Source organism: Perna viridis, chromosome 11 (assembly GCF_037379345.1).
Source record: "Perna viridis isolate PV_CMFRI_1.1 ecotype Kerala chromosome 11, ASM3737934v1, whole genome shotgun sequence".
Taxonomy (NCBI): Eukaryota; Metazoa; Mollusca; class Bivalvia; order Mytilida; family Mytilidae; genus Perna; species Perna viridis.
Window position 1 is genome coordinate 24,003,650 of NC_142455.1, and position 101,198 is coordinate 24,104,847.

Here is a 101,198-nt window from a genome sequence, read left to right on the forward strand (position 1 = left end):
TTGTTTCATCTTTTCACTTTATTTTGAATTTAGGATACTCGGACAAACCGATGGCTGCTTTTGAAAATGCTTTCATTTTTTTAAAAATAAAAAAAAACAGTTTTAACTAGAGTCAATGAAATGCGGACACAATCGGTATTTATATTCTCAACTATTGGTTATGGCATTGTTGTCTATCAACGTGTCATATTGTCAATATCATATGTTCAAAATGAGACAAGAGAAATGACTCTCAAATGGAAGCAATGGGTTTTCATCATCGTTGTACAATGTATGTAATAAAACGATAATAACTAAGATTAACTAATTCAGCTAATATATAAACATACACACAAGCATAAGATAGTGCACCTTATTAAATTAATGTCCATTTGTTTTCAAGAATCCTGTCTTGAGATAATCCTCTCCGACCGATGGTGTTTGTCCGGAGTTTACAGACTTTTGAATAAAAATAATGAAACATATGATGTGTTTTGTGATTTTGATGGTGCGATTGGTTATACGTACTTTTCGTCATTGATAACAGTACAATTCAACGTATCTAAACACTACTCTATCAGATCTCATGCAAAGATACGTTACTATGATCCTGGTCTAAAAACACAAGGAGAAGTGACAGTGTCGCAAATAAGTCGTTTTCAAAGTGAGGAATTGGGATTTTTTCATAATAACTTTACAAAATATAACTATCCTACACTGAAAGAAAAATATTCTTATTTGTACCTTGGGTTTGTCCCAAAGGCTTTGGTTCGAAGAGGTGAAATTCAAGGTTACAAGGCCGGAACTCAGGAATATAAATTTAAAAACTGTGATGGGAATCCTAATTGCTATTTTACATTCTACTTTGGTACAAATATAACTCTTCCAAATAAAGCAGGCAACACATTATCGAAAGGATGGATGACGTCTGCAACAGAACTTAAAAGGAATGATTACATGGATGCGCATTTTTACTTTCCTGTTGAAATTCATATGGGAGGGTGTGGTGCACTGACAACCACCCCTGGAATAAGAGGAATAAAAGGTTCATTAGGTCTTCCATTTGGTAAGTTTACTACTTTGTTAGGTTTAGTTTTTTAATTCAAAACCAATTTAAGAACTATTATTTTGATACAAGAAATATTTTTATTCGATTATAGATGGCATTGTGTTTGCATTGTCATACCTGATTCAATGATACATTGGATATAATAATTTGAATACTCAAAACTTGTTTTAAGGCATCATGATATGTTGGATTCCTGAATGAAATATATTATTTTCTTCGATTAACCGTGTTGTGTCAATTACCTTGAGGATCAGAGACCCCCACCCCTCATAAAAATAAATAACAAAAAAGCATAATAAAAAAAACCAAAATAAATAAGAAAAATGTTACTTTCAAAGATTTTTAATAAGCAGTGCTCACCCCTATTTTTATTTGTTCATACAAAATATTATGCAAAATAAAAATATAAAATGTTCAACATATGAAATGCTAATAATACTAACCTTTCGCCTTTTTCAATAAGGCTATAACTTTGGTTCCCTTGATTACTCTTTCATTTAAACAATGCAACTTGTTGATATAAGTTGATACAACTATGAAACAAGTTGATATTTTAACTATTGCTCCATGCACTAAGAAAAATGTGATGCCTGATACTGCTTATTAAAAATGAATGAAGAAAAAAAGCTATTATCCAACAAACAAAAATATTCACGCTATAAAAAAGTATTAAAGCCGTGAGAATCACTGCCCTTTAGTATAAATAAAAGGTAAAACCGAACACTTTTCTTAATTGTGACAAATATTGTTATAATTAAGTACTGAATTCCGATAATAAAATTTCTTAAGGAATATAAAAACACATCCGTGCACAATTTTAATAAATAATAACGGCTATAAAAACTATGTATTTTATTTAGAAATTCCACCAGCTTGTCTGACGAATCCTTGTTTAAATAGTGGTGTTTGCTTAGATAATGGGACAGTATATGAATGTTCGTGCCAGTCAGCATTTTATGGTCCAAATTGCCAATATGGTAAGTGAACAAATATTCACATAGTTCATGTACTGTACAAATGTCTGCTGCATTGGTAAGAATATTGTATAAAAATAAGACTAATACCCAACAATACAGAAGATATTCAGTCCATTTATTATTGTAATTTGTCATTTAAGTCGACCATACTTTTGTATTGTATTGCAATGTTGAGGAGTGATTGGCAAGATTAAAATTATAATTTGTCATATTTCAAATATTAAATTTATATATATATATGCAATTTCTGACTACCTAGGTCTGTACATCTGCAACGAAATTTCGGTGTTGTATTATTTTGTACACTTTTATGGAAGTCCCACGTTTTTCATCACGCCTCACAGATAATAAAAGACCATATTTGTGTGGTAACTCCTATTAACCATTTATTTTTAGGGCTTCTTTTAATTACTATCTAAATAAGCAACAACTGATATACATATTAAATTACAAAATTATGAATTCAAATGTATTGATTGATATTGCTTTAGGAAGAGTTCCAGTTACAAGTACAGAGGTAATAACACCATCAAGGAAAGACATTACTGAAATATCTGCAACAGCGGCAAATATGCAACAACGTCTAACGTGTTCGTGTGACTGTTCAGAGGATAGATTAAAATGGGCATATTTATCCAGCGGTAATTTTACAAGAGATGAAATTCGAGTATTACTTAAAGACGATCTAGAAAAATTGCGAAAGGAACTTAAAATTGATTCAAGGAAAACCAACTATTACTATCGCACTCATCATTCGGCCTCGGACAATAGAACGTCGGCAGTTTCAACAGGAGTGGTTGGTGTTATATTATTATGTGTACCGATTATCGTAATTGTAACAACTGATTTAATGAGCTTCAAGGATTATGCTTTGAATAAAAAATAGTTAAAACTATTCAAACTAATAAAAATTTATGTTGTTTGTGTATCATTTAATTTTAGTAGTGTAGCATCTTTTTTTGGGCTACAGTTGATATTTAAGTTCCATTACGAAGGATTCAGAGAGGTACAAGTAAACTCTTAGTTGATTACTTCTACATTCGTAGTGTCCTTACTTATACAAAAATGTGTCGTTTAATCTCGATATTTCGGCCAAATAGGTATGACTAGTAAGTTTTGTACATGTTTAATGTAAAAGTAGTCAACAGCGCTTACCGTCAAAGCGAATGCTCGTCCAGTGCAAGTAGGCGATTTCTTAAAGTCAACACTTTTGTTTATTTATTTGTTCGATGGGATCATTTTGAGTCGCTTCTTTGTGAATAAAGATTCGTAGTTCATTAAACAACACATTAAAAGAATTGAATAATACGTTTGAACATCTGGTAAAATTATTACCTAAATAAAGGTACTGTCGCCCAAGATAAAAACGGAATTTGTGTAAACATTTAGTAAACAATCAAAGCTTAATTGAAGCTTCTGTGCTCAATGGAATGTAATTGAAACCCCATAGCTAGTTTTGCAAATGCTGAGATTACTACAGACGTAATCGGCGACAGGATGGATATGCAAACATGAATATTGCATATCATTCCTACGATGCCTATAACTAAATCAAGTAGCCCCATATGCTATTAATGGTTAATAAACAACTGATTTACCATTACATTAAACAAATTATGTTTGTCTGAATATACATATTGTCGACATGTGTACGATATGCTACCTTTTTAAACTGATGTAACATTTATCGTCGGAGATGGTAAGTCATTTAATTACAGAAATTGTCCCAGGAAAGCCACAAAAATTGGTACATTACGAATTATAAATGAAACTTAATGAGTACTTTAGATAAAAAGAATTTAGTTATGACAACTGATAACTTCGTTACAACTTTGTGATAATCATGGCTTCTATTTAACAAGTGAAAGCACTGTAAAAAGATTATTTGTAGTGATAACTAGCTTTTTTTCAAGTTATATAAAAATATGCAATGCTTCGGAAAAGAGCTCTGTTAACACTCAATTGCATGCGTCCGTTAATTTGTTTCTATTCCTCGACACCCAAACAATGTCTTATGAGTGATACATGTTCTATTGAACGCATTCACTTATCAAATAGAAGCCATTTGAATCATTAAACATCAGATAAATAAGTAAAACAGAGTAACAACATCACTTGCCGTTAATATATAATTAAAATTGGTTAACATATTCAGTTTTATGAATGTCATCAATTATAAAATAGGGAAATTGTTCTGTATATCTAGAATTGATGTATTATTTCTATTAATAACGCAGTTAAAATAGATGTCGGACAATTCAATAATTTTTTAGAAAAGCTTGGGAAAGCATATTTTAAGCTCAATTCAAATTAATTAACCAGAGGAAACTCTATAAAAATATATTTTTATTCAATCTGTCCTTTATCTTGTCCTTGTTTAAGTATTCGAGAATATTGATAAAACTCATTAGGTAGAAGTCCGTATAAAACAAAGGACCGGCGGTTTATTCGTGTACATAAAAAAATCTATGAAAGCTTCCGTAAATGACATAATGTTCAAGGTGATCTTGAAAAGTTTTATCCTTGCAGCTTGAGTCACACGTTTTCCCACCTATAGATGATCAAAAAATACTTAAATAGAAAATCGTGAAAGGAAGCCAGGTTTGGAATCAAAACGGAGATTTTTGTGGCGGCGAGCAGGCGAGCTGCTCATATGGCAGGATATGGTAAGATGATAAATGGTGGTATTCTTTGTTTCCAGAGCGACCGGTTCGTGAACTGTTATCAATTTGGAATCTGATCTCCCTTGAAAACACCAGAGGGTTCGGGTAAATATTTGCTATCGCATCAGAGTACGTGTTCCATGGTCTCTCTTGTCGTGTGTTATCTTTGGACCAGAAGAATTGTAGCTTTTTAGTAGTACAAGTATTATTTAATAGCCGGTCTAACTTTTGTCATCTTGTCATATCACCTTTAAGTAGCAGTCCACCTATAAATTATGCTATTTTCAGTGCAAGTGATTTATTAATGTCAGATATTTTAACTACATTGACTTAAAATCATTTGGATATATTGGAAAAAGAATGAATAAAATAAAAATAAAATGAAAAATGTTTTCACCGTTACCATAGCAACAACCACTCCTTAGCAACCACCAATTTAGGGCCAAGTAATCACAAAAAATGTCACAATTTGAATGTAATTGTATATATCTGACGGTGGTAATTTGTCAAACTACATAATTAAATTAATGACATGCGTCTTAAGGAAATTAATATAGAATAAAAATATAAAGCAATCTGATTGGTTTAGATCTGGTTACCATAGCAACCAAAATTCTTAATATTTGACATTTTGAAATATACGAAAATAGGCTATGTTTAGACCCGTTTTGCCAAGACTAGGAAAAAAAAAGATATTATCCAAATGTATACATAGATGTGTAGCAGTCATCTCCTCTGAAACATAACAAAAATAAAAATATGTAACCTATCTTTGTTTTTGCACCTCTGGACCCGAAATCACCCCCATCAATAACTTTCTTATTCCAAACGCTTTTCATACAAACTTTTCCATACCAAAACTTTTTTTGTCTTTAGACCTAGACTTCTAACATCTGGTTTGTTGGTATATCCTCTCGGGACAGAGTGTTGCGTCCTTTGTCCTTGACCTTTAACCTCAAGGTCAAGTTTTGTACATATTTTGGCAAAATACTATACATAAATTTGTCTGTGCCATTACTTTTTGAACTTTTTACTTAGATATCGGATCTTTGGCATTTAAGTATATCATACAAAGGCAGAGAGTAATATTTTAGGTAGGTGACCTGTGACCATGACCACTGAACCCAAGGTCAAATAAAATTATCATTTTGGCAAAATACCATACAAAACTTTGTCTTGGCCATAACTGTCTTTTCACCTATATATCTGATAGCTGATATGTAAGTGAATCACATTAAGGTAGAGTGTAATGTTCTAGATAGGATGACTTTTTACTTTGACCTTTGACTTCAAGGTCAATTGACATACAAAATTTTGGCCAAATACCATACATTTTTTTGTCTTTTTACTTAAACATCTGATATTTGCATTGGTATGGGGTTATATTACCTCAAGGCGAGGCGTCACGTACTAGAGTGGTCATTAACATTTGAACTTGACCTTTGACCTCATAGTCAAACAACAATACCAAATTTGACGCTCTTCATACAAAATTTGTCCAGACCATAACTTTTTTATCTTTTGACCTAGACTTCTAATATTTGTTATGATGGTATATCCTCTAAGGGTGGAAACTGCGTACCATAGTAGATGACATTTGACCCTAACCTGTAACCGAAAGTTTTTTTATGGGCCGTAACATTTGTGTCTTTTTACTTAGATAACTGACATTTGGTATGTAAATATATCACGCCGATGTGGAGCATCTTGGACCAAGGTGTGTGACTTTTGAACTTGACCTTTGACTTTATGGCCAAATGACATACACAATTTTGGTTTAAATTTAAGACTCATTTCATGCAATACTTAACCTCACAATATGTCATAAATGTAAAAAATCACTTGTCCTTTATCACCTGATTGTGGTTAAGTCCAGTAACAGGGTTAACAATCATTTACACATCATGTTTTAAACCCGCCAGTCTTCAGTTTCCTGGACATTTGCAAACACTTGAAGATATTGACATGAAGTTTTGGTTAGTAAGTTCATCATGATAAGTTACAGGCTAAGTTTACGTTTCGTTCCACTCCGATGATTTTTACCGAAATTACGGTCACATTAGAATCAATTGCAATATGATTACAACTTTGAAAATATTCTTCTCAAAAACCATTTTACAGAATTCAATGAAAGAGTGCATAATTGTTCCGTATGGTATTCCACACAAAATGACCGGTAGAATTTTCGATCCATGAAAAAAAACATAAACCCTGTCACTTATAATAGAACATTGGGGTCAGAAGGCATTTTTCTTTAGTTTTGTTTACATTTGTTCCTTTCCTCTTTCGTCTACCCCGGACATGACTTGACTTGACTATGAGCAACTCAGCGGGTGTTCCTAGAAAAGCAAAGGACGCTTACCCTACCGGTGCACCTGGTCCATGCTCCCAGTTTTTAGTGGAGTCCGAGTTGCTCATTTGCTTTTGTTGCTTTGTATGTATGATTTTAGTTACTCTATGTTCTTTGTTGTGTATGTCTGTTTTCCATAACTGGTCTTTGTCCTTGGATTACATTCTTTTGATTACCACTGCTATAACTTGATTCCTTTGATTTCAATGAAAGTTGGCGTATTCGTTCCTTAGGGTATCCAACACACTGTTTGAAATGACTGTTTGGGACTATTAATAAAAAAAATGTTGCTACTAAAAGTAGAAAATAAGGGTCAGAAGGCAGTTTGTGCAAATAACTTAGAATTTGCTGCATATAGGAAAACTTTTGCGGGGGTTATATTGTTCATCATCATAAGACCGACCAATGCCGAAATTTTATAAACGATATTTCTAGTCATTCGGGAGTTATGACTGAAACAATATTTATTTTTTTCTCATAACATGTACAACTTTGAAAACCTTCTTCTCTAAAACCATTTAAGATCATTTAATGAAAATAAAGCATATTAGCTCTTTAGTGTATTGTGCTTAAAATGACGATTTTAAATCCATGAAAATATATGGTTGCCTTTACTAAAAACGAACACAGGGGTCAGAAGACAGTTTTATTTAAAATAATTAAAAACAAACTGATGCCTTCAACAAAATTCTGGTTTAAGTTGTAAAATGCTGTTAAAAGCATTTTCTGCATTAGACCATTCAATTAATTTTAACGTACTTTGTCTCATTGTAAAATTTTTCATATCAGCAAATGGTAAACCAGGTGAGCGATTCGGATTCTCTTGAGCCTCTAGTTATCCGTTTATAACATTTCTATGATATATTTATAAATGTTGTTTTTCCAATTGTTCTTATCTACATTTCTGGCACCAAATGCTATGTTTGGTAAGTCACAGCATTGTGACATTATGTTCAAACAACAAAATTATAAAATATTTTGAAATGTTCTATAAACAAAAAAAAAACTGCATGTTCATGTTAATAAGAGTAATAAAGGGAACCAAGATTCTAGCAAAAATCAAAAGAATGTAATAATCCTGGGATATTTTAATAAAAAGATGTGCATTTCAGTAAAACATGAGTTGAAAATGGAAATGGGATAAAATGTCCAGAGAAGATCAACATAAACACGAAGAATTATTCGCGGGTTTAATTAAATTTTCTCAATATACAAAAATTAATAAAAAAAATAATATTAGTCATATGACATCTGTCCTCATTGATACTAAGTCAAAATTTGGTATGTTATTTGACCATGAGGTCAAAGGTCAAATTCAAATGTCAACCACTAGTACATGACGCCTCGCCTTGAGGTAATATAATATCATACCAATTATCAGATATCTAAGTAAAAAGACAAAAAATAACAGCCCTGACAAAATTCTGTGTGTTATTTGGCCAAAATTTTGTATGTCATTTGACCTTTCAGCCAAAGGTGAAGGCCAAAAGTCATCCTATCTAGAACATTACACTTAACCTTGATGTGATAAACTTAAATGCCAAAGATCAGATATCTAAGTAAAAGTACCAAAATGTTATCGGACAAACAAAATTATGTATCGTATTTTGCCAAAATTCGTAAGTTATTTGACCTTGAGGTTAAAGGTCAAGGTCACATGTCACCTTCTCTGGTACACGACACTCTGACCTTAGAGGATACACCAACATACCAAATATTAGAAGTCTGGGTCTAAAGACAAAATAGTAATGGTCTGGACAAAGTTTGTATGAAAAGAGTTAAGAAAACGAAAAGTCCTGTTTGGGGTGATTCGGGTCCAGATGAGCAAAAAACAAAGATAGGTTACATATTTTTATTTTTTCTTTGCTTCAGTGGGGATGTCCTGCTACACATCCATGTATACATTTGGATAATATCTTCTTTCTAGTCTTGGCAAAACGGGTCTAAACATAGCCTATTTTCGTATGTTTCAACATGTCAAACAGAAAATTAAGACTTTTGGTTGCTATGGTAACCAGATCTAAACCAATCAAATTGTTTTGTACTTTATTGTAGATTGTTTTACATGAGACATATTTCATTAATATAATTTTGTTGATCGATAAATTTCCACCATTAAATATAAAAAAATACATTCAAATTGTGTTGGTTTTTTTTTTTTTGGTTTTTTTTTTAATTTTTAGACCAAAATTGGTAGTTGCTAAGAAGTGGTTATTGCTATGGTAACGGTGAAAATATTTGTCATTTTTTTAAATTTTATTTATTGTTTTTCCATTATATCCAACAGATTGCATGTTAATTTGGTTCAAATGTTTGGCATCGAAAAATCACCCACTGCATGATTTTTGGGCGGACAGCTACTTAAGCCATTATTTTTCACTGTTGCCGTATCTTCCACTTAAATATTGAGTTTTGATGCCAAATAAATCTGATGATAAAATAAAGTTACACAGTCTTTTTTTTAGCTTAAACCACTATAAATATGATAAAGTGAAGTTGACCAATCAAATTAAACATTATTTAAACAATTGGAATTATACGAGTTAATTATTTTTGAAAACTATCAAAACGTCTGCGACTGAAGATAAACACTAATGCGGGACACAATACAATTTATTTGAAGATGAACAAGTCGATTTGATTGGGATGTCAGTACAGTTCTGATGACATTAATTTTATCGTCACACTTGTATGATATTTTGTGTACTAGGATCATACACTTATAATTTTCTTTGAAATGATTTGCTGATTCTTGCCTCTTCTGACAAAGAGCTAAAAGTAAATCCAGAAATATGAAATAGGCTGAGCGGCTCTAACCTAATTGAAATGTTAAAAAAAAATAATTACAGGAACCAGTCCTCAAGCATCTTGGTTGGTAAAAACTACTTGTTGGCCCTATTCATTATACCACTTCTCATCCCCTCCATTTCCTGATATCAAATTAAATATTCCCCCCCCAAAGAAATTTTTTCGCCGTAGAAAAATCCTTTTTTCTGATGAATCACTGATTACAGTGCCATTTTGATATTATTACATTATATCTCCTAATATTTATGATATTAAACCCTTCAAATCGAATTTATTAAAATGAATTACCAATGTTTCCTTATAACATCGCAAAAATAGCAAAGCGTCAAAAATAGGACATTTCTGAACCACAAAATTTGGCATGAATGCCAAGTGAGGAAAAGAAAATCGATGCACATCCTAAAAGCGCTTTTCAAATTCACACAATACCCAATTACCCCATCCGCTATCCCCCATTCTAATTATCCATATAATAGGACATTAAATCCGTACAAGTACTGGATATTAGCTATCTTAATGAATATTGACATTGTATATTTATGAAACTTTCTCCACCGTGCATTTACAATATCTGGTCGATATTTATTATATATTTCCAGGTATGTTCATTACAAATGAATTCAAAAGGTTTTCATTTGCAACTCTTATCTTTTAACTGTCATTTCTAATAATTATAGGTATATATATTACTTTAGAACTTAGAACAAAAAAGTACAAATTTAAGTACGGTCTAGATATTTGGAAAAATGAACATTAAAGAGATTAGTTACACGAAAACAAAATTAACTTATGAAGTTTAATATTTTTTTACAATTTAAACAAAGAATGCATGAAAAAACGCTAAAAACAATGGTTCAAATATATCGTAAAACACATACGCCTTTACACAAATAAAACAAGCATTGATATAAGAATGCAAAAATTATAACAAAGAATGTGCGCAGGGATGTATAATTATTGGTTTAACTTTAGATTTTTATCAGCGTAAAACAAATATAGTGATATCAAAACAAAATTTAAATGGTGATCTATTTAATATGCGTGTCTGCTCTGTATGTCATGTTGCATGACTTATGGCCATTTTACTTTATCAAACGTACATGGAATATGAATTATATAATATTTAATATTACAATATGATGATTTGGTGTCAAAATGATAAATCTTGCGGAATGTGTGTCTCCAGAGGTGCAATTGCACCGATTTTTAAGACATCATAAAAAACGAATATAAACAAAGCAGAAGTTGTTTCTTTGTTTTATTCTTTCACCTGAAACCAGTCTATCAGAAACCTCGAATGCAAATGTGAAACTTCTATAGTCACCATTTAGACTGTAGAAGTGTAGGTTTTTGATAAATACTCTCAATGTTTGCAAATAGCCGATTTTTTTTAACGTCGGGTTTCAAAGTTTTATATCCTTGCAACGTCAGTTTGAAAAGTAAAGTTTGATACCATACTTTTGTTAAACAAAATAATTCGACATGTTTAAAGAAATATTTTTTTTTGAAGTATATTGTGCATTTCTTCCCATAAATATACACCAGCAACGCTCTAAAAAGGCGTGATCGCTTGTGATTATTTACTGGATTTCGTAACTTACATATAATGTATCGATTACAACAATAATCTGTTACTTTTAAATTTTTTCTTCGAATTTGTTGCATATTCCTACTTTATTATCTATATGGCTTAATAAAGGTATATGGAGATAAGGGGGGTTAATGTTGGTATTTTTATTACTTGCATCTTTAGACAAAATAAACGAGACATACGTTAGTTTATTTGAAGCGGTTTATAGGGATATATAGCTTTTTGGAGAATTTATTTTGCTTGCGATCTGGAGATTTGTTGCTTAAATAGAAGCAAATTTTGCACTGAAAACCAATTGCTTGTTATCGGCTTCCAGCTTCCGGTGTCAGTGTCCATACCTTTATAAAATATGAGATGATATGAGATAATGTCGTAAAAATGGATGGGGATATTTGCAATTTTTATTGAAGGGATACGATATATCCTGGCTACAATCGCATGGAAAAGCGGATACAAGAACCCTTTTACAGGCCTCATTATGACTACAGTGCCACTCAGGATACCACTTAGGTGTGTATCATTTTAACAATATAATATATGTAATCGTTGTCGAAAGTATTTCGACCTGTAGAAGGAATGAACATATACAACATTTGCATAATGAATTAGTTTGCAGAAGTATATTTGTGATAAAGAATGTATCGATAAAATACAAAGATGGCAGACATAAGAACTTTTCATTGATCAAAGAGACAAGAGTACCTAGTACTTTGTATGGAAACAAAAGCATACATCTAATGAAGAATAATACATAAATATCTAAACTAATACAAATAGGGTAATCGTCAAAGGGAATAGTAAAAGGGAAAGTGAAATGGCAATATCAGGGTAAAATTTGAATCCAAACCATCGCAAAGGTCCGGGCTTGGCAAGGACATTTCCGATAAAAATAATTGTTAACTCAGGTTTTATAGCGAGTTGGACCTCTATAACAATACGAAATAGCATACTATTAAGAAATCATCGTCTCCGGATGAAACAAATAAACAAATGTCAAATACATTTTGTCGTCCAACTTGTCTGTAATGTCTTTATATTTTTCCTGACATCTAAGCTTCGGCACACGATTATTTTATTCTTTGTAGAATTAATTGTCGTTGAACTACTTATGAAAAACAATTTGAAGTTAGTCGACATTTTTAAAATAAAACTGAGCGACTATAACTCACTAAAAACTATAAGTAAGACTTATAGCTTCCTTTCTTAATAAAAAGTCTGTACTGAAGTATTTAACGGTGTGAAATTATAGCTCTATGTTGGTATAACATTCAGATTCAAACCATTCACCATCCCACCTATCGTTTCTTTCAATTGCCTTATAGCGAATTCAACATTTCTTAACACATCCCCATATCATGTATAATCTAAAATAATTATATATATACATGTATTTGCCGTGTCATGTAGCAAATATACGTTTCTACATAATTTAAGAGGTGATTCAAAAGATTACAAATGCTATTTTGATGAAATGTTGAACATTTCTACAATTTCCTTATGGACTACTATTGAAGTATTCTAGATTTGCGGTCACATGTTAACATCATAGATAGTAATTTGTTAATAGTGAAGTTGAATTTATTATTCTTATATACGTAACTACATTTTAGTAGAATAAAATATATCTAATATGTACCTTTCTACGATTTTCGGTTTATCGATTAATATTCAAGTTTGTTTAAAAGCATGTGTGGTTAAAAAGAAAAAAAATCACCAAACAGACAACAAGTTTACATTCTATGTAAGTGTTTGTTTCGAATAGATATATCATGCACTTTTAAAACGGCTAGGTATACATCTTTCAGTATCTCGCATATCAACGAAAGACCGACGTAATTTGCAATTTTATATAGCCTAGCTGGCCGAGTGGTCAGTTCTAACATCGTTGAGAATTTTTCAGACCCTTTATATATATATATATTATATTACATCACATCTTGGATTCTGATTGGGTAATGAGTTATTTTAGTATTTTAGTCGAATTGCTGAACATCTTTACTTGCCTAGCCCCCACTGGACAGTGATTGGTGTATCGATATATCACCCCCGACGTCACGATATATCACCATCCTCTATGATATTTCACCCTCTGAAGGCACGATATATCACCCTCTTCCAGGATATTACATCCCGACGTCATGATATATCACACTCTCGTATTCAGTATAATATAACACATACTGCCTGTAGTAGAGGGTGATATGCATCGTATCACACTCTATAAATATATTACCCTCGACTTCGTCTCGTGTGATATATTTACCCAGTGTGATACTACAGCGTAACACCCTCTTCTACAGGCAGCATATGTACAATGTTAAATCATTCTACAACCCCAAAACAAGACGTAGTTTCTGTCTCTGAAAGTTCTTTTATTCTTGAGTATTTGAGTATCAATATTTTCAAACGAAAACAAAACATTGATTCTCTGTCTAAGTGGCTAAAGGCCGTGAGGTATTTAATTTTGAAACGAATGAAAGTTTTAAGTAGGGCAATGAGTGTCAAGGCTACATCGGTTTTCAAAGACCCCGATGTAGCAATAACATTGTCTACTATACATGACAAGTATGTTGTCGTACAAGCAGACAAAGCCCTAAACAACATTGTTTTTGTCTGCAAAACGTTTTACATCCAATGTTTATTATCAGAGGTATACGTAAAATAACAGCAGTGGTAAGATCTATACTACAACCACACTCTCCAAAGAAGCGATTGAGGAAAACCATAAATCTGTCCTATCCTCTTTTGATCTCTCTACTTAGGACGATGATTGTGATTTACCGATTATGTACTGGATTCCTAAACTCCACAAGAATCCATACAAACATCGTTTCATAGCTGGATCTGCAAAACGTACCACCAAACCTCTTTCAAAACTTTTATATGGAGCCCCATAACTGTCTTATGTGGTCATTTATTTTTTTTAAATGGCGTCTAAAATGGACGAAATCTTACAAAAATGAAATCTTCAAATCCACGCGCCAAATTTTACAGCAGAAAAGGTTACTCCTGATGTTGTTTGCAATTTGTCTGCAGAGGATTTACAAACACTTGGAATATTTAACACAGCAGATATGATGAAACTACGAACTGAGTGCGTTAGATATGGACGGGATAAGCAATTAATATAACAGGTGCATAGTGGTTCGCCAACATTTTACATTCCAAAACCAATTTTGGAAAACTTTTTTGAAAATGGATACACTATTGCATATATATTGCAAACATGCTTTCATTTTCGAAAAGTACCGTTTACCGTAGAATAGGACAATGGTTTTAGTAAAATGGATTTTTCGGACATCAGTGATGTTGATTTAGACATTAGTCTTGGAGAAATTATGAAGGGATTTCCACTCTGTGGTGAAAACATGCCATTGCAAATGTTAAAACTTACAGAGGTGCGCATTCAGAGATGGACATTGGAGAAAGTATACATCGAATCGATGCAATTGGTGTAGAGAAAGAAGAAATTGAAGACTGCGTAGACTCTTCTACAATATGCAAGGGCCAAATCACTTATGGCACAAACTTGTGTGTGCTGGCTGTTTGCTATTGTGAGTGGAATTAGTAGGCTCATTATGTTTTTGAAGTGCACTGTCAATAACACATCTGAAACTGTTTTGAGATGCTTCATGGCAGGTGTTAAAAGATGTGGAATTCCAAACAGATGTAGTAGGGATAAAGGACTGGAAAATGTTTCCGTTGCAGACTATATGATATCAAGCAAAGGTCAGAATAGTATGCTTACTGGCAAAAGTAAACATAATCAGAAAATCGAGAGGCTTTGGAGAGATGTGTTTGATGGTGTTCTAATTTACTTTTATAACTTGTTTATTATATGGAAGTCCAGAAAATTTTAGATCCACTAAATCAATCCATTTGGCAGTCTTACACTATGTGTTCAGTGAGGAGATCAATAGCAAGCTTTGTTTTTTGGAGTGATGCATGGGCTGGACATAGAATGAGAACTACAAAGTCTTCCCCGTTGGTTATGTGGACATCTGAACAGCTTCTAAACCCAGTTGTCCTAGATGAAGGTGTGGATACCACGACCTTGGAGTTGAAGGATTTGTGATTGAGGATGTTATGGAGGGAGATCGACCTATATTTCTTTATCTTTATCGCATTTGATAAGTGATCAATGTAGAGAGGTTCTATGGCAAGACTTTCGTTGGGACATGCAAAATGGAAGTGTTGATGATTTTCAATGATGTTTAAGTATCGTCGAGAGGTATAATGTGTAATGCCTAACTCAGTCGGACATATAATATATATGAAATAAAACTTACGAAATGGATGAAAATGTAGTGTACTATTTGAATTGAGTTTTTTTTTACTTGATTTGAATGTGGACTTCTTTACCAGAAGGGGTAACACCTGACAAGAATAAATGTGTATTTGATTAAAACATAAATGTATAATTCAAGTCTGCCGACAGATATAACTTATGTTACATTTTACTGTAATAATGTATCTCCTATAAATAAATGAATAATTATGGAGTTCGACTGTCTGCGATAATTCACGTCTGACATATAGGTTCAGTATTCATTTTCCCTATATAATGATGTATTACAGTTGTTTTGATGTTTGATTATCCTGGTAAATAAGAAGTATATTTTGGAATACCCTTGTAATCTAATTAAATGACACTATAACAAAAAAGTTGAAAAAGATAGCACTTTCCTTATATCCGTTACAAAACCTTCATTTCAAACATTGTAAAGCTAAGACACAGTTGCTTCTAGCTGATAGTTCGAGAGAATTTATGGGTTAAAACTACTATTAAATCCCCCACAATATTTCGTAACACAGTTTTAGCCAATCATTTGAACGATATATGAGTGACGCTGACCATCAGCTGACTGTTCCTATACTTAGTTTAGTTTTCGTGGATTTCGATACAGCAAGGATCTATATTTTACTCCTTGTGCTAACATATAATATAATCAGTACTTCGGTGGTTTACACTCATTTCAAACGTCGCCTTTGGGGCCAGACCTATGCTATCATTTTGGGTCTCTCATGAACGGTGTAGAGAATCAAAGCGTTTACAGTCCCCGTGCATAGTTTTATTATTGAAAGTGGATCATGGTGTATTGGGGGAAATTAGTTGTCATGTGATCACGTTCATTTGTTTAATTCCTTAAATGCATTATCACATAATTCAATGTCGATCCGTGACTTAGTGATCAAATTTGTGATTTACACCACAGGCCCTTGGGACCAGAATTTTTTTAAATGAAATACGTCATAATGACACCAAACACAGAACTCCATGAAAACCAAATATGCATACTAAAGGACGTTGAGGTCCAAGATTAAATAGAACCTCCCCTTTACATATCTTTTAAGAATTTATGTTCTATACACGTACACATATATCATGTATATGCACTTTTCGACATTTCATTGTAAAACACATTGCATGGAGGTAAATCTATTATGTTGGTTACAGTCAAATTAGTTGCCCATTACTGTAACACGGAGTCATGGGGGAAATAGCAGCCATTTTGAAAATGACCGCTCAGAAAAAAAAACCTAACATCATATATACTTTAAAAAAATACATGATGTTCTTGGTTTGAAAAGTTAATGTTCAATAGTTTCAGAGTAGTTGTGATGACAAGCTGATACATGATAATTTCAGGTAATTTTTTTTATGTTGAAAGGGACATTTCTCCAACACAAAATTGAGAATCAAAATTTCTTGACAGAGTAGTTGTGATGACTCTCTGAAACATGAAGACTTATTGACATTTTTAAGTTCTAAAGAGCATAACTCTACATAAGGTATGTGCAACTAAATATGATGTTCTTTTTTACATACCAAGTCTCATGAATTTCTGTTGGCTGAGCACCTTGATCCCTAGCCAAGGCTTCTGGGTTACCTTGTGAGGTCCATTACCTCTGGTATGATTAAACCTAGTGCCTATTCTACCCTTGCCAAACCGTCTGGGTCAGGGATGGTCAAGTCATTCCAACGGTTTGCAGGACCAAACCAAATGTACAGTAAAAATGACTTTGGTCCAATAATAAATTTTTAGAATGTACAATACAAAAGCAAAATCTCCCCTAAATTGATTTTGGTCCTGAAATCATCATAAGACCTTTGGAATCACATTCACTGCAGTGGGTAATGTGCAATTTTTTTCTATGTAGGCAACAAAACATACAAAAGTCAATTCTGATTTTTTTCAAATCTTTTAACTTTCGAATCGATATATTCACATAACAGACACTGAACTTTATATCATAACTTTCAAAATTTGAATTTAAAATCAATCTATTCACTAAACATACATTGTAACTGTCCTACGTAGCTTAGGATATAAGTAGCTACTGCAATCCGTAATAATTATTACAAAATGCAAAGTCAAAAAAGTTGAAAAGAAGATCGTCTGGTGGCAGTTCTATTCGTTTGATGGTATTGTAAGATTTAGGCGATAGATACAGGTGTTAGATGTTGACAAAAATGATTACACTTCAACAAAACAAATAGAGGGATGCATAGCAAATACCAAGCATGGCTCTTCATCAGCACAGGTTGTAAATCTCAGCACACTCCGCAGATCACTTGGTCTTCTACCACCTAACTATGGGCAACAGAAAAAAACTATGCATGTAATTTAGTCTATCAAACAAATTGAAGAAGATAACTGGTTAACTCAAACAAAGTTTACCTTTTAACTTTTTAGAGAGCCCCTTACAAATCTGCCTTGACGTTCAATTTGATGTAGACCTTCTCTATATCCATGCGCAAATTTATGTAGCTGTAATGCACTTCAAAGAAATCAAAAGGTCAGAAATCCCCCATTTTGTCTCCGAAAAACAAAATAGAGTAAAAACAAAATACCCCCCCCCCCAAACAAAAAAAAAGAAAAAAGAAAAAAATGTTTACTCTCCCATAAAAAATAAAACAAAAATTGACCCCCCTTAAAGGGGTGGATAACTAAGATTCTGTGTATTGATTAAATTATTCTTGTGATAATAGTACAGTAAGATCAAGAGTCCTGCTTTAGAAAGCTATAAAGAGTATTTATGATCAGGTGGGCGATTCAGGCTCTGCAGAGCCTGTAGTTTTTAATTTTAAGTCCATACTGTTCATTGCCAAAATGATTAAAACAGACTCTGTAATGACCAAACTTAATCCATTCAATATTGATAATGTTGGTCATGAAACTAGACATACTACAAAAAGATACCCCCATCCTGATAGACATCCCGAATTTGTCAAAATTCAAAGTATAATCATCTCCCTTAGTCCTTAGATAATATTTGAGACCACCTATGTTCATCCATCCACATCTTCATATGGTGTCCTTTATGGAAAGCTTTAAAAAAAATCCAAAAGTGGTTAAGTAGGAGTTGCGATAATGAGAAAGTCATTTTGAATGGAATGTATCAAAATTGTCAGTCCAATTAAATCTCTTCAATAATAAATGTAATGGACATTAAATATATTCCTTCATACACCAACATACTGATACTATACTAAATTGATGTGATTAATTATCACAGCAGTACATCAGTTACCTCTTCATAAAACTGTACTTCTAGTGTTGTTCTAAGATCAGAAAGCACAGAAATCTCAGGAAATCCTGTTTCAATCAGTTTGTTTCGCTCAACCTTGATACAATTTGTTTTACCTTCCATAGCAGCACTTTCGTCATCTATGTCAAGTTTTCTATCCTTTACAATAATGGATTGGATGTATCTGATGACAGTCGGGTCTGTCAAACAATTTTCCTTACAGAACTGGTCACAAACATTGGCTTGATTATCAATAGATACTGAGTCTTGTTCAGGAACTTGCTCATTTATATCATAATTAATGTCATTCAGGATGTCATTACTGGTTTTACTTGCGTGTGTCTCTTTCTCCTGAGACTGCTCTCCGCCGCTGTCTTGAATGATGACTGTATCATCCTGATCCATGGTTGCATTTGCTTGTCTAGAACTGAATGTCAATTCAGACAATTCATCATCATCAAGGCAACTCTCTACATGTTGTCTAAGTTCAATCATATTAATAAACTTAAAGCATTTGCTGCACTGCTCCTTTTCCTCACATCTGCCAACTGATGTATTAGTCTGATCAACAGGTAAGTTGTTCTGTATTGGACTGATGATTGACTTCCAAGAGTTGTCTTCAGACTTTGTACATCCCAACTACATGATATAATGACTAATTTTCTGCAATTGCTCTGACAAGTTAGTAACTCAAAATCACCCCGAAGTATCAGCTTTTCAAAGCCAACTTCATTATTTGTAAGTGTAGCCCTTACATCCTCACTGCTGTCATCTGTATAAATTGAATTCTCCTCAGGCCTGCTTGCGACAGAAAAAAGCTTTTCTGCAGATTATGGAACAACAGTAGAGTCTTTGTCTGCCAAACAGAAAAAAGTAGCTGTCCATGTTCGTTTTTTCCTTTTTTTGTTGTTATTAGCTCTGATATTAGATTGTAACCTGCTTGGTCGGAAGAGAGAAAAAAAGCTGTATTGGTTGATGTTGATGCTTGCTGATCTTGCAGAGCTACATTTCTTCTTTCAGAAGCCTTTCTTGCTGCAGACAATGGAAAAAATGAATTTTATTTTGTGCTTCATCGTTTATAAGCCTTATTGTATACTGCGCGTACGTATGGATGAACGTATTGACATCGGTATTACAGAGGTTTCATTATTTTGTTTTGCAATGCAGGTAACTTTGGTTTTGTAGGAGGTAATTTTCATCATTTTGTTTCATAAAAATGCATGAAATGTCAAAATTGTGGAGGTACCTTTCGGTAGTTTAGACGGGTGAAAGTACTTGGTACTGCCTCTTGATGAAATGCCTGCGGTAAAACTTAATGCACTGCACCTGTAAAAAAAGAAGTGTTTAGGGGAAATGGTGCACATCAAAGGTGCATGAAAACTTTAGGTTGTATAAAACCTATTATTTCATATTAACAACGGTATGTATTGTATCGTAAGGCAAGTGTATTTTTCATCCCTATATACAAAACTATTATATTTACCATCAAATATTAGTGTTGTGGCTTTGTTTTAAAGGGATATTTGGAGGAGAAAAAGGGAGTTCACTGGGTAACAGGGTAGGTATGGATGTGCAACCCATATTGGTCTACTTTTTTTGCTATTATATTCAGATAATAGTTGTAAACAGTCCCGTTCTAAGTAAAAGCTATCCCAGGGAAAGAGAGGAGTACTGGATACGCAGACTAAGTACTGCAATACCTTACGGATGCAATGGCAATATCAAGAGTATAAGAAGCCTTTCAAGCCAATATAACAATAGCATAAACGTGATGAATTTATTTGACAAAAATCTAAGACGGGAAAGGAGTCATGGCCATCGTCACTATACGTCACCTAAATTACATGATGTCTCCATAGATGGTCTCCTTCCTTTCGTACAGAAACCTCATGGACTTCATCACATTAGAACCAAACTTTATTCTATACCTCTCACTCTACTACACTCCATTTACAAAACAAATCTTGACACTCCTGCTCCTGACCCCACCTCATCATTATACAGACTAGTTGCCAACATTTTGGATATTGGTTTCCACAGACTTTTTAAACCAGTTTGTGTGAAAAGTCAAGATGAAGAAAAACGATCATTTCTCCACTACCATTTGTCAACAAAGGTATAGATGCAATTACTTTGGCTAACATCCTCCATCACAAAAACGTTACCAACAAATTTCCCACATATTTCAAAGACAAATCCATACCCAAAAGAACTTGAGATAAAGGATACTACAGACACTGTAAAATCAGCCACATATCTTGACCTACCCTTAGAAATCGATGGTAAAGGAAAACTATTGGCCAAACTTTACGACAAACGTGATGACTTTTCATTCAGAATTGTCAACTTTCCTTTTAATCTGTGGCAACATCCCTTCAGCTGTTGCGTATGGAGTGTTCATATCACAACTCATACGTTATGCAAGAGCTTGCCGAAACTACGCAGAGACTTTTTGTATCGCGCTAGAACTCTAACAAATAGGCTTCTGGAACAGGGTTATGTTGCTACAGGATTGAAGTCATCACTACAGACGTTTTATGGTCGTCATCATAAACTCGTGGATCGTTATGGTGTATCCATCAGCACCATGAAAACTGATTTATTCAACGGGTCAAAGTTTTCCTTTCGTCGTTTGTCTACCCCGGACTTTACTTCTTATGAGCAACTGGGTGGGTGTTTCTAGAACAGCAGAGGACGCTTACCCTACCGGTGCACCTGGTCCATGCTCCCAGTTTTTATTGGAATCCGGGTTGCTCATTTACTTTTGTTACTTTGTTTGTATGATTTTAGTTACTTTATGTTCTTTGTTGTGTATGTCTGTTTTCCATGTCTAGTCTTTGTCCCTAGATTACATTCTTTTGATTACCGCTATAACCTTGGTTCCTTTGATTACTCTTTCATATTCCTATACTTCACCCATTGCATCCAAAATTTTCAATTATAAAAGGCTATTGCAGAACCTCGAGACTGAGGACTTCAAGGCTAAACCACCTGACTGTTCTTGCAAAACCTCTCCATTCAAATATGGTCCTTCTGTTCACATCGTTACGGGAGATTTAACCATTATCGAAAACGACGAATCTCTGCGTGATATCCTTTCAAAGGGTCCCAAAACCACGCTCAATAAATTGGAATTATAACGTTAAAGTTCTTATGGATGCCGTCGAGGAAATGGATAAAATGAGAACAAGAAGACATTGGTTCTCTGTCAGAGTGGTTAAAGGGCGTGAGGTCTTTAATTTTGAAACGAATGAAAGTTTTAAGTAGGTCAATGAGTGTCAAGGCTACATCAGTTTTCAAAGACCCGATGTAGCAAAAACATTGTCTATTATACATGACAAATATGTTATCGTACCAGCAGACAAAGCCCAAAACAACATTGTTTTTGTCCGCAAAACTTTTTACATCAAATGTTTATTATCAGAGGTAGACGACGAAAATAATAGCAGTGATAAGACCTACCACTCTCTCCAAAGAAGAGATTGTGGAGAACCATAAATCTGTGCTATCCTCCATTGGTCTCTCTACCAAGGACGATGATTGTGATTTACCGTCTATGTACTGGATTTCTAAACTCCACAACAATCCATACAAACAACGTTTCATTGTTAAATGCACCAACAAACCTCTTTCAAAACTTTTAACTTCTATACTCACAGCTGTCAAAGAGGGACTGCATTCTTACTACAACACTTGTTACTCCCGTAAATGTATCAATTCAAAGCGGATCCTTAAAAATTCGAAAGATCTTTTGGAGACAATCAGTTCATGACTATTATTTGACACTGTATACTTCTATTCCCAATACTCAGTTAAAATCCCGACTTAAAACATTATACATCGTTGTTTTTTTTCCAAAAAAGATGGTACACCTAGATACAAATATATAGTTCTTTGTAGAGATTCCTCATACTTTGTAAGAAATAATTCCCAATCATCTTCCAAATATACAGAGAAAGATGTTTACAAAATGCTGGAATTTTTAATCGACAACCAGTGTGGTGGACGTGTTTTTCAACAAACGGTCGGCATTCCAATGGGAATAGATTGTGTTCCTTTACTTGCTGACCTATTCCTTCACTCTTATGAGGCTGACTTCATAGCTGATCAGATCCGAAAGAAAGGATATCGTTTGGCTAGATTTTTTAAACTCAGTTTCCGCTATATAGATGACGTATTATCTTTAAACAATCCTAATTTCGGGGATTTGATACATCGAATCTACCCCCAAAGAACTTGAGATAAAGGATACTGCAGATACTGTGAAGTCAGCCTCATATCTTGACCTACACTTAGAAATCGATGGTAAAGGAAACTATTGACCAAAATTTACAAAAAACGTGATGACCTTTCATTCAAAATTGTCAACTTTCCTTTCATCTGTGGCAACATCCCTTCAGCACCTGCGTATGGAGTGTTCATATCACAACTCATACGTTATACCAGAGCTTGCCGAACACGAATAAATCAAAATTACGAAGGAATACTTCTTTGCTTCAAAATTCTTTGTTTGATTTGTTTTTTGTTTTTTGTTTTGTTTTTTGTTTGTTTTTTTTATGTACGGAACTTCCTTGAATGCCCTTAAACCACTTTTAGATAATTAGACACAAAAAACGAGCTGTGAATAGTCTTATGTCCCGCTTTTTCTCCGGACCATTTTTTTAATCTCTGGATTCGCCCCTTCTGTTGCATTTGTCTGCTTATTGGCCGTACTGCACAGAATATGATTTGAACATAAGTTACAAATACTGTTAATATTGTTGATCTCCAATAAATATATGAACTGTGAAATAGATATGAATGGTTCCACGATTTTAATCTGCAGTAATTGTAAATAATGTCTCCCGGCATTCACGATCTGTCGCATAAGGTTCTGTTTGGCCAAGTTGCGTTAAGTTACGTTCGTTTTCGGTGAGTTCCGTTGGAATTTGTAACAAAACAAAACTTAATAGACTCGTGAATGGAAAACACAAATGTAGACCATTTAACGGTGTCTCCTAAACATTCTATTTAAAAATATTCTGTTTGTTCATGAATCATTTGTTTAACTCCCGATAATTTTAAAGATACGAAAATAATAGTAAACCCTCTATAATTTACATGTCCATATTCAAAATCTGCAAACCTGGCACCCAAGAAAACCAGGTGTCGGTTTCACAAAAAGTCGTAACTGTGAAATTGATCGTACATTATGACGTCATATTGATATTTTAGGTTGTGACGTCATTACTTATGATAATCTTTACACTTACGACTTTTTGTGAAATTGATGCCTGGGGAAGGATAATTACTATTGAGTTATATAGTATGGTAAAGACTTGTTGTAAAATGAAATATACTCGCAAAATACCGAAATGTTTGGAAGAGCCCTGGTTACAGCCTTATAAGCATGTAGGCGCAAAAAGGATAAGTAAGAAAGTTATCTAAATCATGAACACTCAAAACATCAAATACTAACCCGAGTAGTCCTTTTCAAAAATTACTTCATATATATATCCTGGATACCCTAAAACGATAGATCGATTTTTCTCAAACAAATTACATACATGTCTTCATGTTCCAACCATAAGCATGATGATCGTAAAAGACAAAGTTGTATACATTTCTTTTGATAGGTATCAAACGAAACTATCGGAACTATCGGAACTTCTGAATTTTTTAACAATGTGCTATGAAGTTTCATCACACAACCTGAAATAAGAAAAACAGACCCAACATGTTTATATACTTTTAAAAGCGAAGATAATTAATTGTTGATATTTTTTTATTATTCTGCTTCCTATTATTTTTACTTTTATAATTCCTTTCCATCCTTATTAGTACTACCTCTAAGAACAGCCATACTCAGTGGTCATACGAAATATCAAACATAAATACTTATCTCTTATAATATCGGACAAAATCGGAAAAAAAGAATTATGTTCGAATCAACAAACGAGTTTCCTGTATATTGAAGACGAAATGACAATTGGTTCGTCGTAGAAGAGTCAGATTATTCAGGACAGCCAATTCAAAATTATAATAGAATGATGAGGGAAAGTGAGTAATCTTCTTTCCATGGTGAATTTGCAATGCATTTCGTATAATTTATACCAAAACTTACTGGCGCATAACAAAGAAATGAATGCAACCTCTATGATTCAAATAATATATGAATAAGATTTCTAGGAGAGAATTGTAATTAGAAATTATTTCAATTTATTTATCTTATCATGTGATTTACATTCCTTTCGAAGAGGTCAACTGTATTTATGGTTCGTTTGCTCATTGCGGGATGCCAAAAGTATAATAGGTTTTAAGTCAGCACTAAAAATCATATCATGCTATCTAAAACGGTATACTTATCCGAAACGTTCACCACATCTAGCAGCAACATCATTTCTAACATTAGATGTTTCATCCTAGTTGTTATGTCGTTTTCGGATATGACTGTTACGAACAACAAGAGCTTAACAGTGAAACTGGCACCAATGTACGAATTATTGATTAATTACATCTAATTTTCGTAATTACTTTTTCGAAACAACGTAGCTTAACTCAACGCCTTATACTAATACTATGTTCATTGACTTCATCTACTTAATGTTGATCGCCTAAAATAGTAGTTACTTCAAACCAATACAAATACTTAGAATTTTATCTATTCTGCATAGATGCGATAATGACTTGAGCAACTCGGCGGGTGTTTCTAGAAAAGCACAGGACGCTTACCCTACCGGTGCACCTGGTCCATGCTCCCAGTTTATAGTGGAGTCCGAGTTCCTCATTTACTTTTGTTACTTTGTATGTATGATTTTAGTTACTTTATGTTCTTTGTTGTGTATGTCTGTTTTCCATGTCTGGTCTTTGTCCCTGGATTACATTCTTTTGATTACCGCTATAACCTTGGTTCCTTTGATTACTCTTGGATACTCCTGCAAGAATAGCAGTTACAATACTCAGAGTTAAGTATATTAGAGACATTGAATTCTGTAGAATGCTTGACAAAAAGATGGATGAAATGAAATATATACTCAAAACTATTATTTTAGATACAAACTAAATGTTAGTTTAAAGAATTATTTTGGTGTTCTGTAGAACACTTAGGCATTTACTCGGGGATTGAAGATTAGCGGAAAAAAATAATCTCATTTTATCCACCTATATTTCAAGTGGAGTGGCCCAGGTGTATTCCGGTTGAATTGAGTTCTCCGTATATACTCAAACGGACAATATGGTCAAAGCTACAGCCTGAAGTGTCAGTGCAAAAATGATTGTAATCCTATGCATTTAGTGATTTAAGGTCTGTGGCCAGGAAGATCTCCCAAACTGTGAACGATACAATCGTTACCATAACGATTTAGAAGAGACAAAAGCGAATCCTTGTGTTGTGAGGAATTAATGGTAGAAAAATTTTGCAATATCTATTTCGTGGTTATGAAATGAATGAGAGATTTTCTGCAGATATGTGTAAGTACATTTCTTTAGACGTCAGTGGTATCTTGTGACATTGCGGTAAACATCAGTGACGTCGTTGGTATATCTATAATCTACATCTATGCCGCATTTTAAGGAGCAAACTTGGTTGAAAGATTGCAGGTGGAATATGATGCATGGCTTCATAACAACTGGAAACACAGATTTGTATGGAAAGAATGAAAAATGATATGCTAAGTCGTAATATTTTTTTTTAAAAGAAAGGTTTATTATTACCCCTAACTTAAAGTCAGAGCTGTTACATTTCAACGCTAGTTTCGTACATACATGTACATGTATGTCCTACTTATGGTGTTTAGCTTACACAATAACTAAGTTTTTTTTATAGCTTTATATACGGTATACATCGTTTTTTTGGGGGGGATATGTGATATGGGTGGGTTTTGACAATACTTTTTTTAATATTTTTAATTTTATCTATTCTGCATAGATGCGATAATGAACTAAGTCTGGATAATGGTTTAAAGGTAAAGTATATTAACATTGACATATTGGTCAACAGAAGAAAAATAGCCACCTGTACATGATAGGTGGTTTAAGTGGACCATAGTCATTGAATCTCAGGTGTATATTCATTTTTGCTCTCTATGCGGATTTGGACAAAAATAAGCCTGCAAGTCAGGTCAGTTTTTGATATAAATTTACATACATTTGATGTACTTTGTTCATATCTAGGGGATGTTATATATTTCTAGATACACAGGTCTGTCTGTAGTCATAGGGAAATTAGCGGAGTAATTGAGGCCATATTTGTCAAAATTTAATGATGAACCTTAATGAAAGACTCACGCTTCAACGAAAATTCGGAAAACCCTTCATACAAACGGTGTACATTTAATAACAAAAAGTATTTTGAAACTGCTTGTTGTTTGCACGCTTAGCGGTATTAATCAAATGTGGACATGCATGAAGATAATTCAATTACTCTTTCAAGTCAATTTTTTGAAAATTTTTCAACAGTTTATTATGTTATTACTGTTATGATTACTAAATTTACCAAGTGTAAATTTTACATTTGTATTACAGTATACCGGAAACTTTTAACCGTTTTAATATTTCAATGAAGCGGAAAGTTTATTGCGCTTTTAGTTCTGGATTAATAAACCAATCCAACAAAACATCCCGTAACTAGCCAGGACTATGACGGTTATTTTAAACTACCCGGTATTTACATTTCGTATTGCTATTTTCATATGAACATTGCTTATTGACTATTCTTCTGATCAGAGGCTACAGTTTATCAATATTCGTATCAACGTTTATTCAATAGAAATAAACAGATAATAATTTCAAATAAAATCCTTCGTAAAAAGCTAAGTTTTAATTAATGATTGCACAAAATCAATTTTCCAATTACTTGTTATTGTTTTGAAGATTCCACGAAGAGAATACCAAACCATACAGCAAGGAAGAGAAGACCAAACTATAAAACAAGGTTGTACTTTTATTCTACGAAGAGAAGACCAAACCATAAAACAAGGTTGTACTTTTATTCTACGAAGAGAAGACCAAACCATAAAACAAGGTTGTACTTTTATTCTACGAAGAGAAGACCAAACCATACAGCAATGTTGTAGTTGTATTTCATGAAGAGAAGACCAAATCATACAGCAAGGTTGTAGTAGTATTCCATGAAAGGAAGACCAAACCATACAGCAAGGTTGTAGTTTTGTTACATGCCCATTTATAAATGACTAAAATATCTGCTGTTTTGAAGACCTACACTTACTTTCAACCTGTAAACAATTTTTTGGTTCATATGAAAATGTGAATGCAGTAGCACATTCTGCACTAACAATGATGAAAATAAAGATCGTAAATCTATACGACAACATTTGCAATATGATATGGAAACCAGGAAGTGAAATTGTAATCATTATCTTGTCAGTGGCTACTTAATCTTTAGTTAATGCGTCTCAGACATGGCATTTGGAAATCTCTTTGCATCCTTAGTGCATTGTGATACACCAAACTACAAAGGAACCGCGGGAATTTTCCGTTTCCATGATTTTATCTTTAACCTTTTAAAATGTCAATGGTAGTGACTTCCTATTATCGTGAATTATAACAAGCAGAGAGAAAAGTTTGATTGTGGTTAAGACGGATCTGATACCATTTCCGCATGACCATTAACAATATGATAAACATGGGTTATATACGGTACATCCTTTGTCATAAAGCAACTTATATTATTGTATCTTGAAAGTAGTTTTTCTTCACTGCAAGATGCAAGATTGACATTACTATTAAAAAAAACTTTACCCTTAAATCCTTATTACACAATATTGCAAGACATTACAGCACTTGTATCCTGTATTGATTTCAAAACATGAAAGATTAAAGGGTAAGATTATTTCCTGCTGTCCAAATTTGGTAGATATTACATTTTCTAGTTATTTTGTTTCGATTTTTATGACCATTTTATAGGTACTGTAAAGATATTTCTTTCCAAAGCTACATTTACATTTTATATCAATATTCATATTTGTTTTAAATATATATGTTTTTTGCTCATGGAGTTTTGAATTCGATAATAGAAGTATAGTTTTTTATTTAAACGGGCACTCTATTCTTCGTGGTTTCATTACACAATATAACTACGAAAATCACTACACCACGAACAAAAGTTCTGCCGAAGTTAAAAAAAGATTAAGGTCTGTTAAAGGGTGAGGTATAACTTGAAACAGTTGGAATGTTTATTAGTTGTTGAACTACTGTGTTTTGAACGATTAGGGAGTCTTAAAAAAAATGAATATGAACCGATTACTCTTCTGACAAATGATTCGATGTTTTTTATTTTTGCGATTTGTATCTATATCTTTGTGTTGCTGTATATTTAGAGACAAATTTAAAAGATAAATGAGAGAGCAATATATTGTGGTTTAAAGACATCAATATATTCTCTTCAATATTGTAATCTTAAACAAAAATAGATATTTCCAAATGTACAATAATAATACGTTCTATAATAAATGTCGAATTCGGCTTTAACTCCTGAGGTCGAATACGTTAACCAACTGGACAAAAGACAACAATCTAATCTGTACCTCCGGTTGTTAAAAGAATAGGCCTGCAGCAGCGCTAAGCCGGTCGTAAAAGGCGACTAAATAGTACTCAGAGCCCTAGCCAGGGGCTAGGGCGCTTTGCCCACAGAGCAACTGGGATGTGTGCCCCAGGTGGTGGAATGGGGTACCCCTGGCGTGTTACATGCTAGGGTTGTCAGGCTATAATACGGAAAACCTGATCGCAAACCATAGTGGTGCACCGTGTTGGGAAAGATGCCACGTTCCTCGCACGTTAAAGAACCCTACTGTGGTATTCTCCCGAAGTAGGAACCATAGGGCTCCGCCACAGGAGGCTAAATTGCCCGACCCTATCCACTTCTCCCTATTTCCAGTGGCAATCAGTGTCGATCCCATTTTCCTTGTGTCCCATCCCTTTTTCATTTCATCATCATTTCATGTTCATTTTATCATCAATTTCGTGTTCATCATCTGAATATAGCTGAAATATTGCTGCTCGGACGTTAAACCCCAACAAACAAACATACAAACCAACCTCGAAAAAGTATTTGATGTTTCTGTAAGCTAAATGTAAAAAGGCTTCAACCATTCTTTAAAGCAGGCTAAAATTCCATTATTTAATAATAATGATAATCTCCTTTATTTAAACAGGACAACATATTTAGTTACCTAACTATGTGGCAATATGGTCCTGCATTATATACATATATACATCATAAATTATAAAAGTTACAATATGGCAATACAATATAAACAAATGTTTGACTAGTATACAAATAAACTAATGACCATAATATTATTGTAAATACATTTTTTAAAAGATTCTATGGATGTACATTTTTTTTAAAGTTTCATTCAGATCATTCCATAGATAGATAATTACCAGAAATAATAAAAGGTCGTTTATAATACTCAGTTTTTAATTTTGGAACATATAATAAATTTTGAGTACTTGGTGATCTTGAACTAACTTGGTGAACATATTTAAATACATTTAAATAATCTGGAACCATTTGATTTATTGATTTAAAAACAAGAATTGCCTTTCTATCAACAAAATAGTCTGGCTATGGCATCCATTCTAACCTGTTCAAAAGTACAGCAGACGGTGTCATAAAATTTTGCCCGTTCAAAATAATCCGAGAAGCCCTTTTTTCTAGTTTGAAAATTAATTTTATCCATATTGGAAACATTTTTTGCACCCGACCAGATCATACAGCAATAATTAAAATTTCCAGTAAATTTCAAAACAAATGGGCAGCGTCAAATTGCAACCAGTCAAAATCGTTAAATTCAGTAGTCATAACAATACAAAAGATATGAACAAATAAAGGAGTAATAATAAAAGAACTTAATAGAATAAAAATAATATAAATCCTAGTCACGACATTAAAAAAGTTTGGATTTTTGTGTGGAAGGTGCACCAAGTTCAAGATGAAATAATAGTAAAAATAAAATACAAGTACCAACTACGAAAAATTGATTTGTACAGTCCCTGAACCGATCTCCGCAACGATTGGACGGATCGACGACCGTTGACTGATTGATCGCTGAAAGATCGATGACCGGTGACCAATCTGATCGCAATTTTGTTATGTAAAGTGACGTTAGATCTGTTTGAAATAAAAGAAATATAAAATAAAAGCATGAATTGATGTTTTAATCTATTACATTAGGAAAATATGTGTAAAATTGACAAAGAAAACAATAAAAACCGTAAAATACAGTGACCGCTCCGTGGTCACATGATGCGATCACCGGCTTAACGGATCGGTTTGACGGATCGATGACTGACCGGAAACCGATCGCAATTTTTTGTTGCACGGGTCGGTTCAGGCACTGTAGACATGATGAAAATCCATCATCTATAAGATGTCGAAAACAGAATATTATTTCAATAATATATGGATATTGGAAATGGCAGGAACAACTGATACAAACAATGACTGAATTAACCTGAGGAACAAAACAATGCTCATTCTAAGATCCTTTAACTTTCAATATTGTCAGCATTGATTTTCTTTTTACAAAGATTTAATGTGCAAGATCTAGAGTAATGGGTTAAAATATATTTGAAAGAAATCCCAGTGACAGAAAAGGATATGAAAATATTTACCTGAGGGATATTGTCCAACTCTCAACATGTTACAAACTTTTAGTTCAAATATTCTTAGTAACACCGAGTGCCTGTAACCATCAATGTTGACAGCGAGTCTGAATGCATTTAACACATTGCATTAAAGTATTGGTCATTCGATGTTCTGTTTCAGAAATATCGGACATCAAGAAGCATACATTTGATGTAATGTGAATCTTGTGTATTTTTTTAAGTTCCACTTACCCATATATTTAAATCATTTTATAAACAAAGAATGTCAGCTCTTAAAATTAAAAGTTTGTTCATTTATAAACTCGATAAACATTTAAAGGTCTATATTTATTTGAGACGCATTCTCTACTCAGGCGCTTTTTAATTGAGATTTTTTTTTTAATTTTGGATATGTTTAACGACTGTTAATTAGTGAATCGTATTCCTATTGTGTTTGCATAACTTTGAACTGCAGTACATGCTAATATTTATTAATGATCAATATACATCCGTTCCACTGGTAATCTTTTGTTTATTTTGCAACCAAGCTTCCACGGGATAATTGGAAACATTTTCACAGACAAGTGCATATTTCATACTAGTTACTTTTCTTCTGGATACGTGTAACCTGAACAGAAGATGATACGTGAACCATAAATGAACAACAAACTATCCAGAGTAGCTTAAGTACTGAGACTGTTAAAGGATAGACAGGGACTATAAAACAAATTTAGACTAAAGTTCTTTTTTTTTCAATGTGCTAGAATATTTCCCTTGGTATTTTTCTCAAATCATGCCGCGTAAAACAAGTATGTGACAAATCAATAAGGTTCTTTGCTGTACTCAAATATAATCGTGATATCAGCATGGAATCCTGTCGCCTTTTTGTGTCAGTTTTCTGTTTGTGTTGTCATCTTGTTTTATGCACAGGTAACTTTATATCAATATCTACAAAGAAAATACTTTTATCTGTTTTACAAATATGTTTTTTTTTTAAATAGTGCAGATCCACCAAAAAAGATCTCTTGATGAGATACTGACTTCTGCTAAATAAAACGCATGGGATGCCTAGTATTTCTTGATATTGTTTCAAACGTATATTTATCCATGTAATTAGAACAGTAAATATGAAGTAAATTGTTGATAAAATTCAGAGCCAATATTTGTTCTATTCCAATGCTGTTACTCAAACATGAAATAAGAAATTGAAAAAAGGTTAACTTCTATCCGACCAGTGACAGTACTTCTTTCTGTTTTAGAGAATTGTTTAGAGATTATTTTGGCCAGCCGTTGGAGTTCCTCTGACGAGTATATTCTTCAAGACAAAAATAATGAAACGTATAACGTGTTTTGTGTCTTTGATAGACCTTTTGGTTATACGTATATATCTTCACATACCACCCTAAATTTAGATATCACTAAACACTACACAAATAGGTCTTACGCAAAGTTCCGTTACCATAATCCTATTTCGAAAATACAAGGAGAGGTAAAGGTCACGCAGATAAATCGTTTCGAAGGTGAACAGTTAGGTTTTTTATTTCGTGAGTATTCTGGGTATAATCCACCGATATACGAAACTCAGAACACATATATGTATCTTGGATTTGTTAAACAAATATTACTGCTAGTAAATGAAACACAAGGTTACAAGGCCGGTAATGAGGAGTATACGTTTTTCAATTGTGACGGAAATCAAAACAGTTACTTTGCCTTTTACTTTGGTAATAATACAGTCCTTCCGAAACATGACAGAAATTTATTATCGAATGGGTGGATATCATCAGCTACAAATCTTAGCCCCAACGAGTATATGGACATAAAATTTTGTTTCCCGGTTGAAATTATCATGGGTGGATGTGGAGCATTGACAACAACTTCTGGGTTAAGAGGAATAAAAGGTTCATTAGGACTACCATTTGGTAAGTGTACTACTGTTAACAATTGAGTTTTATCGAATATTTAACATTCAAGAGATACCTCAAAGTATCAATATCCTTGAAATTGATATTTCATTTATTCAAAATGGAATGCATTTTTTTTTCATCTAAAATAACTTTCAAAGCTATCCCAACTGATTTATTTGACTTCCATAGCTTCTTTGTATTACATACCTACCGGTCTGTCACTTTATTCTCATTGACAAATTAGATATTCCTCCAGTCTCTGGTGTTAACATTTGTATTATTGACTTCCTAAAATCCAGAACAGCCTGCCACCCCTTTCATATACAAAGTTATCAGCTTTATGCTGGCTGTCTGAATTACAATCACTCCAATGCCTACTTAAGTGACTTACTAAAAAAACATTTGTCTTTCATCCCAAAAAAATTGATCGACTAACACTAAAAATCCAAAGGATCGGCGTCAATTGACCTACTACTGGAAATCCTACCAGACTATCTGTTCAATCCATTTGTGTTTAATTAATAAAATACCCATCATCCTGTGAGGTTAATCCATGCCTTTTTTTACTTACTATACGCCCAACAGTGCATCTTTGTTTATTTAGTTACGAGAAACTCCACCAGCTTTTGGCAGCCTAATACATGCTTTTTGACTTACTAGAAATCCAACTGGACTGCCACACTTATCACATTTATTGACCTATTAGAAATCCAGCCAGCCGACATGTTTTATACATGTTTCTTTAATTACCCGAAATCCCACCAGTCTATTAGCCCAAATCATGTTTGAACAATAGTTCATGTACAAAAGATGGTACAACTTATTGTATTCCTGTTTGCCTGATTATATATGTCCGAGTAGTCTTTGTGTATTTACTTAGAGAAAATCCAAATAAACAGTTAGCCTAACCCATTTTCATTGACTTTCTAGAAATCCCACCAGCCTGTCAGCCTAACCCATGTTTAAACAGTGGTGCATGTACAGAAAATGGTCTGAATTATGTATGTGCCTGTTTGACTGGTTTTTCTGGTCGAGAATGTCAACGTAGTCAGTATTTTTTTAAATAGTACTAGTAATTAATACAGTTATGAAACAGGTTCTTAGTTTTGAGTCTATATATCCAATATCATATAAGTATCTTAGATACTATAAATGCACTAAAAACTTCGTTTCGAGGAAAAAAAACAAACACACAATTATGTTACTTTTTGAGTCGGAGAATTATTTATTTTGATTTGAAAGGGCGACAACATGTCAAATAACACCGGTGACTATTTTTTGACACCTGGACAATAATACTATACTATTCAGAGACACTATCAAACAGTACATATATGGTCAAAGCATATCGGCTGCATGAGGATAAAGTGACTAGTTTAGTCAATAAACTTCACATTTGACAACGGTATGTTTACATATATATTCAATAATATTTATGAATTTGAAAATTTCATGAGCATTCCAAATTATTCATGCATCTATAAACGGCATATGGTATGTACAAAAACCATTCGACATCCCAAGTATTTTCGTGTACATGTAATTTCTTTTGGGCAAAATGCCGAAGTTTGATGTGTAAAATATTAATAAAATATACTTGCTTGCTTTTAATCAACAGGAATAGTGTCCACAACAGTACAACAACAAAGAAGTTGTTTATGTCCATGCTCAGAAACAGGACTAAAATGGTTTTATTTAGCCGACTTAAATTTAACAAAATTTTGATTAAGGATGAGATTGAATACCTGCAAAATAAACTAAGAGTTGATACAAAGAAAACTAATTCGTTCTATCGCTCTCATCATTCGGCCTCAGACAAGAGAACATCTGCCTTTTCAACAGGTTTGGTTGGGATTGTATTATTATGCATACCAATATTTCTTTTTGTAAGTATTGATTTCATGAATTTTTTTCGGAGGTAAAATTAAATGTTTCAACTTTATGCCATCTACAGATGTACAGTAATTTTCACGGTTCAAAACTGTTGTCTCATTATATGACTGTTGTAATAGCTTGATAAAATGTTATCTATCCCGGTTGAAGGATCACCAATATTTTATTTAAATTAGAAACAGTAAAGTTGAACTAACTTCCAACATTTCAGCATTATAATGAATTATGGTTACTGGAGGGAATTATATATTGTTTATGATAATTTGATAAGAAGAACAAAAGTGAAAAAAATCCACACACATCAATTAGATGTAAAATTCAATGACGAAAATACAACAGGAACAACAAACAACAAACCAAATAAAAACTAACAAATAAACAAAAATAAAGAAGAACAAACACAACTGATAACCCAAATTTGTCTGACAGATCATGTTCCATGTTAACTTTGTTGCAATATAGGTGTGTGCACATTAAAGGTATTGTAAAATAATAATACCTGAATATTAGAGAGAAATCAAATTTGTACAAATGTAGTTCCTTTATACTATTAATCTCAATTTCCTCTTCGAAATATATCGAGGTATTGATACAAATGGTTGTATTTAAACATATCAAAGAGCCTTTCTCATGGTACATGTTTGTATTTTAATTTATTATTTATTCATTTTATATTTTTATGATTAAGTTCGTATTAATGTCTCTTATTATTAAAATGTAACCTATCATTTTGCAACACTGTATACTTTTATTCCATATACTCAGTTAAAATCCCGACTTAAAACATTATACATCGTCGTTTTTCCAAAAACAGATGGTACACCTAGATACAGTTATATATATTTCTTGGTAGAGATACCTCATACTTTGTACATGTAAGAAATAATTCCAAATCATCTTCCAAATATACAGAAGATGTTTACAAAATGCTGGAAATTTTTAATCGACAACATATTCGTCCAGTGTGTTGGACGCGTTTCTCAACAAACGGCCGTCATTCCAATGGGAACAAATTTTACACCTCTACTTGATGACATATTCCCTTACTCTTATGAGGCTGACTTTATAGCTGATCTGATTCAAAATACAGAATATCGTTTAGCTAGATCCTTTAATCTCAGTTTCCGCTTTATACATTACGTATTATCTTTAAACAATCCTAATTTCGGGGATTTGATATATCGTATCGACCAAAAAGAACTTAAGATAAAGGATACTAAAGACACTGTGAAGTCAGCCTCACATCTTGAACTACACTTAGAAATCGATGGTAAAGAAAAGCTTTTGACCAAAACTCCTTTCAACACCTGCATATGGAGTGTTCATATCACATCTCATACGTTATGCCAGAGCTTGCCGAGACTAGGCAGACTTTGTATCACGTTAAAATTCTAACAAATAAGCTTCTGGTGCAGAGTTATGTTGCTACAAATTTGAAGTCATCACTACAAAAGTTTTATGGTCGACATTATATACTCGTGCGTCGTAACAGTATATCTTTCTGCGCCATGAAAACTGATTTGTTCTACGTGTCATAGTTTTCCTTTCCTCTCTCGTCTACCCCGGACTTGACTTTTTATGAGCAACTCGGCAGGTGTTTCTAGAGGACGCTTACCCTACCGGTACACCTGGTCCATGCTCCCAAGTTTAGTGGAGTCCGATATACACATTTGCATTTGTTACTTTGTACGTATGATTTAAGTTACTTTGTTGTTTGTCGTGTATGTCTGTTTGCCATGTCTGGTCTTTGTCCCAGGGATTACTTTCTTTTGATTACTGCTATAACCATGGTTACCTTGATTACTCTTATAATTTTATTCATATTTTAAAGATTTTTATATTAATTTGATATTGTGTTTGTCAATATGTTCTATGCATTTTGTGATATTTTTTTATTGTATTTGTTGCCTATGAAAGGGGAAGACGTTTGTATTTTTGTAGCCTTTCACATGGTATATTCATGTTTGTTCAATTTCCTTCTTGTCAGTTCTAAACGTAGTATAATCACGTTGAAATTAAGTTTCGATCGTAATCCAGTGTCTTGTTTTTTTATCTAACATTTTTCATGTCAATATTTTATTCTGACGTCTTATAACGGGAGTAATTACACTCTAACATCGTATGATCTGAACATTTTGAGAAAATGAATATTTTTAGTACGCAGTTTTTCCGTCAGGCTCAATCTGATCAGGAAAACGGAGTTCATTTGAATGACAAGATGTCTCAGATTCCCTATATCAAGTTTGATCTACATACTTAATCCTTTTATTTCAAATGTAGATATTTTATGATGTATTGTCCTTTAAAAACCGTTCTGTTTGGTGAACGGCCGTGTGTAATATATCCAACAGAGCTCGAAATAGACGTGACTACAGGAACAGCTTATTCAGCATCTTTTTGGACCTAGAACACTACACACATTTTTATGGTATTGCTTGTTAAGGAAATGATAATAAGCGTTTTCGTGTTAATAAAATTAATCAGTGTTGCTATAATGGTCATTCAGACAAAACAAAAATGGATGAATAAAGTTTATAAAACCCCTACCACTGTGTTCTATTGTATGCAAAAGACTGATGTATATACTTCTGTGTCGAAAAAAAAGAGTAAATACAAGTTTCATTAAATTTATTGACAGAATGAAGCACTATAGGTTTATATGTAAATAATGTAACCAAAAGAAGGAAACAGTACCTTCAAAACTTGGGAGTAATAAATATATAGATAAGGAGATGAAAAATGAAGCCTGCAATATATAAAATACTCATAAAAAATTAAAGCTGAAATATCCGGTATTCATGTCTATGGTAGTGACGACAGCAAACTATGCCATGCAATTTGGTAAAACCTAAAATTCCCTGATTGATATAACATCCTAGACCTGTTTTCAGTATGATATAAAATGATTTTGTTTGTAAAGTTTGTTATTTATCAAGCTTTTTTGTCGTGTAAAATAAATCATTTTGGGGATGGACAAAATATTCAACACATTTCCATAAATGCTTTAGTTATGTGCTGGTTATCTACTAAATGAAATTAAAAATTTACAAGGGATTTGTCCATCAAAATACTTTGGATATTTCCGTTAAACGATATGGCTGTTATGATGCCAATTACTGGAATTATTTCGGTGATTATCCTCATGATACAAACTATACTTAGGATCGTACATGTTTTTTTTTCTTTAAAGATTATGAATGTTTTTATATTTTTAGGTTATACGTGTCTTAAATTATCACTTATTGATTAATGTACTTTTCCATTACGTGTTGAATGTATTTCAGTGTTGTGATTAATATATTGTTTCTATAATTAGAATCACTAAAGTATATGTATTGCGTTTAAACCTTTTAGGTTTGAGAGAAAAAAGATTCTTCCACCTTTTAACTTTAAAATGGTATTTACCCTTATGTTTATTGTGTATTCTAAAAAAAACAAAAACAAAAAACAAAACATAAACAAAAACAAAAACAAAGACAAAATTCAAATCCTTTGTAATTGGGAGAAGTTGGAATCATCAAATGATAAATTTAGTATGTACAAGTGACGTTATCCTAACCGATGCTATCGTCAGCTTAAAATATAAACACAAATATCCGTACTATTTATCTCTATCACGACAACTTCAAAGAATTCCTTCAGACAAATGCGCATAATTGCACATAATCCGTGGTTATTGTCTTTTTACGGAAATGTCAATGAACATCCAGTTTTAGTTTAATTACCCTAGCTATAAATGGTAATGACAAATTAACGCATGCACGCATGAAAAAGAATTTTACAATTGCATCGAATATATATTTAACAAACAATAATTGCAATCCTTGTCATTTTCACCCATTTGGACTGAATTATAACCGGAAAAATAAGCCGTATCGGAAGCGGAATGTTTAGTGCGCAATACAACATGGTTTAACTCACCTTTCAATTTGAAATTCCTGTGCCACGTCGAAGAGTAATGACGGGAACCAAGGTTCTTGAGAAAATCAATAGAATATAATCCAGGAACAAGGACCAGACATGAAAATACAGTTGTTTGTTTCCTGGGGTTTAACGCCCGAGCAGCAATATTTCATCTATATTCAGGCGATGAACATAAAGTGGATGATAAAATGAACATGAAATGATGATGAAACGAAAAATGGGATGGGACACAAGGATAATGGGGTCAACAAAGTTTGATTGCCACTGAAAATAGGGCGAGCAGGGTAGGGTCGGGCAATTTAGCCTCTTTTGGCGTAGCCCTATGGTTCCTACTCCGGAAGAATACCACAGTAGGGTTCTTTAACGTGCGAGGAACATGGTGCACCACTATGGTTTGCGGTCAGGTTTTCCGTATTGTCGCCTGACAACTCCAGCATGTAACACACTAGGGGTACCCCATTTCACCACCTGGGGCACACAACCCAGTTGCTGTCTGGGCAGAGCGCCCTAGCCCCCGGCTAGGGTTCTGAGCACCATTTAGTCGCCTTTTACGACAAGCTTAGCGCTGCTGCATGCTTATTCTTTTGCCACCCGGACCTGCTCGGGGCCATGGAAAACAGACATACACAACAAATAACATATAGTAACTAAATAAACTGCATACAAAGCAACAAAAGCAAATAAGCAACGGTAGGGTAAGCGTGCAACTTTGCATTGGTATCAAACTTTCATGTTTTAACCCTGACACTGCCATTTGTCTTTACTTATGGCTATTCCTTTTGACTTCTGCCTAGTAATTATTGGTTCGGATTTTATATTATTATCCTTCAGTCATTCTTTAAGAAGAATATCACATTTACAACCATGATAAAGTTCTGCAACATTAAATTGATGAATATCCTGGCAAAGTGTAAGAGTAATCAAGGAAACCAAGCGGAAATCAATTGAATATTATCCAGGAACAAAGATCAAACAGGAAAACACGGTACCCACAACGAGAACATAAGATAAAAGAAATAATATATACATAGTAACAAAAGTGTATGATCACTCGAACTCCACAAACAACTGGAAGCATGGACTTGGTACACCGGTAGGGGTAAGTGTCCGCTGTCTTTCTAAAAACACCTGTCGAGTTGACTATAAAAAGTCGTCCAGGGTAGACGAAAGAGAAAGGAACGACTATGACACATTGAACAAATCAGTTCTCAATGTGCAGATTGGTGCACCGTAACGATCCCCGATTTCATGATGACAAATTAATAAATCTTCTGTAGTGAATCATTCTATCTTTAAGCAACATAACCCTGTTAGATGATTTAACGTGGATTGACTTCTTAAACTTATGTTATGTGCGAAAATCATTTTTAATCCCCCCATAAACATTTTTTAAAAACTTCATACATGGTATTCAATACAAATTTTTAAATGTCAACCGTTAACTATGTGCCAAATGAGTATTCACATTAAAACCTCTTCAACTTTTCTCACGTTATAACTTGACTGGAATGAACTGAATCTAATTTTTTAAAGTTTATGCGAATGTTGATAGTCGTCTCCGCTGCAAATGGAAAAGTAAATGCTGAAAGAAAATAAATATGAAACCATGTTGCTAACCAAGGTAACTTTAAGGAGTTTGTAATCTTCGGGTACTGTTTGTAAAGAAATGGTCAAATAAGTACTTGAAATAGAATTAACTACAGTGGCTATTAATGGTCCTAAACACAAAAAAAGAGCAGTCAAATGAGTAGAAAAATGTCCGGTTCTGAAAATGTTCTGAAACTTAATTACTATTAATTCAAATAATGACGAACATAAAAAGTGTTAATGCGTATTTTATATGATTACAATTCCAATCTAATTAGCAAATGCCTTAGTGTGCATTATGAATGGTTGTTCACCTTTAACCACTAGTCGATGACAGATTTTACAATTGTGTATTTAAAGGCCATATCACGATGTTGGTTGAATGCCCCCAATTACATAGCCAATTTCATTGAATCTTATGGTAGTTTGGGATTGGAAGTGTAAAAGGGGAGGGGGTAACATAATTAATGGATGTGTAAAAAAGACCATTCAGTCATATACCAAGCATAAAATTCTGAGACTGAAATACAGTGTTTTATCCTATAATAATGTAGCAATGCAATGTGCAATTGAAATATTTAAATGACTGACAGAAATGATATCTGATAGTACTTATGAGAAGTGAAACAAAGGATTAAGCAATATGGCCATTAGAAAGATCGATTTAAAATATAAAATATTCATGCAAACGTTTAAACGAATACATCATTCGTTTCTATTTGAATTGTTGTTAGGTATACAAAACACGTCTTTTGAAATATCGGCATTGTAAATTTCATATCATTTTTTTTTGCTGTTTCAATATTACATGTAACTTGCAAGCTGCAGTCATGCGTTTTTCCCCTACAATTTAAAAAAAAGTTTTGATCGTTCCCTCCGCGGGACTCGAATTCGTACCACTGTAAAATCTATGGCAACACCGCCTGCACCAAGTCCACCGCCCTAGACCACTCGACCAGCTAGGCTATATAAAAATATAGCTTTCGCTGGCCGGGTCATCCCCCCTCGTATGATTAATCTAGGACTGTAACTTAGTACACGACCAAACATTTGCATTGCAAATTTGACAGTTCTAACATCGTTGGGAATTTTACAGACCCAGCAGTACGAGTTCGAATGCCGCGGAGTGAACGACCAAAAATTTGCATCGCAAATTTGACAGTTCTAACATCGTTTTTCATATATGTATATTTTAAATTTAACAAATTTTGATTATTTCCATTCAAATGTTTTTACACCTATTTTATGTCCTATTTTGCTTATGTATTAATCTCCGGATCATTCGATTTTTATTTACAGGGAGATTATACTATTACAAAATAAGTACATACATTTCTTTATCAATTTATACCAACAACTGTTGCTAGACAGAGTATGTAACATGTGAAGTCAAATAACTATGACTTTTGGACATTATGATATCAACTATATCACTTGAGTATTAAATAGATCAGTCGACTCTTGGCGTCCTTTATTCTCATCAATCACTGACTATAATTTGTATAAAAGTCTGTCATTTAGTTGAAAGAGTAATCAAGAGAACCAAGGTTATAGCGGTAATCAAAAGAATGTAATCCAGGGACAAAGACCCAACATGGAAAACAGACACACACAACAAAGAACATAAAGTAACTAAAATCATACATACAAAGTAACAGAAGCAAATGAGCAACTCGGACTCCACTAAAAACTGGAAGCATGGACCAGGTGCACCGGTAGGGTAAGCGTCCTCTACTTTTCTACATGGTGACGACCATTAAACTTCTGTAGTGATGACTTTAATCCTGTAGCAACATAACCCTGTTCTAGAAGCCTATTTGTTAGAGTTCTAGTGCTATACAAAAAGTCTGCGTAGTTTCGGCAAGCTCTTGCATAATGTATGAGTTGTGATATGAACACTCTATACGCAGGTGCTGAGGGGATGTTGCCACAGATGAAAGGAAAGTTGACAATTCTGAATGAAAAGTCATCACTTTTGTCGTAAAGTTTGGTCAATAGTTTTCCTTTACTATCGATTTCTAAGTGTAGGTATATGAGGCTGACTTCACAGTTTCTGTTGTATCCTTTATCTCAAGTTCTTTTGGGTAGATGCGATGTATCAAATCCCCGAAAATAGGAGTGTTTAAAGATAATACGTCATCTATATAGCGGAAACTGAGATTGAAGGATCTTTCTGATCTTTCATTGAACTTTCATGTTTTAGGGGACAGAAAGACCGTGCAATACATTTCATCCGAAGACACGTACCTGTAGCGTACTGTCTGTAGACAAACGATTATCACCTTGAATTTGTTATTCGTTTCTGTTTGTTCGCTTTTTCAATTAACAATAAAATTATTAGTAAAAAATATAGATCAAAATATAATATATAATTGAATATTATATATTAATGAAAGTACATCAAACGCATAAAAACAACCTTTTCACTGTGAATAATACCATATTCTTTAAAATTAAAATCTTGTAATTTAGCTCAATTCGTAAAGTACTTTTGCGTCATATGTTTTTTAATTAATATTGCTCGCGAATTAAATAAATTGAACGATATATTAAGAGGGTATACACAACTGACTGACATGTTTAATACGCGTCACGTGTAATGTCATAATATCTCGTACCTGAGGCGATAACGCTTCCACTAGACCACTAAGCCCCGGAGGCAATTCGGTGCCTTTGAATTTCACATTTATATATTATCAATATTATCTGTAAATAGCTTCAATCAGCAAGGATATAATCTATTTTGTTACATAAATCAATTAAATACAAGAACAAAGCTTTAAAGGGAGGGAATTCCGAATAGTAAATAAACACCTTCAGCGCACACGACAATATCAGTTCGCGCTTATACTAAAATCAACCTAGTGACAACTACAGGTGATAACAAACGTTTAAAGGGAATGAATACATACATATGAGTATAAATTCTCGATTATACCAAAAGCGGTTCAATGTTTATGGTGAAACGCTCTTTCGTCTACTCCACAACGTGAATCGCAAAAAAAAAAAAAACTTTGAGAACTAAATTTGTCTCTATTTGACTATTTGATGATTGCATTTAAAAAAACATGATACCTGATTTCATTTTTTCAAATCTCATGAAAACTGGTACATTTATCTTGTAAAACGACGGTATGCTATACCATAATCATACATTTATTTCTCATTTAAGCAATGCACGGTTATACTTTTTGTACGCGCGCTTTGCAGTATGTTTTCATTTTGCTTCATTAAACTTTCCCTGCAACAACTTACATATAACAGAGACGGTTAATTATTTTTTCAAAGATGCTTGATAAAGGCGTGCCATACTTTGGTTTATTTTTATTCCAGGTTGAAAGGTATTTTATTCCGGGTTGTAGGTATGTTTTAGTTAACTTTATTTTGTGCTCAGTTTTTTAGTTTGTTATATTGCTAAAGTGAAATTGGATAGAAGTATTGAAGCATGAGAAAGAAATAGTTCAATGTTCTTTTTGTGTATTGTACATATGTATACTTCAGACTGACTGCATACAAGTAATAACAAATGCATAACATATGTTTATCTATTTAGATATCCTTTTTAGGTTTTTATATGATGAAATGTAAAACTGAATACTATTTGTTTAGTATGCTTCTTCAGTAAATACTATGCATCTTCAGTAAATAGTGAAACGGGTACCAGTAATTATGATAAAACGTATGTGTTGTGTAAACTGTCAATGATAGGTTTCGGACAAATCTATTGGCGATGAAAGGTACAAATAAGGATACATATTTACAGCGATAACTCTTTCGGTCAAAGACGTTATTGTTTTATTCTTCTCAGACATTGTTACGCAAAAATTAAAAACATTGTCTTTATACTGTTGTATTCACATATATTGTTTTTTTCTCTTGGTTCCATATCGTGTAAACGGGTAGTAGGGTTTTCATAAAATACAGGATCATTCTGTCCAATTCTTTTATTATTTGATACATGAATGGAAAACGCAGAAGCATTATTTTGTACATTTTAAGTTTTTATGATTTTTTGGGATTTTTTTTTTGTTTGATTTAGAATTAAACTAACATCGTTGAATTGCAACCTTCCTTGTATGGCGTGATACTGTAGTATCGTAAGGATATTATTCGTCACATAAAACAAGGTGAATGACTTTTTATGTTTTCAGTAATGTGAATGTATATTTGTACAACGTAATAGCTAACATAAATTATAGCTATTCTAATATCACAAAGAAAGACTACTTTTGCAGCTGAACCGCCCAGGGATAGATATATTGGAGAGTATATCGTTTCTCTAGCCAGCAGTTTTATATACATATTAAGTTAATGTGTGTGTGTGTGTGTGTCTGTGGTTTCTTGTAACTATACACAACAAAACAAACAAAACAAAACAGAATCAAAGATAAACAAACAGAGAAACAATCAAAACCCTTCAAAATGGTAACTAATCATTTCCAAAATATTCTAGTCAAGAAATTGTTTGCTTATGTTTGTACTTTGGTTGTTCTTAACGATAACGATCAAGATAACGAAAAACTTATACATTAAAAAACATTACTTTAATAAGCGCAATGCGTCGACAAAAAAAGTTTATGGACGTTGTCGTTACAGTGACCCTCCATTAAACTAGATAATAACCAAAAATTAAAGACAAAAATAAGACAATAAATAAAATGAGCAACTTCAAATGTTAATTTGACCATGTCATGGACAGATTTATTACTTCAATAACATATCAGAAATGACGTATTTTAACAGAACTTTATATACTCTGTAACTATCAAATATTACAGTGAGTAATATAGTTCCTTCAGGAAAAAAAAGTTGTTCGTCCCTTGATAAAATGGTAATTACACGGTGGAATGTTTTATGTAGTTCTTTAATTTGGAAAGTTAACAATGGGCTTTTCTATCGCTAACATTATACAGCTTTCAAATTCTTGTATGTTTGTCAATATCAAAGTGAACTACCTATGGATGAAAGTTTATGATGTAGTTATCATTAGAACAAGTGTCGACCAACTATCATTCCTAAAACTTACTATTTTATTTGCTATAACCCTTGCATCTACAAAGTACGATCTATCTGACTCAATAGATCAATTAAAACAACGCTATTAGTAATATTGAAAAGCCTTTGGTAAAAACATTGTCTTCATCTAAATATGTCTACAGAGATCCATTTGAGGCCGCGTCGCTCGAAGATTATTAAAACCGTTCATCGAACAGGGATAATTGCATTTCTTCTTATTATTATATTTTTCTTTTTTAACAAATTTTACAAACAAATGCAGCCTTGGTTGATGGCATTTAAAATATGAAAATGCTTTTATTAAAATATTACTTCGATTTATTCGTTTATATCATATGCTATGACGAAATACACAAGGGCCTTAAGGTAAATTGCTTTTATTTAGATACGAAAAATAACCTAACCGTCATCTCCCAAGTAAACGTCTGCACGTTTTTGAACTTATCCGGTTTCTGAATAGAAAATTCCGAGTATATATTTTAGATAACCGAAAATCAATACCAATATTTCTCCTTTCAGAAACAATGAAAGATTGTTTCTTTAAAAAAAATGATAATTATTTTAGAAACAGCATCTTTTCATGAACAAAAGATGTGCACATTAGCTTGCTCTCCATAGAACATTTTTGCATTGTTGTTAGACTTGTTTAATTTATAATAAATACTCATACAGTCTACCACGAGATAGACCATATAAATACTTAGACCATACCAGTATTATTTGAAAATGAAAATCATGTGCTTTGGTTCGTATAAATTGAAAATACATACATAATTCAATTGTTTACATCAATCATGTTTTCATGACGACTGCGTCGGTGATACTTGCTACTGCATGGGACATTTGACTTTCTACATCTATAAGTTTTGTTTATGCAGGTTTATTTACAATTGCACCTTCTATACATGTAAGTGAAACAAATCGCCAGTTTAGCTTTTTTTTTAAGTGTTACGTCAATAAACTCTGCAGTGTTATTTGAGCCCAAAAGAATTATACCATCGTTTGCTTTCTGCCCAAAAAAAACTTCAAAAAGGGTTATCTTTATGCTAGAGTGGCATTGTGTGTGCAGGGAATATTGTAATTTATGTAGAATGTATCCGATTCTTTGCAGCCAATAATACACGAGGAGGAGTATCACGGACTGGCTTAACTAAGCCATATGGTGTGTAGAATTAGATAACCCCCTCCCTTTTGCACCCCACCACTCATCAACCAAAATATAATTTTCAGTACCCTTATACCTCCCATTACTTATATTTTTGTCGCCAAAAACAAACTGAAGCACATTTTGTATATTTGGCTATATTTTATATCTCGTTGATGCTAATTTCTATTATTTACGTTGTGATTCTCCGAATTGTGACTTTCTGCAAAACGAAGAACATTTTATATTGACATATTTAGATATCAACATATAACGCAATGTCTCAGCTTTACATGAAGAAAGTTTCAAAACACTTAGGGTTTTGGAGTAAAATGAAATAAGTATACCCTTACCCTACAATAAAAAACGCTTAAATTGACATATTTTTCAATGCCAAATCCCGTACAGTATGTATGCTTTACTAAGAAATGGTTTATATGGTGATTTCTGTATAAATTGTAAAAATATTACCCTAGAACTGATCTCTGCATATAATAGAATTCTCAGTCAAAGTACACCAACACTGTGAAACTCATAATTAAGGTAAAGATGTACCAAACTTGTATGGCCAATTTGACGCTACGAGTTTTGTTTTGGGGTTATAATTACTAATAAATCGTAAAAAGGGGAAATTTTCAGAATTTCGAATTTTTTCTTTATCACAAGTTGTTGTCTTTTCTTTCCAAAGTACCGTCGTTCTATCAAGCTTTTTGGGTGATACAGTATATTAAAAAAGGTGTCTTAGCTTTCAAAGGAGCCCAATTAATACATGTTTAACTATTCCAAGTCATGTTAAATGATATTGTACCACCTCTACCCCTGAAATAAATACCATAACATTATATGAACCAAAATGCCATTTTTTCATCCAAAAACCGTAAGAGTTACCGCTACTTTCGTGGTACCATCGGACATTGGACATGATATATATATTTAGTTTCTGTGCACATTTTGTCCCAAGAAGACTTAGATGCTCGAATAATTGAGTCAAAAATATTAGCTTTTTGACCTAGCAGGGTACAAACATAGGCTAAACAAGAATCCGAGAATATTTTTGGCGACACTTTGATTCGATAATGGGAGGTTTGCTGGTACCTGAAAATAACCGTGAAGTTGATGATTGGGGTGCACGGGGGACCATCCCAGCCAATGAACTACTGTCTTTTTGGCTGTCTATCTGTAAGGATCTTTACATATTGTCGAAATCTAGCGGAATCAGCTATTTAGCAACACATTATTAATCCTCTCAATTAAATCAATGGAAAACAATTGAATTGAATGCTTTTCTTAAAAAAAAGTCTTATATATGTTTGAAATGACTATTATAAGGAAACCTTACCAAAATATAAGTGACAATTAATCAAGAGAAATGTTCATAAAATGTTCAAAACTAGCGTTTTTATATCATTGACAGGCCTTAGAACTTAATTATAAGAAAGTTATATTTACCCCTTGTCATTTGTGCGTGCAATAGAATAATGTTCCAGAATGTTGCTGATAGTTATTTCTTAGATTGTTTTGTTACCTACATTCACTATGTAACATAAAGAAAACCAATGCGATATAAGGGTAAGTTGTTGTAAAAATCAGGGAAAATGAAAAAATCAGAAAGATGCATGTCAAAAACCCGAGGATCTGATAATATAATATCCATCAAGGATGCTTTCTCTATTTGAAAAGACAATTATTTGATCTCTGCATCATAGGACTTTTTTAATAGAATGTTAGGAAAAAACAATATAGTTTTGACAGTGTTATTTCTGATAGAAATGATTATTTTCCGTGCATATTAACCAAATTACATCTCTATTTATAAGAATGAAATTAATTTCTTTTTTCTAATTGATTCTGATTGTTTGGAAGTATAATTAAATTGTACCTTTAAAATGGTGGATTTTCCAGATATTTTCCATATACTTTTCATATATCACCCACTGCCTGAAACAACTGAAAAAAAAACAAACAAAAAACAAAAACAAAAGACAAAAAACAAAACAAAAAATCAGGTTTACTAACATTTTTTTCTAAGAACGAGATGGACCAAAACCATATAAAAATACAAATAAAAAAACAAGAAAAACAAAACAAAACAAAAAAAACAAAAAACAAAAAAACAAAAATCAAAAAACAAAAAAACCCAAAAAAACTATGGATTAACTAAAACAAAAGCAGAACATAACAGCTACAAGCAATTTTACAGGTATTTAAACGCATTACAATGGTTGCTGCTTCAATAATCGATCTACTTTATTCCTTTCAGCATTTTTTGTATTAATTAGATGGGAGAAAATGAAATATCTGTGAATCGATCTGTCATCATCTAAGATGTATGATCTCAACCACAAATATCAGGGAAACCCACAACCAAACAGATTGGTTGAAGTGCACCAAAAGAGAATTATTCGTGTGTTTATGATAGCGACCTAACATAATTATTTTATGTGGAATGGGGTGTTGTAAGATCCTACTTACAATAACTGATGGGAAGAATTGAATTGATAGGTCTTGTATTGATTAGATTGACGTAATATTAAAAGTCCGAGAAATCGATTTGTCTTATTGTTTGATGTGACATTTGTTTTATTTTATTATTATTATTTTTTGTGGTATTGCTAGGATACTGTATATTTGTAATAATTGTAAGATTGTTTGACCTAATCTGTTTGACCTTTATTGCTAGATATAGATATGGCACATTTGTAAACATGTTTTTTTCAATAATGGAATTTTCTATAATTTGTAAACAAACAAATATTGCTTATCTGACTCATTCATAATTGATTGTTTTCTAAATTGTTCTAGAACTTTCTTAGTATTTCTATATTTTTTATGATATTTTATATAAAAATGGACATCTGAAAAGGAAATGAATCTAACTGACTAATGAATGACTGAATGCTGGTTTGTGAGTACATTCATTATTTAACATTGGACCTCTGAGGACACATTTGCAGATTGGATTAAGAGTTTGGAAATTATTCCGTGTCGGACTAATACTATATAAATTAACTTTTGGGTTCCTGCTATTAAACAGAATTCAAAAGTGGACATCAAAAGTTGGACGAATTAGCAAACTTCCCAGACTGTATATTGATAAGACATTTTTGTAATTATAATTACTGTACTTGTAACACATAACTTATTTAGTTTCATTAAAATTATCGAAAATGTAATTTGTTTCTTGTTGCCTGAATCTTTCTAAGAGGTTATTTCTGGCCTTGACATTTTTTGTTGTAACAGTATAAAGTCGTCAGGGAAAACAAAAATTGGAATCATTTGTCGTAGAAAAATAAATATTTATGTAATCCCTTTATGCAAAACATTGAAGACAAACGATCAACTTCTAACTGCCACTTGAATATCGCATAACAGAAGTAAAATTTGAAATTGAATATTTGGTACACATAGGTACAGGAAATATTTCTGTAGGGTAATATATATACGCTAAGACAATGCCATTTCAGAAAAAAAAACATAATCCATTATAGACAGTATTTTTTCTTGTCATCGAATTAATTTGATTGATATCATATAATAGAGTTTATTATTACATACCGTCATATTCTCTGTGGTAAATACCAATACATCTACATAGTAAGATTCAACAATCGAAAACTCAATTTGTCTTTCAACAGGTTTAATCCACAAACGATGCCTAAAAAGTCCTCAATACAATGACGTTTGTCATTTAGTAGGATTTAAAATCTTTCAAAACTTTACTATTTTGCGCGCAAAAACGTAAATTTGAAAAAAAAAGATATTAAATACGTTGTATGATAACGTTATGAGTTATAGGTAATGATTGTACTTAAATAAAAGGACATTAGCCAATATTGATATAAGGATACGCAACCCCGAACAATCGGCAAAATAACACATTCATTTAAATGCTTATACCATTTTTCACTTAGTTGATTTGTAAAGATAGTCACTAATCATGACAGGATGACACTTTGTATGATACTGAAGGTGTAGTTAAAACATGCAGACTTTGTATTTAGACTTAATGAATGATGTTCAACATAACCAATCAGATATTTGCATTCAGACGTGAATTCAAGCTTTCGATACATCACAAGAACTAATACATTTAAGCGACGTATTTAGTGTGAATCAGCAAATAAAAAAATACCCTGTAGGCATCGTACAGTTGAGACATTATAACTTTTTGTAAGGTTAACAATGAATGAAATTTAAGATTTAACGCCTACTCTTTTTAATGTAGATGCTTTCGTTCATGCTAGAAATCAGATCAGGTGGATTTTCAACTGATGTTATATCGTTTATATTAATCAAGTGGTACACCTGTTCGGACCATTCTAGTAGCACTACTTTTATTTATTCACCGTAATATTAAAAAACATGGAATACAATACTCTCTTGTTATCTGTAGTGTGTTTTCCTGTCAAAAATATTTTATGTGCAGGTGAGTTTCAAAATAATCATTTAAAGTAAACTGTGAAAACCAAGCACTTGTTTAAAAAAGAAAGAATTTCACAATTATTTTTATATATTTATTTCTGATAAATGTTATTTGCTCTGAGTTAACATTACAGGAAATCAACAGAATATTACGAAATTTCGTTTAGGTTCTCATGTTTTGAATTTCTATTTTTCCTTTGTTTTGTACTAATTTTCGCGGTATACATTTTTGTTATTAAAATTAGGGGTAATACACATTAAAACCCATGAATTTAATCTCATCAAATTGTAGTAAGGCTATGAAGCTTAAATACTAATGATTAAATGGTTATTTTGTATATAGTTTTCAATATAGCTTTGTTGTTTTTTTTTTTGTTTTTTGGTTTGTTTTATTTTTTTTCTGTTTAGTTTTTGTTTTTTCTTCTGTATTTTTTATCTAAAATATTTAACATAAATTAAATCAACATGGTTTATTTTTTTAGTATGTCTGTGAATGTTGAATCAAGGTATGCATTTCTGAATGTTAGTCTTTTTTTCTTATTATGCACTTATGATGAAAAGAACTGAAAAGACATTAAAATAGAAATGTCAGTGTAGCTAAATTTTGATTTCTTTGGAAATCTAAGATGGAGTCAAAGTATTTGCAAAATTATTTGTTCTTTGTCTATTTTCAGAGTCCTGCTTAGAGGTCATTTTAACAGATCGTTGGAGTGTTTCTGGTGAATACAACCTCGAAAGTCAAAATAGGGACGCTTACGGAGTGTATTGTGCGTTTGAGAAAACTATTGGTTATACATACTTTTCATCTCATACGACTGTGAGTTTAAACATGACAGAACATTATACCACAAAGTCTCACGCAAAATTACGTTATCATGACATAAATTCAAACAGACAAGGAGAGGTCAAAGTTGCCCAGATAAATCGTTTCCATGGTGAACAATTAGGGTTTCTGTTTAATGAATATTCTGGCTATAACATCCCAAAACAGGAGGGGAAATTTAAGTATTTGTACCTAGGGTTTGTTCCTAGAGATCTGATACAGAAAAACGAAGTTCAAGGCTATAAAGCGGAAAATGATGAATATACATTTAACAATTGTGACGGAAATAGAAACTGCTACTTTGTCTTTTACTTTGGTGCAAGTACAAGCCTTCCAAACAGTGGCAATAATGATTTATCAAAAGGATGGATAACATCAGCAAAACGTTTAAACGTAGAAGAGTATATGGATGAAAAATTTTATTTCCCTGTTGAAATTCATATGGGTGGATGTGGAGCACTGGCAACAACTACTGGGTTAGGAGGGGTAAAAGGATCATTGGGTTTACCATTCGGTAAGTAGGTTTTAATAGAATGGATTGTATTAACGATAATATTTCATATTTTCTTTACCATTGTTTTAAATTCATAACATTATGAATGGTCAGTCATTTAAAACAAACTTAGGTTTTCTGGAAAGTTGAAGACTATCAATTGAAAATTCAAGAGTATTTCTTGCAAATTAGAGATTTCGATTTGTAAGAATAATCAAGTGAATCGAAATTCTACGCGAAATGACAAGAATGCAATCAAGAGATAGTAGACTAGACAGTGAAACAGACTCACACAACAAGTACCACGAAATAACTAAAATAACACGTACAAAGAAACAAAAGTCAATGATCAACCCGGACTCAAGTGAAAACATTGCGGCATAGTCCAGGTACATCCTTAGAGTAAGCGTCCTTTGCTTTTCTAGAAACACCCATCGAGTTACTCACATAAAGTCAAGTGACACGGTGAACAAATCCATTCTCATGGTTCAGATGGATACACCATAACGATCCGTGAGTTCATGATGACGACCATAACACTTTTGAGGTGAAGACTTCAATCTTGAAGCTTCATAACCCTTTTTCAGAAGCCTACAGAATGTAACTGTAAGATTTCAAGCGCGATACAAAAATTGACATGCTTTGGAATATCGTATGAGTTATGATATTATAAAAGAGATGTTGGCAGAGAGCAAATAAGGGAACCAAGGTTATAGCGGTAATCAAAAGAATGTTATCCAGGGACAAAGACCAGACATGGAAAACAGACGTACACAACAAAGAACATAAAGTAACTAAAATCATACATACAAAGTAATAAAAGTCAATTAGAAACTCGGACTCCATTAAAACTGAGAGCATGGATCAGGCGCACTGGTGGGTAAGCGTCCTCTGCTTTTCTAAAAACACCCACCGAGTTGCTCATAAAAAGTCAAGTCCGGGGAAGACGAAAGTGAAAGGGAAAACTATGACACGTTGAACAAATCAGTTTTCATCCCGTTACGACCGACAAGTTAATGATGACGACCATAAAACTTCTTTTGGATGACTTCAATCTTGTAGCAACATAACCCTGTTCCAGAAGCCTATTTGTTAGAATTCTAGCGCGACACCAAAGTCTGCCTAGTTTCGGCAAGCTCTACCATAACGAATGATTTGTGATATGAAAACTGCGCATCTGCTGAAGGAATGTTGCCACAGATGAAAAGAAAGTTGACTATTATGAATGAAAGGTCATCACGTTTGTTGTAAAGTTTGGTCAGTAGTTTTCCTTTACCATCGATTTCTAAGTGTAGGTCAAGATATGAGATGAATTAAGAATAAAATGTAGCAATTCTTAAAAGTTTTAATGAAAGTGAAAAAGAGTATCTTGAAAATTTGTAAAGAAAAGTTAAAAGGATGAAAGCCAAGCATCAGTTTGCTATTGACTTTTTTCAAAGAAAATCCATGAATCAGTTGTTTTGTTTTTTTTTTTTTTGTTTTGTTTTGTTTTTTTTTTTTTGGGGGGGGACCAGTGGCCGTCAAACAACTACCAATTAAGTTACAAGACCATCCTTACTTTCTTTGAAATGAACAACTAGAACGTTGAAACTAAACGTATGTATAATTACTAGCGTTTTTAATTCATACTGGACGCTCGGAATGTAGGCCAAACAAACAACAGATGCGTTTCATTGTCAAGTATTTGATATAACAGATGCGCCGCGTATAAGTAGTTAGTACTGTCGTTTTGTACATTATTTTTGATATATGTTCTGTATCCTAGCCTATTATGAAATTAATGTTCAATTCAACGAATTTATTGAACACGTCATTTATTAGGTGTTTCGTTACATAGGCGTATTATGATATGAATAGGGTTTCAGGTCAAATAATGCGTATATATAGTGGAAGTCGGTGTCTTCCACCGATTCTACTTCGTTCAAAATCACTATTCCTCCAATTTTCAAATTGTTAAGAGTTTGAAAATGAAGATTTATGATTAATTGAATATCATGTTGATTACGTTATGTTTTGTATTGTTGAAATGATTTTCATTAATCGAAAGTAAGGAATAGATATAAGTAATTGATAGGCCGTACTGTATGCCAATGTTGCATTGATTCCAGTAAAAAAAGGAAATTTAAAAGCTAAATATGTATAGATAAACTGCAATTGTACGTATCTATTGCAGTTTTGCACGAAGTTGTAATATCACCATTCAAAAATATTATATTAGGAAAGATAAATTTCATTTATTGATTAAATCTTTATTTTTCAACGAATTCATTCTTATAATGGACAATAATCCAGTTAACTTAAATACGAATACTAGTATTGATTTCTTACTGATCATGTAACTGTAAGCAGATATAATGAACTAGCAGTAATCAAATATATAATAAAAAATATATATCAAAACACTTTTTATAAATTAAAAAAAAATATATTTTATGTGAAACCTGCCACAAAATATATAAAATCAATTACAAATAATGTGAAATCAATTAGATTTGATTTTATCCACTTAATCTATGTGTATTAACTTAATGGAAATCCTAATAAAAGGACTAATCCATTCTTTATTGACATTCTAGAAATCCCACCAGCCTGTCAGTCTAAACCATGTTTTAACAGTGGTGTATGTTCAGAAGATGGTACAGCATATGTCTGTTCTTGTTTGTCTACATTTTATGGTCGAGAGTGTCAGTTTGGTACGTACAATTCAATTATAGTAATGCTTTAAGGTACGACGGTGTGTCTAAGTATTTCTGGAAATACAGAGGACGCGTACCCTACCGGTACACCTGGTCCATGCTCCTAGTTTTTTAGTCCGAGTTGCTCGTTTACTAAGTAACTTTGTATGGTTATATTGTGTTCTTTGTTGTGTTTGTCTCTTTTCCTTGTCTGATCTCTGTGCCTGGATTGCATTCTTTTGATTTCCACTAGAATCTTGGTTCCTTGTTTACTCTTAGCGTCCCTTATGGTACTAAGAGTTAAAATTATACCATCTCACGCAAACGTGACTAAAGCTTTCAAAATCCTATACAAACCCTGGGTTTTTGTTAGCAAAATAAACAAATTCAATATATTAGAAGTAGGCATATCATGAATAAGTTTTAATACTTAGAAATACGCGTTAGAAATTAAGAAATTTATATAGCAAAGTTAACTTATATTAAAAACCACGATTTGTTTTCACTATTGTAGAAGTAAGCACAGAACTAGCAACAACAACAGAAGTAATTATATCAACATCAACAACAGATATAACTACAGCAGAAATTTCCACAACACTGAAAACACAACCGACACAACAAACTTGTGTTTGTCCCTGTTTAGACACAGGACTAAAGTGGGCATATTTAGCTAATTTAAATCTTACCAAAGCAGAACTTAGATTTATACTGAAAGATGAAATAAAACAGTTGATAAACGAACTAAGGGTTGATTCAAAGAAAACCAATTCTTATTATCGCTCTCATCATTCGGCCTCGGACAATAGAAAGTCAGCAGTTTCCACTGGTTTGGTTGGTGTAATATTATTGTTTGTACCTATAGTTCTTTTTGTAACATTTGATTTAATGAACTTCTTTCAGAAATGAACAATGAAACAAATGTACTTTGTAAGTGACGTACATATATATTAGTAAATTAATTTTGAATTCGTGTTAAAAACAATGCTAATACAACAAATGCATTTAACCATTTTGTTTACAAAAAAAACTTGATTTTTGACTATTAGGATTTGTTATATATGATACACATACATGTACATTGCGTATCAAAAACATAATTACCGACAATTATTGTGAACTTTAGAACTTTGGTATCGACATGTAACACCGTGTTGCTGCTTAAGCCTCTAGTAGATTGACCATGTTTTACTTTATTCTTATTCATCACTTATACTTAGAAGCTTGCAAGGTGTGTTTTCTGTGTTTTTATTTATCGCTTTTTATTAAATTATTTTGTTTTCTATCTTCCATGCTATAGCATTTCTTTTCTTTGCGTCTTTTCATGTGAGTAATAATAATATATTGTTTTGGTTTTTCAGTGTCTTTTCTAAACTACATGTACGAAGGACTTTTTTCTGACAACGTCAATAGACAAGAATTCTATAAATACATAAGACAGAAGTGAAAGTAATATTCAGCTGTAAATGTTCTCCGTGTCTTATTAAGTTTTACTTCCGGTTTTATTATTAACAAGTTTTGGGCACATTGTGAAACGTAGGTAAAATGTTTTATGAAAATCATTTACTTGTTTATCCTTGGTTTAATATTACATGTACTATGTGGTATTAAGAACTCACCACTTCTGTTACCAATATTGACCTCTCGATATGTAGTATAGACAAGTAATAAATAATTCAACCAAGTGTACGTAATAGAAATTTTTACTGTTGAATATTTTTCAATACCCAGGACTTGATATCTAATGAGCAACTAAGCGGGTAGGAAAGCAGAGGACGATTGCACCTGATTCATACTCCAAGGTTTTCATGCAGTCCGAGTAGCTCATTTACTCTTGTTACTTAGTATGTATTATTTTAGTTATTTTATGTTTTTGTTGTGTTTGTCTGTTTTCCATTTTGGGTCTTTGTCCCTGGATTACATTCTTTTGATTTCCACTAGAATCTTGGATCCCTTGATTACTCTATCAAAACCTTTCTGCTTGATTGTTCAGTCGTGATAAAATGTACCACTCATTACACCAATTTGTGTCCTATGCATACCATGGTATCGATCAGTGTTCCAAGTTTAACGTAACATAATTCTGTTGAGTGAAATAGGGCGTTAAACTAGATAAAATTCGAGGTTCAATGATTTTCTAATTCAATATAACATAACACAAGTAATCACAGTTTTATTTATCATGTCCAAAGGTTTCTGACAGCCATTAACATGACGGCGTATTTATCTTCGAAGCATGACCTTTTCAAAGATTTCACCACAACAAACAGATAAAGAATGAATAGGTTTTATTTTCTCCGTTAAATATTGGGAAATTAAAATCATTTAAAGCAATATTAAAACATTTCATTATCAGCATTTATGGTGCTAACGATACAATCATAGATGCAAAGGTTTACGCATGCTTTGCAATTGTGTAACGTGTTAAGTAATGTAAGTACATATGTCCATAAACTGGAGTTTGTCTATCTTAAAAACCCACAACATGTACTCAAACAACAATAAGTTCATTGCTAAATTTGGCGAGTGAGTGGTATTCAAACTATCCAATTATGATTTAAATGATGCATGTGAGACGACAATGTAATAATCAGCGCATTTAAAAGCTGCTTTTCATATATTTTTAAGACTTCTCATTGTTAGTGCATCGTCTTTAGGTAAAATCGAATAATCCTGACCTTAAATTCATCGTTTGTTAACATGGCATCAAGAATTATATCGAAGGTGCCAATATGTCGAGTATTGACGGTCATCATGTCTATAAAACAATAAAAATACAGCTTTACTTCATCATAGTTATCACTCGACTGGGCATTCAATTCACTCAGAAACGTTATGTGAGAAATCAACTCCAATCGGGACGAGCAGATGGCGCATGGATTAAGGTCTCAGAGGTCCATCCAACGTCCACTCATTGAACAACACCACCACAGGAAGATATCAATAACAAAAATACCACTCATATATATTGCAAATTTCGATATGCTATACACGTGTTTCAAGGAGTAATCTCTCATCACATGATGCCTGATGAAAGGACGTAGATAAGAATGCATTATTCTGATGATAGTTTGATCATACTGAAACATATTGATAGCTTGTTCTTATAGAAACATATGTACAATTGAGGGAAAACAATACAGCCCATACAATCTGAAACTAACTTTTTCCGTCCTGTGACTGTTTTTATGAAACAGCCGCATGCGGTGGTACATTTCGCATTATGACAATTTTGTACCCACAATTGTTTGATTTTTGTATGAATAAAAATATAAAAAAAATATTAGCCTCTAAGTACGTTACTTAATATAGGCAATTCAATTGAAATTGATAGTAGTGGAATTAGGGATAATGCATTTACGTGATCTTTATATAAAACGTTGATGTGCACACTCCGGACTAACAGCTATGTCTCTTTGTGAGTATAAACCAACCTATGCAAGATGAAACTGTTAAAATTATTCTGCTATAGCATTTTAAAACGAAACAATCAAAGCGTTTAATGTTCGTCGTACTTTAACACGCATGTTAAAAGATTACGATTATATGTAACCATCGAAATCTATTATAATTTATATTCTCATTTCATTACGCAATACTGTTATTATAAAACATCTTGCAAAGATATAATTTGTATTGCTTGTTTGTTTGTTTGTTTGGTTTGGTTTTGTTTTTGTTGTAAATTTCATGTCAGAAGAATGGCAATGTACTTTAGCGGGTTGCTATGACATCACTGATTGTTTGCTATAAAATGTGTGCCTTAAAATAATCACGACAGATATTCTCAGTTGACTCACACGCAATTATTGGTATATTTTGAAGTAAATGTATTGGCATGATGGGAATAATAAAAAAGGAACCATTAACAAGGATGTTTGCATTAATTCATTTTACATCAAGAAACGAATATTGTTTGATGTTCTTGTATTTCGATAAAACAGTTTAATATAATTTTAGTTATAAGCGGTAATAGGGATTAACACGTATTTTGACAATTTAGTCATAGAAAATAAAATAGAAAAAATGATGGAAAAGTTCTTATTTCCCAGCAGAATAAAGGTATGACATTAAAACTTAGCGAATGACTTTTATAAAGAGAAATAGAAATTTCAAAGGTTCAGACAGTTCCATTAACATTTATAAGAGGTCACATATCAATACAAATTATATAATATGGGTGAACACACATCATGTTGAACAGGTAAACAAATCATTATCGATTTCTCCTTATGTTTTTCCAATAGTTTGCAAAGCAAAATTAAACACAGATTTTGTCTACGAAACAAAAAAGGCAATATTATTATTAATGTGACTTATTTCATTTTATCCATTCAAAAAAAAAAAATAGCTGTGTTCTTAACATTTCAAAGGCAAACATATCTGACGTAAGTTACCTTTAAAGTATCGTATACTTTTATAGAGCTCTGTAAGCTTAAGATTTGAATAGAATGGTTTTGTTGTGTATTTCATATTATTTTGAAGAGATCCAAAGTATTCGAAACAATAATGAAACAAAAAGGCATACAAAAATATTGAATGTGCAAGGTAAAACCTAAATGTGCACTTCAGTAGCACAAAAGTTGTTGTATTCTTTTAAAAGAAGACATCGACAAAATTTCAGTTTTATGATAAAATATGTTAAATGATAATTTACAAAAATATCTGGGAAATGTTTAAATTAATTGAACCGGTAAAAGAATGTTATTATATTGTTGTCAAATCGTTAAAGATAGCACTTTTTGGTATTAACATTTATTCGCTCATAGGGTCTTTACATAGAAATTAAAACACTATATTTAAAGTCACGACTTGGGTTGTGTCTTTATTGAATGGACTTATGATGTACCGTGATTCTAAACCCCGCATGGGAGGAATTTGGATTAATTTTATATACGATGGGGCATACATTTTTGTAGGTTTAAACTGGTCGGAGCTGGGATGTCAGTTAACTGCTAGTAGTGCATGTAATTAGTTTTTACATTAGTGTAATTTATATTCAGTTTCTTTATTTCTGTTGAAATAAGGGACTCAGATTTTCTTGAACTGATTTTTTGGCGTGTTTAATTATTTAATATATTTCCACAGTGGCCAGATTTTAAAGAGGGTAGTGGGAACACGCCAAAGTACTTTAAAGGTTTATGTTATTGGTAAATCTAAATCGTCTTGTATTGTATTAAATACATTAAATTAGAATGGTTTTCTTACGAAAAAGGGATGTTAGACGGATGTGAATATAGCTATCTATGGTAAAGCTTAATAACATCAAATATTGGAGCAACAAAAAACGTAATGAAAACAAAGGCAACTTGACAAATTTTATTACAGACTAGATTCTGAAATGTAGATTTGAACTTACTTTTAACAGCAGAGTTCAAACTAGAACGGAACCAACCTGCATTAAATAATGCACAACATTCAAAATTTGAAAATTCAGATGTTCAACCTATAAATGTGAAATGAAGTTGGTCTCTGGCATTATTTTCTCTACAAGAATAGGCAATACCCTTTGTATAATTCTCAAGAAGTTGGAAATGACTATCAGCATCTATTTTTATATTTTGTAACAATAAGTTAATAGAACTGAGGAATGAGTAAACTCAAACTTATTATTCACTGAACCTATGTAATATCTGTCCATTCGTAATCAGATAATTGATTTTGGCAAATGCGTTGACTTTCATAGTATAAACTGTTGATACCCTTGCTTTCTGTAATTTATTTTTTTATTGATTAACATTGATTAACTGTCAGAGCGAGTAACGTATGTGAGGCCTCTTATTTTGAGAAAAAAAGTTTTTATGTAGGTCAATGAGTGTCAATGCTACATCAGTTTCCAAAGACTGCTATATCCAACACCATTGTCTACTTTACATTACAAATACAGATAAATCCCCAAACAACATTGTTTTGTCTGCAAAGCACATTGTACCCAAAACTTATTTTTGGAGGTATACAACGAAAAAAAAGTAGTAATAAGACCTATACTGCTACCACAGTCTACAAAAGAGAGATAGTGATGTACCTTAACTCAATGCTGTCCTCCTGTGGTCTCTCTAATAAAGGCAATGATTGAGAACTGGATTGTACAAAATAAAAAAGAAATCACGACTTTAAACAGCGACATACGATTTTAAACATACTTTAATTGATCTTTAAAATCAAAAGATATTTCTTTTTAATGTTAACTTGTCTGAACTTCTTTCAAATCTATTTTCAACGTACTCTAACGTAACTGCACCCATTTTTAAATTGTAATCCGTTTCAACGACTGCCATAAACATATTTTATTAACAGTAAAGTGTGTCTGTTTTTTTGTTTGTTTGTTTTGATTTTATTTGCTTGTTTGTTTGTTTGTTTTTTTTTTTTGTTTTTGTTGTTTTTTTTGTTGTTTTTTTTTTATTATTCTAAATTTATTTCAGACTTTGCTTAGTTTTCCTGTGTTCAAATTTAAATTAAAAATACATCATATCTCTCTACGTGGTGTTTCATGTGGAATGTTAATTTATTATTTAATAACACATATGTTTGTAATGTAGGAAGCCATAATCACTTGTTCTTTTTTTATTAAGTTTCAAATTTTGTATTTAGTAATTTAAACTAAGGTGACAACCTGTACTGACATTATCAGGATAAAAACGATGAACTGTTCCTAACACCAATTTACCCTTTTATCATACTGAACACCAGGGAAATCAATTCTAATATAGCTGAAGATTATACAATTGAAAAAGAGATAATAATATTGATAAATCAATGGATCGATGGAATAAACATAGATTTTTGAGTTGTTCTTTGGTTTCATGGCGTGGGACAGTGATATGTTTCGTCATCTATTTTCTAGGTCTTAAAAGAGACTTATTTGACATAAACACGTCCTGTCGAAAAGCTTTTTGATGCATTTCAGAAATTTGATTAAACTAGCTAGAAATTAATTATTCTCTAAGTACGTGGCCAAAATACTCATCCAAATTAATTTTAATCGAAAATGTCATTTTTGTTTATTTATTTGTGAAAAAGGTTTGTCCAGATAACATTAATTTGCTTTAAAAGCAGAATGTCAAATCAATAAAATACCTGACAGCCCATTGTCGATAGGAAACGAAAGACATATGTACAGCAATTAAAACATAGTTGTTTTCATTCATATTAACCTTAATTAACAAAACAAGTTACCTCAGTAAAAGGTTACATATATATTATAATGCCAATTGTGTTGAATTAAGCAACAGAAAAAATGACTTACTCAACTGCATGTTAATGATGTTCATAATTGTATTGTGCATATTGCACGTAAATAAATCAACACATGAATTACAATGGCAATGTTAGTATTTTTTATTATATTGGCTATAACGGGAACCCACGTAGCATGCAATAACAAAGCAAAAACGTTGTTTAACTACAAAACATCATTATATTTTTAATCAGACTTGATTCATAAGCTTGACTTTTGTGTGACAGGAAAGGAAATTTTAAATACACATATGAATAAAAACAAAACATTGTAAAACATTGTATGGATGCATGCGAGCATTACAGCAAATACCATCCCAAAAAGACTTGGTCCGGTAAACGTAGCTGAATGATATTTATACTCCAGCGTTGACAACATATCTGAAAGTAAACAAAAACAACCTTACATGCACGTACCAATACTAAAAACTATCCATCTACGAAGTCATGGTGGCATATATGCAACCAATTATCTGGTATGAAGAAACGACAAGTTGGCATTCCACCATTATTGATAAATGGTAGTCTAATTACCGATGAGACGGTCAAAGCGGACGAATTTAACGATTTTTTTGTTCTTCAAACCGAACTGAATGACTCTAATGCTCAATTTCCGAATCTTATCATATGTTATAACGAGCTTACCGAAATCGTTATTTTTGAATCCGAGGTAGAAGAGGTACCCAAAAACCTTAATACTGGTAAGGCATTTGACCCTGACCTTGTCAGTCCGAGACTTTTAAAGACCGCGTTTTCCGAATTGAAAGATCCATTATGTAGACTTTTTAACTTATCGTAACGCGTTTTCAAAAACGGGAACGTGCGAGGGGTTAAAAATTATCGGCCTATTTCTTTACTCATAACAAAATGTATGGAACGTTGCATATACAAGTATGTACATTTTTACCTGAGACAAAATCGGTTCATCACTCAGCACCAATCTGGGTTTACGCATGGCGATTCGGCTGTGAATCACTTAATTGACATTTCTAATTCGTTTGGGCAAGCCTTGGATCACGGTAAGAAAGTTTGTGTCGTCTATTGCTACTATGGTTTCGAAGTTACTTAGCGGTTTTTCTGATTGGAAACCAGTGAGAGCTGGGGTTCCGCAAGTATTTGGTCCTTTATTATTCCTCATTTTCATAAACGACATCGTTGACGAAATTGATGCTTATATTAAATTATTTGCCGATGACACTAGGCTTTACATTATAGTGGAGACTCCTGACGACGCGGCACTAGCATTGAATAGAGATATTGAAAAACAAATCCACAAGTGGGCTTCACGATGGCTTGTACGGTTTAAACCTCAAAAGACGGAAGCGACGATAGTATCACGTAAACATGTCAGACAATTGTAGCCTGCTATAGAGATGAATAATTTCGATCTTCAAGAGGTGTTCAATCACAAGCATATGGGGATTTACTTTTCGGTCGATGGTTCATGGCATGATCATATTGATTATATTGTTAAAAAGGCGTATCCGAGGATCAATGTACTTCGGCGTGTACGTTTGATTCTCGACCGTTTTACTTTGGAAAAGATGTACATGTCATTTATCAGACCTATTCTAGAATACGAAGATGTAGTTTGGGACAACGGGTTACAGATTTTAATTAACGAGATCGAAGGTGTTCCGATAGAAGCAATGCGTATCGTAACTGGTGGTACAAAATCAACATCGTTACAATGCCTATATCGAGAAACCGGATGGGAAAAGCTCGCGGATAGAAGGCGAAAGTACAAGCTTGTGATGTTTTATATGATGATAAATGGTGACACACCCGAATATTTGAGTACCCTTGTACCAGACGCGCGGGTTAACATCCATAACCATTTTACCTGTCAAACTAATAACATATCAGAGATACGAACAAGAACATCCTTGTATTCGAACTATTTCCTGTCGTCCGCTATTCGATTGTGGAATAACCTTCCGATCGAAACGCGCAATTCCAGATCATTACATGTCTTTAAAGCGCGTTTATATGTTTCCAACAACGCTGACGGCCATTTTATTATAATATTGGTAGCAGGCTAGGTCAGGTCGCGAATGAACAGTAGTTCACTCAACGAACACCTGTTCAGGCGTAACCTCATGGGTAGCCCAAACTAGGTTTGCGGACAAATTGAGTAAAACAGCCATTTTTACATGAACTTGAATGTAATATTTATACTGATTTACGACGTACCACTATTCACAGTTTTTCAGTTTGACATTGATATTGCCCTAAATGTGTCTGATGCTCTATTAACAGATCAAAATACTGAACTTCTTCTGAAGGTGCAATCCTATACTATAAAGGGTAAACGATTTGTAAACGCTTAAAAATATAATTTGTATACGTGCTATATATATAACATTATATGTTTTATGGTCGTCATCATGAACTCGTGAATCGTTATGGTGTATCCATCAGCACCATGAAAACTAATTTATTCAACGGGTCATAGTTTTCCTTTCCTCGTTTGTCTACTCCGGACTTAACTTTTTATGAGTAACTCGGCCTTTTTTTCTAGAAAAGCAAAGGACGCTTACCCTACCGGTGCACCTGGTCCATGCTCCACGAGTTCATGATGACGACCATAAAACTTCTGTAGTGATGACTTCAATCTTGTAGCAACATAACCCTGTTCCGGAAACCTATTTGTTAGAGTTCTAGTGCGATACAAAAAGTCTGCCTAGTTTCGGCAAGCTCTGGCATAACGTATAAGTTGTGATATGAACACTCCATACGCAGGAGCTGAAGGGATGTTGCCACAGATGAAAGGAAAGTTGACAATTCTGAATGAAATGTCATCACGTTTGTCGTAAAGTGTGGTCAATAGTTTTCCTTTACCATTGATTTCTAAGTGTAAGTCAAGATATGAGGCTCACCTTACAGTGTCTGTAGCATCCTTTATCACAAGTTCATTGGGGTAGATGCAAGTTTTAATATTGTGCTACGTTGAACGTAAAAAAAATATTTTTTTTTTGTATTTGGTATTGATTTGTTCAAGATCGTAAAATAATGGTTTTGATAAGAATGTGACTCGTTTGATAAGTAGTTATGTAATATAATTTAAGTCACTAATTGTCCAAGCGTAAATATAAACAAGCAATAATTATTGCTTACATTTATCTTGCAATTATTTGCCTTGCAAACAGGAAGATATTAGTGGGAGAATTTTAAACGAGACACTTCGAACAAAAACAAAACAAAAAACAAAACAAAACAAAACAAAAACAAAATACAAAACAAAACAAAACCAATTCGGGGAAGTAAGTTGGTGCGCATTCTGAAATATTTATCTTCATCACTACATTTAAATCCTGAGTATGCTTGAGCCTTGAGTGACCTTGAAATTCTTATTGGCTTGAATTTTGTAGACATAACTGAATTGGTAACAGAACTACATGCAGTTCTGTATTTTTCAATTATTTCGGAACGCTTAAAAGCATAAAATATTTTGGATATTTATTTTCCCATAAAATAATGGTTTTTAACATTTCACACAAATGCTGAAGCCATTCTTAGGTTTCCAACTAAAAATACAAAAAGTAAAAATACATAAAAATCGATAATGGATTTTGAACGATAGTATCATACTCATACTTGGATAAGTACATCCAATATGACAACTGCCAGTTTGGTATTCGATTTTCCCTTAGATCTCATGTTAACTATTTAAAGTTTCAACTTTAAATCTCCCAAAGAGCTATACGACATTGTATTTATGACTGTGAGTGTTTTCTTTTCAAATAAAGGAGAGATTGGTATACATTTACCTTGAATGGCAAATGTTACTATATCGAGGTTTGTGTTAACGTAACAATGATAGATGTTTCAGTAAAAATTTCACTAAATGCTTTAAAGGTTGTAAAATTATTAGTTCTGAGAATATTTTTAAAAAAATACCACATTAATACCTAGTTAAGGTAGTAAGAAACTCATTCGCTTAACATTAGTTTTGAGCAAAATTTTAAAAACAAATTACTATGTTTTAGTAATAAGATATTCAGGCATAAGCTATATATTATTACGAAAGAGCTATGTTTGAAACTTTTCTACCGTAAAAATGTATTTTAGGAATTACTTAAAAATTGGTGTAATGAAAACAGTAAAATCCAATGCCCGCGCAGTGTTCGACTTCAAATGAAAGTACAAGGATTTGAATTTCCAATTATTATTATGTTTAATTTGACAAATCAGGACAATTTAAATATAACCACAAAATACAAACTGTTATATGTGTTCCCATTATTCTAAACAGTTATGAAAATGTTATCAATCAGCTTTATATGTATTAATTTTGAAAAACAAAATCAGGATAGTTATGTTTTTATCATACCTTTGCCTGGAAGACGTTTAGGCATCTCACAATGATTTTCGGTTCTGTGTTGATATCAGAAACTGTCCTCTAGAGATAAAATAAGAAGTTATGCAGATAACATAACACAAACAAACAAATCATGTGTTATTTGTAAAATGTATTTGTATAAGCACTTTTCACAAGCCGTATGTAAACCCAACGTTACACTTGTAAGTATTTTTGATAATGGACAGACAAGGAAAGATAGTTTTTCTTGACACACTAGACGGAACAATATCCGTTTATGGTCTTGAGATCAAAAACCTAAACAAAATAATAATAAAACACTCTTCGGTTTCATTGTGTAGTCAGAGCGTTGTAGCAAATCAAAGAAACTTATAATACAATATTCCAATACTTGGTCGATGGTACTGATGTCTAAAAGTCTATAAGGTTTTTCTCTAGCCCAGTAGTAAGACTTGTCTGCCCCGACGATGACCTTAAATTGCAAAATCACAAAATTCGAAATCCGTGACACACTGAAGCTTCATTGCTGAAATTTCACATGATAGAACATGCTGCAACTCGATTCCTAATTCGATATTAATTGCTTTCATAACGTCTTGTAAACATTTTTTTTTTTGCCTTTTGATCTTCTATTCAGACGATTTAAAAGCTGCTGATGATAAATTACTCTATGAAGCAAATATACAACATACCGAATTAATGCCACTAATTCCTGACAGTTCATCAACGTTTTATTCCTCAGGATCATTCAATCCTCTCTTTGAAAGTTCGTATTCCTAAAAAAAAAAATACATCCACCGAACAGTCCTATCCTAAGTAAAAGCTATCGTAGGGACAAACAAGATTACTGATACACAGACTAGGTAGTGCAACACCTTACAGGTGCAATGACAACATCAAAAGAAAAGGAAACCTGTCAATGTTACAGTAACATAAATGTGATGAACGTATTTGACAAAAATCAAGACGGACAAGGATTCATGGCCATCTCTACTATATATCACCAAATATGCATGATGTCTCCATAGATGTTTTTTTCTTTCTTTCATACAAAAACCTCGTCGACTTCACATTCGAACTAAACTATAATCTATACATTTTTGTATCTCTCACTCAATTACAACCCTTTACAAAACAGGTCTGGACACTCCTGTTCCTAAACCTACCCTAATCATTATACATAAATGTCGCCTTCAATATAGATATCGATTTCTACAGACCCTTTATACCAGTTGCATCCAAAATTTTCAGTTACAAAAAGCAATTGCAGAACCTCGAGATTGAGAACAAAATTATTGACAACATTAAGTTTCCTGACTGTTCTTGCAAAAACACTCCTTCCGGACACGTCATTACGGGAGGTTTAAACATCATGCACCATTATTTACCAGCTTTTCTACATTTGGATTATAATGAAATGCAGAATAAAGATTCTGTAAGACAAACGATACGATTAAACTTGCTTTTTTTCTGTTTACCATATTGTTTTTATATTTGACCACCGTAGAATTCCCAGGTTAAACATGTTCAGGATTCAAGCATTTTCCGTCTCAAAAACCACAATTCTTTTTCACAGCCAATGTTCGTTTATGAAAAATGAAACCTACAATAAAAGGGAGATAATTCAACTTAAATTCACTTAACTCTTAATATGCACAAACCATGCTGAACTTAGGAAAAATGAGATTCACATTTTGAGGAAAAAATATAATCTGATATCACTTAGAAAAAAATTCCACACTACAACTCTATATCGGTATAACAAGATATCAAGATTTTCTAATGAGTTTTGATATTATTAATGTTTATAATCAAATATACTTAATCATCTTATTTGAAATGGGTAAAAGCAATTATTTCATATCGGTTAAAAATTCCATTTTTTTATTGGATAAAAGGAGGTCGTATATCATTCTTAACCCTGAAGTAAACTATCCACCATATTCTGATAATGACTAGAAAATCTGTCATTATCAGAACAGTTCACAATAATGACCAGCTGGGTAATTGCCGATTTCTTTTTCAATACGACTGTCCGTTGGGCAGTCTGTATAATACATAATTGATCAGTTTGTCAACAACTAAGTAGCACTCCAGGTAAAAATTATGCAAATGGTGATACATGGTCGAAAAGCCTGCATTTTGTTAATTTTTGACATTGTGTTAAATCAAAGCAAGGGAAAAGTAATCTGAAATGTAATAATTCAAGTGCCATTAAAAAACAAAGGATGAGGGTACATAAGGCTCTGTAACGCCTACTAGAAGAAATTATTTCCCTTTAGTAAACTTACCATGTTTCAATTTTTAATATAATAACAAATGTTTTCATCTTTGTTTTTAACAAAATCGAAAAATAAAATAAATTTTCGTTTAAAAGAAATAAACTAAGTTGTATGCTTGTTCTATCTGTTTATGTTAAAAACAAAAACAAAAAACAATTACACATTAGTGTAATGTTTGACGCTATTCGTTAGATATTCATAAGATCATGTGGCGAGGCCTCGTTATGGACGGATATAATATATTTTTTCTCTCTTCTCTGTTGTATTGTGTTTGTAATTGGTACCTTAGATACTTAGGTTATCGAAAGTACAATATTTAATAGGTGATAAGAGTTACATGACCATATCATAATGTCAATATTGCATGTTTTTTTTCACCTTGGATTCAGCCACAGAAATAAAATCTAGCGTAAATGACTGCGCATAATTAAGCATTGAAGCTTCAAATTGGGAAGGTTATAAGATTGAAAGTTTACTTTTAGCAGCCCGACGTAAATGTGAGAAAAAACTCGCTAAGCATTCACGCAACGGTAAAGTCACGTACTTGTTCCTGTAAAGTATGTTTGCTTTGTACCTTTAAATCTACGCCTGAAAAAAGCTTTAAGCAACAAATCATTTCGGTCTCCCGTCCCGAAATAATAGTTTTTTCAATAAGTATCAAAAGTATGTTCTCTGAAAACGGAATCCACAGAGATGAGACAATTATAAATCATGTTTTACCGTTGCTGGCTCAATATGGGAAAGTTTGAAATAAAATATATATAGGTGTTAACGTGTCTACTTTCGGCTTTTCTATCTGTCTCCCGATTGGAGCTTAACACTTACCGCTTTCGGAATTTTCATGAGGTACGATGATGGGGAGAAAAAGGGAAGCCATGAAACACAGAAAAGACACACGTCAATTTAGGATCAAAATTACAGTTTATTTTGGTCCAAAACTAATGTTGTAATGTATGAAAATAAACTGTCACATATTCCAGCAGTTATATGACTCTAATATATCATGAGCCCCGTGCAGGTCCGGGTGTCTAAAGAATAGGCCTGCAGAAGCGCTAAGCTTGTCGTAAAAGGCGACTAAATAGTGCTCAGAACCTTAGCCGGGGGATAGGGCGCTCTGCACACAGAGCAACTGGGTTGTGTGCCTCAGGTGGTGGAATGGGGTACACCTGGTGTGTTACATGCTGGAGTTGTCAGGCTATAATACGGAAAACCTGACCACAAACCATAGTGGTGCACCGTGATAGGAAAGATGTCACGTTCCTCGCACGTTAAAGAACCCTACAGTGGTATTCTCCCGGGGTAGGAACCACAGGGCTCCGCCACAGGAGGCTAAATTGCCCGACCCTACCCACCTCTCCCTATTTACGGTGGCAATCGAAGTTTGTCGACCCCGTTGTCCCTGTGCCCCGTCCCTTTTTCATTTCATCATTTCATGTTCATTGTATCATCAATTTCATGTTCATTGTCTGAATATAGCTGACATATTGCTGCTCGGACGTTAAATCCCAACAAACAAACTAATATGTCCTGAAAAAGACGCTTCATCAGTAGGTTATTGAGCACAACTATGACATATAACCGTTGAAGATTTACATGTACATCCATGCACTTCATGAACCGTGCGTACCGGTAAAGTAATTCATCTGGTGACTACGGGTCACTGATTACATTTTTTTCGGACGTAAGTTCAGAAATGTGAAACTGAATTCGAACGAGATGTTGGAAATTTTACAATATATTCAAGAAATTGGAGCAACAGGATTTTATGCGCACAAAAATGATTTAACATATATATATATTGCATATAAACTTTACAAAATCAAATAAAGGTAGAGACATTCATGATATGTGTGAATTGTACATATTTTTTTCCGGATAGAAAAGGCAGTTTTGAATAAACATTGTTAGATATATTGAACTGTTCTTTACATTTCATTTCATTCATAAGACATATACCAAGAACCTTGAATTAAAGGCGAATAAAGAAAATGACTTTGGACTTTCCAACATTCAAAATAGGTATCAAGAGAGAGTTAAAAGCTTTGTTTGCGCTTAATATTGTTGGATCGCGTTAGGGAATAAAAAGAGATAATTACAATTATTACAAGCAACTTTATCGTTATACAGCGGGTTACTATTTTATATACGCTGAGGGAGCAGTCGTTACATTTTTAGGGGGTTAGGATCAAATTTTCCATCATGATTTTTATTTTTTGCAATTTCTTATTTAATATAGAAAAAATAATATTAGGACTTCTTAAAAATTTCAATTCTGCCCGTTTATTTTAGATATACTTATAGCCACCCACACTCTTATCAAATCAAATGGAAAATCCCTAATGCATATACGAGATTATTTGAAGCCTCTCATTTTTGTACTACAGTCAACGCAAAAATAAATAACAAAGTAAAAATCTAAAGAGATTTCTACGGATACTAAAACCAACAATGGATTCAAGTAATAAGACAGTGGCGTGGTTCAAAGTCAGCGCATTCACGCAAAATGCACATATATGCATGCATGTTCACAGCAATGACTATATATTATATCGAAATCGAAATCTGATCGAAAAAAAAATTATTTCAGACTTTATTTTATAAAAAAAAAAAAAAAAAGAATTACGATTCTTTGGCATTAAAATTCTCAAATTAATACATCTCCTCTACTTACTGCGGTGTAATTAGACGGGTGACCAGGTGTTTAATCATGTGATAAGCAGCTAGGTCACATGATACAAGTATAGGTAAAGTGGGACTCATTCATTTTTGAAGCGATTTTAAACGTGATTTTTTAAACTTTTTTTTACGAAATGGATATAGAGATCCAGAAATAACCAATAAATGCTTTTACCTGTAGAAGGAATGAATAAGTACACACTTTCATTTTCAATGTTTTCTTGGTTAACGCTGGAACTTACTATGCGATAAGGGGCAAAAGAGTGAGAAAATCATATTTTCTTTCCTGAATGGCCTTCCAGAGGTTTCTTTTATGCTTAATGCATAATTGTTTTAATTTGGAATATAAATTACATTATTAATGAGTTTTTGTTCAAATTAATGATAGTTTGTCCTACGGTTATTTTAGTAGCCAGGATACGGCCTTATGGGCCATCATCCTTTGTGTCTGATAATTGCAAGTAATTTGTACGTTGATCTTTTAGAACTTTTTTAGAACAATCCGCGAACCACATATTGAAAAAGCAATTTCTACATATAAAACAAATTATGAATAATATCAACTTATTCAGAAAATCAAAAACTTATTCGTTTATGCAAGATATCAAGCAAAAATGATTTTACAGACATTTATGTCGGGATACACCGGGTAGCAACTACATATCTTCAAAGCATACAGAGATCTTTTCCAAATTGCAGTCAATTCTGAGACCATGTGAATAAAACGAAATTTGTTAAAAATAATATTGCCTATTTCAGTCTCTTCTACAATGAAATCATTAGGTTAGAGCATCAAGGAAAACTTCTATGGTTAACAAAATGTGAGCGAGGAAAGCCATGGATAACGAAAAAAAATATAAAATGTACAGAAAGACCCTTTTGAAAAAGTTTGCCAGGTTTTGTCTGAACTCATAGCTGCACGCTGGAAATTGTTGAACTAGGAACTTTACTACATGTGTTTGAAAAACTTCGATGAGGTAGAACTTACATCACAACGGTTAATTTGTATCCAGAAGTTTACACAAAGCAGAATTATTCTGTGACCGATATCATCGTAAAACTTAATACCAAAGATAATTAATGTGGAATTTAGAAAGACACTATCATGAGAAATACATGTACGGCATTCCCTCCTTAAAAATTCAAAATGAATATATTTTGATTCTATATATATATATATATATATATATATAAGAATTATTTGAAACTGATAGTCAGTTAGACAAAAAAAATCAAAGGACCAAATCGATTGTAGGGCTCTCATTAGTAAAATAGTTCTCTCGATTTCGGTTTCAAAATGCAGACAATATCATTTTCTAAAGGTTCTAAGAAACCAAGTATATTTTAAAGCATATTACTGATTCAAACAAAGCTCGTAGAAAACTACAAGTGTGTACACGTATTAGGTAAAAAAATACAATTTGTGTTTTTGCACTTTTGCCTGCAAGGCATTGTTTTATCCTGCTCTAGATACGAATACCTCAAAATTTTCTGCAATTGACAATGATGTCAAAGTCACTGATTCGTTTGTTTTGAATTAGGCGAACAACTCACCAACATGTAACAATCCGAATTTTTAGTATTAGCCAAATAATACTAAATAATATTTACTTTCAATACTGCGGATTTCTGCACATTAGCTGATCAACTTTTAACAATAGAATTTTAGAATCTATTACTGATACACATAACTGTAAAAATTGTATAGCTTGGAAATGGGGATACAACATATTCTGAATTGGTTATCACTTTTATGTTTAAACATTCATACAAATTCCAGTCTCGGAAATGAAATTTTAAAATGATAATAATCATTATAATCAAAGTGGCATCAACGTTGGAGTATATTTGCGCAAATAAACACACACACACACACACACATACACACACACACACACACACACTGGCATTTGTCATCGACAAAGATATTGCATACTTTCGGCAAAACCTTTAATACATATATGGAAGGAAAATGGGAATGGCGTTCATTGGAACAGCTTTGAAAATTATATCATTTATAGATCTGTATAGGTTTTTGAAACAGAAACTATTTCAAAGTCAATAAAGAAACAAAACAATGTTGCCTGTACAAATTTTGAAGGCAGTTACTTTTATATAATACAGATTTCGAAAAAAAGAATATACCAAACAAGAAAATGTACTTTCATTGGAACAACTATACTTTACATTAAAAGAATGAAAATAAAAGTTAATGGGTCAAACCAGTAATTATTTTTTAAATGCTTGTATAGAACTGTTATCATTTTGTTTTATAAGCGCTGAATACACATATCTGAAACGGACATAGTTTTTATTATACCTATGTAACCCTTGCGTCAGTAATTGAACTGTAGCCTAATCTCCTATAACCACATGTGTTGAAATTATGTTATTTAACCTATTAATTGTTTAATGAATAGAATTCATCAAAACTTTGGTAACTAAGTATGTGTCGCCTCTAATTGAAGCCAATAAACATAGTTAAACCGATGTCTGGTTTCATTTTTAATATGTGATTTTGGCAGATGTCTAATAAAACGATGAATGGCTGTGCATGCTTAAGACATGTCTCTTTTAACATTTTCTCAGCAAATAATGGTATTCATATTACCCTAACGTAGGGAGTATAAAATGCACAAACCAAATACAAAAATAGGAGATGCGGCATGATTGCCAATGAGACAATCATCCACCAAAAGTCTCGTAACGAACAATTAGACTTCTACAGTTCACAACGCGTTCTTATATGATGGACAAAACCCATAAAATATAGCAAAATATTAACGAAGTAATGTTACATTTGATTCGTTAATCTTGAACTATGTAAAAGAATTGTTTTAAACTCCACCGGCATTCTAGAAAACGTTGAATAAAGTTGAATAACCGGAAGGACATTATAGGCCAAAAAAGTGATGCACCATAATCAGTGACCTTCCGCGACGTCTTTTGTGTGTTTGTCTGTTGGGGTTAACGCACAAGCAGCAATATTTCAGCTATATTCTGGCAATGAACATGAAGTGGATGATAAAATAAACATGAAATGATGATAAAATGAAAAATGGGATGGGACACAAGGACAAATATTGTTTTAAACTCCACCGGCATTCTAGAAAACGTTGAATAACGTTGAATAACCGGAAGGACATTATAGGCCCAAAAAGTGATGCACCATAATCAGTGACCTTCCGCGACGTCTTTTGTTTGTTTGTTTGTTGGGGTTAACGCACAAGCAGCAATATTTCAGCTATATTCAGGCAATGAACATGAAGTGGATGATAAAATAAACATGAAATGATGATAAAATGAAAAATGGGATAGGACACAAGGACAAGAGCGTCGAGAAATTTTGATTCCCACTAGAAATAGGAATAGTTGGATAGGGTCGGGTCAGGCAATTTAGCCTCCTGTGGCGGAGCCCTTTGGTTCTAACTCAGGGAGAATACCACAGTAGGGTTTTTTAACGTGCGAGGAACGTGGCATCTTTCCCAACACGGTGCACCACTACGGTTTGCGGTCAGGTTTTCTGTATTATAGCCTGACAACCCCAGCATGTAACACGCCAGGGGTACCCCATTCCACCACCTGAGGCACACAACCTGAGCATTATATAGTTGCCTTTTACGACAAGTTTAGAGCTGCTGCAGGCCTATTCCTTTGACACCCGACCTGCACGGGTCCCTTCCGCTACGTCAGGACTATTTCATGTCCTATTACGTTCAGAAAAATAACGTAAGAAAAGAAATTGTCATTTATAAAAGGTTACTTTGTCAAGTACAAATGACCAAATTTTACTAAAATTACAACACACAATTAGAAGACACTGTTTTGTTTGAATTAATTTGTTTAGAAACAAAACTTCGGGAGTTTTTATTTTGGAATAGAAAAAGATATGATTTTGCCATAAGGATTCAGAGGGCCGTTCGCAATTTAGATACAACAAATGTTCCCTCACGAACTTCTTTGAAATTCGGTATACCTATACATACAAATGTTGGCTATCGTCCTATGTTGGTCGCTATTTGACTCACGAATCATCACAAAAACGTACCTTATTTTATATGAGTATGGTATTTTTTGTTAGTTTACCAACAACTTATTTAATCCTAATTTTACTTGAATTTTTGTAACATCACTTTTTTCTCGTTTTAGGTTTTAAAACTTACATACTGTAATGGAAACATCTAAAAATATTGAAAAATAGCAGCTTGTGGTTTTTCATCGACAAAATGCTCTTTCTATCAAAAGTTATTCTCTTTAATGCATAAGAATATCACAACGAATGAGTTGCATGATGTGTGTTATATTCTTTACCCGATTTAGGTACAACAAATGTTCTCACACGGATTTTATTGAAATATGTCAAAATTAATCTGAAGAATCTTGCCTGTCATTTCGTATTGGTTTCATGTTGAATCACGAATTAACGCAAAAACGTACCTTATTTTCATTGGGTATGGTGACTTTTGTTCAATTTTACCTCAATTTCCCTCAATTTCTTTATTTTGATTTCACTTACCTTAAAAAACAATTTTGTTTTCTGTCTTTAGCTTTGAAGTCTACAAACTGTATGGACAGCTTTTAAAATATTGAAAAGTACCAGCTGAGGTTGTTTCATTTCTGCAAATGGTCCAACTTGAACAAACCACGATTTCAACAACGGAACAATGTTTATGCTGTCGATGGAAGAAAGTGATGAGTTAATTCTCAATTTGTAACAGTGAAGTTCCATGCTTTTTCTTCTCTATCCATTCAACATACAACACTTGAACTTCCTAAACGTGATGTGTCGACTGTGCAACTTAGACTGTTCACGCCAGTCACAGAGTGATGTGTACATAGGTTGAAATATATATGTAGATTTAGATTGATTGATTGTTTGGGTTTAACGCCCGAGCAGCAATATTTCTGCTATATTCAGGCGATGAACATGAAAGGGATGATAAAATGAACATGAAAGATGATGAAATGAAACAAAGGATGGGACACAAGGACAATAGGGTCGACAAATTTTGATTGCCACTAGAAAAGGGGGGTATCACAATTGTAAAAGGAAATACAAATAAGAAAATAGTAGTATGTGTATTCTTTTATGTGATCTTTGAAGTAAAATTCACTTTTTGCCAACTGGGAATATAATTTTCTTATCGTGAGTAGTTTCGTTTTTTTTTTATTCAAGGTATAAGTTGTAACAAAAATGTAATCTGGTTTCATTTCTAATTTGTTATAAAATTCATCAATACTTGTTCAGGATTTGGATAGATTTCAGTAACTACATGTGCTAGCGGGCTTTTGTCAGTTAGAGAAATAGAGATTTGACACTGCATATGTGATTAAGATGAAATTGGTCCTTTAAAACAGCAAAATGTTTGTTAGAAGATCCAATTGTAACTTCAAATAAAAGGTAGAATTTGCTTCAATAAAGTTACACAAATTATTTTCAAATTAGACAATTTTTATATTTAGATAAGAGAACAGAATCATTTCTGCTTATTTAGAATTAACAAATGTTTTAACTTGTACATTATTTTTAGTTTTTGTTCTATAGCTTATAACCAGTAATATAAGAATACAACACTTGTGTATCAACTAGGAGAAAAGAAAAACAAAAATAGGCTTTATTCCTAAAAAAAAACTATAGGGTGAGAGGATCTCTTCGCAGCACAGAAAAGGCTACACACAGTGACTCACGCAGATGAAACAATACAACACCAAGAAATAAGCTTTACATCAAATATTCGGTGAGAGAAATTAATATAATATGGACCATAAATATATTACTTAATTATTTTTTTATTAAAATGTAAAGTTAATGTTGATATTGACCAGTACAATGGAAGCCCAAATATCCCATAAACATCGTATTATTAAAGAAAGATTGTTAAAAAAACGTTCACTAATATGCACAAAAATGCCAATTGTATCATTTAGAAAAAAACGCATTCAAATAATTTTAATTCTGATCGCGAAAACTTCTGAATAAAACAGAAAATAATGAAAATGTATTAAAGTTATATTCTTTGGTATGCTGTTTATTCAGTACACTACATTAGTGCTACATTGCAAATCAATCAATTGTTGGTAGAAAAGGTCTGACAGATGTATACCTCTCTCAAGCTATACAAGTATCATTCCACGACAGTTATAGAGTGTGCGAGTTTTACATAAAAAAAGGAATTGAGACAATTTGCATATTTCATATCTACTTTGTCGCTTCGATTATTATCAATATTAGAAAAAACTACGCATTTTTCATTTAAAATTTAGAAATTGGATAGTACCCGCGGAGGGAACGACCAAAAATTTGCATCGCAAATTTGACAATTCTAACATCGTTGGGAATTTTTCTGACCTTTATATATTGTATATATATTAGAAGTAGTGCATCAAGGTATATAAGTAATTTAATTTTAAAATATATAAGGAAAATTATCAGTAGTGATCCGTATGGAAACAAACACCTCTCAAATCAAGAATTGTATCTATAATATACATTATATGAGTAATTTTGATCATTTTCAAACATAATAAACTCATTTTTCATTATTCGTTTATAGCAGCGTAGTAAAATCCGGATATATTACTAGCACAAACAGTCTGTGTTTGGAAAATGATGCCGAGTTATCTGGAGTTGTTGTTTGCGTGGGTGCCGCTGCTGTGAAAATTATAATTTTAAGGACACGATGAAATTTAAACTTATTAAATTAATGCATTTCATATGAACAGATGATAATTTAAATAATGCGCAGATCATATCTTGCAACCGGTCATTTATTGATCATTTCATCTGTTCAATAACAGATATTTTCAAAAATAAATGAAAAAGAATATTTTGTTTGTAACGGCCATATATTTGACCATTAATTACTAACATCAATATATTTTCAATTCATTTGAATATGTGGAAAACGTCAATGTCTTTGTTATATTTCTTCTGCAGTTCGTCACATCATTCTCAAGAGTTACGTTCATGGTTAGATATAGTAAGTTATTTTTAATTTATGTAATTTAGTTTTATGGAGCTTTACATGACGATTGCAAAATTCTCTGTCATGGTAAATTTAACAGAAAACAATTTAAAAGATTTTTTGTAAATTCTCAAATAAAATCAGACAATCTAGAATAAAACAGGTTCCCTGCTTTACAATATCAATATATATAAAGACAATTACGAGTAGCTTGACTTCATCTACTTCCAACACTAGCAGTCCAATTCTGAGTGTCTGTACCTCCCTTTCCCATTGCATGTACCTCCCGTTCGAGTGCCCGTAACTTCCTTCCCAGTACCTGTACATTCCGTTCCAGTACCTGATCCTCTCGTCCCAGTGCCTGTACCTCCCGTCCCTGTACCACTTCGTCCAGTGTTATCTCCTCCACTTCCTCCTTCATTTTTCACAGTTTTTTTCACAGTTGGTGTTGGAATTATATTTTCAGTGGAACCTGTAGTATTAAATATTGAAAGTCTTCAATTCGTATTTAAACATCATCGTTTGATATGTTATGCAAATGATCTTTACAATTGTACGGATGTTGGCAAAAACCATTGGACAAATCAATCAGAAATATATTTATATAAATAAAATATTGGTCCGATAACGAAAAGTATTTTGTACAGGCCTTAACCATGCAATTATTACGAATAAACTCTATTAAGTCGTGAAATTTTGAGATTAATTCAGTTTTTATGAAATTGCCGAAATTTGTTTAACGTCTATATTGGAATGATTACTATGTATGTGGTGCAAACAAAGCACGATTGAGTAGACACTTAACTTTTATAGACATTTGCAATTATAGAATTGTTTCATATATATAACAGTATTATCAAAACTAATATTCCTAAGATGGACTAGATTTCCATTTTACCAGTCTTTAAACTATACTACACTGAAAAAAAAGCCTCAATTTCAATGGTTTGTCATGACTTTGTACGCACTTGTGTTTTTAGACTAAATGAATCGAAATAAAAAAAAAACAGTTATGATTCCAACCTTTCGTAGTTCATGTTGCTGACACTAAGCCGATAAATAACAGAAAAATATTGGTCCGATAACGAAAAGTATTTTGTACAGGCCTTAACCATGCAATTATTACGAATAAACTCTATTAAGTCGTGAAATTTTGAGATTAATTCAGTTTTTATGAAATTGCCGAAATTTGTTTAACGTCTATATTGGAATGATTACTATGTATGTGGTGCAAACAAAGCACGATTGAGTAGACACTTAACTTTTATAGACATTTGCAATTATAGAATTGTTTCATATATATAACAGTATTATCAAAACTAATATTCCTAAGATGGACTAGATTTCCATTTTACCAGTCTTTAAACTATACTACACTGAAAAAAAAGCCTCAATTTCAATGGTTTGTCATGACTTTGTACGCACTTGTGTTTTTAGACTAAATGAATCGAAATAAAAAAAAAACAGTTATGATTCCAACCTTTCGTAGTTCATGTTGCTGACACTAAGCCGATAAATAACAGAAAAAGAAAATGTTTTCTTAACAAGCATCAGTAGTGATTAAAAATTAACTATTTCTTATATTGAAAGTAATCAAATTTGAAAATGGTAAAATTTATTGTATGAAATTAAAGTAATGAGAGTCTAATGAGTAATATTATTTAATGAGAAGTATCTATGAAAGTATCAGTACTTCATAAGTATTTCAACAAGAGAGAGCAACAGAAACATTTAAATTTAAAAAAAAAAATAATATACTTTGAAAAATAACCTACGAAATCAGAGCTCAAATAAAAAAATCGAAATTCAGTTTTAATGAGTGTTCAAATATTTATCTACATGTTCTGTAATATCCGTGCATCTGGTAACAGTGGACATGTCTTGAATCACTCATGATATGACGGGTAATAACAAAATGACCAAGTTGATTAAAATAGGCAGGAGTGGAAAGGACTAGTCAAAAGGTAATTCCTTACAACAAATGGCAATATTAGGGTTCAAACCAGAAAAGTTGACTTGGTTTAGGCTTTACAAAATGAAAAGTTGGTTAAACACGGTCTCATAGCGCATAACCTTCCATTTCTATTACGATTAATTAATTACCGGTATTGTTTTACACAAACTGGCGAATAAAAGTGCCAGCAAAAAAAATCGGTAAAATCAGTAGTCAAAACAGTACAGAAGATACAAACAGAAAAATAAATGAAACTAATAAGAGCTAGATACAATGAAATTATGTAAATCCAAACCACAAATTTAAAAAAAAGTCTTGATCTTTGTGGGGAAGATGAAATGTCGCGGAGTGAATTAAAAATAGTTAAAGAAGTCTTTAAAAATGATTTTAAAAATTCTGGCTAAAAATGCTGTATTCGTTTAACTTCTAATAAAACTTTAATTTAAACTGATATTAGAAAATAATGCTTATAAAGTAAACTCAGGATGGGTATTTTGTTAAGTTGATTTATGAAAAGCTATGCGTTAAACTAAGACAACCTTCAAATTTAGCAGTAGGGTGAGTAAAAAATATGTTAATAAAAAAAAACAACATTATTCAAAGCATCGACAAATTCTAATAACTTCGTAAGCTTAGCGCATGCGTTTTAATACAATACCAAGATATTGTTTGAATTTGATTAAAGGTATGAATATGTCTTAACGGTCTTTTGTCTATACAGTATAATAATACATGGATTTGTATCTGACAATTTGCATGAACGTCCAATCAAGTTCCAATATACATTTAAAAATTCAAAGAACTGTTTTTTTTTTCTCATTTGGTAATCAGTTTTACATTGTCTGTAGACCTGTTTAAAAAGTGTGTCTGTTTGTCAGGCTACTCAAAAGATTACAATATATATTCGTCAATACTTAATCCATAGATATCTGCGACTAATTCAATCTATTGAGTCTTTTTTTAGATCAAGTCTACTAAACAAGTATAGAAGTTATACATAGGTTCGGCATATGCCACAGAATATGTATTAATTGGGTCATTTACTACACGTGATTGTAAATACAGTTTTAAAAAAGTATTCAGCACCAGTTTAAAAAAAAAGGTTTTTTGAATATTGTATAAAAGTATTTGACTTCACTTTTAGTCCTTTACATAACCTGTGGAGCATAGGACTGCCACAGCGTTTTCATTATTATTCCCTTTTCGGTGGTGGTTGTTTTTGTTGTTGTGTGTTTGTTTTTGTTTTTTTTACTCATACCAGGTACTTTTTATAGCCAATAATTTCCAGCGCTTTTATTCTTGTTCTTTTCTTTCTGTGCAATTGTAGCTTTTGTTTTTGTTTGTCAGTACTGATTCAAATACAATGCCTCTCTGTTGACAATATTTATAGATTTGCTCCAAATAGGACCAATTAATTGCTAGTTTTTATCTACAGTCATGCTGTTGTTTCCTGTCGCCTGCGCTCACATACATGCTCATCTTATTGACCACCCAACTAAATGTATTTTAGGCACATATTGGTAATACATGTGGTATATTTTTAGTCCTACTGTAAGTCTTCTGACTAAATTACTCTTATATAATATATATCAACTACTGTCTTATAAACACTAAGTATGTATGATATTTATCAATATAAAAGATCAAGATAAAGATGAAATTTTAATCAGTAGCTGAAACTTACATGAATAATGGAATAAAAATACCATCTTTCGTTAAAGTCTCAAGAAACACAATTATAATGACTAAAAGCATTACAAATTATCAAAAAAAAAAAAAAACGAATTAAAAAAATAAACTCTTACAAAGCTGCATTGATATTAAGAAATCTCCTCAATAAACTGCTTTGAATCTGTTGTTAACTACAGTTTCAATATCTTAACATATTGTGCACTTATCAATGAGCATATTTTTTTAAACAAAATCTGCTCTATAAATATTTATAGCTCATGCCACTGTAACTGCCAGTAAAATAAGAGAAAAGTATTTATACATCTATAAATTATTGAGATTTGTTTCAACTGTGTTCTATATTTTACTTTACAAAAACTATAGTGGAAGAATTGACTATTTTCAGTCTTATTTTAAGCATCAAACATCGGAAATACTAATTGGTAAAGTCCGATAATTGATATTTAGAATTTTTGACCAACAAGGTCGGTAATGGAAAAAAAGTACGTAATAATAAAACAACTTTTTATTTTTTTTTTTCAGTTAAAGGGTAAGTAAGGGAACCAAGGTTATAGCGGTAATCAAACGAATGTAATCCAGGGACAAAGACCAGACATAGAAAACAGACATATACAACAATTTCACTCCATTTTTACTAAAGATTAGCATTTGTGTTATATTTGATAGTAAAGAAGAATATATTGGCTTCTTTTGAGGACTTTTGTAGTAAGAAAAGGACCTTGTTTTACTTTTATTGAATCAAAATGTTTCAAGGACGAATATTCTGAAATTACTTTGTGCTTACATTTGGACCCTTGTTGCCTTGACAAAACTGCATTCATTTTTTGTCAAATGGGCGGATTTACGTTTCTGATTGACATATCTGTTTACTTATATAGGTCTGCAAAAGTCACTCCAGGGGTAGTTTCGATATCTGGTCCATGGGCTATTCCTATTTTGAAATAAACTTTAAAACACAATTATGGATCCACTGATATGTCAGTTTAGTATTGATAGTCTTGAAAGTTGATATTGAAAGTGTAAACGGGCATATGATTTTTATACTTTATTGATAAAGGTTTTGGGAATTTTCACTCCAAATAACTCCAAAATTGTTATTGGTCAGGATATTTCATAACATTTTTATAAATTTTTACAGATATGTAAAAACAACATGATGAATATTTGTATAAATGTGTAGATAAGTTCAAGAATAAAATGTATTGATCTGAACGAGATACTCAAATGTTTTAAGCTTGAAAGATACCGTGAAGACCTTTTGGACTGTATAATGTGGTCTTTTATGAGTTGGTTATTGATTAATTAAGGTCCAGAATACATGGAGAAATATCAAAAGATGTCTTTTTTATAGACGGGCTTAATTAGGGGTTTAACTAACCGTACTATAAACTGCAAATTATAAACATGGCAATAAATTAGATTTTTATTATTATTCTCACTTATATTGATATTATTGAAAGAGTAACCAAGGAAACCAAGATCCTAGTGGAAATCAAAAGAATGTAGTCTAGGGACGAATACCAGACATGGAAAAAAGACACACACACCAAAAGAACATATAAATAACTAAAATAACACACATAGAGTAACAAAAGTAAATGAGCAACTCAAAAACTGAAAAAAAGTTATGCTTTTCTAGAAACACCCGAAGAATTGCTCATAAAATTCAAGTCCAGGGTAACAAAACAGGAAAGGGAAGTTATGACACGTTGAACAAATCAGTTTTCATGGTGAAGGTGAAAATACCGTGACGATCCACGAGTTCGACCACAATATTTTGAAATGATAACTTCAAAGCTGGAATTTAATGCATTTTGTATTCAAGGTTTCTGTTGTATAACTTTATACGTGATTCGATTCATTGTCGAAATTGTTTTGAAGTTTTACCAAAAAGACCTTGTATGTCAATCTAAAAAGTACCAAACTCTTTTTTTTATTCTGACATTGCTTCCAAATAGTTATTAGATACTACTCCAAATACTTGTGTTTATTTATTGATAATGAGATATATTTGAAAGAAGATCACATCAACGGACGAAAAACACTACTTTTTATAAATATTTGTTTATCCATTAGCAAATAACGATTGATATGACTCATATGCAATGAGTTTTAAAAGTAATTCAAATTTTAAATGTAAAACAGTTGATAAAATGCTTGCTGTGGCGATTTTGTTTAACTTGAAAAAAATATATAAAGAGAACGACGGTTTTTCCGCAATCTTTTTAGAACAGCGGTCAGCGAGGGCACCATTAAACTTGTTACCTATTTCTTATTTTTTGATGCTGCTCATTACTGCAAATGTAAGGAGGAGACAACAGATGCAGTGGCGGAATAAAACTGCGTTACTAGACATCATTTATTTGTACAGTTGCACTATAAATAAAGATACACGGAGATGAAAACAAGTTATGATAAACATAACGACTCCTGTGAAGTACACTGGTTCATTTATCGCGTGTTTAAGTCTGTCGGGCTAAGATCCTTTTCTTTCGTCTTAAACAGAAGCTCATTACATCAAAAGTTACCATAATAGTTATAGATACGCACAACAATACAATACCAACCAATCCAGTAGAAACTGCAGACTTTCTATTGTCCGAGACCGAATTACGTGACCGATAATAAAAGTTTGTTTTCTTCTTTTCGATTATTAGTTCACGTTGCAATTGTTCGATCTCGTCTTGGAGAAATAATCTAAGCTCCGGTCTTGTAAGATTTAAATTAGCTACATGTGCCCACTTTTGCCCTATGGCTGTGCAGGGGCATAAACAAGTTTCTGTTGAAGTAATATTTTCTTTTTCTGTTCCGTTGTTTGGAAAAGGTGATAATATAACTTCTGGTTTTGGAGCTAGTACTGAAATGTAAATGGAAAATATAAGGAGAATGAACATGGTAAATATGTCAAAAAGACAACAACCCCTACGGGATGACAAATGTCACCTTAAGTCCACACATGGAGCCCAGTTACTCAACTGATGAATACTAACACTGTAGTCAAATTCTTTAAGAAAAGTCAAAACTCGATTTACGACTTATATATCTAAATAGCATGTTCAAAAGTCGTTTCATACATTTCATGGAAGCAAAAAACTAAAATATGTTTTTCTCACGCTAATGTGCTACTATGATGCAATATACGAACCATTTTGACACTGATCCCCAGTATAATCAGGCAAACAGGAACAAAAATAAGCTGCACGATCTTCGGTACATGTACCATTATTCAAACATGGATTATGCTGACAAGCTGGTGGGATTTCTATAAGGTAAATGTACATGGATTAGGCTAACTGGCTTGCGGGATTTTTAGAAAGTCGATATAAATGGAAACGCTTACCTGTTGCTGGGATTTCTAGAAGGTTGGTGTGATTTCGTGGTAGGCATGATGAATGGATTTGGCTTACTAATTCTTTGGATGTATAATAATCGATATTAATGGATAAAGCTAAATGGCTTATGGCTATATTAATTCGATATAGAATCGGCTACATGTAACCGATTTTAGGGTATCATTTTAGAAATTGGACATAAATGGATAATGCTATCTGGCTATTGGGATTTCCAGAAAGTCGATATAAAAGGATTAAGCAAACTGACTGGTGGCATTTCTAGTACGTCGATAGGGATAAGGCTAGCTGGTTGGTGGGATTTATAGAAGGTTAATATGAATTGATTACGCTAAGTGCCTGTTGGAGTATAATTATAGGAAGTCAACATAAAAGGATATGGCTATCTTGCTAGTGGGATTTCTTAAAAGTTGATATAGATTAAGCCAACTGGCTGTTGAGGTATATGAATTAGGCCAACTAGCTGGTGAAATATATAGATTAAGTTAACTAGCTGCTGAGGTATATTGATTAGTCAAACTGGATGGTAAGACATATGGATAAGGCCAACTGACTGGTAAGATATATAGATTAGCCCAACTGGCTGATGAGATATATGGATTAAGTTACCTGGCTGGTGAGATATATAGATTAAGCTTTCTAATTTTTGGGAAATATAGATTATGCTAACTGGCTGGTGAGATATATGGCTTTGTCTGACTGGCTGGTGAGATATAAGGATTGGGCTCTTTGGTTGGTGGGATGTAAGGATTAGGCTTGTGAAATATTAATACATGAATTAGCTCTCTGGCTGGTAAAACATATGGATAGGCTTCCTAACTGGTGAGAAATAAAGATTCGGCTAACTGGCTAGTGCGATTGGGCTATCTGCTGGTAACATAAATGAATTAGGCTCTCTGGCTGGTGTAATACATGGATTAGGCTTTCTTGCTAATGGGGTATATGGAATATAGATTGGTGGTGGGATATAATGATTAGGCTTGTGGTGAGATACAAGGTTTAGGCTTTCTTGCCGAAAAAAACAAGTTAGTGTTACGGACGGTTTAGAATTTTTTTTTTTAATTTTTAAGGCCAATTGGAAAAATGAAAAAAATTAAAAATTAAAAAAAAACAAAAACAAAAAAAAACAAATCAAAGTACAAATCGTTACAAATTTCTACTAGTTTTGCATGAAACAGACGAGGGGTCAAAGATTAAACTAACTGAATAAACTGTGATATTAAATTTATAGGGAAAAGGCAGTATGGAAAGATTATGTGTAAGGAGTTTTAAAGAGTGCATTAATGTCCTATCCGGCAAAAGTTGAATAATTTGACACTCAACAAAAATGCATCACAAAAGTATTAAACTTCAGTGCATTGTCAATAATTAATGATTATGTACACCCCTCTTCCCCACCACCCCTCCATATTACAATGTACATCCAATTTTTTTTCTACTGAATGAGAAAAAAAATAAGCACAACGTATTCGGTTCGATTCCAAGCTATTGCTATGAAAAATGCAATTGAAGGTGCAATTTTTGACATACACTATATGTAATTAAATAATAATTAAGTTTTCTAAACAACATTTCTTGTTTCTAGACTATCATAAAAAAAAAATCTTGTAAATTACCAAGAGTTTCTAATTATATAACAAGAAAGGCTATGGTTGTTAAAAGTACAACAATCCCACCAGGATGAAACATGTCAGCTCCATGCCACAAGTTCAGTGCTGGGTTCGGGTCGATGGATCTTATACTCTTCTGGTATAAATATAAAATTTGTCCATTGTTTCATGAAAGTCGAATTCCCTTATTGCGCACTAGACTTGAGCTTTAGATACCTGTCCACACTATTTATAAACATGATATAGACTGACTGAATCGTGTGTAAATGACACTGGCTATCGAATAACATTGATGAGTTTTATGGAGTGGAGTTATTTTTATTCTATCGATGATGTTTTAGAAAATGACAACTATGACATGATAGTTTTTTTAAGAATCATGCAAAATGTGATATATGGTTGGAAAGCCTACATAATTATATTTTGATATTTTGTTTGAAATATTATAGTAAACAGAAACTAACATGTGGCTTTTCATATAACCCTTGTTCATAGGAGATAAATATACATATATAATGTGCTAACGAGTTCAAAATAAAGTGAAATAACTCTGTAAAGAAACTAAAATACAATAGAAACTGTTGGAATTTTCTTGTAGATTATCTCCTAAGAGAAGACAGTTTGAAATGAATAATTATACAATTTATCATATAGAACTATAAAGCAACGTAATAACAAAAATAAAGACATATAGGTTTTTATTAGGTGTGTCACATTTTACATTTTTTGGCATGACTGACACTTAACATAACTCTTCAACACATATTATTTGATTGAATTTTTTTTCCATCACGTTATATGAAATAATAACGCTATTTTTTTCGATTTCGATCTCCATATAAATTCTGAGATACTGAAAGTTTATTCATCAGTGACATTTTCAATATTATGCATGATATGAATTCCATGATTTCTGAAATAAACCAAAATGAGAATGTATTGTAATTTGTTTTAACATGGGAACTATGGTGTACTAAATGGGGAAATTTACGTTCAGAGAGATAAATGTATAGTTTCCTCGGAATGATAAACGTTCGTTGTTGTTTAACAACTGTTTATTTCATAACTGTTTCTACTTGTGTCCTACATGTTTCGTTCACCTTGTATCTTCCGGCTGCAAGTATACGATTGTGTTTTTATTCATACTGTTCAATGTTTAAAAGGTATGTCTGCAATATCTTTGGAATGAGAACATTTTTGGGAAGTCAAGTAGTGTGAAAAATAAAATATCTGTCGTTGAATCATGTAGGTTAAGATTTGAACATTACTTTAAAATGCGTCTATGCAGCATTATGTACCGGAAAATTAAACCTTGTTTAAAAAATCCACACTTTTTATCCAACTCACCAAATGGTAGACCTAATGAGCCTTTTATTTCATCCAACCCAGTGGTTGTCGCCAGTCCTCCACATCCACCCATGCTAATTTTAACCGAGAAATAAAATTTTGTATGCATATGCTCTTTCCTGCTTAGATTTTTAGCTGACAAAATCCAACCTTTTGATAAAATATTACCAAAATGTTTTGGGAGGACCGTTTTTGCACCAAAGACAAAGGCGAAGTAACAATTTTGACTTCCGTCACAATTAGTAAATGTGTACTCCTCATTTTCCGCTTTGTAGCCTTGAACTTCGTTTTTCCGTATTAGATCTCTAGGAACAAATCCAAGATACAGATACGTAAACCTTTTCTGTAAGTTCGGAGAGTTATATCCTGAAAATTCATTGAGCATAAAACCTAACTGCTGATCTTGAAAACGCTTGATCTGGGTAACCTTCACCTCTCCTTGTGTGTTCAAACTTTTGTTATAGAAACGTAATTTTGCGTGTGACTTTGTAGTGTAATGTTTCGATATGTTAAAATTTACTGGAGTATCTGATGAAATGTACGTATAACCAAATACACGATCAAACACACAATACACATCATAAACTTCATTATTTTGATTTTGAAGACTGTAAAGACCAGATAAACTCCGACGATCTGACAGAATGATCTCTAAACATGACTCTAAAAAGACAATGATAATAATAAGTGCAAAGTGTTAGGTTTGTGTAAAACACGCGGGAATTTTAGCGTCATTGATATATTTATTAATCTTATTTTGAGATTAAAGAGTTCTAAATCATGATCTTAAAACACCAAACAAAATATTGTCAAATATCGGCAAAAAAAAAATACAAATACCAAAGCGTCGGCAGTAAGATGATTCAAATACATGTACGTAAAAAACAAAAACATAACCTAAATTGTGAAGATATGAAACATAGACAATCTACATTCACAACAAACGAAAAAAAATACACATTAAAACTAAAGATAATGAAACAAAACGTTATACGAAAAAAAAACTAAAGCGCTAGCAACATGAACTTCCTCAAACATTTAACATATTTTATTTGATAAAAAGAAATAGGACAAAACTAAATCATACTTAATTAGTCATCTTCAATATACAATATATAAATATAACAAAATAGGTTTTGATGGTGACAACCAGGAGTAACTTCAAGTGCTCCGGAAGGTTGAGAAATTCATTTGACTATGAAATTTAAAATTTGTCTAAATCATGTTCTAGATACAACGAAAAAAGATATTGTCAAACTGATGTTTTTTCGTTGTCAACATATATATATTTGATGTAGTACGTACGTATTTCAACAGACGGTTTTATGGTAATGGGAACACATTGTGCCTCGATCTATCACCTGTTATCTATTTTTATCAAGATGTTTGGATGATTACCATAGAAAGTGTCACCAATTGTCTACTTAAGTACCAATCCACATTGAATTCAGACACTGCCAATAGTAAAGTGATTGATGGTGTAGAAAAAAAAACACCAATCAAACAACACCTTTTTAATCTGCATATGCTATATATTTACAAATAATATTTATTTGTGTTATCAGATCTGCAATAATCTTACATTTATCACCCATTAAATCAACAAAATCAAGAACGATAACTCTTGCAAAGTTCCAGTTTCATGTACAATCTTTATATTTTTTATCTCACAAGTACAACCACAAAATGAAAAAAAAAAATACGGCTGGTTATGTGATCTAAAACGCTTTCTGAACAAGAAATAAAACTGAATTCGGTAGGTTGTGTTGACATGCATGAATTACCTCATGTCTGATTTTCATAAAGATTGGTACTTAAAGTCAGGCAATGCGATAATAACAGACGATGTTTGTTATAAAGAGTTATATTACTTTGCTGTCCAATACAGTTGTAATATTAAAAAAACCCAATTTATTTCATTCGAAATACCGATAAATATTTGTTTAACAAAAACGATGGTCAAGAAAAAGTGATTCATCTTACCTGCACAAAAAACATTTTTGGAAGAAATATACAATACAGACAACAAGAGTGTACTATATTCCATGTTTCTGATTTCATAGTTTATCATGCAAAGTTATAATGTAAAATATCTGTGCAACCTTATTAATCAGGAGACTTATTAGCATAGATCAATAAAATGTTCACATTCGATGACGTAAGTTACGAAGTCTAAACTTAACAAACGATCTCGTTTTAAATTATTTGGTTTAAATTCAGAGTAACAATTCATCATATTAAAACCATTCCATCGGCGGTTTAATTGTGACGAAATTCGGCGGACGGGCAAACTGATTCAAATATGAAAGAAGTTTCCAGTTTCATGAGAACTTATATATTGCTGAGTACTCCATTTAAGGGTGTGTACCAAAAGCATATTACAGCTAAAAAGAGGTGTCGCTCAATTGTTTGCAGCTAGGTTTTATAGGTTTCGGTTGTCTTAGTGAACAGTATGGACTTTCATGGGTTTTATATGGATACATTTAAGCGTGTTTATTTTTTTCTAGAATGACCCCTTTAAATTTATACGCATGCGGGAACGTTAGAGAGCCATTTCACAGATTTACTCCATGGTGTTATAGATTCAGATTCAATGTGTCATTTAAATCTCACCACCACCACATGTGCAGCATATAAAATCACATATACAATATACCTAATAAATAGTTATACTTAAAAGTTAGAAGCAAGAAAACAAGATTATGGCAATCAGATACATACTAATGACCCTTTTCAAGAATTATGAGAGAGAGAGAGAGTTACAATACATATACACGTGTTTGTATATTATACATGTACATCACTTGTATAAAATGAATGTTATGGCAGGTGTTAGCGACTACTTGACAGAATTATTCAGAATCGATTTTCCATCAGACAATGTAAAAAATAAATTAGATTTAATGGGGAACCTACCATCTTCACTTCAATATGTTTGGCTCCTTTAAATTTCTCAAAATTTTATTTTGTGTTTTACTTTGATAAAAGAAGCAGAATTAATAAATTTCAAGAGATTTCAACCACATATTTCATGGGAAAAATTTCAATGAACATATAGTAGATTCATCAATTACTTTATCAAGATGTTTTGAGTTTGATATCAGAATGTCACAATATATTACAAGTTTTGCTGATTTTTACTGAGTCATTTCCCTTAGGTATTAAATACCCCATTAAATGCCTCAGCAAATAGGCAATTTCGAAAATCTGCGACTAACCGACGGATAGTTAGAACGTGATTTTTCATCTTCGTTATTAAAAATTATTAGTGGCGGACCGAGGGGTGCAGAGAGTTGGCACCCCTGTTTATTAATTGAAAATTTGTCATTTTCATGTGTAAAACTGACAAAAAAGGTAAATAATGTTCCAGCATCCCCTCTTTTGGGGAACCTCATATGGCATCCTTCTTTTCAAAGTGTTTGGATACGCCCCTTCTGGTTATCTTAATATCGCCCACTTTCTATTATGAAAGGGCTGAGTTAAGCAAATGCATTTCTGTGTTTCGTACAGATATTTCGAATCAAATAAGTTCCAGATCTATTCAATTGTTTGTTTTATATAATTTGCAAGTTTGCATCTTATTTCCATTATTTTGTAACAGTGTTTATTTTTTGCTATTTACATTTTATGCCTTTTTTTTCAAATATGAATTGTTAATTGTACAATACTATTTTTATCAATATATTTTCTTGATATGAATACATATAGCATTTTTTTTCAAAACGATTTGAATTTAATTTATTAACTTTAATATAAAACATACATATGTATTCTGCATCGAGCCCATTGTTTAATTATGAAATAATTCATGGAGGGGGTATATTTGTACTCATGTTAACATGAGCGCGGCATTTATATTCGAATATTTAACACCGAGCGATAGCGAGATTTTAAATGAGATTATTAATGCCAAATCCATGTTAAAATGAGTACAAATCTAACCCCGGAAGGAATTATTTCTTCCAATATGACAAATATGATAATTTTTGGGTCAAAAATTACCCTAGGTGTAGCCAAAATAACGGCTTTTCCATTTAATCTCCCCCTTTAACATTAATTGGAAGTTGATTTATTAAGAAATAAACCACATATCCAAGTAAACCATCTACAAATGTATTAAATAAGTATTAGTGTCAGTATTAGTATAGTATCAGATAGTCTCATAGTCGTTAAATCATCGCGTAAACGTTTTTAAATGAGTGTTTTGTCTCGAAGCGAAGCGAAGAGACAGTGCACAGGTGCTAAAGATGAATTTGTACAGAAATATACTGTTTGACGATGTGAAGACGTCATATTAGAAAGACCCGTCCATTGTTTTACACTTGGAGGTCTTCAGTCCAGGCCAATTTGGCATATACTTTCCTTATATGTATCATTAATTAAGAGAACCAAGACTAATTGTATTCAAATATTTTGACGTATTTTGTAGCAGTCTTTGTAAGAATCATGCAAATTCCGTAATATGTGATACATACCAAAGAAAAAAGCTACATATTTTTATTTGTTATTAAGGTGCATAATAGGTCTAGATGATGAAATGTATAACCATTCATTTCAATCTGTCTGCTCTCATGAGATAATTCACATTGAAAATCCAATGGTTTCTGTTCTATTTTAGTGTCAATTAAATAGTTATCTCCCTTCATTTTTAATTCTACAGTACATTCTATACAGTTATACTTTTTGTGAACAGGGGTTATATAAAAAACCGCATGTTGGTGTGTGGTAACTTAAGCATTTAAAAAAAAATATCAAAAATAATAATATGTAGGCTTTCAAATATGAATAACATTTTGCATGACTCTTAGCTGGAGTGAGTACAATTTAATCATGGATTTGTCTCGTGATGAATCAACTACATTTGTGCCGGTTTAATCATTAGAACGTTTGTATTCAGCATTTTACACCAATCTCATGTAAGCATCAAAGTAACTTTGACTGATTTCATTCTGTTTCAAATGAAAGCTTGATAGGCTTTGGTGAAATTGAATATAATACAAACATATAAATGATTTCAAGAGTTATGTCCCTTACCCTAAGTCTACCTCCTTAAACCACGTAGTTGTGTTTTACTCCTTTGTTCTCAATGATATATGAAAGAAGGACATTCTGAACCTTTAAATACTGAAACCCAAACGTAACACTGCACACCAAACACACTGTTCATCAAAAACCCCAACAGCCCTCAGACAAAAACAGCTAAATATATAATATAATCGCCGTGCATTACATATCTAAAGCTCGAGTCATTTTGATATTTGATTTTGTTTCACACACATTTATCAAGTAGTATAAAAGCAACATCTGTCGTTTATGAACATGTTTAAAAAATAATATGAATAAGATACATCAATATTTTCTTCAAATAACTTCAAAGAATGTTTTAATTGTTCTTAGTTATTATTTACAGTTCTTTCAAATTTCGATTTCAATTTCATGCTTTCTAGAAAAAGACAATGAATAGTTCTAAATAATTCATACTGAGATGTGAATTTACAATTTATTTGTATTTGAGGAGCGTGCTTTGTTTTTATTTGTCAGTAAATTTAATTAATATTCATTGAAGAGTGCTTATTCCGATTGAAATAAAAGTTGTAAACATTTAAAAAAAAATGATTTAACAAACTTGGTTAGAGTTTCCTTGCTGATTTTGCATTGTATATTATATACGTATTTTTTATGAGGGACAAAAGGCTGAGGAAAGTCTCGATAACAGTGTTACAAACATTTGATGCGTTTTCTACGAAATACCGGTGGTGCTATGACTTCTTTCATATTTCCCGATTGCGAGACATTTCTCAGTCCAACTTGACATTTCTTCCTTCCAAGTTTATATTTCGCAGTTCCAAGTTGACATTTCTCACTTCCAAGTTAACATTTCGCAGTAGTAAGTTTTTACCATATACGATTTCAAATAACAGCATGATTTACGTTATAGCAGACCGAGGTTCAACATACATGTAACATATGAAATATCAGGCGTATTATGTCATATTAATTGACTGAACGATCTATTTTGCTTCCTCTTATAAATATGACTTATTAGTAATAAGGAACAAAAACATGCTTTGTTTCTCGAACTACAGAAATGTATATCATATCTTGACCGGAAGTAGTTTTTCTTACTTTTTGTTATCGATTAGGCTAACGATCATTTATTTTCATTCCATGCATGTTTTCTTTCTGATTGATCAACACGTTTAAAGCAAATTTACTTCAATTTTGAGTCTGTATTTCACAAAGCTATCATGCAATATAAACAAGATAAACAATAATAATTAAGAAAATATATAGTTAATAATCTATTAGGAAAGTTGTGAAACAATATTTTTTTTAAATTGTACCATAGTACTATAATATGCAGATTCATACTTCGTTAATATCTTACTGTAATTATTGTTTTGTTATTATTCTATTGAATACATTGTAATTATAATGTGAATCATGTCATTGTAATTAAGCGTTGAAAGCGAAAAAACCATTGTTTTATTTTATTCTCTGAATATTTGATATCTAACTACCAGTCCATATACAATTCAGACACTGCTAATGGCAAAGTTATTCAAGGTGTATGCAAACCTACCAAACAAAGCAATGTTTTTTAAGTATACATATGATACATTTTTAAGTAACAATAACCCTTTCGGTATTCAGATCGGTATTTTTTTTTAGAAAATCATACATTCAGTTAACTAAATCTAAATAAATCAAGAACGGCAACTCTCTATATATTTTCAACCAAAATAAAACTAAGGCTGATTATGAGATCAGTATGTGTTTCTAAAAAGATAAATAAAAGTGAGTTTGATAGAGTTTTTGAAATGCCTGAATCACCTCCTGTCTGATTTTATAGAGACTGCTATTAATATTATTGTGCATGTACACTTTTATAACGATCTTTTGTTATTTCATTTTGTTTACTAATACTGTACGGGTTTTACATGTAAGATGCTTCATAAGTCTTGTGTTGCAACGCTTTTTAAGATTTACTGGGATGTAATTGTTAGTTTAATTTAATTAACTTAATAATTGGGTGTAGGGGGTACAACCATATCTGCTGTTTCTGAAAACATTGAAGGTGAAGCTTCCTACATCTACCATTTTGATAGAGTTCACATTAATTTAAATGATATCGGTAAAAAAAGAAAATCAGACACAGATAACTCTGTCAACAGCAACATTCTAAACGTTCAATTAGAGACATCTACAGAGATGTTGAGTTCACCCGTCGGTAATTCTCAGTGCATTTACCAGTTTGAGTGTAAATCGAATACAACAACAGATACGTCAGTATTTAAGTCCATGGGCTGGGAGGGACCATCGTGCAAATCCCCCCACTAATCTTCTAGGTGGTTGGTTTCAGGCACCTTTATACCCCCATTACCTAATCAGTTTATCACAATAGAATATTCTCGTTTTTTATTTTCAGTATTAGCCTATATTTGTACCCCACTTGGTTAAAAACCCAGGATTTTAGTGATCCGATTGTTCAACGATCTAAGTCTCCTTAGGACAGCATTTGTGAAAAAACTAGATAGATATAGGTATTATCATGTAGCTCAATGTCTCAACAATCGTATCAAGGACGTTGCGGTAATAATAGGGTTTGGGAGTAAAAAGAAAGATATATATCGATACTTCATCGAAAAAAATGCTTCAATTGACATATTTTTCTCAACGTCAAAACCCCTAGAGTATAATAATTCTTCAGAAAATAATTTCTGTTTAAAATTGATATCACAAAGTATACTTCTTGGTTTCTTTTTGGTGATTTGGGGCAATTTTTGTAGTCAGAATGTATATATATACAAATTGAAAATGAAATTTTCGATTTTCCCGTAAAAGTCGCATTTATACGCGACTCTACAAGTTAATGCTCAACTAAAACGTCTCAAATTTGAATCATTCGATAGATAGTGTCATTTTGTACATTTAATAAACTAGAAAAAACTAATTTTCAATAAATTTATTTTGGTCTCAGAATCAAATAAATCTCATGTTTGAGGCATTCATAATTAAGATAATGGTATAACCATCATATCTGATCACTTCAGGTGCTTAGATTTTCTTTTTGGAGTTGACATTACTACAAAACAGTAAAAAGGTGGAATTTTCAGAATTCTGAATGGCTTTTATATACCAGTTTATTTCCTTTTTCTAAGAATACCGTGGTTTAAACAAGCATTTGTGTTATACAGTTCATTTAGACAGTGTCTAAGCTTATAAATGAGCTTAAGTAATAAATATTTTAATTTTTCAAAGTCAGGTTTTACACAATATTACATACATGCATGCAGTCATTCATACATAGATATATATACACAGATATTTATACATTCATATATATATATATATATACATTCCTAAGTACAGACATACATATGGTCTGCAAAATTCCCAGCGATGTTAGAACTGTCCAATTTGCAATGCAAATTCTTGGTTGTTCCCTCCACGGGACTCGAACTCGTGCCGCTGTGACATCTATAGCAACACCGCCTGCACAAAGTCCATCGCCATAAACCACTCGGCCAGCTAGGCTACATAAAAATATAGCTTTCTCTGGCGGGGTCATTCTTCCTCGTAGGATAAATCTAGGGTTGTAACATAGAACATGATGTATGGTAGTAGCTGTATTCAGTTGTGGTGAAGAAATTATCTATTACACTATACAGTTGTAATAAGGATACGACATGTAAACAGTTGTGGTGAAGAAACGAGCTGTAAAAATTTGTGGTGAAGAAACAAGTTGTGTACAACTGTGTTACACTACACAGCTGTACTCAGGAAACGAGTAATTACTTCATATGTAAACTACTGTAGTGAGGAAAAAAGCTGTAAACAGTTGTGGTGAGGAAATGAGCTTTATACAGGTGTAGTGAGGAAACGAGCCGTATACAGTTGTGGACGAAACCAACTGTAAACTGTTGTGTTGATAAAACAAGCTGTAAACAGTTGCGGTGAGGAAACGAGCTGTATACCGTTGTGGTGAGGAAATTAGCTGTAAACAGTTTCGGTGAGGAAACGAGCTGTATGCAGTTGTGGTGATGAAATGAGCTGTATACATTTGTGGTGATGAAATGAGCTGTATACATTTGTGGTGATGAAACGAGTTGTATATCGTTGTGGTGAGGAAACGAGCTGTATTCAGTTGTGGTTATGAAATGAGCTGTATATCGGTGTGGTGAGGAAATGAGCTTTATACAGGTGTAGTGAGGAAACGAGCCGTATACAGTTGTGGACGAAACCAACTGTAAACTGTTGTGTTGATAAAACAAGCTGTAAACAGTTGTGGTGATGAAATCAGCTGTATACAGTTTGGTGAAGAAATGCGCTGTATGCAGTTGTTCTGATGATACAAGCTCTAAATAATTGTGATGTGGAAACGAGCTTTTTCACTATGCAGCAGGAGTAAGGAAACGATACGGTCCTGATATTCAAAATATATCAACCACTGACCTTGAAAATAAGTAGGTCTTAGGACCTGTCCGTCTTTTGTCTTTTTTTTGGGTGGGGGGTGGGGGGGCAGCGGGTACAAATGGAGTGCACTGGGATATGTGAAAAGAATGTGAATTCAACAAACAAATAACAGAAATCTGTTTGTTTGTTTGTTTGTTTGGGTTTAACGTCCGAGCAGCAATATTTCAGCTATATTCAGACAATGAACATGAAATGGATGATAAAATGAACATGAAATGATAAAAAAAAGGATGGGTCACAAGGATAATAGGGTCACTAGAAAAAGGGGGGATGGGTAAGGTCGGGCAATTTAGCCTCCTGTGGCGGAGCAAAAAGGTTCCTACTCCTATCGAATACCACAGCAGGGTTCTTTAACGTGCGAGGAACATGGCATCTTTCCCAACACGGTGCACCACTATGGTTTGCGGTTAGGTTTTCCGTATTATAGCCTGACAACCCCAGCATGTAACATGCCAGGTGTACCCCATTCCACCACCTGGGGCACACATCCCAGTTGCTCTGTGGGCAAAGCGCCTAGCCCCCGGCTAGGTTTCTGAGCACTATTTAGTCGCCTTTTACGACAAGCTTAGCGCTGCTGCAGGCCTATTCTTTTGACACCCGGACCTGCACGGGGTACAGAAATCTGTGAATTTCGCGAGTGACAACTGTAAGTACTTGTTTTTTCATAAAATAGTTGTAATTTATCTTACTAAATGAAGAATAGAGGAGAACTCTCATCATTTCCAAACAACCGCCCATACATCAAAGCATCAAATTTGATGTCGCCAGTGCCTTTACGAACACCGTCTATGACGTAGCCTGTGCAATTTTCCAAATGGCAGATAACGCCATATAAAAGTGGACATTCGCAGCTGTCTACATGAGCATTACCACAACGCGTTAAAAACGAACGCAATGCATTGTTTTTACTTTAAGTGGACCAACAATTAAATAATTTAGTTACTTTGTCAGTGATTTTTATAGTGAATTGAATTATATAAGTGATATTTATTGTGATACTAACACGTTTCAATATTTTATAGTAGATTGGGAGGACATTTTTATTATTTAGTTGCTCCTCATACTCAAGGGTAAAATTGCACCAGCCTCCTAAAATAATCAATTGAAAAAAATATTTGCCGTAATAGTACTGTGTGTATTTTCAGTACTTGAAGTTCGTTATAAATGAATCAGTTTACCCTATAGCGGGAAATTTTTGAGAGGTTCTAATTTTCTCTATATTCGCGAGGTTCGGGGAATCGAGAAAATAAAAGATCGCCAAATTTGAGTCCTGATATTTCAGTTATCTCCCATAGACCTAATCTTTCATCTACTCCCGGTATCTGGTGTCTCAGTTTCGTAAATAATAACTTTAGGGTTTTTGGATTATCGACAAGTGGTAACTTTTTAAAACTATCTCATACATGTAGTACTCTTTAATATCAGAATGTTTTTGTGGTTCGAACAGTCAACATGTCCTTATTGAAATATTTGACAAAAGACAAAGAAATGAATCCAATTCCAGATGGACCGTAATTCGATCAAACTAGGGAGTTGTCAGACAGTGCCAAATTTCCAACGCCATCTAAAAGAGGATCATATAAAACGTATTCTCCGAAACAGAGATTTGATCTTGGGAAATATGCCGCCGAAAATGGCAATTCTAGAACTGTGACAAAGTTTAGTCCGCTTTTCGAAAAAAAAGTTAAGTGCGAGCTCCGTGAGGGGATTAAACGCTCAATATCTTAAAGAGACAAAATCTGCTAAACGTAAACTCATAGATTCTGAAAGTTCTTCGAATGATAGTGAAATATCAGTATAACTAGTACCACGAAAAAGGATGAGAAAACTTGGCGACGAGTTGGACAATAAATCACAGTTATTGATAACAGCAATTCGTGATCGGGTGGAGTTATTAACACAGCAATTGTTCGTGCAACTGCCACTGGACTAGTCATTTCACATGACCGAACAATGTTACTTGAATATGGTGGTAGTATTGAACTGACCAAGTCATGGGCCAAATCAATATTAAATCGACTGCAAATGGTAAAACGTAAAGGCACAACGTCGAAGAAACTCTTCTTGTTGAAAATTTTGAGGGAGAAAAGTCTAAATATTTGCAAAACATTCAGAATAAAATGGAAATGAAAAACATTTCTCCAGAATTGGTGACCAATTGGGATCAGACTGGTCTTCACATTGTTCCAGTAAGCCAGTGGACTATGGAAGTAGAGGGGTCGAAAAGAGTTGAGATAACAGGCAAATAACAGGTACTTGATATTTATAAAAATCTCATATCAAATCAAATGTTTAGTGTCATAACATTATTGTAACCATGTTTGTGACACATTTTCCACTACCCGTAATTGCTGTTCAAACAAACAAACAAACACTTATTTATTTTTGCAAATCACAGGCACCCTCTGAGAGCAGAATAAATCACACATAATCAAAGAAAAGAAAAAAGAAGAGCAACTCGGTGAGTGTTTCTAGAAAAAGCAGAGGACGCTTACCCTACCGGTGCACCTGGTCCACGCTCCCGAATTTTAGTGGAGTACGAGTTGCTCATTTGCTTTCTTTACTTTGTATTTATGATTTTAGTTACTTTATGTTCTTTGTTGTGTATGTCTGTTTTCCATGTCTGGTTTGTGTCCCTGGATTAAATACTTTTGATTACCGCTATAACCTTGGTTCCCTTGATTACTCTTGCAGTAATACATACCCTCAGTTCTAGTCACCAAATGTATGCTATTTGAAGGATATTTAAAGTACAACCACTTGAATGGCCGTTTTTTTTTTAAATGCATGTATAGATGAAGATTAAGATTATTTATTCCTCAACCGTGCACCAACAGAGGTATAGATGC

The 101,198-nt window shown here is 32.7% G+C and overlaps 3 protein-coding genes across 3 annotated transcripts in view; 2 read left to right on the top strand and 1 right to left on the bottom strand.

Annotated features, from left to right (window-relative positions):
• LOC148603452 (uncharacterized) overlaps positions 1-2,911 on the top strand; it is a 3,383-nt gene extending 472 nt beyond the window's left edge. Inside the window, exons 2-4 of the mRNA XM_088551436.1 lie at positions 383-1,045; positions 1,909-2,025; positions 2,517-2,911. Coding sequence (XP_088407562.1) covers positions 383-1,045; positions 1,909-2,025; positions 2,517-2,911 — 1,175 coding nt within the window. The remainder of the gene's footprint in view (positions 1-382; positions 1,046-1,908; positions 2,026-2,516) is intronic.
• Positions 2,912-32,996: 30,085 nt separating this feature from the next.
• LOC148603453 (uncharacterized) lies at positions 32,997-59,375 on the top strand. The gene is made up of 7 exons (XM_088551438.1): positions 32,997-33,480; positions 34,396-34,512; positions 35,084-35,188; positions 46,997-47,047; positions 52,126-52,788; positions 55,344-55,460; positions 55,957-59,375. The coding sequence occupies exons 1-7, from the start codon at positions 33,153-33,155 to the stop codon at positions 56,349-56,351; spliced, it is 1,776 nt and encodes a 591-aa protein (XP_088407564.1). The 5' UTR covers positions 32,997-33,152; the 3' UTR covers positions 56,352-59,375.
• Positions 59,376-84,910: 25,535 nt separating this feature from the next.
• Positions 84,911-90,989, bottom strand: LOC148603454 (uncharacterized). The gene is made up of 4 exons (XM_088552773.1): positions 90,856-90,989; positions 88,873-89,535; positions 85,711-85,827; positions 84,911-85,422 (listed from the first exon to the last, which is right to left on the bottom strand). Exons 1-4 carry the CDS (start codon positions 90,941-90,943, stop codon positions 85,028-85,030), a joined length of 1,263 nt encoding a protein of 420 aa, XP_088408899.1. The 5' UTR covers positions 90,944-90,989; the 3' UTR covers positions 84,911-85,027.
• Between the last annotated feature and the right edge of the window lie 10,209 nt (positions 90,990-101,198).

Coding starts and splice junctions, on each gene's coding strand:
- LOC148603453 (XM_088551438.1), top strand. CDS start 33,153: ATGTATCTTGGATTTGTTAAACAAATATTACTGCTAGTAAATGAAACA. Junction 34,513..35,083: donor TGGTCGAGAATGTCAACGTA/GTCAGTATTTTT, acceptor TTTAATCAACAG/GAATAGTGTCCACAACAGTA. Junction 52,789..55,343: donor ATCATTGGGTTTACCATTCG/GTAAGTAGGTTT, acceptor TTGACATTCTAG/AAATCCCACCAGCCTGTCAG.
- LOC148603454 (XM_088552773.1), bottom strand. CDS start 90,943: ATGATAAACTATGAAATCAGAAACATGGAATATAGTACACTCTTGTTG. Junction 85,828..88,872: donor CTCATTAGGTCTACCATTTG/GTGAGTTGGATA, acceptor TTTACCTTATAG/AAATCCCACCAGCTTGTCAG. Junction 85,423..85,710: donor TGGGGATCAGTGTCAAAATG/GTTCGTATATTG, acceptor TTTACATTTCAG/TACTAGCTCCAAAACCAGAA.